At 28.0% G+C, this 144,179-nt stretch overlaps 1 protein-coding gene across 1 annotated transcript; it reads right to left on the bottom strand.

The window, feature by feature from the left end:
- Positions 1–61,597: 61,597 nt before the first annotated feature.
- Positions 61,598–142,353, bottom strand: LOC129988936 (innexin unc-9-like). Its single transcript, XM_056097222.1, has 3 exons — positions 142,108–142,353; positions 112,883–113,801; positions 61,598–62,225 (listed from the first exon to the last, which is right to left on the bottom strand). Exons 2-3 carry the CDS (start codon positions 113,674–113,676, stop codon positions 61,601–61,603), a joined length of 1,419 nt encoding a protein of 472 aa, XP_055953197.1. The 5' UTR covers positions 113,677–113,801; positions 142,108–142,353; the 3' UTR covers positions 61,598–61,600.
- Positions 142,354–144,179: the final 1,826 nt, after the last annotated feature.

Genomic DNA, 144,179 nt, shown 5'->3' with positions numbered 1-144,179 from the left:
AACATGTTTACTGACTTTAATTGAGTAGAAACCAGATTAAGCAATCCCGCGTCAAATATAGAATGAAAGATAAAAACAAATATAAATCTTAACAAGGATTAAAAATAAGTAATAAATAAAATAATACAAAACGAGAAAATTATTTATAACTTATTAATAACTATATTAAATAACCTGTGTGTATTAGGGTAAAAATATGAAGAAACTAAACATAACAAAGTAAAAATGTTTTATTTGCGAAATTCGTTATTAAAAACCAAAAAATTCGTAATGAAATGTTAAAAGTTAAGTTTTAATTAAAAATTATTTCTGGTTAATTACAGCAGGCACTATTTTTTATATGAGAATATAAGACTATACTAGCTTATGATACAGTCATAGTGTTATGTATAAATTTCAATTAATTAAAAATAATAATAGTCATAATATCAGTAAACTTTCATCTCACTGCATTATTTCGCCAATCCACAATGTACCAAATTTGGTAAACAAATAACTTTCTTAAATGACCAAATAATTGATTGCTCAATACCGAATTTATAAAGATTTTTAAGAAAAAGGTATTTAATTGGTAAATTTAAATTAAATATTTCATGACAGTAATTGTTAATTGTAAAGAAAAACGAATTTATTTTTTTCATTATTATTTTCTTTTTATTTTTTAATATTCATTTGTAAAAATTTACATAATTGTTACTATAATGTGTTGAGTTTAGAAATTCTCTGATAGATGTATAACCGATTGCTATATTTTAAAAATAAGAATTTTAAAATTTTCAACTCTTTATTGAAAAGTCTATTCCGTCGTTATAACCTGAAAAACATAGTCAGAACTCTAGAACAAACTATATTCTTCAGAAATGACAAGAAGGACTTGTATTATTTAACTCATTTGTAAAACTTGACACAATTGTTACTGTAAAGAGTTAAATTTAGAAATTCACTAACCGATTTCTACACTCAAACCCACTGACCGATTGATATATTCTAAAAATATGAATTTTCAAACTTTCAACTCTTTACCGAAAAGCCACTACCATCGTTATTATCTGAAGAACATAGTCAGAACTCAAAATTTCCCGAAGCTGAAACTGCCTCTAATCCAAAGAGCGCGAAAACGTTCACCTTATCATCCAAAAATTCCACGGAATCGTATTGAAAAGACTCCTGTGAGGTCCTTAATACCACTTGGTTGACAGGTTTATGCAGAAATTCCTGGAGCAGAAGAACGCCAGGTATTTTCGGAACTTTTGGAGATATAGATTGAATAATGGTAAGTCCCAATTCAGGAATAAAGCTACGAGTTATGGGAAAAGGCCTAAAGGTAGGAGCCATTTCCGAATCTAATAGCGAGAAAATTTGCCCTTATTGTGAGGTAGAACATGAGAGGTAGAGAATGGGAGGGAGAGTGATATATTTTTTTTTAGCTCTTTCCATGATTTTAGCTTGGTGAAACTTTTGTTTATATTGCTTCTTGGAAGTGTAAATTTTGAGATGAGTGTGAAAGTAAGAATAAACAGAAAAAAAGAAAAGAGAATGTTATTTCCTGTTTCTTGTTTTCGGAATGCATTTTTGTAGAAAAGCACATAAGGTTTTTTTTTTACCGTCTTCTGTTTTTCAAGAATCGGTTTGAAAGAAAAAAGAGCTTCTGAATAATACGAGTTCAGTCAACTATTTCGAAAATACTTTTTACTGAGAGAACATAAATTCGCTTGCTTATGTTTTGATACTATACATCTATATAGGTATCTGATGATAAATATTTTTACATCAAGAGAAATAAGAGATTGCTTTCGATAACAATTAGAAGCTTTTCCTTTCTTTCTTTTTTTTTTTTTTTCTTTTCTTTCTGTTGAATTATATTGAAGATTTTACAGTTTAATTTTGAAAATTAAAAATTGTTTTTATATTTTCATTTACGTTAAAAATCAAAGTTAATTTAATATACAGGGTGGTTATAATTAAAGTTCCACTTTGAAATGGTCATAAAAGGAAAATTGATGAACCAAATGTTATCAAACTTGGTAATAGTTTAAAGGAGGCCATGGGAATTTCTTGACTACCAAAAAAGAAAGTTCAAAAACTCATCACCAGGGGGAAATGGCTTATGTATATTGTAGACAATATTGTATACAATATGCATACAATATTGCAATATAGGCAATATTGTTATATAAGATGAAGCATATGTATGCAATATTGTTAAGCAAAATAGTGCATTAAGATATCGGTTTAAAATGTGTTTAATCATTTCTGAATCGTGTTACAAAGCATGTTCAATGTGGCGTCCACCATTTTCTGAAAGCAAGTTAAATCGCATTACTGCATACTCAACAGTAGCTCTTAGCATATCAGGAGGAAAGTTCTGCACATGTCAATGTATCACACCTTTGGTTCCGCCAAATTGTTTAGATTATCACCATAAATAGTGGTTTTGAGATAACACACATTTAACATGCTTTGTAAAACTTTCAGAAACGATTAAACACATTTTAAACCGGTATCTTCATGTAGTAATTTGCTTAACAATATTGCATACAGCGCCATTTTCCCCCTGGTGGCGAGTTTTTCATTTTATTTATTTATTTTTTGATGGAATAGAAATGTCCATGACATCTATTAAACTATTACAAAGTTTAATAACATCTGATTCAGTAGTTTTTCCTTTTATGGCCATTTCAAAGTGGAACTTTAATTATAACCACCCTGTATTTTAACGCAACCAAGCAAACAAATTTCCAAAAATGTTATGAGAATTTTGAATTCAATAAGAGCATATATTTTCCCGCTCCCAACTGAACCACTGGAAATCCGGCTTACAACTGCAATAATATTTACTAATACTGCAATAATTAAAATTCGAAAACTCGAATTTTCCTATATCGTTTTTGAACACCGATATGCTTCAAAATATGTTTTTGGTAATGTACTACCAAGCAGACGATTCACTCTAATTGTAGATCAGTATTTAAAATTTATACCATTAGAAATACGCCGATTCATCTGAGATTTTTTAAGTTTCATAATTTGAAGCTGATCAATAACCGACCTAAGCAATCCCCAGCTTTTAGAGACAGCATTAAAATAGTCTAAAGATAGATAATCAAAACTTTTTTTTTTGTTTTAACATCTAAATTGTCAAAAAAATTTTTTTTCTACATATGATTTATGAAATCCGGAGATTGTAAAAAAAAAAAAAAATTCATAATTTTTAAACAAATATTTTTTAAATAAAAACATTATATTTTACAGCATTTAAAACATTTTAGAGTTTAAAAAAACTTTGTCAATCTATGCCGGTTAAAAAATTTCTTAGTAATAAATAATTATGAAGTTACACTTTATATGTAAACAAAATCTCAAGAAAGAAATAAAAAAAGTATTAGTTTTTATATTTTGTGGTAAATAAAAGCTTTTACTAAAAATGACTATAAACATAAATTGCACATACTGTTTCATTCAAATTTTAATAAAATTTATTTTCATAGCAATGCAAGAAAAATAAATGTAAGAACTTATGCAAAATAAGATTATTCAATCGTTTGTTTTCCAAACAATTCAATTCAAGTATAATTTATTATTTATAAATAATACTTTAATAAATAATGCCTTTGTATTTTAGAATTTTAGTATGCAGTAGCCTCATTATTTTCTATAATGAACTTCTGATTGAATAGGTAATTAAAGATATATGATTATTTGCTAACATATTTATCCATTTATATATTTATAATTACATGAAAATTAGTCTAACTCTCCTTAAAGTAAAATACCTTTTTATTTCAAATAGTAAACATTTGTCAGAATGCTAAGGAGAAATTTACAAGAATATTTAGAAGTATTGTTAAACATAAGCCGAGAATTTGGAAGATTAAAAATGTTTAAAGGGTAAATTTCTTACAAGCTAATATAGTTTAATGGCTACTTGTTGGAAAATGTTTTTACTTTAGGTAAACTTCTTTGTCCCAATTTGTGCCTAAATATTAACTTAACTTATTTAAGGAATTACCAACGCCTCATCGTAACACTGAACGAAAAAAATTATTTAATATCTTAACTCAAAAACCTTTTTTAACGGAAAATTTGTTTACCTTTTTTCTTCCTTTTTAACTTCAGAAAATATGAAATAGCTGAATTTAATTTAAGCTGCTGAAACATTTACTTTTTTATTTAATCAGTTTGAAATTTATGTTCTTAACATCATTAAGCATTTTATTTATTTTTATTTTGGTACTTTTCCTCTATCCATCGTCATTTTTTTTTCTTTAAATTAGGAAAACAGTTCATAAAAATTGCTTGTAAGTATCAAATATATATTTCGATTTTTCTTTTTCTTTGAGTCATCAAGTGTTTGATGAACGTGAAGTTGAAGTTAAATAAGTTCCAAGAATTCTGAAATATGCATATAAAATAATTTCTAAAATGTAAGTTCTTTAACGCAGTTTTATAAGTTTAGATATGTACAAAATGTTGGTGGCAAATTAATGATTTCTGATTCGAAACGAAATCAATACGAAAATACTTTATTTAGATGATTTATAGAATATTACTGAAAAGATTTTTTTACACCGAAATTTTCACAAATTTTTATTTTATAAGGGGATAGCATTAGAAATAGAAAACGGTCAAAAATTTCTACAGGCATTTAATTTACTTATTTTAATCAAAACATTTATATTTTAACAATAAAATATGAAATGTAGTTATCATGTATATGTCTCTTGAATGTCTTTTGAAAAAAGATATTTAATTTTCATATTATAGTTTCATAGATTTTTGCATATTATAGTTTTATAGATAGAGATAGATTTTCTCTTATTTTTGAGAAAGTTTCTGAAATATCTAAAGAATTTTCAATATCTATATTTTCCATCTTATATGCTTTTCATACGTTCTTGCCTGGCTGTAAAATAGATTTCAGAAAAGTAACAGTTTGTCAATAGCTTTGCAGAAACTTAACAGTATGTAGAAAAAATAGCAATTTAGAATCAAATGCATACGTGTTTTAATCAATGTTTCGCTGTTCTATAGAATGGCGAAGTTAATTCCATACAAAGTTTACCTAAAGTTATTTTATAACTTTTAACTCAATATCTTATCAACCATAACTAAGCAATTTTTCAGTCAATATTAATTACTTTAAGGGAGAAAAAATCTATGGATTTGTTTAGAAAAACATTAGCAAAAATGTGCGCAACACTCTTCGAAGATTTAATGCAATTTTTCAATATTTATTTTTCAAAATCAAAAACATAATTTCGAATATTTGATTCTGAAAGAAGTGGACTATTAATATGAAGATTTTTTTATTGAAACTCTACATGTATTATTTTATAATGTGAAACTATTAAAAAACAATTGTGTGTTATAGATAAGGTAGTTAATATTTTCTAGCAATAAATTTTACGAAAAAATTAATTTGATAATATTGCCGTATAAATAAATTTAGAGCGAATAAAATAAAAATGTAAGTGCACAAACTGGGAGAATTTTTTATATGAAGCGAGAAAGATATAAGAAAATGAATTATTTTAAATGAATAATAATAATTAAGTTAAATTAAATTAATTAAAAATGATTAATGAAATTATTTTTTTCTAAAATTTTAGTTTTATAAATAGATTAAAAGTAGAATTTTTTTTATTGAAATAGTTATTAATTTTTATCCTAACTTATAATTGATTACTTTAAATATAACAGAAATTGAAACTAATTTTGTTTCAAATTCCATAAAGAAGACATCACCACTATTATGGAAACGGACTTTAATTAAAATAAATCTAACAATTTATAATAAAATTCTGAAAATATTAATCATTGATATTTCGAAAAATATTAAGTTTCAAAACTCTAACACAGAAATTGAGCGAAAAATCCATTAAGATATTTTCTCTTAATAAACATAAAACAGATCAATTTCAATAAAATTTTACTTTCTAAAAATTACATGAAGGAAAACAAAATTAAAATTATTGATTTACATTTATGTTGTAAATAATCATTATGAATTATAATGTAAACAAGTAATGACAATGATCGCATGCTCAATGTTTGAAAATGTTTTGTTATTATTAGCAAACGATAATATGCAATTCTTGATTTAGAAATAGATTTCTTATCTGGCATTGGTTAGGTAATCAAAAATAAGCTTCGGAGAATAGATAGGAAATACATGTCCTATCTACATGTCCATAAAAACTAATACATGTCCATAAAATATACATACCATATACATGTACATGATACATGTCCATAAAAACTAAGCGATTAGTATATTGATTTTAAACTAAAAAAAGATAAAATTCATTTAAATATCACTTACAGACTATAATTAACAAACCATTTCATGACAAGTCAAACAAATCCAAACACTTGTCACATAAATTTATGGAAATTAATTTTACATTTATGTTGTATATAATCGTTATGAATTATACTGTAAATAATCATTGACAATGATCACATGCTCAATGTTTGAAAATGTTTTGTTTTTATTAGCAAACGATAATGTACATTTCTTTATTTAGAAACAGATTTCAAATCTGGAATTGGTTATCAATCAAAAATAAGCTTCGGAGAATAGATAGGAAAAGATACATGTCCATAAAAACTAAGCGATTAGTATATTGATTTTAAACTAAAAAAGATAAAATTCATTTAAATATCACTTACGGACTATAATTAACAAACCATTTCATGACAAGTCAAACAAATCCAAAAACTTGTCACACAAATTTATGGAAATTAATTTTACATTTATGTTTTATATAATCGTTATGAATTATACTGTAAATAATCATTGACAATGATCACATGCTCAATGTTTGAAAATCTTTTGTTTTTATTAGCAAACGATAATGTACATTTCTTTATTTAGAAACAGATTTCAAATCTGGAATTGGTTATCAATCAAAAATAAGCTTCGGAGAATAGATAGGAAAAGATACATGTCCATAAAAACTAAGCGATTAGTATATTGATTTTAAACTAAAAAAGATAAAATTCATTTAAATATCACTTACGGACTATAATTAACAAACCATTTCATGACAAGTCAAACAAATCCAAAAACTTGTCACGCAAATTTATGGAAATTCAATTTCAGCACAATGCAATACGGATTCTCAAAATCCAGCTAACAAATCAATAGCATTTAAATGATATCCTATTTGTAATTGCTTCGTATCTTTCTTTTTTTTCTCTTGAGTTAAACCGTATAAGAGAATGCTCATTAACGTTTTAGGGAAACTGATAATGATCCAGATATCTTTAACTGACGTAATTACGTTCCAAAAATAGTACAAAACCACTCGTTTTATTTCTCAAATGAAATGACACGCCAGGACGCTCGAACTTGTTTATAATAAAAATTAATTATGAGGTATTTCACAGCGATCAGTGTGTTAATGATGTTTTCCGTTTCGTGCTTTTTAAATCTACCTGAAAAATATACTTCATAATTAATGCTATTCTTCATCTAGAACTTTACGATTGGAATGCAGAAAATTAATTATTTTTTTTCCTGTTGCTCGTTTTCAGGAAGGGTAATAATCAGCTTTACGTTCATTAGCGTCATTATAAATGCTCAATTCTTTACTTCAGGCATTTGATGTGTAAAATTGAATTTATTGCTGAAAGAATTTCATTAAGTAGCGGGGGAAAAAAAGAAGAAGCAAAGATGTGAATTGTTCAGATGAACTACTACTTGTCATGGCCACTATTTAAACCTTAAGACAATCAAATTCTTAGTTACTTTGATACACGAATTACATTTAAAGATGATAATCTTGAGAAAATGTTCAAAGATTGCTTTTTTTTTCAAGGTCACCATTTAAATCCTGATACAATTAGGTTCTCAGGTAATTACACTGTATATTTTTTATAAGTACTTTGTTTTGAAGTCCGGAAAATATAGGCAAATGTGTATTTGGTTCCGGATGAAAATTAACTTTTATGAGTTTTATTTAAATGTATAGGCAATAAAATGATTTAGTTAATTATAATTTCTACTTCGACACAGGAACTGTACTTTGAAGACTGATACCTTTAAGTAAAAATGAGAATTTTTTCTACTAGAATATAGCTTTCTTCTAGCCATTATTTAAATCTTGATACAATCATAATTTCAAGAAAATTACCTTTTATATTTTTATGAGTTTGCTTTATATCTCAAAACAATCATAAAATCAGATGAAAAAAACCTTTATTGGACATTGTGTGGACTGGTCACCTGGACAAAGGATAACGTTCTTTAGTTAGAAAATTACTTTTTTCATAGTCGCTTTTTAAATTCTGATAAAATCAAATACTCAAATAGTTACACTTTATATTTTTTGAAAAGTTTTACTTTGAATATTGAAAAACTTAAGATAAAATATATATTGTTTAGTAAAAAGATTACATTTTAATGAATTTAATATAAATCCGATAACAATTAGATACCAAACTTATTATAAAAATAATTTACACAAGAAATGTACCTTAATAAACCTGAGCAAAGTTTGGTATTTTTCATGGATTGCATTTAAATTCTATACAATACACTATTCAGATAATTACAGATAATGGTATAATTATTCAGATAATATTACAATGCATTTAATATTCCGATATACTACACTTATATATGACTTACATATGATTATATATGACATCATATTTACAATCTGAGACAGGCATTTTACTTCAGAACTGATGAACTTGAGCTAAGATGTGCCTTTTTAGACAAGAGATCATCTTTGGAATGATTGCTTTAAATCTTGAAACATTAAGATACTTGGATGACAATAAATTATATTTTGTTTCAATGGTTTGTTCAAACAATTGTATTTTATATTAAATTGCCACTTGCTAATACACTAATTATTCTTCTGATATAATATACAGAAAAATTAATATTATTTTGAAATTTGATTTGGCCATTTATGATTTTTCTTTTTCATAAAATAGAGTACAAACTGACTAAACTATTTTTTTATAAGCTGTTGAGACAAAAATGTCATTGTAAATATTGTAAAAATTTATTAACAAATGCGCAAAGCAAATATATTATTTTTTTAGTGTTTGAAACAACTCTGTATTAATTAATTATAGAATGAATGTACAGTAGACTCCCGATTATCCGCGGGCGGGTTATCCGCGCCTGCAGCACTTAAGTTTTTTTTTTTTTTTTCTTTTTTTTTTACTTCTAAGCAAAGAGAAAATGCTTCCAAAGCAAGAAGCAAACACAAATGACTGATTTCTTCAGAAAGGTGTAATTTTACAGTTATGCTTTTGTAATTACATAATACATTACAGTATTAAAACAGTACATATGTATTCATTTTTCTGTGCATTCTTGACGCCTCTCGTAAGTACAAAGCACTTTTCTGTTTTCATTAACAAAATGCATTTTAGGTTAGTTTTGAGTGATATACTAAAATATTGAGCGTTAGTTAAACATTTCCTGCTGTTTATTTTACATTTTATTGTACATAAAACGATTTTTCAAAGTTGGAATGACTTTTTTCTCTTTTGCTATACCCGTTTTTAGCTTTTTTCGGATTATCCGCGATTTTTGTTATCCACGGCGGCCGCGCCACCCAATTCCGCGGATAGTCGGGAGAGTACTGTATTTATAGTACTGTATAAAATATATTACAAAATATTTTTATAGAATGAAAAAAAAATAATTAATTAATAAAAAAAATATCTTTACAAATATCCACAAGGTGGAACCTTTTTACCTAAAATCATTAATACCCATTAGTATAATAATATTAAATACTGTTATACTAAACATAGAAAATTGTCTCGTAAGATTCGCAATATAAGACCTATGAATAAAAAAAATATGAAAGAAGACGAAACTATTTGGAAAAATAAAAGATTAAACAAAAATGAGAAGATTAATGTGCTTTATAAATTCAAAAATGTCCCTGTTCAAAAAAAATGAATATATTAAAGTAAAATATATTATAATAATTATTCCTGCGAAGTTAGAGCGGCGTCTAAACCGATCTTAATAGAAATAGACTGCCTATTTTTTTATTCATAAAAAGCTGTTTGATTACAGGAAAAACATTCACAAATAAGGGGGATTTTTTTTTTTTTTTTTGGCTCAAGGAGAAATGCAGTTTTTAATCTGAACTGTATCTAAATATTTAATTCTAATTATTACCTACTATATTTCAGTCATACTTCTGAGAGAAGTAAATGTATATACTTGGTAATATATATGATTTAATTTTTTATTAGCCTAAATTTTCTACTTTTAGATACTTGTCCTATTTCATGAATATAAAAATATAAATTTATTATTTATTTTTCCTTCAATCCCTAATGTTACAGATTTTCTTGAATTTTGCATACTTAATGCTATTCGCAACTTATTTTTTTAAAGAAAAGCTAATTATTATGTAAAGGATTCATTCAATTAAATTTTGATTTCATTAAAAGGGCGTCTCTGGTTTTGAATTTAAGGAAAATATTGATTTCAAGATTCATTAGCATTTTTAATAAGAACTTAAAAAAATTAATTGAAGAAAAAAAGTCAAAAATAGCAAAAATAAAAAAAATTGTATTATAGTGTATTAATAAAAAGTGATTAAGTAATACATAAAGAGTGTTTATGAAAATTATTTTTATATAGATTATTGCTTTAGAAAATTATTTTTATATAGATTATTATTGATTGGAAATCTTTCTTCTAAAGTATTAGAAATTCGTGGAATGTTTAATAAAATGTTAAATTTAATATAACCATATTAAATAAAATTATATATAATAAAGACGAAAAAACTTTGAATATGCATGAAGAAAAAACAAAAATAATAACAAAAGAAGTGATTTTATTTTCGATGTTACATTTTTTTAAAAAGTAACACAACCGTCAACTAGTTCAACCAGTAATTTAAAAATTTCTTGATCAGTTTTTCATTTCCCCCTTTTTCTATAATAACAGAAACATTATCTGTACTGCTTATGTAGGCTCCATATTTGGTTAATACAGTTCTAAGCCTTGATACATTAACGTGATATAAAGTGGATTGCTGATTCTCATAACCTTTCACTTGATCACGATTTCAAACTAAGATATTCGTGCTCAAGTAGTTCCGTGCTACAATATCCGTGCTCTACATGTAGCTTCATAATGGATATGCTTCTCATATAATAATCATATTATATTAACTAGATTTGCTTAGTCATATAAACTGAAAGAAGCAGCTGATCGTATTTATTAACTGCCTTTGAAATTTCTTGAAGGGTTTTTATAAGCTGACTTTGCTATTTTAACTGAAGTCTGAAGAGGATTATATCTTGTTAAGATACATGTTTAATATTAAAAATATTTGGTTAAAACATCAAATAATTCATACTAAATGTTAAGGATATGCGGAATAGATAGGCTTCAACACATTTAATTTAAAAACTTATAATCCATGAGCATATTCCTGGAGAGACTTTGTAATTTTGGGTTACAGATTCATTACAAGAACTTGGTCCATATCTGCATCGCTAATTTCCAAACAACAATTAAAAGATCAGAAAAAATTCTTTATTCCCTCCTCCAATGAATAACTAAGATAGTTAACTAAAAAAATATGCTTCGACTTCAAAGTCATTTTGAAGTCGAAGCATTAATCAGAAATTAAAACTTCTATCAAATAAATCATGATATTTGGTACATATAATGCATCTAATAATTGACAAATTTAATAAGAAAATGATATCTGTACATATTCAACAATAGATAAATAAAGTATAGCATCGATATTAAGACTTTAAATTGAATGATAATTGTGAATTATCAATCATAGAATTGGGTAATTGCAAATAGAAAAAAACCCGGTGGTACTTGCTACAATAAATTATGTCTTCCCATTATGGTTTAGAAGGAAATTTCAGCCACCTGTACACAGTGAAAAAAAAGCAATTAGAATCAATTCTCAACACATATGTTGGTTAATCATTAGTTTGCGCATTAACTAGTTAATCAGTAGATTAGCTGATTTGGTCCATTGAATTTCCTAATAATATTACAAAATTAGAATTTTCGCATTTTATCTTGATAATGTACACATTAACATATTCACTTTTTTTTTAAAGAGAAGAGGTTTACATAACACTTTTCTTTATCCTCTTTCATTTTCTCATTTTTTTTTTCAAATTTTGAAACTGTTTAGTTAATTATATGTATTTTGCGATGCTTATTAATTAATTTTTATCAATTATTCTAAAATGATTTATTCCAATTTGTGTTTTTAAATATGGAAAAATAACTATCCGTACACTTTGATAACAGTTTCTTGATTATAATATGTAATTATTAATTATTTTACAGAATGAAGCATGCTGCGTATCTCAGTTATAGTCCTATCATAAATTTATTATTTTGATAATTACAAATTAGTTTAACATTTTGAGTATCTTAAAACAAAGTTCTCATTTCTTTTTAATAAATGTCTAATAGATAATATGACAATTAAAACAATTTCCAACGCTTTATTAACACTTGATAGGTTGTTTCCATAATATTCAAGATTTCTGTATTTTACATTATCTTGTAATTTAAGGATTAGCATATACAAATATAACGGAAATATAAAAGTAACCGCCTATAGCAGCTGGTTCACCCGGAATATTTACTATTTGCCCTGTTAAAATTTTAAAACGGAATGTATTTTAAAAGATTTAAATAAATACATTCCGTATTAAAAGTATAAATTATCCGTAAGTATGTATCCCGTTATTAAGTATCCGCAAGTATGTATCCCGTTATTAAGTATCCGTAAAAGTATTCCGTATTGATAAGACTGCGAATATGAATTTAATAAAATGAGTTTACTACTAATTATTGCATGAAAATTAATAGGAGTATATGCAATAAAATAAAATCGAAAATGAAAATCCAGCTTTTGAATTAATGTTCAAAGAAATCAGTCGTTTAAACTTAATTTTAATACTGGAAAAAACATGCAATTGAATGAATTTATAGAATCATGAGTTAGCTTGAACTACATCACAGAAATTTAAATATTACAAAAGAATTGTCTCATATTATTTAAAAAAAATATTGGATTTTTTACTTAAGAACAAAATGTAAAAAATTGCATTGATATATTTGAAAAAATTTATTGGAAGGTATTACTTAAAATATAATTTTTTTTATTAAGTGCATTAAATAATAATTGCTATTTTTAAAAAGTTTTATTTTTAACACTTTATAAAAGCCATTTTTCAGACCTTTTAATTTTTCTTAATATATAATCAAAAAAAAAAAAAAAAAAACGCTAAAAATTTCTACGTTTTTAATTGTGGAAATTCATTGATATTTTTAAAAAATGTTATTGAAATACAATGGTATTATTTAAAATATAATTTTTTATTTAGTATGCTAAATAATAAATGTCATTATTAAAAAGTTTTATTTTTAATTTGGAAATGCATTGATATTTTTTAAAATACTGTATTGAAATGCAATGTTATTATATAAAATATAATTTTTTATTAAGTGTATTAAATAATAAATGACATTCTTAATAAACAGTTTTATTTTTTAACACACTGCAAAATTCATTTTTCAGAGCTTATTATTTTCAAAATATACAATTGAAAAAAAATGCTAAAATTTTTAAATTTGGAAATGCATTGATACCTTTGAAGAAACTGTATTGAATACAATGGAGTTATTTAAAATACAATTTTTTGTATTATTGTACAAAAAAATTGTATTTAAAATACAATTTTTTGTATTAAAACACAATTTTTTTCATTTTTTATCACTTAGCAAATGTCATTTTTCAAAGCTTATTATTTTCGAAATTAACGATTAAAAAAACGCTAAAAATTTCTAAATTTGAAAAAGCACTGATACTTCTTAAAAATTGTATTGAAATTCAAATGCATTATTTAAATTAAAATTTTTATTATGTGAATTAAATCATAACTGATATTATTAAACATTTTTATTTTTTAACACTCTGCAAAGATAATTTTTCGGTTCTTAATAATTTCAGAATATATACTTGAAAAAAAAAAACGCTAAACATTTCTGAATTTATAAATTTTGGAATGCATTGATAGTTTAAAAAAATGCATATAAAGGCAATGGTGTTATTTAAAATACAATTTTTATTAAGTTTATTAAATAATAATTTGCAATACAATTTTTCTGTATTTTCAAATTTGGAAGTTCATTGATATTTTTGTAAAACTGTATTGAAATGTAATGGTATTATATTGTATTATGTTAAATAATAGTTGTATATAATGTTGCATTATGTTAAAAATAATAATTAATATTATTTAAAAAAATTATTTTTGACACTCTGCAAAAGGCATTTTTCACAGCTCATTATTTTCAGAATATATATTTGAAAAACGCTAAAAATTTCTTAATTTTTAACTAACTACTGAATTTTGAAAAATTACAATGTTTTCCTATTATCTCGAAGAATACATGAACTAAATTTCATCAAAATCTGGGGGGATAATTTATAGATTTGTATAAAATATATAGAAAAGAGCATTTATTTTTATTTATAGATTTTACATGAATATGAAAAATAAAAATGGTTTCAAATACGATAGTGAGTTTTTATCAACAATCATTTCATACAATATTTTACCATGTAAGAATCGTACATAAATCTGATAGTTTGTTGTGCAATATAATAACAACGGTCACAAAAACCTTCTTTTCCTTCTTATTGTTGAAACAAGATTCCGAGTGGCGAAATGACCCGAAGCATTTGCAAGACTCGGAAGTTTATATAAATAGCCATTAGATGGCGACGTGTTAGAATTACCGGATGCTTCCATCTTGCCGCCAAGTGGTGCTTCTGAAGCCCTTCCTTTCTGTTCTGAAGGGTAAAAATAACAGGAAAGGCCGGTTTCATTATGTTTTCGGTGGGTTTTTGTTATCTCACAACAGGAATGTATTGTTGAGCGAAATAAGATGAAGTTCATTATCCGTACTGGTTAGGATTGTTTATATTCGCATTTCATATCCTTTGTTGTAATGGTTGATGCTGCTTGAATCCAAATGTTTGCAAGCTGACTGGAAGAGTGGCGCTTTGTTTGGCTTGTATTTGAAATAATCTCCAATTTTTGGCGAGACATTTGGCAATATTTTTTGTTCAGTTGTATAGAGAAATACAACGGAAAATGGAAATTCTTTGTTCTTATGAAATATTTCTCTAGATGAAATCTGCATCATCGAAACATTACTATAAATTATGGTTTGTGCTACAAAATACAATTTATGTAGAGAAATTCGTTTTGATTTTAGATTAAATTAGATCATTTTGTGATCGAATGTTTCATAACTACGCATTTCAGAACAACTAGTAAATAAAGATAAAATTGAATTAAAGACGGCATTGATAATAAAGATAAAATTGATAAAATTAATGCATAATAGAATAAATTTGTTATATTTATTAAATGAAAAGGAATTACGTTAAATTGAAGCTGTCGGAATCACAATAATAATTTGATTTATCTGAAAACTGTAATAAGTAGCAAACATGGTAAGCATGTCAAGCGAGTACAGCAACACAAAATGGCTATTATTAAACTAAAAATTGCACTGTCGATTTATATTGAACAATCTTAAAGTTTTAATGATAATGCATATACTATTTAAAATAAAAAGTATTAGTAAAAGTATTTGTTATTATTACTATTACGAGGAGCTTACGACTAATGGAGCACCCGCCTCGTTTCCGAAGCTATCTCCTTTCTGACATGATGAGGCTTGGTGTCTAAGGCTTTTTTTTATTAGTAGTAGAAAAGTAGTAGTATTTATAATACTACATTAGTACATGCATTTTATAATTGTTAATTTTAGTAAAATGTTCTATTTATTAAATAGCACATTTTACGCACTTTTTAGTAAAAAAGTAATATCGGCATAAATAAAACCACTATTTTAATATAAAAAGGAATTAAATAATTAGTTTACAATAATATTTACAATACTTTTAATGGATAATCTTATTATTTTTGTAAATAAAACTAATACGATATTTAGAATACGACTATAATGAATCTTCAAGTAGTTGCTATAATTATTATCGCAGATCAAAATTTTTGTAAAGAAAATGAAAAACTTTTTATTGCTTTTTTTAATGAATATGCATTTATAGTAAATAGCTTTTCTGATGAATCCAATTACTTAAAAATTAAGCATTTAGGATCGTTGAAGATATATGATTAATTCTGCTACAAACCATAAAAAAATTCAAATTATATACGATATTTAATATTACCTTAATAGGATATCCCAAGTGTATGAGAAAAATTCTAATTATTGACGAATTTGATTTAAAATTGCTGAATATAGTTATATTTTTACCATGTTTGGACAGTAAATACAGAAAAACTATCATAACTTTTATTGTTAAAATCTGTACAAAAAGTGATAACTGTGCAATATTCTATTTAAATTCATTTGCGATTTCTCTATATTTAACTACTCTACATTTTCTACTCTAACTTATAAATTAATTCATTCATAAACATTGGCACAATTTTATGCCTTTTTGAGAACCAACTTTTGAAAATTGAATTTGTTATTCTTGGATACTATTTATTTCTGTTTCAAAACTGATAACACTAATATTTCACGCTTTTTCTAAAAAAGAATTGAATACAGAAAATAATGACAGTTAAAATGAAATTCTTTTCAAGCATAATTAAAGTTTTCAACCGCTTTTCAGTTTCTGGACAAACTCTTTCATTCATGCTTGATTGTGTTTTACGATAAAGAGCAACAAAAATTTACATAATAGAAAGCAATTTATCACTGAAGCTTTGACCTCTGTTCAAGGCCATCTCCAATACACAGACAGACAGCCTTTCAAACGTTTTGAACAGCCAGCTTTTTTGAATTCCTATTTATGCCTTATCTCATTTTATTTATTCCGAATCCTTCTTTCATTTGTGTACGGCTGAGAAAACACGCCGCTCGGAAGTCGATTCCGAAAACTTTCCAGTTACAGCTTCTGCAATAACCGATATTCAATATCGGATTCTGCAACTCAACAGTCGGTATTTACTTCTAACTAATGGAAGAAAGTTCGCTCTCTGAGAATGACAAATATATGAACATAAGAAATTGCATATTATATATATAAAAGAAGTTGTATAGGAATGATTTATCTGTAATTTAGTTTACTTTATGTAATAGTTTAAAAAAATTTATATACTCAGAAATGATAATAAGAATCGCCATAATTTTTTAAAACAATTTATTAATTCTTTCTGTAAAACCAAAAATAAATTTTTAATCATTTGAAGCAGTCTCCTTAAACCTTTCTCGCATACATTCTAATAAAGGCATTATCCTCTTCCCCTCTTATTAAATTATGGAACTTGGGTTAGGTAGCGAATGTCTGGGGAATAACAATTATAAGATATCCACTTTTGGTGTGAACCTAACATTTGCATTGAATCCATCAAGCAATCTTTGGCGATTTTTTTGGCTACAAATCCCTGATATGCATCTGATACACAAGTATCCGAAATTGAATTTGCATTTTCACTTCTTTTTTTAATTCCTACTATTAGTTCAGACTCTCCATAGTATATATTTATATACCTTGCTCAAATTTTCAATCGTTAATAAAATACTTTTTATTCATCCACTCAAATTCAATTACAATTTTTTAAACTTGTAGTAGATGACACTTGATGTTAATACAGGCTTTTTTCAAATAGTAATTATTTAATTAAATCTGTCCAGTAATTTCTATTTTGTCGCCAAATCCGTCGCCAAAGGATCGCTAAGTTTGTCCCCAAGCTCTATTTTGCCATTTAATATTGTAATTCTGTCATATGTATATACATATTTATATTAATTGTAATTATTTAATAAAAAGTAACTAAAATAATTAAAAAAATTGTTGACCTAAGTAGAAATTGACTTAATTTTTTTATATATATATTACTTGTTTTTCTCTATTAAGTCTTTCGAAAATAGGAGTTTTTTAGATTTCAGATTCTCGGATTGAAAACGAAAATAGATGAAAAGCCTTTAAAACGTTAAATCTTGTTTATGGATTTGAAAAATGGTAGTTGAAATATATTGAACGGGTTTGGTACATATTTGAATGATGAATTATATAGCAAATTCATTTTTTACAGATTTCTTTGGAGCTGAAGTTTATGAATAATTCAAAAATGACATATGAAATACCAACTGAAATTTTATTTACTTTCCAATTTATCATTTTGTTTATTTGAATCTTACCGAATCCATTCGTCTGAAAGTTTGCTATTTTAATTTACATATTTTTTCTGTTATTAAACAAAAAAGTACTTACATCAATTTTAGTTATTCTAACAGTAGAAAATTAACATCAAAAAATATATAAACTGAATAAAACTTGACTCTCTTGAATGAAAAGGTTTTTTTTTTAAAAAATACTATCAAAATAAACTTTTAAATACTATATAAATCTTATTTGTAGTTATCTTTAAAATTTTCAATTTTTAATTTATAGTTAAAATAACGATTTAATACTTATTTACGAAATGTATAAGTGATGATTGTATTGCACAAATCCTTATTTTTATTTTTAAAAGGAAATACATATGTGTGTTTATGTCTGTGGTATCCAAACAAGTTGATTGCACATCCAAATATGAAATTTCCTGCATCGGTTATAATAATATAGCCTTAAAACACTTAAGTACTAAACTTTTATATTGCCAAATACATATGTATATTGTATTATTTAGAGTGATTTTTCTCACGTATTTGCAGTCAAATCCTTTCTGACTACCAAACAAAATTGAATTAGCTACACTATTGCACAGAACAAGCAGTTGTCTTTCTAATGAATCTATTGTGAACGTCTAAAGTATTTGTAATTTAGCCATTATTTTAAATATACCCAGTTTTCCCTATACGAACTAAAATTAAAATGTCTGGCATTTCAATTTTGTTATCTTTTTTTTTTAAAAAAAAATTCAGATAATTCAGACAGTTCTCTCTAACTTAAAGAAAAACTGTCGAAATACATTTTCCCCAGATTTTAAATAAATTCTTTTCTTGAATAGTTCAATCAATTTTTGGACACATTCAGAATGGAGTATTCACATTTTCTCTAACTTGGTGATGAGTCAAAAGAGAATCAATGTTCCTAAAATCATGGGAATTATTTTAAATATAATTTAAATTCCCAAAACACCTTTGCAAATTTCCTTTCTCTCTTATTTTTAAAACAATTTTTATCTCTTTTAACGTCAAAGCATTATGATTGTTGCCATGAAAAATAAATATTCACAATCCACCATATTCTTTTGTCAGGATATATTTATTTTCATGCATATTAGTAAAACATGCCTATTACACTTAATACCTAACATTCCTAATACACATACGCTATCAGGAATGTTAGGTATTATTTATAATAGGCATGCTATTAGATATACATATATATATTAGTTATGCTATTAGATACTGTATTATTTTTAATGCCCTCTCAGTAAATTGCCCCTCCCTCCCAAAAAAAGGCAAACAGCCTTCGACCATTTTGACATCTTATGTATAAATGAAACTTGGCGATCTTGGCGTAATCTGATAACTGCCAAGTAAACCTCAGATCCAAAAAATAAACAAGCGTCTAGTATTTTAAGTTTTGTGGCGTATGTTTTATTTTTTATTATTATTATTATTATTTGACGTTTATTTCATAAAATGCAGTGCTGTGCGGATACTCAGAAACAGAATAAACATCTTTCAGTTTTGTTCATAGTTAACCTAAAATATCTATAACCTTTTAATAACAAAAGATGAACATTTTTGATATTAAAGGAATATACCTCCTATGAGTATTCATCAAAATATTTAAGTTATAGATAAAATATTTCTATAACCCAACTAATGTTCAGTTCTTAACATGATTAGCCGCAGAAAATGACAAATACTTTTTGCACAAATATTACATCACTAAATTAATCCCCATTAAAATAATCTACTGGAGAACTAACGCTTTCTTCTCGCAACTGAAGCAGATATGAAACGAAATATTTCCTCTATCTGCCTTTATTTGAGCCTTAGTAAAATATTTTAGAATCTTATTTCATATATTAAGAAAATATTATTTCGATGTTAATTATTTAAAACAACAAAATAATAGATTTGATCCAAAAATGCTAATGGAACCAGCCTCTATAAAAATTTGGATACGAAATACCAAAAAGATTAAGAATCGTTTCCTTATTAGATTATGTTTGCCCTTTTACCAAATTCTTCTTCAAACACATCCGATGACTATTAATAGACAAGCATTTTTCAGTTTTTGTCATCAGTTTGTTTCTTAACATGATTAGCCGCAGACAATGACACGCACCAGATGATCTAAAATAACCGCTAATGATTCACACAAACGTTGCTTTCCTAAATCAATCACCATTAAAGCGGCCCATTACAGAGCCGATGCCTTTTTATCACACCCGAGGCGGATGTGAATCCAAATTAGTGTCAGACATCCCTCCTACACTTCTCCCCCACCCAATTTTTCAGGGGGGGGGGGAATTTCACATGTAAAGTTATCCGCAAAACTTGTATTACTAATGAGCTTAAAGGCGTATCAGTTCCTGAAACCGGCCAAAATAATTATTGAAATAAATTCTTCAAACAAACCCAAAGTAGTCAATAATTCACATAATTACCTGGGTAGTCTTCGCGTTCAATTAACATCGATCCGGACTCGGATTATATTGGAAAGAATGAGTTTGCGCAGCATCAACCCCACTTTAACCGTTTTAACCGCTTCCTTGTCTATCGGTGGCGTTTATGAGGAAAGCGCCGTGGTAATGATATGAAATTTAAGAAAAACTAATATGATGCTAAGTTTGAAGATAATAATGCCTTAATGTTTGATTATATTTTTAGCTCCATTTTATCGGAAAGATAATTTAGGTCTGAGTATTTGAAATAAAAATTTTAATTCTCAGTTTTTAACCCATAACTGGAGACGGGAATTAAAATGACTCTGCTTTGTTCATTAGTACTGATTAACACGTGATATTGTGTCATTGAATACAATCATCTCCTCAGTACACTCAAGTTGCTCATTTAGCAGTATGTTGCCAAATGTCTAAGCATGAGCACGTGTGCATAACCCAGTTATTCTTTTTTCAAAGTTTCTGTTGTTATTTATGGTGTCATTGACTCCACGTCTCTGAAACTGATTTTAATTTGAATAATGCAAAAAGAATAAAGAAATATTCTTACAATAATATTTTAAAATATTGCATTTTCATTTTTTTTCTTTTTGTTAAATTCTAACAATTATTAATATTAGTTCAATTCCGTAATATATAAACAAAGTAAAATATTCATTAAAAGATTATTTAATTTTTTCTTATACATCTTTCCAACATTTGATATTGTTACGAACCTGTGATGCGGCTTTCCAGCACAGTTGGTTCCATGGGAGGTCCCAGAGCTTGACGACAAACTTGGCGACCATTTGGCGACTTAGCGACGAATTTGGCGCCAAAATAGATTATACCCGAAACATCGAGAATTTTCGGGATCCGTCCAGTAGGAATAGAGTTACGCCTCGAACGTTCCTGATTGGTTGAGAGGCTTCTAGCCCCGCCTCCTGATGCCTATAAAAGGAAGCAGTCCTGCCGCTGCCGGTTGGTTGTGAACCAGTGGTGAGTCGAGTGATGAACCAGTGGTGAATTGAGTAGTCGGAAGCGACAGAGAAGAGTGGTCGTGGACCAGTTGAGTCGTCGTAGTTGTGAACCGACGGTGAATTGAGTCGTGGACCAGTGGAGTCGAAGAGTAGTCGGAAGCGACGGTGAAGAACTCGTCTTCCGGGGACTAGCGGAGAAGCGACGGAGTAGAGCTGCTGTGTATGCTGTTGTATGCTGCACGTCTCGGCTGAAGATAATCGTCTTCCGTGCTGTATATAGTTGTCGTCTTTATGCTGTCCTGTGTGTCTTCGTGTAAATAAACGTCGTTGTTTCATTTTCTACTGTCGCCTGCTGATTGAGTGTTCTCCACACCATATAACTCCCACTATCCAAACGAACCCCCGGAAATTTCGTAACAATATTATAACATTGCACTTTTTCAATATTTATATTTTTAATGTTTTTGGTAACTACATGATTTCCAAAATATATTTTGTTCCCAAACTAAATTCCAGTGCTGTTTATAAAAGACAATAAAGAAAAATTGCAATGGAGTCCTTTTGACTCCATGTCTCTGACCGAGTGGGAAAATTCATATCCCCGATTATGGATTAAAACTCAAAGTGAATATCTGAAATTAAAAACAGTTTTATGAGTAATTTGAAATTTGTTTAATAATATCACAGTTATTGTTTCCTACTTATAATTTTCTTCTTTTACATTTTGTATTTTCTGACTTGTTTAAATTTTAAATTGTCTCTGTTGTTTTATAACATACAACTTTTGCCAATTTTTATTTGAATTTGTTGGTGCGAAACCCATTTGATTATGATACGCCAAACATATAACTTGGGTTAAAGGCATGTTAAAACTATGTATAAACATTTACAATTTGTACAATATAACAAATATAAAAACGCGACTGCCTTTGTTTCCTTTTTCTTTTCCTTTCTTTCTTTTTTCTTTCTTTCTTTTCTTTTCTTTTTTTTTTTTTCGCATCTACCAACTATACATTCCTTATTACATACGCACATACGCTTTCGCAAATCGCGTAGAAAATTTCAAGTTCAAAAAATAAAGGGAAAAAATAATCGTATTCCAGTTATTTATATTTTATAAATATTCTTTATATACTGTTGTATATAAAGTATTTTATGTAAATCATAAATGGTGCATAGAAGATGCAAAATTAAATCAACTTTTATACCCATAACAAATCATAATTATTAGTAACTATTCTTTTTAGAAAATGAGACTTTTTTTATATCAAATAATTTCCCTATCCTGACATTTCACAGCAGTAATATAAATTTTTTCATACAAATTCTTATCTACCTAAATTTAAAAAAAAGAATGATGAAATCTATTTTCAAACATACATGTCAATATTTATAAATGATTACAAATAATTTTATTAAAAATAAAAAGATATATAAACTGCATGATTCTACAAATTTATAATATCATGAAAAAAGTTATATATTTATTGAGTTAAAAATATTCTACTAGTCAAATATTTGAAAGTCAATAAATTAATGTGAAAAATTTAAACAGAGATATTGAATTCTTTTTTGATGAAATTAAAATTCTAAAATCGTCTTTTTTTAGAGTTTGTGGATAAAAGAAAAACATAGATAATTGAAGATAACTAAGCAATTTAGAAAACTGAATGATTTCATTATTATTTTAAATAAAGCTTTAATGCAAAAATAGACTGCTGAAAAAAAGTTCAAACAGGAAATTCTAGATCAAATAACTTTTTCTAAATTAAAGACGATCTACTACGCAAATATGTAAAAATAATAAAAATATCCAAAAGCAAATGTAAACAAATTAAATGACTGAATTTTTTAGACAAAACATGGAATTATTTAAAACAAATCTTTTAAGTAAGTGTCGATTCGAGCATATCCAAATATAAACATATGTTAATCGGTTAAATACACAGTTTCGCAGATGAAAAAACATTTTTCTCCTTTTGTTTAAATAAGTTAATCTCCAATGCATGCTTGAATTTAAAATTGAATATTTTATTAAAAGTAAGTGACCTGATGCTCTGAAAAAGAAAAGAAAGAAAACACTCGGGATTTAATTTCGTCCATTATCTCTTTCAATACGTGAGTTCAATCTCGGAAAATGTAGAATTTCTTTCGTGTTGTATTTTAACTAGAATTTCTTTGGGGATTTACATTTTTATTCCTTTCTCTAAGTGTTGCCATTTCTTCTAATGTTTTGTTTCTCAAAATTAATTCCGTGCATGTCTTTTTCCCAAAGTCCATTTTAAGAGAGGTTTCTAATAAGAAACGGAAGACTTTTCAGTGGGAAGAGAAAAAAATCCATCTGAAGAAAAGAAAAAAAACGTTATTTTCAAGGAATTGTTTGGACTTTTTTTTATATATTGTTTTACTCGTTATTTTTCAACCATATAAAACAAATAAGGTATATAAATATTGGAGTCTCTGCAGAATTTTCATTAAATGCAGATTAAGTATTTTCAAGCTAAAATGGAAAATACTTGTTTTATATCGTTTCTTATTCCTATTACAAAAAACTTCTATGTTAGAAAATGTTTTAAATAGACGCAGCAGAACAAAGCAGGTTAGCTCTTTTTACTGATATAACGTTGAAAACTTTAATTAAAGGAAGTTACAAAGAAATATCTTTCATTCATATGCTTATGTTTATAATTACTCTATAATGCGTAAGATCTAACAATTCTCTTCATTTTATAAAGAAAAAGTTGTGTGAAATTTTTACCAATATTTCAGAGTAAAAGTCAATCATCCTTTTTTATTAATGTTAGGATTAACCTTTTTGTAAATTATAAAGATCTCATATTTTTAAATCAAATAATTTCATAATATCTATACTAATAATAAAGATGAATGTGTGCATGTGTTGGCGCTCTACAGACCCGACGGTTTGACCTACATCTACCAAATTTGGCCCATATACTTGAATATAAATGTGCGCCTCGGAGTTATTTTCTAAAATTTTAATGAGAATATTAATTAATTATAAAATAAAGCTGAATTTTGCCATTTTCCAGTGATAACTTCTGAAAATATTATCATACAAAAATAATTTTATACCATTTCAAAATTAAGAAACATTTTTCTTAACAGAAAGAAAATGTCTTCTACAACAGAAAGAAATGTTTTTTAATGATACCAGTTAAATAACCGTGAAATTTGAACCGTGTAATAACCGTCTGAATTTTGACAATTTAAAAATAAATGTCTAATTTTCAACAAAAGGTTACATTGTTGTCCTAAAATTCAAACCGTTTTTATTATTTTACCAACTATATGATCTCGGAATTTTCTTCCACTGTTTAAAGCTGAAAATAAAGGATTTTGTTTAATATATGTGTTACTTAAGAGGCAGATATTAAAAAAATTGATAACACAGTATGGTGAATTTTAGAAGATAAAAGAAACGGATATTTACGTTTTCTGCAGTGCTATAATGTCATGGGATTGAATTCTATCAAAACGTTCATGTGCACAATAAACAAAGCGTATGTAAGCCGATTAAAATAACACGGGTTTAATGTTTGATAATTTCGCCAAATCATGATCATGAACTTATGTTTAAACGATTTAAATAAAAATAAATATTACCAATATTCCAGGCGAACCAGCTTCTCACCAAAGGTGACTAGATTAACCGGATATTTATTTTATAAATTTAGACAGATTGAGATTAGGTAAATTTAATTATAAATCTAAATAGATTAACTGGATATTTACGTGTTTAGCACAGCTCTGACGTCATTGGATTGGTCTCCATTAAAAATGTTCATTTATTCAATGAACAGACCACACACACCTTTAATATCTGAGAATGGGAGGAATCATAGACATAAAAGTATATCTAAACGATTTAACTAAAATTATATAAACTAATATACCCGGTGTACCAGCTGTTCGTCAAAGGTGAGTAATTACAAATAAAACAAATGTCAACCAATAATCTAATAGTTTGGTGAACCTTATGTTACAAGATCTTTTTAAAGATCTGAAAAACTACAATAAAAAAGTATTTAATTTACTGAACAATTCAAAGTTGAAAAAGTTGTATAAAACTTCCGGAAGAGAAAATTATTTACAAAAAGAAACCTTATTAATTTGGCCCTTTTTCATAAATGTTTTTTCTCAGTATCTTACTTTAATAAATAAATTAGACTTAATCAGATATTTGTAATTAATTTCCTTTCTTATCAATGATAGAAATAAAAGAAAAAAAAGAAAAGTAAATAATAAAATTCGTACGAAAAAAAACAACTAAATAAATAAAATAAAATGAATCATCTGCACAAAATCAAAACGAACAAAAGATTAAAGATTACATGAATCAATTAATGATGAACTCAAGTCCTCATTTTATCATTGCATATTTTCACACGCACGCCGTGCTATAATCTCAACCTCAAATTCAAACAGGGACGAATGCAGCAGAGAGGTAATCCCTCTCTTCTGAGTCCCCCCCCCACTTTTCCGACTCTGGAGGGATCCACCCCCGCTCATGATCGATGACCTCAGCGAAGTTTTCTTCCTCATCCCTTCGAAATGCCCATTAATTACTCTTTGGATCGATCCTCGGCCCCGTTTTCTGGAGTCGACTTCCCCCTTAATCCCTTCTGGTTTTCATATTCCGGCACTGCTTTGCTGCCTTAATATCGAAATTAGAAACGGGTTGAGAAAAAGGGGAAGGCGATTCTGAATGTTATTTAATGTGTCAGCGACATCGTAAAAACAATGGCGAAGTTTTGGGGAAAATGTTTGATAAGCTCCCCCCCCCCCCTTTTTTTTTTGAAGATGAAGAAATTGTTTATGATCATAGGCTAGGATGGAAAATTACTGTACAAAGATGTGGTGATGTTAATATACATATATTTTTACATTGGAATTTTGGTAATCATAGTAATCTAATTCCTTATTTATATATTTACTTGCAGCCTTTGGCGACCCGTTGGTTTGCCTCAATATTGATTAAAGTAAAATTTCAATTCAATCCTTTCTAGACGGTGAAATCTTAGTGGTTTTCTCAGCGAAGTATTTTTAAAAATTTTGTGTAATGAAACTGGTACTATTTAAAACGCCAACATTTACATACTATCGCAACCATATTGGCGACATTGAATAAAAATCAATGTTGGCAATATTAAAATTCTCGTTTCAGTGCCTTAAACACGTGCGAAATCGAGATTGCCAATTTGGCGAGTTATCCTGAAAGTTGGCATAGTTGCAATAGTACGTAAATACCAAACGCCACGGTCATGGTCATTGTGACATACGCCTCGATATTTCTTATACATTTCACTTAAAATTTAATATCAATTTTGGAAGGAAAACATTAAATTTTAGCTATTCCAATTACATATTTGCTGAATCAAATCACATTCATAAAAAGTATTCAGAAATGAAATTTTGGATGCATGACTGAATAAATTTCATGAATTAAGACATATATTAAAGGATAATTTAATAAAAATCTTTTTAATTCAGTTAAGAAAAATTCAGCGGAATTCAATAGGAAAAACAATGTGTCATGTTAAAAGAGCAAACAATATATAAGTGTTTCAAAGCAATCGATTTTTTTTAAATGTTATAATTACTTGTTTCTGAATCTGAATATTAGCTATAATGGATATAGTATTGAAATTTTATTAGACACATGTTCAAAAGAAATCTATTCAATTTGAAAAAAGAAATGAAATTTTCATAGCCTTATCATCAACAAAAGAAGGAAAACAAGAATAAAATTTTAGAAGCAAGCATGAAACCAGAGTAACAATGATTTAGGTTTCATTAACAACAATAAAAATATTTTTTGTAAAACATACAATACATTTAAAAGGATAGTGAAATCTAGATTAAAGAATTTTACAACTAAATCAGTATCACTTAAAGCATATATTTTTTTGAACTTTGAACTATAATATTTTCGGTAGTTATCACAGTAAAACGTCAACATTTCGCTTAATATTTCATCAATTAAAATGTGATAAAAATAGCACCGATATGTACTTTCCCGATCTCCAGAGAATATATGTTTCAAATTTGGAAGTTCGAAGCAAAATCGTCTGCCCGGTAAAAAGCCAAATCACTCACACACAGACCAAAACATTCTCTTTTATTATTAGTTCAGATTATTTGAATGAAGAAAAAAAGTGAAAATATTTTTTATTTCTTAATTTAATTATTATGGAAATTTAACTTGTCATCCATATATATATATACATAATGTTTGCAGAATGCTTTACAAAATAAAAGGAAAAAAAATCATCCTTAAGACATCAAGAACACAAATTTATTGAAAATTCTAAGTAGGATGCCACTCATCGACGCTATTGAGCTAAAGGAGCTTTTATTTTACTGTAGCGATTTAAATTACTATACTAATAATTTACTATAATGATATTAATTTAATTAACACCAAAAATATAATTATATGAAAAATAAAAAGAGTATGAAGATTTTAACTAATCTACCGTCAAGTTTAAAATATTTCATAAACATATAAATCATTTCATTTATATTCATAACTAGACAATTACTAAAATAATCATAAATAATGCGTGCAGTAAAAGGAACTTATATTATCAAAAATGAAGATAGTTTAGTCTCTTTTTTCTTTTATAATCATCCGACATCAACTTCTTATTTGTTTTACTGAAATTCTGCTATAGAACAACATTTTATGTACTTTAAATATTTTTAATTTTAAGGCTTTCTACTTCTTTTAGTTCTTAAATCATTAAAATATTTAAATAAACATGAATTTTCACTTTGAAATTAACAAGATCTCAAATAATAATTTATATATGACAGTAAATTCAATGCAAAAAATATAAATACTCCTTTCATAGCTTCAATATTTCAATTAGAAATATTAAATAATAAAAAAAAAATTCAAAAAAAAAAATAGAAAACTAAAAAAAAATTTTAAAATTAGAAAATAAATTACAGTATGATCTATAATTATCAATCATGATACATCCTTAGTATTAAAATATAAACTGAAAAATTCGCGAATATTACTAAACAAAACAGATTAACGAACATAATACATTACAACCTTCGAAATCTATTTTTGATTTTATAAATTTACTAGGAAAATGCAAGATAAAGGCTGTCGCATAAACTTTTAAGAGGATACTTTGTGAAAGAGATATCTTCATACACCGTTTCAACAGTAAAAATGCCCTAAAAGCATTTCTCTTTGGTTGAAATCAAAACAACTTCACATTTTCCTTTGAAATGATGATAATAAGACGAAATGATAATGCCTCAATGATTCTCTTATAAGCCAATTTGCAAATGAAACCGAAGCTTGCTTTTCTCAAGAGAAGCAATAATTGAACTTCTTCGAATGGATATTTTTGAATTTTATTTCAATAATTTTTAATGGTATTCAGATATAACTCCCAATTTCACATATCTCGTTTCATATACTAGGAATTGAGGTTTTATTTTTTAAAATATTATTTCTTCTTTTAGATAGATTAAATTTCTGTTCCTAGAATCTTTTATTAATTTATTTCAAACTAGTCGTCTTTGAAAACAAGTTGATTCGCCGGGATTATTGGGTTAAATTTCATTTTTTTTATTCGAATAGATATAACATCATTTTAATTTAAAAATTAATTTTAAAGTCAGATATTTAAATTTTAATTCAAGAAAATAGATATTTAAAGTTTATTTGCTTTTAAATTTGTTACTTAATCTTTGAATACGAGCCAGTTATTATTCCTATATGATAAATACTAAATATTAGTAATTTATATCAACATTTCAATCAGTCGTCTGAAGTTTTAAATCGCATTTTCTTTTAAACATCTGTATTTAGTCATTCTAAAAGAAAAGATTAGTATAAAAGATGAAGTAAAAATCAAATACAAAAAAATGGACAGATCTCTTACATAAATATTGAAAATGAATAAATTCCCTAAAGAAAGCAATTAAAACAAAGGAAAAAATAGTGCGAAAGCCTTAAAATTTTGTAATTTTTTTATATATTTCTAGAATGCTACATGGCATTAAGAAAATTTGAAAGGGATATTTTAATACCATAAAAGTTTCTTAATTTTTCTACAAAATTATTTCAGAGATAATGAACTGAAAATCAATAAATGTGTTTAGAAGAATTTTGTTTGCAAAACAGGTAAAAAATATTTACATTACATTTCTCTCATCCCATAGTAATTAAAATAATTAAAATATGATAATGTCGTATGTATCCAAATAACGTTATGCAAGATGAGCCAAAACAAAATCATAATGAATAATCAATCGAATCATCGTGATTAGTTCTTTAAATTATCATGAAAAATCGTTCAAATAGTAATGAATAATAGTTCAAATTATAATGAATAATCGTTCAAATTATAATGAATAATCATTAAAATACTCTTGAATGATTATTCAAATCACCATGAGAAAATAGTTGAAATTTCAACAGAATAGACTAAATTTCGCATGTTGGTTACTTCTCAGGAAAAAAGAGAAGAAAAGAGAAAGTAGTTCTCTTACTCAAAATAGATTATTGTGAAAAGGGTTTCAATATTTAATTAATTTTTAAATTAAAACTCATTCGAAATATTAAAGTTTCTTATTAATAATTTGCAAATATATAATTACACAAAAATTCAACAAAAAATTTTTCAGAAGATTCAACTTATTTCCATAAATGTTTTCTTTCATTGTAGCAAATTATTAAAACTATTTTTCGGTACATTTTAGAACAGTACTTTTCAATGTTTATTTATTGATTTACGCATCCAATGCTATTAAAAACATATTTATTTCATGATAAATATTATGAAAATAAGAGGAAATTTTAAAAATAAAATAAAAATACTCCAATCAAACTTAAAATAGACTCATGATTTATAATTTCTGATTAAATGTTTTAAACTCCTTTAAATTTTTAATTTGTAATTAAACTTCATGTAGAAAGTATTGAAATGACAAATACAGTAACTAAACATAATGAAAAATTCTAATAAACCATGAAATATTTTTTATATTAGTTGAAATAGAGTCAATTAGATCTAGTCACAGATAGGCAACTCGCATATAACCCAGTGTTTCTCGAAATATATTGCCCCAAGTGTTTTTCCATCATATATGCAGAGCGTATTCAGAAATATAATTTCTTATGTAGTTATCAGAAATTATTTCATAAGCATTTGGCCGATTTCTGTATTTATCAGCGCTATTATTCATCTAATGTTTTAGGGGTACCCATAATTCATTATTCATCTAATGTTTATTATTCTTTCAGAAACATTAGTCATTCACATATCGCAGGTGCTTATACATGCATTCATCTACGAGTTTGTTAAAAAAAGAATCGTTTGCTATTTGTGAAATGCCATTAGAATAGTGACATTTGCCTCTTAGAAAGGAAAATAAAAATATCCCATGAGGAAAAAAATGGAAATAATTTTAATTAAATTAAGCAAACTGGGCAAAAATTTTTCTTAAAACTGCAAAATATCTTTCTTTTTTTTCAAGAAAATACAGAAGCCAATTCATTTTGTGTTTTCCTTCTTTTCCTTTCCTTTCACATCAGCATTCAAAAATCACGAAGGAATTTTTTTTATATATTTTTGAAAGCCAAAGTATTTAATGAAGTAATATCGAAATATTTATTTTTCGATATATAGTATTCCATTAAAATGATCAAACCGTGTCTTTTAGTTACTAAAACGACACAGATTTTCTTCTAAAATTCCTTTGGGAGTAATAGATCTTCATTAATATTTTGCTAGATTTATTTTATTACCTGATATCCGCTGTTTTGGTAATTTTACTATACATTAAAAAATGCTCTCATATTTCCTGTTAAAAGTAATTGTAAAGTGAAATTAACGTCTTTTTTTAAGCCCATTTACAATTATATTGAAATTTATTACCTTATATGTTTATATTAAGATTAATTTAATGTAATCGAAACTGTATTTAAAGGATATTTCACGGTAATTTGAAATGAAGCTTTGATCTTCCAACAATAACTTTTATGAAATTAAACATATATAAACCCAAATTATTTATGGTTTTTAAAACAATAATTTAGAGCAGAAGAATATCCTTTTCAGTTAACCTTGTTTGTATTTATTGTGAAAGTTTTTTTCTAGCTTCTACTATTTAATTTTTTAGCATCTTTAAATTAATCAACGATATGAAATTAAAATGTTTGATTTATAGTTTAAAGTTTCAACTAGGTCCTGAATTATGTCATTTAATTTTTTTTTCATATAAGTTTCACTGATTATCATTTCAAAAACAAATCATCGCCAAACGAGAAAATTTAAAGCAAAAAAAAAAAAAAAAAAAAAGTCAAAATTAAATTGAGAGTTAGGCTTAATTTATGCAGAGTTGTGCACAAATTTAAAACTTTTCATAATAATATAATAAAATTAACTGACTGGCCACAGAAAAACGTTACAATCACTGTATTATTTATATTTCTAGAAATAATTATCAATGAAAAAACTTGAAGTTACATAAGAATTAGTTGTATACATTTAAAACTGAAACAAAAGAATATCGAATACAAGAGAGAATGAGAATTATTAGCAGTCAGCTTCCAAATTTTGAATTGCAAAACCAATGAAGTAAAGAGTTAAGGAACAAATCGAATTAGGAAAAACAATTGAGAATAGAAATTTTGGCACCCAAAGAAAAACTAGTAAAATCGCTCAGCGATAAAATTTCAGTGCTTTTTTGAAAATTCGCTAAAACATAATAAATAGATTATTTACTTTTAAGTTAACATTGACAATGCAAATTTTTGTTGGAATTACTGTAAATTAATAAAGAGTATTTAATATTATTTTACGGATGATAAATTAAATTGCTTTCTATTAATAAATAATATTGATTCGAATTATGTATTCAGGCACTTAAGTAATATTTAATATAAATATTTTAAAACCTTATTATTAGAACTATCATTTTAGCAGTACGTCTCACAAAGCATGAGAAATATGAGAACCAACTGTAAAAAATAATTCTGAAAAATGTCATTCATATCCGAGAAATTCTTGTGTGTATATAAATTTACTTCGTGTATCTCGGAAACGGCTCTAACGATTTGGATTAAATTTTATATTTAGAAAAGAATTTGCTTTTTAAATTTATCTATATAGGTATCTTTTCTGAAAAAATGTGATTTTATACACGAAAAAAACATTCTTTACAACTTATTATTAGAGCCTTTTTCTATCTGTTCTCACGCTGACATTACCATATAGCCATATTTGTGGTACTTGTATTGTTGCCATAGGATTATAACCTACTTTTACCTCAAAATATTGTGAGATAGTTCTATATTACATTATCAGAATACGAATACATTCACCATTCATGCAATTATTGTATTAACCAAGTCGAATAACATTTTAAACTAAGAACATTCATATTTTTTTTATTTAAATGACTTGGTCATATGTAGGTAATATTGAAAAATATTCATATATAATTAGTGTGTGATTCGTATCTAAATAATTTCACCGAAAAAACTTAATTTTCCAAAAAAAAAATAATAATAATAATGCTGAGAGAAGCTCTATCTTCCAGGTACTAAGAAATTAGACACAAAATAGTTGCTCAAAACAAATTCGATTACCGATAACAAGAAATATCTTTTTTATATTATATAATACACAAGAATAATTCATATTGATTCCTACCGAAACTCATTCCGGACCAAAAGATATATCATTTATTCACTTTTGCAGTTCTTAATAAATAAATAATATCCTATATCCTTTCCATACCTTATCTTTTTGCAACCACTGAAAAAGTAAGAGAATTTTCTTCCATATCGCTTGATATCGTTCCATTACCATAGAAACGTCTACAAATGTAAGTAAGATAGATGAATCAATTGTCATGTGCAATTTCTTCTGGCATGGAACATTCTTTTGTAAGCAGATACCCGAAAATTGTTGGAAAGAACCTCTCTTTCAGTGTTTGACGAGTCCCGCCTCTGCCTGGCAACTTCTAAAAGGCACTTAATATGTCGATAGAACGATTTTCTTATCCGGTATCGAGGGATGTGAAGAAAGTGCAAAATTACGCCGTCTAGGGAAGAGGCAACCAGACAGCCATCCCACATAGACTAGAAGAGCTGCTGAATTGTAGTATTTTTATATCCTGCTTTCCCCGTGGAGTAGTTTTTGCTGAATCTTGATCCAAGAGATCTGATTTTGGGGTATGGATAAAATATTGAACAAATTGCCTCTGGCAGAAGAACGAGTGAGATACCCGTTGAGTGACACTTATGATTGATTTTGCTTGGGTTCTGTTTGAACGTCTTTGTCTAGAGTTCTTTGAGATTGATATTTGAAGTGTTCCAATTGATGGGGGTGAACGTATGCTCTAAACGATTAAAATATTTTATCTATTTCTTAAATTTGCATAATGCTTTGGTTTTATAATAAAAATTCAGCATATTCTGGTCAGTCTGGTAGAATCCAGACAAACAGATTAACGAAAATAGACAGATAAGTGTGCGGGTAGTGACACTCGTGCTTGATTTTGATTTTCTGTTTGATTGCTGTTTGCCTGTAAGCCTTTGAGATCGCCACTGGAAATGCTTAAATTGAAAGTGTGTATTCACCCTATAGGCGATTATAAAGTTCTGAATTACATTAGAGTTAAAATGTAGTAAATTCTTGTCGAATATCGGACTAGAGAACAGACAGCGCCGAATTAATTAAGTGACATTTAAACAAAATGAATTTTAACAACACAATTTATGCTTGTCACGCAAAAATGTTGTAATGTAATCAAAATTATGTGGAAAACCATACTACATATAAAACATTAAAAAATCGGAACAAAAGTCTATTGCTAACATTGTACCAATATCAGTGACTTTATTACACTAGCACATATTCATTTTAACGCTCCCCACATATTTTTTGAAAATGCTGGAGCATCAGAATACAATGCCGGATTACCGAGATACCGCTGTATTTTTAATTCAACATATTTTAATATAAGAAAAAATTAATCGAAAATTGCATGGAAAAATTTGATACAGTTATTGTTAATGGTTTTTAGAATTAAATGTAACTGAAGAAAAAGCGATAACTATGACGCAATAAAATACTGGTTAAGGTAAATAATTCGTATTACAAATTTATAAATCCAATTATTGTATAAATTGTATGCACTTGATGTTCTGAAATAAAAAATGAGGACTTCAAACGCCATCATAGTCCTCGAGCTATATCATAATTACTATATTAAAATGATACTAAGCCGAATCATTAAAATTTCATGCAACTTTTTAAAGAAATATCTTGTAAAAATTAATTCTAACTTACTCTCTAATTAATTTTTTAACTCTTACTAGTAGCTGACTCAATCCACCCTGGTAACTTCTTTACTGGTCGACCGGATTTGGGTTGGTTTTCACTAAAATCGAGGGGTGCTGATTGTACAAATCAAATTATCATTAGCGGATTATCAGCTGTTCATATTTGATAGTGATGGATTACTTTTACTTGCGGGAGTCTTTTAAAAGATTACAGAAAGAATTAGGAATTAATATTATGAGGTTTGCAAATGTGATTAAAATTCAACTTTCAAAATAAGAAATACTAGCCGCCTTTGGCGACCAGCCGGTTCGCCAATCTTAATGTTCGTTTAAATTTTAATAATTAAATAGCTTGAACCGGAGTTTAACCCCCTTCTTCGCCAAGCTGCGATAACGCGCCAAAGCTGGCAATCTTTATTATGCACTATGATTGAATATCTGCTCCTTTGCTTTTGAACATTTCGCAAGGCCGTTGTTGGCGATTTTTAAAAATTTCGGCAAGCAGGGAGTTAAACTCCGGTCGTACCATTAAATATTTTACGCAATTCCAACTTCAATAGATTCTTCAGCAAAATATTTTAAAACTTCAAATTTTGATAGTCATATAATTCACTCATAATATCATAACGTGATATGTATCTCTCTAAATTTCTGTTACCCCTCGTAGAATTTATACTTTAAATTAAAGTGTAAATGATTAATCTGCAGTTAATATAATAATATTTTTTTCTGAAACAAAGCATTTTTTTAATAATATGATTACTGATAATAGAGTCACTGAGCGTTTAAACTTTATGGTCACTAAAGAATATCTTTTTTAATTTGTGTAATATCTCAAGAATTAGTCAACAAAATTTTCTTAGACTCATCATGAACAGAACGATTAATTAACAATGTTTAATTTTAAATGCATCAAACACTAAGAAAATAAAATGAATCGTTTAAAATAATCGGTCGAAAACAGGTTTAAAAAAACTTCTTAAAAAACGATGTAGTTAAAACTATAAGCATATACAAAAAGATATATAACTAACATAAATACAATTTAATTACAAAAGCATGCAACTAACCTAAAAATAATTTAAATCACTGAAAACAGGTTAAAAAAAACTACTTAAAAACGATGTACTTAAAACTATAAGCATATACAAAAAATATATAACTAACATAAATACGATTTACTTACAAAAGCATGCAACTAACCTAAAAATAATTTAAATCGCCCGTTGATAACGTTGTCATGGCAACAATCAGAACAGAATGCGCATGCGTGAATTCTCTTCGCCGGTTACGTAACGCAAATACGTGATTTTTTCTACGCCAGTTGGGGTAACGCTATGTGGATTAGAAATTTTTAATTTCCTTTATTCTGTTTTATTTTAATTCAAAAGTACTTCAGAATGAATCTGAAAGATTGATTCATTAACAATGTTTAATTTTAAATGCATCAAACATTAAGAAAATAAACAGAACCGATTGAAATAATCCGCCGAAAATTTTTAACCCTAGCCTCATTACTGTTGGGAGAAAAAAAAAACTGAAGCCTTTCTCCTTTGGCGCTGGGGATAATGGAAGATTTTTTTGGCGGAAAAGTTGGCGGTGGGGAAAATGGAAGATTTTTTTGGCGGGAAAGTTAGTTTTTAATTAATAATTAAAATTCTAATTAAAACTTCGAAAAAAGAAACCCCAGGTGCACATTCCCAACCTCCAAGGTATACATGTACCAAATTTGGTAGCTGTATGTCAAACGGTCTGGCCTGTAGAGCGCCAACACACACACACACACATTGAGCTTTATTATAAGTATAGATTATTGTAAAATAGGCAACTATTATAATAAAAAGTCATATTTTGTATTTATTAAACTTTTTATTTATTGGAATGAAAAAAGTGGTAAAGAATAGAATAACCATATAAATTTTTATTAAGTTTTTTTGTTGAAAATTTTATATCCAAGAATTAATTACATTCCTCCCATCTAATATGCATGTAATTTTTTTCATCGGACAAACGATTTTATAAAATATCAATTTTTTTTTCATTTATTCAAAGTAAAGATCATTGCTAAATTCTTTTCTAACAACCATCTTAAATAGAAAGTTTCTTTTTTTTTTTAACTTCGACGTGATACAAAACATTTATATCAAAAATTTTAAATATGGCGAATAAAGTTTGGAAGTTAATGTGGAGCATTACAATTGTATTAAAATACAAATCGAATGAGATTTATAGATTAAAATCTATTTCAAGAAATTGATCAGCATAATTTTATATGATATTGAAAAGCTGCCTTGGTAGGGTTTCTTATGCTAATTAACCTGTCACTGGAGACATGAATTTCTTTATGAGATCAAAGACATGGAGTCAAGAAGACTTCATTGTAATTTTTCTTTTTTGCCTTTTATGAACAGCATTGGAATTTATTTTGAAAGAGCAGCATATTCTAGAAATCAAGTAATTACCAAAAATATTAAATAAATAAATACTATATGTTATAATATTAAAGTTTGAAAAGATACGATAAGAAAAACCTAAACAATCTTTTGATGAGCACTTACTTAAACATTATGGGATGACACTAACGTTAATAACTGTTAGAATTTAAGAAATAAAAATGGCGAATAAAATACGAATTGCAATACAAAATATGTAGAAATTAACTACTGCATTATATATTTTTGCAATCACAGTTTCAGAAAATAACAACGAACATTTTGAAAAAGTTGTAAGCATTTACTCAAACTTTGACTTCTGCCAACATACTGCTAAAAGTATTACTTGAAGGTACTGAAAAAATTATTGTATTCAAGAACAAACAAACCTGAGACAATCAGAACTAATTAATAATTTGACTCCCGTCTCCAGTTACGGATTAATAATCTTAAAAACAAATAAATAGACTGAAAATTTTAATTTTAAATTAATTTGTTTATTTCCTATGCTATTATATACATTTTTACAATTTTTATTCTTACCCAGCCGCATTTGGCTACCAGCCGGTTCGACAGTATTAATGAGTTTTCAGTTAGTCGTTTTATGTAATTTGTCTCTTAATAGCTTTTTCTACAAAATATTTTTAAGCTTCAGATTTTTATACTTATATAATTCAGTCATATGATTATGTTGGTCTTAAAGAGTTCTGTTTATTGTACTACTTATTTCTCTCTTTAATTTTCTGTCTGCACCCATAAAATTTCAACTTTAAATTAAAGTGCAAATGTTAAACTGGAATTAATATAAAAACATTTTTTACTGAAACCAATCGTATCTTTTTTTTTAAATATGAAAATTGAAAGCAGAGTCGTTCAGCATTGAAGTTGTATGCGCACTGTAGAATAATTTTTGTAATTTATAATATCTTAAAGAATTATTCAACAAAAGTTTCTCCGATTCATTGTAAAATTCAGTTTTTAGTTTTACTTTCAAAATATTTAAATGATGTAAATAAAAATTATTTTATTTTATTTCAATCAATAAATGTACTTATGAAAAAATTATAAAGTTTAAATTTTGCACAGTCTTTTGGTCCTAAGAAATCATATTCTGCGAAATACTCTTTACGCTTCAACTTTTAAATAAATAAATAAACGTTTCTATCTTCTGCGATCAAATCTGACAGATTTATGAGGTTATTATATATCAATTTTAGAACAATCAACATTTTCATAATCATAGACCAATCATTGCCGAGAAGATTGGCGTATTTTCTTTGAGACGGTCGATGAAGGGGTCTAAAATCGCCAGTTTTAAAAAAAGAATGATATTCAGATTTCATTAATTAGTCAGTTTAGAACATTGTTATTAATTGATTTTTGAGAGGAGTTTAACAATTTTTATTTAAAATATTGGTGTCACAGGGATATTTTGTTAAATATGATTCAAAGAGCAGAGTACATGCGTAAAAATTTGAAATTCGTAATTCATCGGAACATTTAATGATTCAAGTTACATAAAATATAATTATTTAGTTTATTTAGACCATTTTTTAGCAAATGCATGCCCCAAATAAGTTGATGGACTCTGATTAAAGTGATTATCCAATACATATTAAACCATGCTTGCCTTAAATTGAAATTTTTTATTGGATTAATAATATAGGCTTTTTCAAAGATCATAAACAATAATTTCCCTTCATACAGACACGTGCTGAAAATTACACTTTTATATACTATTTAATTTCCAATAATAGTTCATTAAATTTGAACTTTTGTTAATGTGATGGCAGCACGTTGATGAAAGTTAATTTCTTTCCCGTGCTCGTGTAAATTAAATTTTATTTTTATTTTGTGCGAAACATATTGTTGAAAAATATGGTCAAAACATTTCTTTAAAATTCGTTAAAAACTTAACGAATTCTTAATTCATGGGTTAAAGCATTGGTATCATTAAAATGAGAATTTTTTGAGCTTTCATTTGATGCAAAAATTTATTTTGCGCTGTAATATTTTCGAAAGTTATAACGAAAAAAAGCTGAAATTTCACTTAATTTTTAATTAATTAAAATTTTATTTAAAAATTCAAAAACAATCGTTCCGAGGTATACACATGCAAATTTGGTAGCTGTAAGTCAAACGGTTTGGCCTGTAGAGTGCCAACACTCACACATATACATACATTGAGCTTTATTTTAAGTATAGATAAAATTGTGAGTAAGATGTTTTAAAATTACATTAAATTTTAAAAAAAATAAGTTATTGAAAAATATAAAAAACTAGCTCTAAAAAATTAATTATGACTTATTCCATTTTTATTCGAAGCTAGTAAAATCACATAATTTGTAGAAAAATAACATACATTTTATTAACAATTAAATAAAAAAAATATCTTTCATTTACATCCGAAGATATTTGCTCATTCCTTTCGACCATATTGCTCATGATTAAAAATTTCACCTGATCTTCCGCAACCTAAATTATTTCCGTTTCAGGCATTCGGCATTTTCTTAATGAGTGAACACGTTAGAAGAATATGTGCTGATGCGAAAAAATGTTTAGAAACTGAAAACAGCTTGTGTTCATAAAGTTGTTGAAAGTTTTCCTCGTCACTTGCTTGATGAAGATATTTCTTTCTTTCACTTTGGCGAATGTTTGATGTTTACCTAACAAATTTTTCTCGTCAGAGGTTCAAGTTAGTTTCGAATGTTTAATGCTTGGAGAGTACCTTAATTAAACATAATTAAGCAATAAATCAAACTTCTCTGAAAAACATCTGAGGATTATTTTTTGGAAAATTTCACAATTACATAGAAATAATGATAAATCCTTGTAATTGTTTAACTTTATTGACGTTCAATTCAATTTATTTGCAATCAACATAAATGGAAAATCATTTGGTAAAGTCCTTTGTCTTCCACATATTTTAATGAATTTTTTTAAGCAAAACTAATAGCTAAATCCGTTTTTTTATTTATTCCTATTATATATTTTTATAAGGTATTAGATAAAAATGAAATTACATTTAAAAAGCTTTGTTTAGTTATTATGGAAGTATTTTCACCTTTAATTGAATGTAAGGAAATGGATGCCTTGGATGACTGATAGATCCAATTTTTCATGATACCGGCTCGACTAGATCACAGATGAATCATTGGATTTATAGTAAATGTTTAGGAGGAGGATTATTTGGGTGTCATGTGATTAGCCATAGAGAATGTATGAAGAATGTTTAAGAGCTTTTCAGTGAAATTTTGTTAAAAAGTTAAAATCAACTTGGCCAAAAGCATCTTCAAACCGAATATCTTGTAAAATCAAATGCTTGTTACATTTCATGTATTCATACTTCATATTTCTGCATAATGCATGCATGCATGCATACTTCATAATTAATGTTAAGGCTTCTGTTATAGTGAAGCTGTCTCATTGTTAATCTTGAAGCATAAATTTATTTATGTGTTATTGGTTGATCTTATATCCCCTTCTTTTTTGGGGATAAGGGTCATCATGCTGACCACACTACGCTAAACTCTAAAAATTGGGCGAACACGAAATCACAACTTTACAAATGAGTAAAAATCGACTTGAAACATTTTTAAATAAAACTGGGCAATTATTTTAAAGAATAAAATACTATTAATTTCACAAATGCAAAAATATAAACATATGGTATTTGTACAAGTAATATATGTAATGGTCATAATATTTATAAAAATATATAGTTATTCATTTCCTTATCAAATCTTCAATGTAGAAGAAATTTGAAACCAAAACAATTTTTAAACAATTTTAGAATGTGAATTTTTGAAACTAGTTTAAAGATAGCAAAAGTCCAACTAAATTATTGTTGTTGTTTATAATGGCACTTGCCTAGCACAAGCTCGCTAACGAAGTCAGCGATTTTAAGCCAAGGTAGCGTCTCTTGTTTTAGTAGCGCCAACTAGTGCCAAGAGTACGTCTTAGCTACTCACACATCTCATTCGCTTGCACAACCCCTTTTTACAGGGGGGCACATTCACACATCTCACAGATAGAACAGAGGAAGAACAACCATGCCCGTACCGGGACTCGAACCCAGGACGCCCAGAACACGGGGAAGACGCGCTACCCCTATGCCAGGACGCCGGCCCAACTAAATTATAAATCATCTAAGCATTCTAAAGCTCTTAAAAAAATTCTTTAGACAATGATATCGATACTTTAAAAAAACATTGTCTCCATGTATTCTTTATTAGTTATTCATTGTAGAAAAAAAATCTAAACCCACAATCTTTTAAAAAATGTGAACATTCAAACTGGTTTAGAGGTAACAGAAGCCCTCTAAAATTCCGGGTATCTAAGCAGTCTAAAACACTTAAGAGAATTTCAGCAGCAGATTAGACAATGAGCTTCAATGAACATAGTGATTAGTTAGAATTCTGGGAATTCTGTGCCGTGTAAAGAACTTAATTACAATTTTGGAGTTAAATTCCACATCATGCTGACGTAAACCTCTTCTCAACCTAATTCCGTTGCTTGACCTTTCAACATCAATTAGTTAGTATTAGCGAATTTTCAGCACCCATTTTGGACGTGCTTTGAGAATAATTATTTTTCAAGTAAAGTGATTTTAATAAATGAAGATGGTTAGAAATCTCCTTTAATCCTGACTTGAGTAATAATATTTTGTTGCTTTTCCTAAAGAAATATTTTTTTTCGATGTTTAGCTTCTTCTTAGAAATTAATTTTTAGAATTAGCATTACGCAAAAATTAGAGAATGAAAGCGGGATTTGAATTTAATTCATTTCTTGGCTGCAAGCGCTTTTTTTATGACGATATTAATATTTTTTTATCTTCATTTTGTTTCTGGATATAAAAAAATGGCAATTAATTTCAAAAAATAATTATAAAAAATTTCACATAATAATTATAAAAGTCAAATTAGACATATTTAATAATACAAGTTTTCTTATGCTGTTAAAATTTAAATATAAATTTTGGAGATCCATGGGAAAGATTAGTTTATTCTCGTCTGGATTTTATCGCGAACGTTTTGAACAATGATTTTCTAATTCTTTTAACACGCTGACTGTCGCGTGAATCACTGGTGATCCACACTTACTATCTAATTATATTGAGCCATGAATAAAATCATATGACCGACTTTTCTATTATATTTAAAATGTGGAAAAGGAGAGGTCATGAGATAGGCGATTCAGATAACAGGTGTGATTGTGACAATAAACGTTTTAAAACACACTGCATCTTGTATTTAATATCTGATTATCTGCAAATATTTTATCACAATCTTATTTCTGAATATATTTTGCATTGCGCAGTTATTTGTCATTCTGTTTATTAAAGAATTCATCTACCACTTAATATATATTTTTACTTACAAAATACAGTTTTTCATTTATCCTAGTACTTATGTCCAAGAAATATACTTAGACTTTGCCTATAATTGTTTAAACCCTTGATTCAAATACTCATTTTTAAAGAATTACATTTATTTTTACCGTTTCTACTAAAATATTTTCATTTTAACAAATCCCCACGACTGTTAATGAGAAACGTCATGAATCTTGATATATTTGCAAGAAATGGGCTTATATTGAAGGTGGAGACATTTGAAAATTATTTAAATGTATGTTTTTTTATAAGATATGCAGAAAATCTGTTTTTTAAGATACATACAAAATCTAAAAAATAAATATGATATTGTAAAGTATAATTAAAGTAAATAAGAATGAAATTAAAGATAGGAAATTCGTCATCATGATATTTAATAAATCTTTGTTTTTATATTCGAAACATTCTTATATTATAAATCTTATTATTATTATAAAGGGTGTCCGAAATTAACGCAAGATTTGAATTTGCCACCGTTCGTGCAGTGAAGTGTTTCCAACCCTATTAAAAAAACCATTTGACAGCTGACAGTTTGGGTTTAGTAAAAATGGAGCAACGTGTTAACGCAAAGTTTGAATTAAATGAAAAAAAACACAGTTTTTTTCCCTTCAAAAAATTGTTTTTTTTTTATTGAATTATAAAGTACACAGGATAGGATTATGTATGGAAAAACACATAGAGCAAATGGCCTCCACGGCTTTTCCGGCACATAGCAATCTTTTGTCGAAATTTTCCATGATCATTTTGCATAAATGTAACTGAATTTCGTTTATGCTGCGTTGAATATCCTCCTTTACGCATGTCTTCTCCGCACGCGTGCTTGTGGGCTTGTTTATATAGACTTTTGACATCAAATAATGCCATAAAAAGAAATCCAATGGTATTAAATCACACTATCTAGGGGGCCGTTTCTCAAATTTTCGAACTGCGGCCGCCAGATTTTCATTATTTTTGAAATATTGTTCAACAATGAAAACACGTTGTTCTATCACGTAAAGCTCTATTTTTATAAAACCCTAAACTATTAGCTGTCAAATGATTTTTTAATAGTTTTGCGAATACTTTACTGCGCGAATGGTGGCAAATTCAAATCTTGTGTTAATTTTGGGACACCCTTTATTTTCTAAAACAATTAGATTGCAGTATGATTTTGAAAACGGAAATTTCAAAATATTTGTATAAAATCTCACAAAAATGTAAAAATATTTTGAGGAAAGTTCTCGGAACCATCCATAAATAGTTTTAAAATGTGTATTTTGAGAGCCGAATAAATGTTCCCGGCAAATGTCTCAATTTTTACTTGATATCTTCGTCGAGTAAAAGAATACAGATTTAAAGTATCCTTTATGGGTTTCATAAGAAAGAACACTTTCCTGAATTTACAATGTTACTGGAACTACTATTCGAACCATTATATGAAGAAACTCAACAACAAACTCACTTCCAAATCTACAAACATAAATTACAATCTCGAAAAGGGCAGTAAAGTAGGAACGTTCTTTTTTTACCCCCCTAACAGCAGCAAATGGCACAGTGTTCGAAATGGAACAGGAATCGCTTCTCTCTCGTGCCCGCTGGGGTACTTATTTTATCGGCGTTTAGACAGGAAAAATCCCGTTGCCAGCGCACGAAAGAAAATTTTGACCCAGAATGAGAAGTAGCCGAGAAAATAAAATGGGATGGAAAAATAAGTAGCACATTCTTTTGCAATGCACAGATGTGGAACATTTGGGCCTTTTATCCAGCCTGTGACATATGATTCAAAAATGTTTCCAGTAAGTTTAGCAGGAACTCACCTTTAGTATTTTCCAAAGGGTATATTTTATTGCCCTTGTGTTTTGTAAGGCATTTTATGACCATGTCTTCGAAATATTCTTTTCAAGAGGGTTGGAGGTTTCAGTTTCACTTTTGTCCATCCATTTGTTTTATTATTTCTCATGTTGTATGTCCCTGAATTTATAAAGAAACTTAAAATCCTGCTCATTATTAAGTTTCATTATCACATGAATCCTGCTCATTATAAGTTTAATTATCACTCATTAGGTTAGTTATCATTTATCACTTGAATCACTTAGTTAGGAGTTTTAAAAATCAAATATCTAGCGAAATAAATTATTTAACAATAATTTAAGATCGAATAGAAATACCAATGCAATACACTCTTCTCTCGACATTAATATAATTAGAAGAAGTTAAAAAATAAATTAATTAACTATAAAAACATAGAAATGCCTGTTCAAAACATTTTACCCTAAATAACGAAAATTTTTAAGCATAAGAAATAATTCTTTAATATTAAAGAATTGAAACATCTATTAGAAATAAAAGGTATTTGTAAACGAATATCCCAAATTTGTAGGCCTAATAAAAGAAAAAAAAAATGAAAATACAACTTGTTACACATCGGTAATCAAAAATAACAGATGAAAGTTTTAATTTCAACATAGTTATAAGTATTCAGTAAGAGACAATCAGCAGTACTAATTACAACGTATACACATTCAACACTTTGTCAATATGTTTGTTGTGTCGTTTCCCCAATAGCACACAAATACTGTACAATATTGTATGACATTGATCAATATTCGCAACACTGTATAAAATTGGGGAAAATTGATTATTTAATGTCGCACAATATTGTACAATATTGTGTTGCAGGCTCTGCTTCCTATTTTTAAGAAGCTGAAGACATTCATATTGTTACGAAATTTCCGGGGTTCGTTTGGATAGTGGGTTTGGATATGGTGTGAAGAACGCTCAATCACCAGGCGGCAGTAGAAAATAAAACAACGACGTTTATTTACACGAAGACACACAGGATAGCACAAAGACGACAACTATATACAGCACGGAAGACGATTATCTCAAGCCGAGACGTGCAGCATACAACAGCATACACAGCAGCATACAAAACTCTACTACAGACAGTAGCACACAGCTTAGTTCAGCACTAGGTTCACTCCGTCGCTGCTCCGCTTATCTCTGGAAGGCCAGTTTTTTTACTGTCGATTCCGACTACTCTTCGACTCCACTGGTCCGCGACTACAATTCACCACTGGTTCACAACTACTCGGCAGCGGCAGGACTGCTTTCTTTTATAGGCATCAGGAGGCGGGGCTAGAAGCCTCTCAACCAACCAGGAACGTTCGAGGCGTATCTCCGTTCCTACTGGACGGATCGTGAAAATTCTCGATGTTTCGGGTATAATCTATTTTGGTGCCAAAGTCGCCAAATTAGTCGCCGAATGGTCGCCAAGTTTGTCGCCAAGCAATGGGACCTCCCATGGAACCAGCTATGCTGGAAAGCCGCATCACAGGTTCGTAACAATATCTTAACTTCATACATTTGTGTTAGTAGAGATGGAAGGAATACCTGTTGTTTGATGCATCCGCGAATAAAAAAAAATTGAATATCTCGAATAGCATATTTGTAACCTTTCAAGACTTTACTTTGAAAAAATTTGGGATGAGTTATCGTACCGCATCAATATTGATCGCATTTCTGAAGAGGTTCACGTTCAGTAATTATAACCGTACAGAATTTAAACTTTCAACTGTTATTTTTAACTTCCAATGAGTAACAAGTTTGTAATTTTGGTTTTTTTTTCTTTTATTAGTTCTGAAAAGGTAGGATATTCATTTTTGATCACTCTGTACTTAACATACAGTGGCTCAAAAAATTGAGAGTACATCTTACTATTATTTGATAAATCTGACTTTCAATATAAATAACACATTACCGAGAAGAGCAAACATGTTTTTATTTTTACACATAACAAATAGTTTCATTTAGTGCAAAAATAAAGAAAATTCAATGTAAAACTTCTAAACAGAAAAATTTCAGAAGCCTTTTAAATTAACATACTCATATTTTTGCCTCAAAAAATTGAGAGTACAACAATGAAATTTTTGCAATTTCTCGCATAGAAACAAAGTGTCACTGTTAAGTTGCATGTCTTTTGTCTACTATAATGGTCTCTAAACGTCATGGTACCGATCCGATCCAATTTCTGGCGGTATCTGAAGATATTTTATCCTATTCTTCTTACACCAGTTGTTTTAAATGGGTTTTGCTTTTAATTTTGCGTTTTTGTGCCACTTTTTCGAGCATGGCCCACGAATATTTGATGGCATTGATGTCGGGGTACTGTGGTAGTGTGTGTAACTGCTGTTTACAATGAAAATGACACCATATTTTGACGTTACGTGCATTCTGTTTGGAGTCGTTGTCGTACTGGAAAATGAAATTTCAATGTAAACCCAAATTTTTAGAACTTTCCCTTAGATTGCTGCGAAATATATATAAGTAAACCATATGGTTTATAATACCATCTATAAGAGTTAAATTTCCGATCCCGGATGAAGAAATGCAATCTGAAATCCTGACTTAGTCACCACCGTGCTTACCAGTAAGACGTAAATTTTTTGGAATTCAAAGCAGTATTAAGCTTTCTCCATACAGTACGATGGCTGTCACTGCCAGAAAGGTTGAGTTTTCTTTCATTACTAAATATAACTTTGTTTTAAAATTAATTGGTCTTCAATTAATGAGTTTTTACAAACTTTAAATGTTTTATCTGAATTTACAAGCTGATGAACGGTTTTTCTCTAACAATGTGACTTTCATATCCAGCTTGTCTAATGGCATTTCGCACAGTTTCAGTACTTACACTTTTGCCTATGATTTGAGAAGTTTCTGCTGCAAGTTGGAAAGACCATATGGTCCCAGCAATCTAAAGGAAAGCATTAAAAATCTGAGTTTAGACGGAAATTGCCTTTTCCAGCAGGACAACAACCCCCAAAAGAATGCATGTAACGTCAACATATGGTGTCTTTTTCATTGTAAACAGCAGTTACATACACCACTATAGTACCCCGACATCAATGTCATTGAATATTCGTGGGCCATACTCGAAAAATTGGCACAAAACGCAAAATTAAAAGCAAAACCCATTTAAAACAACTGGTGCAAGAAGAATAGGATAAAATATCTTCAGATACCGCCAGAAATGGATCGAATCGGTACCATGACGTTTAGAGGCCATTATAGAAGACAAAAGACATGCAACTTAACAGTGACACTTTGTTTCTATGCGAGAAATTCCAAAACTTTCATTGGTGTACTCTCAATTTTTTGAGGCAAAAATATGAGTATGTTCATTTAAAAGGCTTCTGAAATTTTTCTGTTTAGAAGTTTTACATTGAATTTTCTTTATTTTTACTCTAAATTAAACTATTTGTTATGTGTAAAAATAAAATCATGTTCGCTCTTCTCGGTAATGTGTTATTTATATTGAAAGTCAGATTTATCAAATAAAAGTAAGGTGTACTCTCAATTTTTTGAGCCACTGTATATATTAACACTGCAAGAAGTATCTCTTTAACCACTGCTCCAATTCTTCACTGGTGCACTAAAGGAATCCTGTTTTTTAATACAAAAGTGAGACACCAAATGAATAAATCAAATTTTAAAACTGGAGGAAATATAAGATTTCAATTCTGAGGGTTGAAAATGTCATCTTTTGATTACACTAAATTGTGTACAATATAAGCATCAAATTTAGCAAAATGGTTATGTGAAAGTTTTTAATTCTTCCTAACACCAAATTTCATGACTTCGCATGAAATGTTATATGCTCAACTGAATTATAAATAAAATGGAAATAATGGCCATTGTAAATTCATAACAATGTGATTGGTAAAATTTAATATTAAATTCAACTTTAAGATTAAGGATTTGACTGTCTCGACTGCCTTTAACTATAGAGGAGATGAATATTGTTTAAGTCACTAATAATTCGTACCTTGTTTCTGATGTGCAGTATGGAAAGTTTATACGAAAGAAATGCGAGATATGTAAATAAATTTCAATTCTTAAAATTAAATTTTGTAAATAGGTTTGTTGAGAAGTATATAATCAGTTTAATTTTAAAATCAGGGATTCACAGATGATAGATAAAAAGAAGAATGGCTTTTATGAAGAAAGAATGGAGATGTAATGGAATTTTTTGTTATGTTTATATATAATGATGATGATGTCCTGTTCGCGTTCCAGATGAAAAAGAGGTGCAGTAGCTTCTGAGGGTAAAAACCACTGAGCATCCGAGGGCAGAAGTCTGGCTTGTAGTTCATATGATGACTCTCACTCACAACCGCTTTCTACAGGGGGTAGAGGCTCTTTCACACACCTCACAGAGAGAACACAAGATAAAGAACAACCATACCAGAATCAGGACTCCAACCCGAGACACCCAGTTCACGGGGAAGACACGTTAACCCTATACCAGGAAGCCGGTATGTTTATATATATTAGTGGCACATGAATTATATGGCATTAGTAAAGTGACATATATGGCATTAGTAAAGTGACATATATGGCATTAGTAAAGTGACTTTCATATGTCCGATGTGTCAATCTCTGTCACAAAACATTACGTTCTAAGATGAAATCACATTGTTTCTCTGTAGTAACCGATATTTTTGTTACATATGTTCCATCAAACCGTAAATACTAACAAAAATTTAGTTATTAGTATATTATTTCTATAATAGCACATGTCTCTATATTATTTTAATAATAGTACATGTCTCTATATTATATCAATAATAGCACATGTCTCTATATTATTTCAGTAATAGTACATGTCTCTAAATTATTTCAATAATAGTACGTCTCTATATTATTTCAATAATAGTACGTCTCTATATTATATCAATAATAGCACATGCTTCTATATTATTTCAATAATAGTACGTCTCTATATTATTTCAATAATAGCACATGTCTCTATATTATTTCAATAATAGTACGTCTCTATATTATTTCAATAATAGTACGTCTCTATATTATATCAATAATAGCACATGTCTCTATATTATTTCAATAATAGCACATATCTCTATATTATTTCAATAATAGCACATGTCTCTATATTATTTCAATAATAATACTTTCATCCTTCATAAGGCGCTTCTAAGAGACAAGATAAAAATTTTCTTAAGTGATAAAACGAAATCGTAATAAATTCTTCAATGCACATATCGTAAGTTATGTTATACAGTCCCTTTTAAAAAAAGGCATAAAATATATAACTGTTCCCATTCCTCAGAGCACATTCTTTCTGAAAATACACAATAAAATACAACTATGCTTTTGTCAGCCGTAAAGGAAATATGCTTACAACTCTGGTTTTAATCTCATCATTTTCTTGCAAAGATCATGATATATAACATTTCAACTCTTCAATGCACATATCGTAAGTTATGTTCTACAGTTATTTTTAAAAATGCATCAAACATTTAATTGTTTCAATTCCTCCGCACATTATCACGGATAACACAAAATAAATCACAACTTTGCTTTCGTCAGCCATAAAGGAAATATGCTTACAACTCTGATTTTACTTCCATATTTTTCTTGCAAATATCATGACATGTATATTCATAATTTCACAATTATTAATTTTCAGCTTACAAATTTCATTTATAGGAAACAGGATTTAATAAAAATAAATAGAATCTCCTGAATCTCAAAATAACTGAACATAATAAATTTGGGAATGCTAAAAGTCCGCAAGAAATATACCTAATGTCGAATAAACTTCCAATCCACTGCCCCCCTGAAAAATAATCTTATTTTCCCATCTGAAGCCATATACATCTTATTTGAAAAGAAACCGAGATATAATCTTACATGAATAGAGACCTACTCGTATATCTCGATCCCATGGTTTAAGTGCACATAAAAAGTGTCTCAAGTCTGGAAATGGGCCATTCTTCTTGCGGTTACAGGAGACACTAACTCTCTAAAATAGAAATCATTCTGTCGTAAAACGGCGGTGAAAACTACTTCCTCCTGACCGATTGTGTAATTTATTCATCGAAAATCAGCCAGGAAAGAAGGGAAAGAAAGTTGTTTTGGCTCCAAAGGCCCCCTATCTTGTTTACTCTTAAATTGGCTGTTCATTAACTATTAAGGTCTTAGAAAGAGTGGGGTCTTAAGTAAAAATAGTTAGAAAAGTAGTGTAGGAGCTTTGAATTAAGAAAAAAAAATAAACATTTTGAGTGAATCACATTAATAAAATTTCATCATTATTAAAGAACAACCCCACATTATCTTGCTTAGTTAATTCTTTCATTTGGATTCATAGATGATGTTAAACTGGCAACTGGAGACCAGAAACAAAATGACTCCGCGTTGTTCGTTAGCTCTGATTATCACGTGGTATTTTGTCCTTGAATACAATCATCACTTCAGTACCTTCCAGTTGTTCTCTTAGAAGTATGTTGGCAAAAGCGTAAGTATGAACACGTGCGTATAACCGAGTTATTCATTTTCAAAGTTTTTGCCGTTATTATTTATTTTAAAGTTTTTGTTGTTAAGCAGTTTCAGAGACATGGAGTCTCTGAAAAGACTTTTAATTTCAATAATGCAAAAAGAGCAAAGAAATATTCTTAAAATAATATTTAAAAATATTGTATTCTTCATTTTTGTTTGTTAAATTCTAACAATTATTAACATTAGTGTAATTCCGTGAATTCTGAACGAAGGGAATACACATTAAAAGATTGTTTAGGGTTTTTTTAATAACATTCAACTTTTTTAATATTACTATGTTTAATATTTTTGATAACTGCATGATTTCCAGAATGTATCGTGTTTCCAAAATAAATTTCAATGCTGTTTACAGAAGATAAAAAAGAAAAATAACAATGGAGTCATTTTGACTCCATGTCTCTGACAGTGTGAGGAAATTCATGTCTCCAGTTACGAGTGAAACAGATTTTTTTCTTTCAGAATTTAAAAGGGTAGAAGTGTTCCATTAAATCATAAACATTATTAATAAAATGCACTAAGCTGTAATTATATCATTTTCCTCACTTAAAGTTTCCGACTAGGTCAAAAACATCATTTGGATGGAAATCTGCATTTTTTATTTATTTATTTGTAATTTTAAAAATAGGTGCGTCTCTGTTTCCAGTGATATCTTTTATTTTGTCTCGATATTAATTAGAAGCCAAGTTATAACAAGCTATTGAAATGTAAGTAATGCTTATTTGAAAGCATTTAAAAACTTTCATTGTATTTTCTGAAGTACGAGTCTTTTCATAATTCTACTGTACGAGTATGGTCATATCTCAAAAAATAATCAAGATATCTTATTAAAATTTTAATTAATGCTAGTTATGCTACTTAGAATTAATGAACGATGAATTTGATGTTGTAGCTCTAGAAGTGAATTTATGATTGTTTAGTGTAAATATTGTTGAAAACATTCCAAAATTTCATAGATAATTTCATATATTACACACACAAAATTTATTTAAAAAAATAATTTTTAGATAATAGTTGGTCTTACTCTAAGATATGTTATACTTGTAATGTTACAAAGAAAAATGAAAAACTGTAACAATGTTTTTTTCTAGAACAATCCTAGCTTTTATAAATAAACGCTAAAATTTACATTAAAATATACTTTTTTTTTCAAAAGATGCATATATATTTAAATAATTTAACTTTTATTTATCATTTTATCTTTATATTGATAATAAAACATCCTATAAACATTTAAATATTTGGATTTATTTTTGAAAAATCCCCTCCAAACCTAGTCGGATTCCTTAACAAGAGACGCAGCGGATTGGAGAGGAAATTTGGAGTTCATTCATCAGTTGGAAAATGATGCCGCAAATATCCGATGTGTATGTGAATAGGATGCTTGTTAAATCCCATATTAACCACTTGCCTGCCGCGGGCATATATATACGTCTCTCTAAGTCAATGTGTTAAATGCCCCTGGCGTATATATACGTCTCGCAACTATATAAGTATATATATATATATATATATATATATATATATATATATATATATATATATATATATATGTGTGTGTGTGTGTGTGGCACTGGGGACCGAATCTCGCAAGTTATCCTCGGCAGGTAAAGGGTTAATAATCAGTTAATAATATGTCGTAGAATTTGGGAGAGACATTACAGCTTAGGCGTCATCATAGTCATTTGATCTCTGTTTAAAATGGCGAAGTCTATTTCAGACAGTCCCTGCATTGATTCAAAATGGGACACAATATATCAATTTAAACTTTTCCTCTCAAAGATACCATGTAACAGAATATTTCCTAAATTGCTCTATTGTATAACTTCAGTTGTATTAACGTCCCGTTGCAAAGCAGCACTAGGGCTATTTTGGGACGGACCTCGTAATTTTGAACCGCGGTCAGATGACGACACCTGAGCTGGCACCCCTCTCTCCACACCATAAGACAACAGTGGTAGGACGTTTGACCCTGACGTATTTAACGTGCAACAGAGCCCCTTATGCGACGTTTCTTCGGTGGAATCGGGTCTCGAACCTGAAACCCTACGGCTCACGAGTCGAGACTTTACCACCAGGCCACCGTGACCCTCGATTGTTGATGAAGTGAGACAAGAATAGCAATCCAATTTAATTTTTAAACGAATATGTGAGAGCTATTCCAACCCAAAATCTAAAGAATAGCAAGTGAAATCTTCGAAAAGTCATGGATAAAGCATGAGAAAAGTAAGTCATTTTTAAAAAAGTAAGTCCATATTTTATCTTTAAACCCAAAAGAAACAAGATTCATATAGATCACATATGATTAATTTAACGCCAGATAGGATGACTAAATTTTAGTCATAAACAAGAATTAATAGATCAAACAAAGAAACAAGAATTAACAGATCTTCAAGTCAAAGCTTTAATACTTTTTAACAGGTAAAATCTTCTTAAATTTTTTTTCTCCCTTTAAAATTAAAAAAAAAAAAAATTCCTACATAATTTTTGACATAATCGAATATTATGTCTGAATGGTGAATTCATTTATTTATTTTTGTGTGTAACCAAAAAACAAACGATTCAAGAATCTTGTCTGTTTATAAGCATTTATTAGAAATTTAGATAAGCATTTGTTAGATTTAAAAAAATGTTCTAAAATGCATTGAATTTTGATTTTTTTATTCAAATTATTAGATAAAATTTAATTTCCGTAGTGAATCGCTTTATTTCTAAATTCAAAGCGAACAACAATCATACAGATCATATATGATTACATTAATGGCAGGTCTAATGACTGGATTTGAGTTGTTAAATAAGAATTAACAGATTAAACTATGGTCAAAGTATTTAATGTCTTTTAATTGGATAAAATCTTTAAAAAAGTGTTTTCTTTTCGAAGTTTTAGAACAAATTTTTTCCAACATAATCAAATATTATAACTGAAAGTTGAATTTATTTATTTATTTTTGTTTACAACCAAAACGCAAATGATTCATTAATCTTGCATATTTGTAAGCATTTATTAGATAAAAACAGAAAATTTTTTATTAGATAACAGCGAATTTTAACGTTTTGTGAATTTTGATTTTTTTTTTTTACTCAGAAAAATTTGATTTACAAAGTGAAACTTTTCTTTTATCTATAAACTCAAAGCAAACAAGATACATACAGATCACATATGATTGAATTGATTAAATTAACGCTAGGTAGAATGACTGGTTTTCAATCGTTAAACAAGAATCAACAAATCAATAAACAGTCAAAGTGTTTAATGCCTCATAATGGGACAAAATCTTTAAAAAAATGTGTACCCTCTTCGCTGTTTTAAAACATATTTTTTTTTTCACAATTTCTAACTGAATCGAATATTATGCTTAAATGGTGAATTTATTTATTTAGAATTGTTTACAACAAGAAAGCACACGATTCATTAATCTTGTTTAATTATATGTATTAATTGTATAAACAATGAAACATGTAGTGAATTTTGATTTTTTTTTTAACTCAAATACAATTTGATCTCTTATTTTCCATAAAGCAAACTCATTTGAAGACTTGAATTTACACATATCATTCTTGCGAAGAGTAAAAACTATTGGATTTCTATTCTTGAGAAAGTTTTCTTCAAGAATAGAAATCTATTCTTGAGAAAGAATTCTATCTATTATTGAAGAATCTATTCTTGAGAAATAGAAATCTATCTATTAATGAGAAAGTTTTCTTCAAGATCCCAGTTAAAAATGAATCAATATTTCGCTGAATGAATCTTCTCAATGTTTGGCGCCAGAAACTTCTTCTGTGGGCCTTTCTTTAGTGGACAATCGAAATGTACACTTTTTCGAAATGGATCTTCAAGGAGTCTCAAAGTTATATTTACATTTCATTAGATAGTGAAAAAGACTCTTTGTGAAAGTTGAAGAATTCTAAATCAGCAGTTTCATTGTTTGCTAGAGGAGGTACTTCACAATTTTCGAGAATACTTCATCAGCAGTTTCAAAAGTATTTCTACTTGTGTTTAGAACAATAGAATTTTCTGAATTCTTATCACTATTTTTTTTAAATAGAAACATAGAATATAATTTTATTGCAAAACATATATAAATATTTAGATTTTTTCTGCAGAAACCACATCCTCAAAGAGTGAGGGATCTTTCTAAATATTTAAAGGAAAAAAATACTTATTTATATCTGAGAGTGTGACCGTAACATACGTTATACATTCTAAAATATTCTTTTCATTAATTAAGGAAAACATTTTTGGCTTAATAAAACAGCTTATAACCACGTATCCCAAATCATGTCTAAGTAATGCAAATTCAATTTCGGAATACAATGTTTATCTTACGGGAAATGAAAAATGACATGATGTATCTACATTATAAAGGGTATCCCAAAATTAAGGCAAGATTTGAATTTGCAACCATTTAGGCAACAAAGTGCTGGAAACCTAATTAAAAACACTTCACATCAGATAGTTTAGGGTTAGTAAAAACGGAGCGTTATACAACAAAACAACGTGTTTTCATTGTTGAACAATATAATCAAAAATATTGACGGCCACAGCTCAAACATTTGAGAATTGGCTCTTTAGATCGCGTGATTTAACACCATTGGATTTCTTCTTATGGGGTTATTTGAAGTCAAACGTCTATGCAAACAAGCCCCCAAGCACGTGTGAATTGAAGGAGGAAATTACATGTTGCATCAACGAAATTCAGCCACATTTATGCAAAATGGTCATTGAAAATTTCGACAGAAGAGTTTCGTATGTGCTAGCAAAGCCGTGAAGGTCATTTGACCTATGTATTAATCCATACATAATTCTTTCCTGTGTACTTTACGATTCAATAAAAACATAATTTAAAGGAAAAAAACTGTGTGTTTTATTTAATTCAAATCTTACGTTAACACGTTGTTTTACCGTATAACACTCCATTTTTACTATCCCTAAACTATCAGCTGTCAAATTTTCTTTTTAAATAAGGCTGACAACACTTAATTGCGCGAATGGTGGCTAATTCAAATCCTTTGTTAACTTTGGGATACCCTTTATAAGACAAAATCAATAGAGCTTAGATAGTATAAACCATTTTATCTCATTCCCACAGTGATATCGTATGAAATAACTCCATTAAAAGAAGCTTAAACAGCAATTCTCCCTAAAATTTTATTTTTGGACATAATGTTTCTTTTAAATATACATGCATGCATTTATACTGATGTTTTGAATCACAAATTTCATTAAGTATTTCGTAGTAAAGGTTAGTTAAAATGTTTTATCTGTTAGCCATAAATAAGCAGAACTGGTTATAAAAATATTATCGAATGAAATATAAACAGAAAATCATATTTTAATTTGTGCCACGCACCCATCAAGCTTATTAAAGTAAAGGTTAGTTAAAAAGTTTTATTTTTAGCCCAAAATAAACAGAACTGGTTATAAAAATATTATATCAAACATAAATAGAAAATTGTATCTTTATTTGTGGCACCCACCAATCACATTTATTAAAGTACAGACAGATTAGTTGAAAAGTTTTATATGTTAGCCAAAAATAAGCACAATTGGTCATAAAAATATCATTATATGAAACATAAATAGAAAATCATATCTCTATTTGCAGAACGCATCCATCTAGTTTATTAAAGTTATTTTTGAATGATATTTTTAGTAATACTAGTTTATCCACATCACAATCAATGAGTAAAATTATTCTATGAATAAAAGTTAAAGTGTTCGTCACATTAAGCTATAAGAAATCGAAATCTGTTTGTACAATGAAAAGTTGAAAGTTTTGAAGCATATTCAGATTATTTATAGCATAAAATATCAGAGACAAATATTGCATATGATTTTAAAAACATTCCATGATAGCCAAAATATAAAATAATTAATAAAAACACAAGCATTCTAAATTTATCAAAGTAAACACGATTTATGTCTAACTGTACTTGAAAAGTTAACATTAAAAGTATTTGTCACATTAAACTCAAAGAAAATGAAAGTTGTCTACAATGGGAACGTAAAAGCTCAGAAGCACAAAGCACATTCAGATTATTCATAGCATCATAAACTGAAGACGGATATTTTCCATGGTTTAAAAAATATTCCATGATAGTCAAAAAAAAACAACAACAAAGGACTAGAAACACAAGCGTGCTAAATATATCAAAGTAAACACGACTTCTGTCTAATTATTCTTGCAAGGTTAACATTAAAAGTGTTTGTCACATTAAACTCAAAAAATGAAAGTCGTCATCAAGAAGACCGTAAAAGTTTAGAAGCATATTCAGATTATTCATAATATCAAATATCAGAGACGAACATTTTCCATGGTTTAAAAAGCATTCCATGATAGTCAAAATATAAAACAAATGACCAGAAACACAAGCGTGCTAAATTTATCAAAGTAAACACGACTTCTGTCTAATTATTCTTGCAAGGCCAACATTAATAGAAAGTCAAGTCTCTGTTTGACTCTTCTGGTTCGTTAAATTTATTCCAAAATGTTATTTTAAGCAACATACGTTTCCCTCCACCTCAGGCAATGAGTTAAATCGATCCCGGTGTAAAAGTTAAATTCCATGTCGAATTACAGCTCAAAGATAACGAAAGCTCTCCGGACCACGGAAATTCAAAAGTTCAGTAGCAGCGCGTTCGAATTCTTTCAGAAATGGCGGGAAAATAGCGAAGCGGGGATTTCAGATAAATTGTTATTAATGCGTTATCGAGGAACTAGGCTTAGTGAAGAGGTAGCATTTCCTGGTTTGTTTTAAAATTAAATCCCTGGTATGACAGATGATTTATGCCATCAGCCGGGGTGCGCGGAATTTGTTGTTTAAGCTTTGATGTAGTCGCGTGGCAATATATGTATTCGTTCTTTCACATAAAAAGTGGGATTTATATTCTTTGGCTGGTATCTTGTTGGGCTGCCTGTCAAAGAATGATCTAGGACACTTTAAAAGCTGTGCGTTATCTCTCATGATTAATGCATTTTTCGTGTAAATGTCTCCAAATAAATTGGAAAAGCATTGAGTATTAAGCACATTTATATGCTAATGGTCACATCGTGGCGAAAAAAGTATTTTAGCCGATATTGGTATAGTTAAATTCCATAAACTCAGAGCCTAAAAACAGCCTAGAAAATTTTTGATGGAAAAAATTATCATTTTTAAACACAGATGAAAGTTTTATTAAGAGAGAAAATTCAGGAAATTCGTTATCTGTTTTAAATGTTTCATTTTTGACATGAATTTCAATAATTACCGGTTATATTATTTTAATTGCCCTAAACGCTTCACATTTAATATCAATACCTGCTTCACATTTAACGCTTAATATTAAATAAAATATTCTTTTTATTTAAATATGTTTAACTTTTAAAAGCAATGGAAATTTAAGTTAATGTAACTATATGCAAACATATGTGTAAGAGAAACTTCTTAAAAATTATAATAATAATTTCCAAGGTGTGATTCTTTAATAAGCCTGAAAAAGGCTTAAACCAATGTTTCATTGTATTATAAGAAAGATTCTTTTAACATGTTAACTGGGTATGACGAAATATTTCAATGCAAAAGGAATTGAAAATAAGTTTAATACCCGGTTAACAGATTAATAGAGTATTTTTATAATTTAATTTTTAAAATATATTGTTTTTCACATTGAAACTTCATTTCAAGCGAATTTATATGCAACATTTAACTTTTTATTAAATTAATTTTAAAAAATATAACATATTAATAAAGCATTTAAATGATTATTAAAATAGCTGAAAGTCTTTATAACTTCTAGAGAAGCACTTCGCACTGATTTATATTCATTATTTTAATAAACAAAGAAACAAAACCAGTGTGGTAATAAAATATAAGGATATGAAACATTTTACAAAGAAATCCAAATATTATTTAATTAATTAAATTTTTTATTGGCTTTTAAAATTTTTTAACGTCTTTCTTCATGTTTATTATGTTAAAATTGCATTCTGTGGCAATCAAATGTAACCAATTACCAAAAGTCGCTTCAGAATGGGAAAGTAAATATTTCCATCTATTTAACATGAAATATTCGTTTCTATTTTTGATTTAAATCTGATACTATGTTGTCGGACTCAAATTTAAATAATAAATATTTTGTAAAAAGAATAAAAATTTCAAACGTCTTTTTCATGTTTATTGTGTCAAAAATATATTATGTGGAGTTAAATGTAACAAATTACCAAAAATCGCTTCAGAATGGGAAAGTAAATATTTTCATCTATTTAACATATACTATTCGTTTTTTCTATATTTGATTCAAATTTAATACCATGTTTTCGGGCTCAAATTTAAATACTAAATATTTTGACAAAAACATAAAAAATAAACATTCTTTAGAGAAAGTGAAAAACAGGGAGGTAAAAGTAATAACAAAGCAACAATAAACAGTTTGAGAATAGCAACAACAACAAAATGTATTCCATGCTAATGAAAGAAAGCTTCAAGCTTCATTTTCGAACGACTCTAGAGCAAACGCTGTCATCCAAAGTAATAAAAACAAAGTCGAAAGTCGAAACAACCCCTCACGATATAATACTTTGATATGAAAATAATTAAGAGGAAAATAATTGTTAATTACTCTGAAGGGAAAATCATATGTAAATGCCATTCTTTGAAACCATAATTTACAAGACAACGAGAAAAAACAATGATTTCTCAACATTCAGAACCCCGAAGTTCATTAATTACTAGCTGAATAGCAAAGTATAGGTCCTAGAAAACTTCTGGTCTTCCTCAAAAATATAAATTAGTTAATTCATTCGGAACAATTAGAACCATCTGTTTTGATGATCTAAAACTAGCGAGCAAGCTTTTTGTGCAGCTGCGTTGTTTATGCGTTTCAGTTTTCACTCAGATGCTTCAAAAACAGACCTCAAGAATGAACCCTGGAACATTTTGAGGCTCCGTTGCACGTTAATTATCTGCCAGTTAATAAACATTTGAGACGCATTTGCCTTTCTAATTAGAGAGCTGATGTTATTTATCAGTCGAAGCAACCGTTTCTGAGGGGCAGCCTGGAATATAAATAAGCTCATATTTTATTTCGCAGTTAAGTGAAGTAGAATTTCTGCTGGAAGATGTTGCGATATGATCGGTGAAATATGAGGATTTATGTACTTGTATATTAATCTGTTTTATAAGAAGAAATAAGATATGAAATTTTAATTTAGAGAAATAACTTCTAATACACGGTATTTGCAATTACTTTCATTAAATTGTTGTTGTTGGCACTCTCATTTGTTTAGAATTAGATATGGAATGTGAGGTATCTTTGTTAATTATTTAAAATAAAAGAAGATCAAGATTGAAAATTCATGTGATAGTTATTGAATATAATATTCAACCTCTGAAATATTTAGTGTCATAAGAAGTTTCAAGATTATTATTGCTCATATTCAGTATACTTTGAAAAATGTGTACTATCTATCCACCTGTATTTCTGTAAAAAAAAGAAAAAAAGAAAAAAAAAGATTTTTTTAAACTTTTTATGAAATGTAATTGGACAGTATTTTGGTTCTTTTTGAATCATAAAAAATCTCTAATAAATTTAATTTGTTATTTTAATTTAACACTTTGCACTAGGATGATGACTCTCACTCACCATTCAAGTTGGGGCATCATTTTGACAGTTTATTTATGTATTTAAATTTGATTGTAAAAAATAACTGCAGTGTAGTAAGAAGATGCAAATTAATTATACGGGAAAATTCAGCTTAAAGCAATTATACATATTTATTTTTAGGAGCAATGAAACATTCCTTGTATTAGAAGAATAATTATGCATCGAATACCAAGGGTTAAAATAAGCTTTGCCAATTTATGAAAAATATAAAATAAAATTTGCTCTAATTTGTTGCAATTTTGAAGTGAGGATACAACAAAATTTTAAATAACAGCTTTCTAATTAGCACTGTCTCATCGCTGTAAAAAATTATGTGTCTATTATCTTATTCTCAGTACCCTCTTACATATCTGCTTAAAAATATTTAAAAAACATAATATAATCTGTTCAATCATTCTTGTTGATATATTCAAACCTAAAATGAGCTATGGTTTTTAAAACCTAAATTAAGCAATTATATAAAACAAGCATAATACTTACCGGTATATCAGGTCTGGAGGAACTCAAGAAGGTTCTTGCTTGATCAAAAGTTAAAATAATCCTTTTCTGAGTTTCTTAACATTTGTATAGTATACATTTCATTTGAGTACACACTGGAAGATGAACAACTTGGGCTTATTAAGAAAAACAACAGTCAACAGTATTTCAAAATGACCAAGATGACGATGCTCGTGTCACCTTGAACAGAGAATGTTGTTGTTAGAGAAGGCAGAAAAAAAATCCACTTCCAATATCTAAATTTGTTGTGTTTTGTTTAGTGAAATAGCAATTGGAAATTTAATTTTAAGCACCTATTTATCTATTATTTCCCTTCTAAGATCATGAGCACTTGCTCCAGTAGCCATTGTGCGGTGGTGCAGCAGATCTCTTCTGCTGCTGGGTGAAGTGTCCCAAATGGCACGCACCAGCATGGCACGAGTGCCAGGAGGTGGATGGTGCTACTGAAGTCACGCTGCCCATATCTCCTGGTCTGCCCATCTCCAGGTCTACCGCCCCTTCTTCCTGGGCCTTCATCTGATTGGAGTAGAACTCCCAGAGCTTGCCCAGGATGACAGTGGCAAGATTGCTGCCGTGGTTGTGCTCTATGAGCCTAAGAACGAAGACTCCGTCCCAGCCCAGATAGTTCGTCTCCACCTTCTTGGAGGCACGGGATATCTCTGAGAGGCTGAAGAGGCGTGTCCTCCACAGGGTGAGGCGGACGAAGGCCAGGCGATTGCATGGGAAGATCCGCCAGATCCAAATGGCCAGGCTAACAGTGTTGAGGGGAAGAATGAAAGCCAGGAAGAACCATACCACGGAGAAGATCTTCTCGTTGAAGACGTTGATGGGCAGAACACAGCGGCAGATGTAGGTACGGAGGCCTCCCTGGATGGCAGCTCTTACTTGGCATAGAGTCTGCAGGGGAAAGCGCGGCGAGTTCCACCAGTCACCATCCGCAGCCAATCTGTGAATAAAAATTTGTATTTTCAATCAAAAGAATTTACTTTTAAAGCTTCAAATAGAAGTTTATTTTATGTATATCCAAAGATGCACGAAAATTACCAGCGCTAGTCGGACTAAGAAAAAAAGTAAAAACAACTGTGATGTGTTTACAAGAGCTGTGAAGTTCAACAGATTCTTCTCGGCATTTTGTCTGCTTTAATTTCAGGCACCATTTGCTGCATGAAAAGCGATATCGTGGTTGAAGTAAGTCAAGTAGAGAATTTGTGAAACAATAAATTTTTTGCTTTCTGTTGCTTCTCTAAAGTTATTCGTTGTTGTCTTTTTTCTTCTTAGTCTGTCTACCTCTACCAAACTCTCTACTTTCTTCTACTCGTCTACTTAGTCTTGATGATTTTCGTGCTACAGATACCATTACATTTCTATTTATTTATTTATTTGTTTGTTTTTGCTATGGAAAACTCATTTCGATAAGAAAACATTGGTGTTGTTGTTTGAAAATTTTGTCAATATAACCCTAACTGTTAGAGCTTAAATGTTTTTCATATGGTTCTTGAGCGCATACCTCAAAATACCTTGAACCAAAATTTAATTCCATTCTTGTGAATGCTATGATAATTACGATCTCATAAACTGGGATAATTTTTTATAATCACACGGTGTATAAACAAACTTGTGTGAAAATAATAACTCACTTGACTTATAATGAATGCATGTTTTTCTGAAAGAAGATCTTGTGATAGTTTAATTAAGAAAATAAAAATAATTTACTCAAGAAGAGTTATAAATATTACAATTTCCTTCTATATGCAAACTGCTGTATTTAAAAAAAAACTTTCAATATTCTTCAACTGAATTTTGAATTCAATTTTTTAATAATTTCTTATCTTTATGAAGGATTCGAATGACATTTATTAAAGGTGAGCAAAGTAATTAGTTCATTATTAATTTCTCCATGTTCAAATATTTTTTAAACATTCAGTACCCATTAAAATCTAGTTGAATCACGCAATATTTTAAAAAGGGTATTATACTTCTAAAAAATTTGCCTTGAGGGAAGAAAATCCAAGAAAAAATTATATTTAATCAAATAAAATCTTTATTTCATGATTATCAAAATCATAGACTGCGTGTATGGTAATTGGTTCTCACTTTTAAAGTCCATATATTAAAAATGTGGAGCCTAGTTATCTCCACTTCCATGAAGAAGCATACCTCCTATAAGTAGAACTTTATCGTAACCAGGAATAACATTAGGATTGAGTCTCATGTTCTAACTCTCTGCTGTCCCGATAACGGTCATTTACATCTCCCACCAATGGCTAGTTAAGGCAAGAGTAATTTCGACGTTGCACATCGTAGGTTGGTTTTTAAATCTAATTATGAATTCTAAAGCGTGTTAGCAGAATAAAAATTAAAATTTTGTAAATAGTCAAATTTCTTAAGAAACTTAATTAGAAAACTTCTAATACAGAAATATTTCTTCCTATATCACAATTTTCAGCACAAAGATTCATAAAACAACGGAAAGTCGATTTCAATTCGAAGCAATGATATCTATTAAAATATCCATCAACATATATTTCCTAGTTATCCATTTTTTTAAATATTTTATTATGTGTTTTTAATTGTACGAGGATAATTTATGACAAGTAATTAGTAATTAATTCCATATAACATTTCAATAGCAAAGTTACAAGAAAAAAATGAAACTAATTCATTCGTTGAATATAACTACTATCTGCTTAAGAAATTACAAATCATAAAATAAAAGTAATGTTTATTAAACTAAGTTATAAAATAAATATTTCCAAAGACTTTTAAAAGAAAGATATATTGTAATTAGAGCGCACCAATGCTGCTACACCTAACATAAAACTCAAATGTAATTAACCAAATAAGAATTAAATATTAAGTTTATTCTAATAAAATATTTTTATCCTATTTTATTCATATTTTTAACAATTTAGACTTAATATTATTTTCTAATTTGGTTACTTCATCTTCTTTAAATGATTCAAAAATTATAAAAATATTGTGATAGCAATATTGAATAAAAGTTATTCAATAAAAAAGAATATTTTTGTACGAATAAATTGTCTTTTAAAATTGTATATAAAATTGAAGTTATGCAAATTATGCTTTTTTTTTTTTGCATTTTAAAATTTATACGCAATAATCAAAAAACCGAACTTTTTTATGTCACCTGCAGGGCGAAACAGAATAATTAATAAAAAAAATTATTACTTTTTAACTGCAAACGGAATTTTTAAAAAAATGAATAGTGAGTAAAAGAGAAATATTTTCAAAGGCCATTCATATATTAGTTGAAAATCATAAATATGTATAAATAAATGCTCAGAAAAAAATTGTAATTACTAAAGACATCTCTAGATTCCAGTAATGTAATGAGCTTAATTATCAAAATAAATATATTTGCGAAATCTCTATAATTATATATGGATATATTTGGTATTAAGAATCTTCTTTAAATTTAGTTGCAGATCGCTCGGAATTAGGAGATATGAAGACACTAAGCAGGGATTGTACAGCAAAAGTTATTACTATCTTCGTTCATTCCAAACTTAAACTTTTCAATCATTCATACTAATTATCTTACAATCGTAAAGCTAGAACTTTACATTTGAATTAATTACCATATGGAAATGAAATTACTCATTAAATAATGAAGATAGTACTATGAATATTAAAATTTGGAAAGGATTATTTCCCATTTACTGAAAATTGTAATAAATTATTCTTTTTAAGTAAAATAAGATGCGAAATATTAAATTATAAAACTGCAGGGAAATTTCTCTACATGTCTTTCTTTTTTTACACTCTTGAAATAATTTCCAATGCAGTTGTTTAATCCTTCTAATTAAGATCTATGGTTTAATCCTTCTAATTATGATGGTTTGCACTTCTAGAATAAACCATAAAAAATTGAATAAGAGAACTTTTACTGACTGAGTGAAAGTATAAAGTTACAATCTAAAGTTCTCCTTAATTTTTATAGTGTCTTTAAAATATTTGCTTTCTCTTTTTATTTTTACAGTCAGATAACAACCATGTCAAACTAAAGTCATAGAAAAGTGGACCGTATTTCGCATAAAAGAATTCAAATTAATTATGACAACGTATTTATTTCGTAGTGGATATTATTTATGTACAAGCACAAATACGGAATTTAATATTCAAAACAATCACAAAGTCAAATTAAAATTGTTTATTAAACTAGGAAAGAATTTCGAGTAGACTCTTAATTTTAAAAAAAATCAGTATTAAAATACTCTATCAGCGGGACAATTACATTAGATATGGAACCGATTTAAGAAATATGTGCTCGCTGAGTTTTTTAAGGTGATATTTAGCCATTTGTAATTCTACTAATTTTCATTGCAACCTTAAAGTTTTGTTATCATTTCTTGTAGCTTCCAAATCGGTTGACATTTGGTCCGTTATTTGGTAACTGGTACAATTTTATCGCGCTTGGCGAGAAATCCGATTGCTGAAATGAAGTCATACTTTCATTATGATGTATAAGTAAACCGAGTTGGCTTTGACTAACAAAACTTCTTATGCATTGCGAATTATAGATCTCGGATAGAGATATGTATGTCAAGTGGGTTTAAAACTATCGTATAAAATGTAGATTATGGATAATATTTAAGAACAATGTCCGTTCATCAAAGTTGAATTTTAGATTCTTATTTTTTGCCACACATATTCCTGACAAAATTTTATTTAAACCCAAAGCCATTTGTTATCATAACCTGTATTTTCCTAAGACGGTTAATTTAAAATAATACAAGATTCGGTAACAAATTGAAACAACATTTGCGTGATTTTTTGTTCCTTTTTTAATCAGCATAAGTAAAGCATTGAAAATTCATTTGCGAAGTAGTATAAATAATCAGTTTTAGAAAATTCCAAAAGGTTCTGTATAATGCATAAATTTAAGCGCGTGCTTTAAATAGTATATTCTGTTAGGATATTTCCGTTTGAAACTAGGGTGCGAGTGTTTTTATTTTTCTGTCACTCTTGCAATAATCAAATTATCTGCCATCTTTGCGATATTAAATATTAAAATTATCGTGAAATTTTATTAAAAAGTAATTCCATATTTTTATACTGTAAGACTAAAATAAGGTCCTTAAAAGGTCCTTAAAAAAACGTATTTAATTTTGTTTACTATATATTGTTTATGTTTTTAGATATATTGTTTTTATATTGTTATAGAAAAAGAAGAGTGAGTGAAATGTCAAAGCTGAACAAAGTGAGTTATAATGTCACTGACATCAACAACAGAATTGACCTTTTTTTTTAGACTTTTTCGTATATTTGAAACATAGGGTTCATTGTATTGAGCTTTCAAGAAAATCAAGCATGAATTTTGTATCTCTTCTTTTTCATGGATTATGCCCGTAAATTCACATCCATTTGTCATCATCAAAAACCATATCCACATAAAGTTCATCCGTTCATCAAAAAATACATAATGTCGTTCAAATAAGATGAATTACTTATTGGTGATTTCTTATCAAAGATGCTGATAAGAAAAATACATAATGTCGTTCAAATAAGATGAATTACTTATTGGTGATTTCTTATCAAAGATACTGATCCTGATAATTTTTAGTGATTCCTAAACTCCGTTTGTTATCATTCATGTATATATCCAAATTGGCAGAGACTTCGCGAGTTTTTGAACGTTAACACGATTTTGTCACGCTTGGTAAAGTCCTCCAGAAATCGAAGTAGCATGATAAATCATCACGCAGTTTGTTCAGCATGTTTGGTGGGCAGTTTTGAAAAGCTCAGAAAGGCTATGAATGTATGGCGATAATAATTTTTTTTCTGGGTCTACATAAAATAATAGATGTTTGTTTCACTACTTCCAGCTGATGTTAGCGAACCTGAGGCACACATTTTGATAAATCACACAGATATTCTGAACAAGTATGAAATGTTTTATCGTACCGCCTTGATATCATCCGCATTTCTAATGGAGATCATATTGAACATTTATTGATAATTTTGATTTCCGATGAAAAAGTCTGTATTTTGTTTCGATTTCTTTTAATAGTCCTGCAAATTTGACTTATACGATCATGAAAACTCTGTATATCCTTTAAATAATATTTTGTATAAAATTAGATGTATATTTACAAATTGGTGTGGACATTTTATATTAAAATTTATGAGTTTAGATTCTTGCAGTTTTTAGCTATCTTAAAACATACAAATTGGCAAACTGCCAAATTGTGACGGATCCAGTCCAAAACCAGTGAGTATTTGCAATCCAGTAATAAAATCATATGTAAATTGCATTTATCTGTGTCCATACATTTTTGAGTTATCACGTTCAGATGCAGACTGACAGGCAGAGCTCCCATAAACAAATTTCTTGTAAGAATAATCTGCACTTTTGAGGTCAGAAAACAAAATTTCATCTGAATCCTTTTAGCATTATTGAGTTACTGAGTTTACAAATGGATGGACCGAAATTGTTTTTTTTTTATAACTCAGTGATTTTTAAATCATGGATATTCATTAAAATCGCAATATAGAAAATTTTAACTATTACAATATTTTTTATATACGGGAAATTAAACCATCAAATGTAGTCACCCCGAGACATTCTCGCATCTTTCTAATTACACGTGTTAGGTCCTCTTCCCCCGTTTAAATATTATGAATCTTCTATAAGGCTATTAATTCTCTGAGTGCTCAGATTTTTATTTTCCGTTTCCATACATAAAATTTTTGAACCTCATAGTATAGTAAGGAAAATTAGAAATGTATTTTGAATGCCTTTTTTTTTCAAACGGTTGAAACCAGATTCCAACCCAGAGCTACAACTTTAGTAACAAGACAAAGTACCAAATTTCATTCATTTGAGTCTTTGCGTTTAGAAATTATCTGTTCACATGCATACGGATGTATTAATTGGCAGACAGTTACTTCTTGGACGGATTTAATTCAAAATTTGCTAAGTATCTGTCCTTAAAAGATGAAAAGTGTGTAAAAATTTCATTAATTTAATTCATTAATTCTTTTACTTATCGGGTTTACATCCAAATGAAATCATAACTAATAGAAGGTAATTCCTTGACAGATTTGGTTACTTGATATGGATATTTTAGATGCTAATCCTGTATACCAAATATTATTAATCCGGATTTGTACGTTTTATCCTGGTACGTATATCAGGTATCGTATATACTTGCATTTATCCTGTATATTGTACTCGAACAGCTGAACAGACATACTTTTTCTTCATGGATATCATTTGAAATTTGATAGAAATCTAAAAATGTGGCGTTAAGATCACATACTAATTTCATCCATCTAACTCAAAGCGGTTTTAAGTTACCATACTCACGGATAAACAGATACAATTTCAAGAATGTGTTTTTCGAATTCATTAAGGTCTGTAATGCGAAGCTTCCTTAAAATATCAAATTCGTGTATCGTGTATACTTGCATTTGTCCTGTATACTTGTACTCGAGCAGCTGAACAGACATACTTTTTCTTCATGGATATCATTTGAAATTTGATAGAAATCTAAAAATGTGGCGTTAAGATCACATACTAATTTCATCCATCTAACTCAAAGCGGTTTTAAGTTGCCATACTCACGGATAAACAGATACAATTTCAAGAATGTGTTTTTCGAATTCATTAAGGTCTGTAATGCGAAGCTTCCTTAAAATATCAAATTCGTGTATCGTGTATACTTGCATTTGTCCTGTATACTTGTACTCGAGCAGCTGAACAGACATACTTTTTCTTCATGGATATCATTTGAAATTTGATAGAAATCTAAAAATGTGGCGTTAAGATCACATACTAATTTCATCCATCTAACTCAAAGCGGTTTTAAGTTACCATACTCACGGATAAACAGATACAATTTCAAGAATGTGTTTTTCGAATTCATTAAGGTCTGTAATGCGAAGCTTCCTTAAAATATCAAATTCGTGTAGGGTGTATACTTGCATTTGTCCTGTATACTTGTACTCGAGCAGCTGAACAGACATACTTTTTCTTCATGGATATCATTTAAAATATGATAGAAATCTAAAAATGTGGCATTAAGATCACATACTAATTTCATCCATCTAACTCAAAGCGTTTTTAAGTTACCATACTCACGGATAAACAGATACAATTTCAAGAATGTGTTTTTCGAATTCATTAAGGTCTGTAATGCGAAGATTCCTTAAAATATCAAATTCGTGCATCGTGTATACTTGAATTTGTCCTGTATACTTGTACTCGAGCAGCTGAACACACATACTTTTTCCTCATGGATATCATTTGAAATTTGATAGAAATCTAAAAATGTGGCGTTAAGATCACATACTAATTTCATCCATCTAACTCAAAGCGTTTTTAAGTTACCATACTCACGGATAAACGAATACAATTTCAAGAATGTGTTTTTCGAATTCATTAAGGTCTGTAATGCGAAGATTCCTTAAAATATCAAATTCAGCATTCTAACTATTACGACAATTTCTCAAAGTACAAAAGAAAGATGAAAAAAATTCTTGTCTCAAAAATTCTCATAAATTTCTGATAACGTATTTCTGATTGTATTTATTTTCTATCAACAACAGTTAAGATGCTGCATGATTCATCGCAGTTTGTTGATGATTTTATCGAGACATGTCGTCCCTTAAAAAAAACGGCAAATTTCCTCCAGCAGCACAGGCTCAAGATGTCTCTTGAATCCAATCCAATAATTTATCTCTGGAGCTGTTGGCACACACCAAGAAGAAGATTAATCGTCTTTTGTGACTTCCATCCTAAGTGAACTCTTCCATCACTCTTAGATAACGTTAAAAGAGATTCATGGCTCCACATGCTGTCGCTCTCTATCTTAATTTAACCTATGCCCTTGTTAAACGACCTGCGTAGAGGCAATTCTTTATAATGGACATGCAGATTTTGTTGTCATTTTAACTATCTCGTACATGAAATATACAATGTTGTAAACATAAAAAAAATTCTGATATCGAGAATTTTATGAATCTCCGCTTTTCAGAATTTTCTGTAATTGAATTATCATTTTTTTTTCGAAATTATACATCTTTGTGAACAGGAAAACTCATAATTGTAAAATAAACCAAACTTGAACTTGTCACTTTTTTCAGTTGTTGTTGTTTTGTACTAACTGTTCGAGGGGCAGTAATAAAAATGTATCCATTCGTATGCTTGATAATATTGGATTCAAAAAATCAGTCCATTAAGGTGTTGACTGTCTTGCAATTTACTATACTTCTCGAATTAATTGGGACAAATGGAATAAAGGATCTTTTCTAAAACCTTAGCTTTTAATCATTACATACCTGAAGTAGACTGATAAATATCTATATTAGTACGAAGTATGTCCTCCTTTAACAGAAATGACCTCTTCAACATAACTTGGTACTGACTCCACAAACTCAGTGTATATAGTCTTGACTTCATTATCATGGAACCACACTTGCATAGTGTTTTTATCATTTGTTCTTTTGTCGTGCAATTCATCTAAGATAAACGATTCTTGAGAATATGCTATAAGTTCTCCATGAGATTTAGGCCTTTTAAACTACTAGGCAAATCAAGTATTTTTATTTTATTTTTCCGCAAAAAATTCTGAACTAATTCCGAAGTGTGTCCAGGGGTGAAGTCATGCTGAAATGTTCCGTCAAATGTTTCCAAAAATGGAACAATCCTACAGCGCAATATTTTTATGTATTTGACAGAATTCATCAAGCCTTTAAGAGTAACTAAGCTTCCAGTGCCATTTGCTGTTCAAAAATCTCAAAACATCTGTTTAGAGGGGTGTTTTATGGATATGGATGGCGGATATGATCTGGTAGCAGAGTTTCACCTTCAATGTCTAACTCGTGAATGCGATAATAAAGCGTGATTTGTAAGTTGAGTTTAAGTATATACGTGTTACAATCAATGTGATGAATCCATTATTACTAATCATAATCGATTATTCACATCGGCAATAATGCATCCAAAAAGGATGAGACCGAGATGGCCACAGCGAATTAACGAAAAAGTAAAAATAGCCAAGGATAAGTATAGTAAAGGTATAGTAAAATAGCCCATGTATAGTAAAAAAAAACTGTAAAATAGTCCATATGCCTTTCGTGAGAAATCTCTAATAAATGTGTCACCCAAATAAAACTGCAGACCTTGGACAAAGGCATGAGCACCATCAATGTTCAAATCTCTATTTTTGTTGATTTTTATTTTGAGAATCGTGTGGTAAATTAATGAAAGCTGATATTTGTGTATTATTAACTACATATCACTAGTCAATAATAGTTATTAAAGAACCTAATTGCGTGCGGAGATTAATACGCATGTACCAAGAAACCGAATGAGTATTTTAGATGCCACTTTTCTGATCTGTTGAATTGGACATAAAGTTACTGTAGTCAAGGAAACTGTAGTCAAAAGATGACATTCCAAATTTTATTTATTTAAGTCTTTGTGTTTTAGAGATATAGAGCTTATATGCATGTGAAGGTACAGACAACAGATTGTCGGTTTTTTTTTTGTTTGTTTGTTTTTTCATATATGATTTAAAATTTGTCAAGGATCCACCATTTAAATGCTAAAACGGTGTTAATAGCTTTTATTTATCTAAGGTGCTACTTTTTATATTATTGCTTTTAAAAGCATTTAAAAGTACAAACCAACAGACAATCAACTTTTAGACGGATTTGGTTCCGTATTTCTCAGATATGATCTTTAGACACTAAATCTATGAGCGACATTTATTTTATTTAGTTCTTTTTATTTTGTAATTGGCGTATTTACTTAGATTCGAACAACTGGACAAAGACACTTCTTTTGAATTGCTCTTGTTTAAAATTTGATAGAAATTCACACATTTTAATACAGTCCTTATATCAAATTGCATATATGAAAATTGGAAGCATTTTTGAATTATCGTGTTCACAGAGAGACAGACATAACTCCATGAAAGTGATTTTCTGAATTGAACGAAGGGGGGGGGGTGAAATGTGGCGATTCGTCAAAATCTCGAGTTCAAAATTTTTGATGATTATAATACTTTCTCTTAGTATACTTTGTATATGAGAAATTAAAAAGAAGGTCCACTCTGAGGAGACTTCTGGAATTTATCAAAGATCAATAAAGGAAAGGATTCCAACTAAGGATTTTTTTTTTCTGTGAGAAACTAGACTTCCGTTCAAAACTTTAATTCTGGTGACTTGAAAATCCCATGAAATAGATATCAAATTAGTAAAAAATATTAAGTTTAATGCAAAAAGACTCAAAAAGAAAGAAATGTTGAATCCGGCCTGAAGACTTTCTCAAGGGTCACCCTCAGGCAGGGATTCAAACTAGGGATTTTTTTTTGGTGACTTGTCTGACTTTCAACTTGACCCCCTCGTGACCTGAAAATCCCCAGAAATTGAAGCCTTACAGATAAACCAGTATCACAAAAATAAAAGACAATAAATTATACAATAAAGCAAATTATTACTTCCAAATCCAATCAAAACCACAATATAATAAACACAAACTACAAAATACTCAATTATAAAACCAAAAAATATCATTAAGACAAGAAATTAAAGAAGATACCAGTTACAAGCAAAACCACATTCACCTCACCCGCGTCCAAAGCTGTACATGCCTATCACTCCCATTAATAGTGCCTCGTCATCCTAAGTAGTAATTGAAGGGCTTTAGCGCCATCTTTGAGTTAGTTAAAATGAACTAGGAAGCCTATTTTTAGTTGTTAGAAAAAAGATAAATATGCTCCTAATAAATCTTCTATATCGCAAAAGTTTTGAAATAAAATTGCTATGTTTCCAAAAAAACAAAAATTCCAAAGAAATAAAATACAAATATACAAATTCAGTAAGAAAAACATAATAAATTTATATAAAGTACTAGATTCAGAAGAAGAAAAAAAACAGTATTCTCAATTAACCCTTTGCTAACCTATGTCGTCTGACTCGCTATTTTGAAACATGCATAGTTTCGACATTTTTGTTAGGAAATAATTATTATAAAAGCCATGTAACAGCCATTAAATTTTAGGGATTATAAGAAACCTATGACAATATTTTTGATCTTCCTAAGACTTAAAATAATCTTTACAATCCCATTCCCGCAATTATGCATCTCATTACGTTTTGAAAAACAGAGGATTAAGAATTTGATCAATACATCAAATAAACGCTGAAAAAGTCTTTCTTGTAAAGCAATCTAATTATTTTAAAAAATTTCCACGAATAAATTCGGAACGCCCAAATCACTGGAAGAATGTGAATCATCTCCATATAATATTCTGGCGCCATCTATCGGTTGATTATATTCTTTTAATAGTTAGTTTAATAATTATTATTAAAGTTTTTTAGCATCCTTTGTTATGCATATTAAATTGTCTCACAGCTTTCTGACAGAATCTATGAAGAGTAGATTGTCAGTCTGTTTATTTATAAATATTCAAATCATTCACGATAGTTTGAAAATGTAATAAGGTTTATAAATGATATATGTTCGAAAACGCCACATAATCTCAATCTTTCTATTTGCAAACACGATTAGGCTAAAAACAAAATTTTAGAACGATGAAATCGATATATATTAATCGAGAGACGTTAATTGTAGACTTCTGTCAGACTGTGAACAAAATCTGTTAAAGTAAGTTTTGCCTTATCATCTGTTCGTGTGTATACATTTATATTAAGACAAAGATATTTTAATAATTTAATTAATTAAGATATTAAGATAATTTAATTAATTAAGATATTAAGATAATTTAATTTAATTAAGATATTTTATAAACACAATGAGATTAATGGATGAACTATTATATACAATTTTATCAATAGAACTGTAAATTTATATTAAATTGTGCGTCACATTTATCGACTGGTTCATTGAATAACCACTTGATTTATATGTGTTCGCAATATTTAAAAATTAAATTCACAAAAATTCAAAAAAAAAGATGATTTTTTTTATTTGATCTTTAAAATAAAGGTGTATAGCAGCATCAAATTTTGGGCCGAGTCGGTGAAATAATCGGTGGTCTTTTGACATCCGTGTAATGAAGAAGATGAAATTCTATAAAAATATTGTTGCATTCTAGTTGACGAGTTGGTGGCCTAATGGTTACAGCGCTACTTTACCACGCCAAGGACCCGATTTCAAATTCAAGAAATATTGTTTACAATTACTTTCTTTACTTAATTTATAAGCAAATTTAACATATGGAAATATCTTCCCTAGCTGTCTGTTCTAGAATATTCTTCCAAGTATATGAAATGGACGCAGCTAAATAAGTCTTCAGTTATAATGCTGTCCAAGTAAAAAAACTACGGTAAAATAAATCCGTTTAAAAACTGCATTTTATTGCAGATTTATTTCTACGTGATAATACAAAACAGCTATAAGCTAGAAAAATGAAGTTCAATATATAGCTTTAACATTAATATTCAATATTTTTTTTATCAATCTTTGGATTTAATACATTCTATATACAGAATGAATTTTCTTCGCTTATCGACGAAGTTAAACTTAAAACATTGTTATATTCTGTAGTTAAATAAATATACAAAATAATTCGTAAGATAAATACTTCCGTTTATTTGGTTGAGAAGTGGAAGACCTATAGAATTTTGTACGTGGCTTTCAAAGCAATATTATAGATATGCATTAAGATGTGGAGAATATACATTAAAGGGAAGTGTATCTATCTTTCCATCAATTTGCAAATGAACATAATACATTAAAATTTAAATAGACTATATTGATTAGATGTTGCTTGTGTCCTATTTCTACCCAACTTTTAGAGCTATATGAAATTTTGGATGAAATCCAAGGCATAAGGCATCCAAGGCTAGTTATGGATATAATTCAGGATATAAGGCTAGATTGTTTATTTTTCACTCTGTAAATACGGCACCATAGTAATTAGAGAATAAATCTGATAAGCAATTATATGCGAAACTTCAATTCTTGTATACATTTATATGTGAAACTAATCATATGGGAAGGAAATGGAAAAGTAAGATGACGAGATGAATTGATTAAATGGATAACATACTCTTGACTGTAACTTCATATAGTTTCATTTGAACAGTGAATTACGTTCCATTTATAGTCAAATAATTCAAAGATGTTTTAATGAATAAAGTTTGGAAAGTCAAGTACATCAAAGTATCAAAAATTCACATTTTCTTCAAATACAATATTTTATTGCAATATTGTTCTTCTTTGAATTTAATATTTTATTTAGGTTTCTGTAAATTAATAATGTTTATACATTTTTAATTTCTCGTATACATAGTATGGAAAAAGTATTGTAATCGTCGAAAAATTCGAAATGATATTTTGACGGATCTCCGCGTTTTTGTTCTCCGAAAAACACATTTTTGGAAAGTGTCCTTCTTTCTGAGACAAAGAATATTCAAAAACACTTTAAACTAGATGGTTGAAATTTGGTATACTGTCTTTAACCAAATTTGCAGATTTCTATAAAATTTTGAGTAAAATCTGTTCCGAAAAAGTCCGAATACAAATGAACACGATAATTACACATGAGATATATGAAGGGAGCTAGATAGATAAAATTCAGGTACACAGATTTAACATCCATAGTGTAGGCTATAGACGTTAAACATAAAGTGTGCATATAGTATCCAACTACGCATTGATTGTCTGTCGGTCTGTACTTTCAGAAACAGATAAACACGATAATTCAAAAACGTAATGACTTAAATATATCAAATCTGGATTTTGTGACTACAATTGCAGTTTTGTGTCAAATTTTTGTTTCAATGAATTGGGAAGAAAGCGCCTGAATCCCAAATTCATTTTTGGTTATTTTTGACTGCATGGTAGCGATTAATCATCCAAACACTCGCCAAATATCTCATAATCGATTCCGTAAAAGTGCTGAATTCGCGTCAAAGATTAATATTTAGTAACTATTATGCGCCAATGCAATTCACTGGGATAACAGATTAGGAAACTTTATGCGAAAGTTTTGGGCTGACCCTTCCAGTTGGTTATATGAAATAATTTATATCTTCTTTGAGTACAATATTTTATTAGAAATAGTGTCTCCCCCTTCGAATTCAAAATTTTATTTAGATTTGAATTTTCCAAGAATTTATAATTTTTATGCATTTTTTTTTATTCCAATTGATTTATTCCAGTTTGTAAATATCGAATATTGAAAACATTTTGCACTTGTGCATTTTCTTTGGCAATACGCAATTTTTGTAACTTAATTATCAATAAATTGATTGATTTATTCAAACCTTGATTCTATACGAGTGTTGCAGCTTAATGGTGGATTTATGAAGAAATTATTTTTAGATTCCAAAATATTTTTACATGAATTTTAAATCTAAAATGACAAATTAGAAAAAAATTAAAATTTAAAAATTACTTGTTCACGCGCTAGCAATTAGGTGTTTGTAAAAAAAAAAACGCTTTTCTTAATAAAAAACATTTTCAACCAGCTGTTTTTGAAAACCATTTAGTTCCTCAAGAAAATTGATTGTATTTATTCTTAACTATTAGCCTTTGGCATGCGTATTTAATTACGAAATTGGTTTTTATTTTACATTCTGTATAACTAAAATGATCTAAATGTTCTTTTAATAGATTAAAAAATTATTTGAAACTGTATAAAAAATAAATGACAATAAAATAGATAAAAATTAAACAAAATGAAAGAAAGATAAGCAAGAAGGAAGAAACAAAAACATGTCAAAGAGCAACAGTAATTCCATTCCTACTCAACAACACTTTTAAAATCGTTATGCGAATCTGATATTCAAACAGCTACTCGTCATGTAAGGTTTCATTACAGCATCACAGAGAATCGATTAACACGTTGAAAAATGCAAATGAAAGAAAAATCGATGATTGAATATGAAATTTACTTGCGCTACTCGGAAGGTTTGTCGGGTAGATGAACGGCTGAAAGTACGATCGCAGTTTCAGTCTTCGACAAAAGAAATATTATTGGTAGGATTCGGTTGTTTTATATTTTGTCAGGGGAAAATGACGTTTTTTTAAGAGAATGGTGAACTCTATTAGAGGATTTTTTTTTCACATTGTTTACAAAGAGTAAAAGCATTTTGTGTTCATATATATTAGAGTATAAATATGTTAAATATCTTTTTTTTAAACTCTTCCATACATTCTTTCATATTATTACAGATTTTTCATTGTTATCATTTAAATCTGAAATGGCATTACAGGTTGATTTGAAATTAATTTTTAAAATTATTTTATGCGAATGTACTTAATTGTCATTGTAACTTTTTTTTCCAAATTTACTTATATAAAATGTCGCCACTTAAATTACACACACAAATTTATTTTTAAATATTAAGGATGTAATTCCACAATATTTGCTCAAAAGATTAAGAAATATGAAGTATTTCTAAGATTCTTAAGTTTGAAATAAACAATTATAACCAGAAAAAAAGTCATTTAAAATATTCTTACTTCTTTGAGCCCATTAAGTATTCATTTTATTTAACATGTTTTTATGCTACTTATTTTCATATGAAATCACCTATTTTAGAGAGAGATATTTCATATTTAAGTCTTTTTTTGATCATTTCAAAATAACATATCCTCTTAAGTATGCACATTATTAAGTTATTACGATATTTTCTTTTTTTTTACGGACCGTCATTGGTGACGAAATGGCTCGATGAGATGAATGGTTATTAAAAGTTTCAACTAACTAGTTTTAATAACTTGGTCTTAATGGCTTCTACGTCAAAACACTTCTTTGCTTCAAAATACCTCTTTTATAAAAGTATGAAATAGTATATAATTCATCTTTTATAGAAGTCTGGTACCATTCTGTTTATTGAGAAATATATTTTCCTAATGTTCTATTTCCATTTTTACACATCAAATTATACAATAGGAAATAGCAACAATGTACTTACAACAATTCTTGACTTATTTTCCATAAACGATCTCACACTTAAGAATATATAAAAGAAAAAACTTTTTAACTGTGCATGGTATACTATTATTTAGAAAAAATGATTTGGATAACGAATTCGAAAGCTATATCTAAAGAAGGAAGACATAGTTAATATTAAAAAGAAAAGATTTATTAACTTTAAAAGAATATCTGCTAAGTCATATACATGTGTTTATTTGTTTATGTTTTATTATCTTGATTTTGTTTCTAAACAAATAAATACACATTTGAATATTTTAAATTGCCAAGAACTACACACTCTATTATCCTTTTCTGAAATTATTTAATTAAGCTGAAATTTCTTTGAAGATTGTTTTATAAAATGCAAGAAATAAGTAATAATCGGAGGAATAGATTAATAGAAATGATTTTAAAAAAAACTTTTCTTTTGAGTAAAACATGTGATGCGTTAAGCTCAATTGCAACAGAAAAAAAACACCAGAGTTTATCTATAAAAACTGAAAAGGAAAAAAAAAATTATTTATTTTTGCATTTTCAATTAAGTTTCTATAGAGATTTAAAAAAAAATATTTCCCCTCTTTCGAGAAAAAAAAATGGCATAAAAATCTAAATAAAAAAACTGAAATTAAGAATATTTATTGATGAAAATAAGCTGAATATTTATTTTAAAAAAAACAATAGGATTCCATAGAGACAACAAAAAAAAAGCCATGTATTATATACAATTCTGAAAAATCTATAAAACAAAAGTTATTTTTCTCAGTAAACAAAATATTTTTTCCATTTATAATTTCTTAATATTCGGCTGTTGTTATTACTGACATTACTACCTTATCTTTGTGTATAGATAATGAAAATAATGGAACAAATAATGAAAATTATTATTCAGAGTAGTTAATGTAAAACTGATGGTAGTAACAGGAAAGTAACTTGATTTCTGCTGAACGAATTCCAATAAAATTTCAACTGAGTATTATAAATAAATCGCGCAGGTTTGCGAAGAAATGTTTTTTCTTTAAAAATGCCAGCAGATGGCGCTGTAACAAATTTAAAGGCACGATAACATATTTGAAAACAAAGAGCAACAGAAGATTTTATTTATTTCCACACCTGTATGTTTTGTGTGCATACTTTGTATGTCAATAAAATGGTAAAAGCCTGCTACAGTATTATCAACAGCCACACGCTACTATCAGTAAGAATATGGGAAACATGTAGAATTATATTAGTTTTCAACGCATTGAGTCACAAATTCACTAAAAGGCAGAGATGTGATGACCTTACAGTCCTAGCCAGGCTAAAGTATGCACTAGGCGCATTCCTCATGGATTCTGTCTTGGATCATTCCTTACATGTCGTACGAACATCAGTTCTATTTTGGAAGGGCATTATGGTGACCATCTTTTATCTTATTACCAAGACAAAATGCTCCCCCAAGAATTTGCCGTATCGTGCATTCGTGTTTGTACATCTAACAAAATAATTTAGTGCAATATCCTAGAAGAAGTAGATACCCAAATTAAAATTCCGAGTGAATATGTACCTAATATAATGGCTGTTGCACTACGTAAGGATTGGTGGAACGCAGAACTGCCATATATGGCCACATGCGGCGACCATCTAATGACGAAATTACGGACTATTTTTTTCAATGTAAACCTCTTCAGCCTGTTTTACATACCTCATATGTGAAAATTAATCCCCATCTGCTTAGTAAAACCGTAGTTAGCAATTCTAAATGAAGTCAGTTTAATTTTAACCACCCTGCAAAAATCCCAATAAGCAAAGTTTATTTTATTAATACAAAAATATAAATAAATCCTTAAAAAATAATAATAACTTGGAATATAATAAAGGCATTTTAAAGAAGAATAGTAAAAATTCCATTAATAAATATGAAAACGTTTTAAAATACCAAAATATTTTGAACCTCTCTTCTAATGCATTGTTTTCCTTTTGGATGACATAAAAGATTTTATATAATAAAAAATATCTGTCTACATAACAATAAGGACAATGAGTATGTTTTAGGTCAAATATGCAGAGACGTAAATTCATACATTGTTATGAAATCTTAGAAATATAATTACTTTGTTCTCCTTCATAAAGCAATTCTTCTTAAACACATATCCTAAATCGTAAAGTTCTTCCACAGATTTTTCTGTCTTATTTAGAGTAACAAGAAAGTAAACAAAGTCGGTCATTTAAAGGATAAACAAACATAACGAAACAAAATATTGTATTGTTAACTGAGGCGTATATCTTGAACTATATTTAAAAATTGCAACCAGAGTCAAGACAATTATCATAATGAGTCAACATATTTCGAATCTTTTTATTGTCAACTACGCTGATTATAATGATAACCAGGTGGTAACAGCTTGTTTCATGGCATTGTCGTTCGCAAATGTCTTGGTGGGAAAAGACAGCTTTAATTTTCAATGATATTATGCCATCAGAATGGACGACCTATACTAAAAAAGAACGATAGAATATGGAATATTACCAGATAAAACATGCAATTGCCTTATATGGATGCGGCGAACAAATTAATTTTTTACTTTCCCGTATACAAATTATAGAGAAAGTATTGTAATCCTTCAAACATTCGAAGAGATTTTGGCAAACTCCCTGTCTTAGACCTCTCTGATTTCGAAAAACATATTTTTGACATTTTGTCTCTGACAAAAGTAACTCGAAAACAATTTGAGCTAGTCGGATTTATAATTCAAAAGTGATTTTTATATTAAATTACATATTTCTATTAAATTTTGATTAAAATCTATTCAAACTGAAACTGTCGGTTCGGTTGTTCGAATATAAGTAAAATGATACTTACAAAAAGAAGGGAACCAGATGATTGAAATTCTGTGCACAGATTTAATATCTATATTGTAGACATCTATCAGAAGGTTTGTCTATACACAAAACTTCATGTTTTAGACTTCTCTGAGTTCGAAAAATACATTTTTGAAATTATGTCCGTCTGTAACAAAGATAACTCAACACTTTGTGCTAGGTGGATGAAATTTATTGTATGGTCTTTGGAAAAAATTATAGATTTCTTTTTTATGTTTTGAAGAAAATCTATTCAGAGAAAATCTGTCTCTCCGCCTGTTCGAATTTAAGTCAAGACTAAGAGATCTAGACGAATGAAATTTTGTGCATAGATTTGTCATTTATATTACAGACATTTATCAGATTTGTAGCTAAATCCAACAAGATATTGAACATCTGTCGTCTGCCTTCAGAGGTATGTTAAAACGATAATTCAAATAAGCAATGACTTAAATATATCAAATTTGGTATGTGATTTTGTGACTGTAATTCTACACTCATGTCCAAAATTAAGGTCAGAAACATAAAATATGCGAAAAGTGAAAAACTATTCAATGTGTTGCCACGAAATTTGGCACAGAGCTACACTACAATGGAAGAAAGAACATAGACACATAACAACATGGAAAAGATTATAATTAGACATTAAGAAACAGGGTACATCAAAAAGTGTTACATTATGAATCAGAGATAAAGCATTTATCTCGGGAAAAGCATGTCTAATATGGAGTGTGATCACCGTGCACTTTTATACAGGCTTCACAACGAGCTTTCATACTGTTTATAAGGGCGTCAATAAATGCTCGGGGAAACAAAGCCCATTCTTCCAAAAGCACGGATTTTAACTCTTTTAGGGTATTAGGAAGGGCATTATACTGTGTAATGGTTCTTCCGAGACCATCCCAAATAGGATTGCAATCCGGAGACCTAGAAGGCCAGTTCATACGTCGAATATCCTCTTCTTCAAGAAAATCATCAACGATCTGGGCTTTGGGTGGCCGCGAATTATCGTTCTTAAACATGAAGCCTGGACCAAAAGCACCCCGAAACAACCTCACATAGGCTTCAAGGATTCCATCCCTATAGTGATGTGCATTGACAGTACCCGCAACGAAGACGTGCAGTGGTGTACGACTGTCCAACATTATGCCACCCCAGACATGGATACCTCTGCCACCAAATCTGCCGATTTCTTTTAAGTAAGAGGGATGATAGCGAGCTCCTCGCTCTCTCCAGATGAAGATTTGACGAGTGTAACTCTGTATGGTAAATATCAACTCATCACTGGAAAGAACACGCCCCCATTCATGCTGTGCCCAAGACTGATGTGTTAGGCACCAAGAATCGGGCTTTTCTGTTGGATGCAGGCAAATGGAAGCACTCAACTGGTCGCTGGGCATAAAGGGCCCTCTCTGCTAGACGTCTGCATACTGTTTGTCTGGAAATTCTTATTCCAGACACAGCATTAAGGTCACGAGCAAGTTGAGGAGATGTTGTCAGCCTATGCCGTCTTGCGGTTAATGCCAAATAGCGATCCTGTGCAGGCGTTATTGCTCTGTGACGCCCTTGGCCGGCCTTCCTTGTTATAGTACCACTTGTTTGGAATTGATTTCACAACCTGAATACCACTTTCGGTGTCACTTGTAACCATCGGGCCACTACCACTTGAGACTGCCCAGCTTCAAGCCTGCCGACGGCTCTCTATCTCAAGGAATCGTTTAAACGATTATGAGAACTCATTCTTACTGGAAACAGGTTAAAGTTTTTTGTTTTAATGCAATATTGCAGGCAAAATTCCCAGATGCCTAAGCGATCTAATTTTAGTAGTTCCTCAAAAACTAATTCTAAACAACATTTTTTTCCCACAACAAAGGTTAATATCGTGTTACCGGTCCTTCACAATATATAAAATATAATTTGTTTAAATTTTACTGGTAGCCATTTAGAATTACTTTGAAATTTTTTTTTATGACCTTAATTTTGGACATGAGTGTAGTTGTGTGTCAAATTTTCATTTGAATTGTTTGGTAAAAATGCATATAAAGTACAAATTCATTTATATTAGAGTGTATGCGAGAATGTTTTTAGGGGATCACTCACACTTCTTTAAACATTATCGTAACGCACTATGAAACATCTGCATTATTGTCGCCCCAAACTAGAATTTTTTTATTAAGAGATGATACAAATTAATCGGCGGACATGTGTGGTCTCGTGAATACAGTGCAATTAAAGATGAAAATTGCTAAAAAAGCTTATTTCTTAATTGCACGCATAAAATATTAAAAAAACACTTCTGTGAAATACTTTGCGGAAAATCCACGGGAATTAAACTAAATCATAAAAGCCTGAGATTCTTATGGAAATAATGTGAGTAATTTTATCGATATTTTAATAATGTTTATAATACATTTTTAATTTCAAAAAAATTCTTCGAAATTTTCTTACGAAATTAAGTATGAATTAGTTTGCTTGTATAGATGTTTTCAGCACTTCAAGTCTTCCCAGTTTTGCTTTGGCTCTCCAATTTCTGGTTATAAAATTCTTCTCTCAGTTCTTTAACAAACTTGTATATTAGAAATTTTTTTATTTCTTAATACAATCTACATAAATTTCATGAATATTCAGTTTTATTCTTAAACTGGCAACTGAACAAATTGATAAAAAATAAACATGTAAAAAAAAGTGAAATATTAAATTGATAATAAATTTCTGAAAACATTACAGTTTTATACTATCATAAAAAAATAACTAACTAAAATTTTATATTTCAAGTTAATTAGAAATAGAATTTATAAACATTTACAAAATTATATCTTTGTAAACGCGGATGATGTGAATTTAAGTAAAACAACGATGAAGTAAATAAACTATAACTTCTTACTGAATGGAAACAGTAAATTTATTTTTAGCAAATATAGTTCCATGCAATAAAAAATGTAGTAAAATCCTTCATTCTTTTTTGGTGTAGTAGTGCATACATTATCTCTTATGGGTCCAAAACCGTGATTTTGCCGAAGGTGACATTTCAGTAGCGAAACTATACAACAGAAAATGCAAAGGGATTTTAAATTACAATATTATGAAAATGAAGCACAAATCATAGCTCTTTGAGAGCGTTTCATAATGTTCAAAGTTCCAAGGAACATTTCATTTTCGTTTCGATGTTGTGTTATTACCAACGTTTACGACCTCCTGCTTTCCTTGTAATGGCACTTAACTCTAAATTTTGCATAACACAAACAAGAAGATTTTGCCAACATTTTCTCGCATGTACCGATTGTGTTGAACTATTTTATTTAAATTTTTTGTGGATTAAGATCATAATTTAAACCAAAACAACTCTTTGGCCAAATTTTTGAATTCTATTTCAAGCATAAGATTCTTATTACTAATATAAAACCATTTTTACAAATATTACCTAGTTACAATAATATATGAATGAAGTCGTAAAAGTAATTTTATAAAATAGAACACAAAATGCTAATCCTTTGCAGGGCCCTATATTAAAGAAAAAAATTCACATCAACCAGCTGAAGAGTTCCCCAAAAACTTTTTTCGTGTGCTCTCTTAATAAAGGTGATAGCCCGTCTGGCATGGCTTTGGCGTGAATTTGGCATTTTTACTGAATTTATCTTGCATTTCTTGGCTAGTTATTTGGCATTTAATTCTTGGCATGAGATTAGTAGTATCCAAAAATCGAATTCGTGTTCTAGAAGCATTTTTTTTCAACCAAAGGAAAAAAATATTTTCCGTTAGCCGAACGCCAATGTTGCCAGTTGTGAACCAAATGCAAATTTGGCGGAATTCTACATTATTTGGCGATTTTTCGCTTGCATCCGGCTAACGCATTGTGAACCAAACGCGAATTTGGCGTAAGGAATATGGCGAAATTCTACCTTATTTGGCGATTTTTCACTGGCTAACGGAAAAGTACCCAAATATTTGATACAGAACTATAATTTTAGTCACAAAATCCCAAACCAAATTTGGTATAAATCACTGCGTCTTTGAGTTATCACGTTTATATGTTTCTGAAAGTACACTCCGATATACGGCTAATCCTTTGTTGGATTTGGTACAAAATTTAAGAGTGTCTAGACTATAGATGTTAATTCTATGCATCAAATTTCATCTATCTAACTCTCTTTGTTTTGTAGTTATCGTGTTAAATTATATTCAAACAGATTGACAGACAGACTTCCACTGAACGGATTTTGCTCAAAATTTTATTGAAATCTACAAATTTGGTATAAAGACCAAATCCAAATTACCTCCATCTAGATCAAAGTGTTTTTGAGTTACCTTTACCACATACTTTTCCAGAAATGTTTTTTATAAACTCAGGGTGGTCAAAAATATGTAGATTCGTCGAAATCTTGAGTTCGAATTTTTTAATGATTACTATACATTTTCTGCACTACGCTTATGAGAAATTAGAAAAACGAATAGGTGATATTGCGTATCCTGACGATAAAAAAAAACTTTTAAGCTTGAAAAATTTTTCCTGTCTTTTGTTTTCTTACATGATAGTGGGACAATTATATCCCACTGTCCTTCAAGGAAGTTTAATGTTCCCCGAAACCATTTTATAAATCTTGCCACAGTTTGTTATATCTCGCTTGCACTGGAAGCATTAAACTTCTTTCTTGGCCCATTTTATTCAAATTTTAAACTGGTAAATGTAACTTTGACAGCCATAAAAAGAGTTTCTAACAATCTACTTTCAAATAGGAAACTCTGCTATAGAATTTTGATGGATTTTATCTTCTTTCAGAACTTCACGTAAAGCTGGATACCCGCATTCCATCAATGAAATTTCACCATCATCCAGGGTTTTTTGTTGTTGTTGTTGTCAATTCAAGTGTTCGTAATTATAAATTCCGACGAAGAAACGATATTCCGAAGCCCATTAATAAACATTAAATTCGATTGTAAGTATCACTTGAAATACTTGAAACATTCGCATATTTCCAGAGAATGATGTAAATTTTTTTTAAAAAAAGAATGAAAAACTAACATATATTGTATATAGTGGAAAGTTGCAAAAAGTTTTTAATTTCTTTAGCGATTTTGTTTAAATAAATATAAGCTTGATGTATTTTTAATATAAATACATTTACATTTTTGAAGAATTAATTGTTGTGGAATACTTTTATTTTAATGTATTACAAAAAAAATGCATGTATATATTGATTTTATTCTATATGGTATCATTTTAAAATACTAACTAATAGCAGTTTATAGAAAATCCATTAAAATTATATGCATAAATTAATCTAAATTAAAAATAACGTTTAATGAAAATTAAAAGCAACTGATCCACGCCTTACGTGCTGCCTTCTACCAGCCGTCTAATCTTTGTGGATCACAAATCCATCCCTCCTTTTCATATATTTTTTGAATTTTTAATTAGAATTTTAATTAATTAAAAAAGCGAAATTTCTCCGTTTTTCTTCTGTAACCTCCAAAATATTACATCACAAATCTGATTTTTACATAAAGTTAAAGCCCCCAGAAATCATCTTTTTAATGATACCAATGCTTTAACCTATAAATTAAGTTTCTATTTTTGACGAATTTTTAAGTAAATATTTTAACCATATTTTTCAACAATATATTTTGCAGAAAATAAAAATAAAATTTAATCTGCACGAGCACGTCAATGGGAAAAAATTAGCTTTTATCAGCGTGTTGCCATCACATGAACAGAAGATCAAATTGCAAAATAAATAAACCATTATTGCAAATTAAATATATAAAAGTGTAATTTTCAGCATGTGCCTGTATGAAGTGAAAAAAATTAAAATTATGGTATTTTCTAAATAGTAAATGGAGGAAAAGTTTTCTATGATCTTTTATAATATCTATATTATTAATTCAATAAAACAGTTTAATTTGGGGCAAAAATGGTTTAATATATATTGGATAATCACTTTAATCAGCTCCCATCAGCTAATATGAAGCATTCATCTGCTAATAAAATGGTCTAAATGAACTAAATAACTATATTTTATGTAACTTGAGTCAATAAATGCTCCGATGAATTACGAATTTTAAATTTATACATAGGTCCCTTGCCCTTCGAATCATATGTAGCAATATATTTTTGAGACACCAATTTTTTAAATAAAAATTGTTGAACTGAACAAAATCAGTCACTAAAACTGATTAATTTATGAAATTTGAATAGCACTCTTCTATAAAAACTAGACATTTTAGATCACTTCACCTTCTCAAAGAAAATACCCCAATCTTCTGCCAGGGTTACTAAATAGTGTTTTGCCTAAGATAACGAAAATGTTAAATATTCTAAAATTGATATAAAAATTCTTTTGATCGGTCAGATTTGATAGCAGAAGACAGAAAAGTATTTTTTGATTATCATTTTATTTATTTATTTAAACGTTGAAACGTTAAGAGTATTTCACAGAATATGATTCCTTGGGACAAAAGGACTACTTAAAATGTAAATGTAATTTTTTCATAAGTACATTTATTGACTGAAACAAAATTAAAAAGAGAGATAAGTCGTGCAATGAACAGAACTATTTAAGGCCTACATAATAGCATGATTGAATTAAATAACTATCAAAATCTGAAGCTTAAAAATATTTTGCAGAAAACGCTATTAAGAGACCAATTACATAAAATATTTAATTTAAAATTTTAGCGATCATTAACACTGGTGAACCGGCTGGTCACTAAAGGCGGCTATTTTTAAATAAAAGTAAGGAAATTTAATTTTAATGAAAGAATTTATTTTGGTTATATTAGTTAAATCTTAAATATTTCTTTTGCATCAAATATTTTAATGACTCTTTCTTTCACTAAAAATAACGAAATAATAATTACATGATCCCAAGAGACATGAATTTAAAATTATTTTTCAAACATTTCAATTAATTTTAAATGCTACCCCGTTTTGTAAATATAGGAAACATTCTTTTGTAACTATAAGAAACATGTCTTAAAATAATTTTTTGGTTTGAAAAACCAGTATATTTAAAAGAATCTTAAAAAATTGGTTATTAAACACAGCAATATACAATACAACGTACGTTGCTGTAGAAGAAACATATTCCTCACCCAGAAAAATTGCATTCTTTTCTATTATTCTTTTTAAAATTAATTGCTTTCGTTAAATGCAAGACTTTACTGCCCAAACTGTTTAATGAGTTTAGAAGTGAGAATATACAATGCATGTTACTAAGGACATCATCCAGAAAAACCAATATATTTCTTTGAAATTATCAGCTCTGTTTAAAGGCGAAGACTCATTGCACAAACAGTTTGATGAAGTTTTCTAATTAAATCTTTCTTCCCATAATGCACGTTTCCCTTCTCTCTCTGTGCACTTTTATTCGACAAGCATTTTCTTTTCATATTTTTTGTGAAGGAAGGGGAAATATTTTAATCGATTTTTCATGTTTTAACTCATGAGTCTAAGTTATATAATTTTTTACGCTTGAGTGTTTTCTGTAATAAAAATTTATTTTAATATTTACAAAATTTGACATTCAAGAGTAATTTAATTTAAGTAAAAATTTATTTTATATTCATAGCGTTATCTAATAGTGAGTTTGAGAGGAATAAAATCCAAGAATTTATGATTTATATTCAACTTAAAAGTAGAAAATAATTTTAAAAAGAATTCACTCTTTTGATATAAAATTAAATGAGTATTTTTAAAAACAACTTTTATTAAATTCATGAAATGTCATCATTATTTAACTAAGTTGGATATTTGCATATTTATTAATTACAGCGTTATACTCATATTACTATGATTTCGGTCATCTTATGCAAATATAGAATTAATTAATATGATTAATTCACAGAATTGATTATATAAACTAATAAAAAGCGTATATGTTTATTTTTACGTATATATATTTTAATATATTATTACTTTTCGTTTCAGTATTCTGAGACGACTGCTTTCCAGCGGTTCTATCTCATTAAGAGGTGACACGCGGGAGGATGTGTGCCATTTCCTGATTTTTTATTATTATTATTATTAGATGTAAACATCTCCTCTTTCCTCTCACCCCTATTTTGCCGAATTAAACCCATCCTAACGCATGCGCAAATGCGTGGAGGATTTTAGAATCCTTTGGATAACAATATTCTTTTAGCAAAGTAATTTTTAATTAATCTAATCTATTAATCTATCTTTAATTTAATTAAAAAGTTATGTTTGATTAATTAATCTCTATTATTCTTATTTAAAGATTATAGTTTAGGAAAATAAAATATAATGTCATTTAAAAATTTGGCAAAAATCCTCAAAATATGTGAAAAAAGGCAGCCTCTCTGTCATAAATGCTTACTTCGAAGGATTTGTTTTTTATCAAAAATTAATTCCCAAGTTTACTAAATCAAACTCTTAAATGAAGTTCCATTAAAAGATTTGGAAATTAAATAATTATTCATTAATATTCTAATCTTAATATTGAAAATTAATTAATACTTTTAAGTCTGCATATCAATTTGAGGAAATTATCCAAATATTAAATACATATTTTATTCGAAATAAGGCAAATAAATTTGATTTCTCCAATAAAGACGTTCCCAAAGGAGTGCAATTTTTCAATTCGCATCTTGTTTTATGGCATGAAACAGTCTCACATCGAAAGGCAAGCAATTAAATGCGTCTCGAATTCTATGATAACGGATTGCAAGCAAAAGTTAATTACAACTTCAGGGCAAATTTCAACTAATTTCTTATCTAAGTCAGAAAAGTGAGAGTAATTGCTCTACTATCCTTAATTGTCCCATTAAAGAAGAGTGAACCGAAACTGCTTTTCCTTGAACTTTTTTTCAGTTTCATCAAAAGGATTGTAATGTGGAAGGTAGAAATCACTTTCTTTTATTTTGCTGTTGAATCTTCACTACTTAAAAATTTAATTCAAACTTATTTGATAGCTTACAATAGAAAACACAGGTGGAAATTCCCTGTGCATCAATTCAATGTAAATAAAATGAGCCCTTATGCAAATACAGATTCATTGCAGACATTATAGCAGAGATTTTTAAATTCTTTTCAGTTTATAATTTACGTTTTACTATTTATACTATCAATTTTAATCTATAAATAATTGTGGAGTTTCCTGTCAAAATAACTCAGAATCATTTGTTGGTCCTTCAGAACTAAATTATTTAGTGGATTGGTGAAGATAAAAATAATTTTTTGTATAAGATTTTTTCAATTTTGATTGTGATTAGAAAAGTAATATAAGTAAAAATTTGAATAGATTTTTTATTAGATGTATCCAGTTGTGTATTTATGTATGAGGGTGCATTTATGTAAAGAAATTCCAATGTTTACTGTAGTTACAGATGTTGTAATTCTGCCTTTGGATGCCTTTTTAAGAAAAATATCAAGCATTTCGAACCCATATAAATGCTTATTTACTTTTCGGCTTGAAAGTAAGACAAAGCGAAATGTTTCATAAAAATGTAATGATTTCTTGGAAATAAAAATTTGAAAACTTCTTAGTGACACAATTTTCTTAAATAAATATTTAACTGTTACATTATCTTTATAATCAATATTACGTTCAAGCGAGCAAAAAATTCGGGCAGTTGGAATATATATAGACTTCTGTAACGTGTTGTCCAATTATATAACATTCAGTCTTTTTGAAATTTTAATTTAGTTTAAATTCAATTAAAAGATTTATGAAATCAAAATAAAAGCAATTATAATTTTATCCTTGTTGCAAATGAGTAATTCCTAACTGCTCAAATGAAGTATTTTTAAAAATATCCATCCAGTTTATCTACGGTGCAGGGAGTTTAACAGCCTCGAAAAAAGGTAGTGATAATTGATTTCAAACAAATACGAAATACAGGTATCAAAATACCACAGAAAATTTATGAAGGTAGCATTTGAAGAAATTTACAACTCATAGGAAATGGTAAATTATAATCAAATAACCGCAACGGCACAAAGCGTTCAGAGAACAATTAGAGAGCTCGTTTTACAACCAGAAAATTAGCACTCCAAAGATAAAGTGTGTGCAGTCTCGCTTATATAATCTCCATGACAAGACTTGGAAATTTTCGAGAAAGATCTCTAATCAAGGTCATTAATAGAGATTTCGTCAAAAATTGTTTTCTAAAAACTTTCTTTTATCAATAACGTCGCTAAATTATCATTTTGACGCCAAGACCGTAGGTCAATAAATTGGTAATTTAATAATTCCATTAAGTATAGTAAAAGTTTCAGTATAACTAAAGAAAAAATATGTGTAAAGAAAATTACACATTTTTAGTAATCGTTAATTAAATTTCAGGATATGAGTGTGAAAGTGTTTTTATGTTAATTTTTCATTTTCACTGATGTATCAAAAAATAATCTTTATTTCACATACGAAATTCCGACACAGATTGAAAACTTTTTCAAGACGACTCCTATTTTACGATATAGAACATTTTCGTTCTTAGAGTTAAGCAATTACCAGCAGCATGAGTTCTATAATTGCAACAAGCAGGCAAAGTTAATTACTGCTTCAGGATGAATATCCACCAATTTCTTAACCTAAGCCAGAACAGGTAGAGTAATTGCCCATCAATTGGAATTGTTCCACTAAAAGAGAGCAGTCACGGCTTGCTGTTTCTTTCCAGATTTAATCAAAAGGATCCGGATACAAAAAGCAGAAAGTCACTTTCATTTATTTCGTCATCAGACATTAGGATCTTCAAAATCTAATTGTAACTAACTCGAGTACTTAGAAATGGAAACAAAATTAATTTCATTTATTCTAAAAGGCTGGTATTTTATTATGTAAATTTTCTTCTTAGAATTATAATACAACATCACTTAAAAATAATTAGAAAGTGTAAATGCTACTGTTTTGGAATTAGTTATTTGCATTCAAATACAAATATAATTTCTCAGTCAGTATATAAAATAAAAATGAATATTGCATTTTAATTCATTCAAAGGAATTTCGTGAGATTTCTGAATTACTCTTATTTCAGCTGCATTTATGTTACAAGAATAGATAAGTAGAATTTCTAATAAATATCTCAATTTGCAAGTTAAGCTCTACTATTTAAAGCATGTTTGAAATGATGTGTTGTGCGCAGGCACGCACACATACACAAACGAATAAATAATTTAAATGATTTGCAAAGAAAACTTGTAACTTTCTTCATATTAATATCTGTACTTCACTTATTCTTACTAATATTTATATAAAAAGGATATACCTTTCACATTACATCATAATAATCAGTGGCAGGCTCTAAACAATTGTGAAGGAAAACTTGGCAGGAATTAATGTTTCTGTTTAGTACCGAAACTTGTTAAATCCTTATATTTATTATATTATTCACCCTTCCGTTAATTGTTGATAATTATATTTGTAGCATCAAATTTTAAATGAAATTCCATGAAATGACTTCAAAATCAAATAACCATTAATTACTATTCTGAAGATATTGTGGACAAGTAATTGCAATTTCTGAAATTGAAATGTTATTAATTAAGACTGTGGAATAGAATGAATTTTCTTTCTTGTTTTTTATTTTTTATTTTTATTTTAAGGCACGTGCTTTCTTCGACATAGCATGCTTTCTTCGACATAGCATAAATAACATTTACTTTTGCTGATAAGACAAGGCTCCCACAAGCAATTATTCAAGCCTGGCTCCCGTTTTATAGCATTAAACAGTTGTGTTCTTAACCTGAAGCAATTAAATGCGTCACAAGTTCTATAATTGCGAATAGCGGGCAAAAGTTAATTACAGCTTCAGAGAGAATTTCCACTAATTTCTTAACCAAAGGCGGCATAGCGGGAGTAATTGCCCTAATATAAGAAATTTTTCCATTCAAGAAAAGTGGGCTGAAACGGTTTTTCTTTCTTTCATTCTTTATAAATTTAATCAAAAAGATCGATGCATATGCAGAAGTCATTTTCCCTTTGTTTCGTTGTCTGACTTTCGTTCCTTCAAAATCTAATTGCAGCTGATTTGGTTGCCTAAATTAGGAAATAAAAATGAATCATGTACGTTACACAAGAATCGTGCTGAGTGAAATATTTTGTTATGAAAGTATAAGTTAGTAGTATTTTTTATTTATATAATTCTGTATTGCAAACACACACACACACACACACACATATATATATATATATATATATATATATATATATATATATATATATATATATATATATATATATATATATATATATATATATATATATATATATATATATATATATATATATATATATATATATGTGTGTGTGTGTGTGTGTGTGTGTGTGTGTGTGTGTAATATTATTCGAATCCTGTTGACTAAGTAATATGTAAAATTATTTCAATCCTGTCGACTAAATAATATGTAACATTTTTTTTTTTTTTTTTTTTTTTTTTTGTTGAAGCAGAGTGCAGGTTTGAAAACATAGACGAGACGTCGTATTTTTAATTTCGTCTCGGGAAAGCAATTTATTTACAAGTAGACGCAGCGCGGTACAAAAGTAGAAGTAAGAAAGAGTAAATGGGACGAAACAAATGATCACTAGCTTTATATAACATAGGATTTCCGGCAAGGTGCCGATGGAATGACCTTTGACAAGGGCAACGTATCAAATGAAGTATCACTTTCATTTGATACGTAGTACTGATGGCGCATTAGTTTTACAAAAGGATTAATTAAACCAAAAGTGGAATTGGATCACGAAATAAGAGAATATTTTACTATGGGCTAAATTAAGATAAAGTTTTGGAAATTAATTTGGATTAAATTAAGATTTAAAATATCATTACACATATATATATGTAATGATATCTCCAAAACTAAATCCACATTTTTGTTTTAATTTAGTCCATATTAACTTCATTTTAAAATGTACTCTTATTTCTTTTCTTATTTTCTCACGCTCAAGAATGAAGGGATAAAAATCCTTTATGTTTTCAGCTTTTTCTCAAGATACCTAAAAAGCCCTTTCCTAAATCGACACGTATCAAGAAATTCCCTATCAAAATTTCGTTGTTAAATCACCAAAAGGAAAAATTTTCGTTTCTTCTGCTCTTGTGTCGTGATATAGACTGACACATGTGTTACCGTTTCTTATTTGTAAACTTATGCCTCTCGTGATGAAATAAATCGAAGTTAAAATTTCAAAAGTTTTTTCTTTTCGTCACGCAACTGCAAATATATATATTCTGAAATTTATATTTTATATTGCAGGAGTATTTACAGATAAAATTATCCTTCGTTATTTGAAAATCTCATTATATTAGAAGGGTAACTGAGGTTAAATATGTTATAACAAAATTGGATAACAAGCTAATATTTCAGGGGAGGGGATTTATCACTTATCAAATACATTTTTGAAAGAAAATTGGCTTACCTTTACTTGTCAGAATGAAAAATATTTGATATTTTGCATTTAATACAAACAAACAATTCAAAATAAAAATTTTCGCAATAAAGAAAACTGTATAGGGCATCTCGTATGAGAGATTTTGCATTTAATTCAAACTAATAATCCTAAATAAAAATTTTCACCAATCAAATTCTCTTGTATACCAGGAACTTGTTCAGCCGAGAGGGGGGGGACCTCAAAAGTGAGGATGAGAAGCTTCCGGTATGGTGATTGGTTCTCGCCAACCTTGTGGGTACACAAAAAGGTGGGGGTCTGGGACAAGGTTCGATGATGGGACGTACTTACTTCGGGAAGGGTTGTACCGTGGCCGGTGATGGCCCTTAGGACTCAACCACAGTTCCCGCCAGTGTTGTTGTTGCGGCTGTATTATTGGCAGAAATTTTAAAACATATTTCTTTTTAGACATACCAATCAACTGGCAATTGATTGATTTTTATTTACAGATAATCAATCAATTACAAACCGTATTTTGAACATGTATAGGGAAAAAATGATGGAAAGAGCATATGGAAAAATATGTACTAATAAATGAATTTTTCATAGAAATATAATAATTAAACAAGAAGGAAAAAAAACTATTTTATATTTTGTTAAAACTCTTTTAAATTTTAGTTGTCTATGATTCGAATTCTTTTCCCCTTATGCGTGAATTAATATTGGAATAGAATAAATGGTTGATATACAAATGGAGTCATTTTTTTCTGTATTTCGCACTTTCTACATTGTAAGACTATTTATAAAGTATTTCCTTTAACAACCAACTGATAAAAATAAAGCAAATTCGGATGAAAAATAAATAGAAAACAAATACAATTATAAAAATAAATTCGAATTACTGGTTAAACTTCATTTTATTTGAAAAAGAATCACGTGACAATAAAATGGATGAAACTCCTTATCGCAGTTATGAGTATGCATATCGCTTTATTTTTAAGTACAACGAAATCGAAACATTGCAAAAAAATGTAGCAATAAATTTTCTTCATTAAATTGATAGGGTTTCCTGTTTCCTTTCTTTTTTCCCGTCTTTTTTGCAATTCATACAATAACTTCAAGACGAGATAATTTAGCTGCTTTTGTTTTTAATTTTTCTTTTTTGCTTTTGCATTTTTGAGCATTTGTGATTTTTTTTTTCACGGAAATATTTTTTAACGATTAATTTCCTCTTATTCTTTTTATCAAAAATTACAATTCTATTTCAAGTTTTTTTGTAATTTTTTCACCCGATGAAAAAAATTCACTCAAAAGAAGTAATTTTTAATCCATCCATCGTCACTAATTATTTATTCTAAAAAAATGAAAATATTTGGATAAAAAGACATTGCCTTAAGCTAATGCTAAAAAAATACTTTAAAATATTTGCTTAAAAGTGCGATATTATATTGAAATAAAAATTTAAATCGCCGGCGTAGTCGCGTAGGGGTAGCGTGTCTTCCCCGTGATCTGGGCTTCCCGGATCAGGGGAGACACGCTAACCCCCTTTTAACGGTTCGGGCATGGTTGTTCTTCATCTGTGTTCTATCTGTGAGATGTGTGAATGTGCCCCCCCCGGTAAAAGGGGGTTCTGCAAGCGAATGTGACACATGAAGTAGCTAAGTCGTACTCTTGGTCCTAGTTGGAGCTACTGAAAAAACAAGAAACGCTCACTCGACTTAAATCACCGACAGATAACTGTCAGCGGACTTGTAAAGAGCCAAAAGGCGCAACAACACAACAACAAAAATTTAAATATTTATTTTCTATCGTAATAATAAATGTTGTATTACAACTAAATATTTTTCACTAAAGACGATTGTAATTTGTTTAGTTTAGTCATATTAACGTCCCTTTGTAAAGCAACACTAGGGCTATTTTGGGACGGACCTCGTAATTTTGAACTGCGGTTAGATGATGAGGACGACACTGAGATGGCACCGCATCACACCACACGAGGTATTCAATTTGAAATGTAAATGGTATCCTGGAACAATAAAATAAAAATTCCATTTTACTGTTCTTCAGATTGTTTTACTGTTACTGATTAGTGATGTTCATAAAGCATCAGCATATTCACAATTTGATTGAAGTATTATTTCACTTCTTCGTTTCTTTTACTGGGCAGTTAGCAAAAAGGGTATATCAAATAATTTTAGTGATTCAATTGAGTACAGCATTTGGAAATTTAGTTAGTGGCAACAATTAAATAACTACAAATACAGTATTAATATTTGTTTGAAACATGTATGGATTTTTGATGTAATCCCATGCGTCGTATATAACATGCTTCCAGTATCGTTGAATTTCTTATTCATAGATACATTGGTAAAAGTTTAGATGGAGCGATCTAACGCTTTAAAACTCTCTGAAACAATTCGGTGGTTTTCGTCATGAACTGGTACTCTCATTTTTAGAATCAAATTATAATCATAGGTTTTATTAAGAGGAACTCATAGCCCCAGTGAGCAGACGAATCAGCCACAGGTTGCTACCAAACTGTTCCAGAGATTCTAAAAGCGATAAATCTACCAATCTGAGGCATAATCAAAACTGGTGTTAGAGTTTATATTGGAATATGGCGAAAACATATGATTTATAAACAAATGACGAAAAAGTCATTTGTTTTTGTCAAACTTGCCAGATATTCTTAAAGTCGTAGATTGTTCAAACTTACCCATTGCATCAACACCCATGTTGGTACTGATGCACGTATTCTAGTACTTTTGCATTTCTAGAAGCAAGTTGTACATAATGTGGCTACATCCAAGAGCTATAAACACTTCAAGTCAGTATATATTGTCTTAACTGTGATTATATGGCTAATGTTGTTAGATACCTATATCTAGCATAATATGTAAAGTAATGCACACATTTTTAATATATTTATCTAATTGTAGGCTAATTCAGATGTTATTAAAATATGTAAGTATTCTATGACTCACAATCAAATTGTATACTTGTTGGAACCAAATTGTATACTTCGCTGATGGCTACGTCCAAAATACATAAATGCTTAAAGTTAGAGTATATGTTATATTAGCTGTAGTTATACGATTGACTTTATTAAATATCCAAACCTCGAACATTTTGTAGAACAACGAAAAAAAATTGATAGATTTATTTATTTGCAATCTAAATCAGATGTTCGAAAATAATTTTACATGTCTCGTTTTTTCCTTTCTTGAATATAAAAATAAAAAAATGAATTCTGAAAACTACCACCTCTAGAAAAATATTTAATAAAGCAAAAAAAAAGCATTCATAATCAAGTCGGTTTCTACCTTTAATGAAATTTTAGCTTCACAAATAGAATTCATTTAAACGTTGAATCAAGCTGTTAAATCTTCAAAATACACCGACTAAGAAATATAACATTCTATAGAGTGTCTTTAAATATAATATAGAAGAATACTTAAGGCTGCATGTAATATATATATATAATTCATTACTTTCAACAAACTATCAAATCACATCCATTAAAATATGCTATAATTCTTTTTGATAAGTTCAAACATATTCTTGATATTTAGGAGTTTTTTCTAGCCCAGCTAGCTGGTGAAAAAAGTTTGAAAAACCATTTATGGCCTGGACAACTATTTATAACACAACAAATTCTAATCTTTGGCAGAGAAGAATTCGAAATAATTTAAAAAAAGGGATTCAGTCATAATTCCGGACTGAATATAAATGCATGGACCTCTCAAAAATTTGCAAATCTTTTACGCTGATTTTTCTCCTGCGGTTGGTTGCCACGTCAGAGATCAGATAAAAGTACGATTTTCTCGTGCTGCTCGGAAGTGGGCAGCGATTTATTTCGAGACAACCCATTATTCTAAGTGGACTTCCAATGGCCGAGATCTTTTTCACTTTCCGAAGAGATTTTGGGATGTATTTTTCTTCTCCCAAGAGATTCAAAGTGTCGAACTTTGTATCCTTTGAGATTAGGTAAGCCTCAAGGATTTGGTTCGTAAAGTTTCTCGATGCCTTTACAGGTCCAAAGAATCCTGTTTGGAGAATTCCGGATAAAAAAATATTGCAGAAACAAGTTATGTTTGATTTGAAAATTTTTTCCTGGTTTGAAAAAATAGCTTTTTTTTTTTTCCAACTAGATCAGAATTTTAACATTAATTTATTGCATGTGTGTAGCTGTTATCTCAAAAAAATTTGATATAAAAATTGATTTATTCTTGAATTTGGAAATATACATTTCTTTTCAAAATTATCATAGATCAAAGAATAAACATAGAGGATAAAATAATAAATGTAGATAAAATAATAGACATAAGCTTTTCTTATAAAATTCTTCGTTTACACATATTGACGAATTATGTATTTAGCTTTATCCTATAGAAAATTTGAAAACAAATTTGTTATCATGTATGTAAATATACCGAAAAACATTAATATCTCTTACTTCCATTTATTTAATTTTCACAACTTATGGAAGTTACTGACAATAATAATAAAACTAATTTAAATGGAGAAAATCAGTATCCTTTTCCGGATTTGGTTCATAAAAATCCTCGATGCCTTTACAGGACCAAAGAATCCTGTTTGGGGAATTCTGGAGGAAAAAAAATTCCGGAAACAAGTTATGTTTGATTTGAAATTTTTTTGCCGGTTTATAAAATAAAGATTTTTCAATAATATCAGAATTTTAACATTTCATTCATTGCATGTGTTAATCACAAAAATAATTGTTATAAAAATAAGTTCAATTCAGAATTATAAATTTTTTCCCTCAAAATAGTGATAGATAAAATAATAAACACAGATAAATGTAGATGAAAAAAAGATGAATTTAACGAAGGAATAGATACATGAATATAAAAATAAAATAATATAAAAGTAGAATGTAGGTAAAAGTAGATAGATAAAATAATAAACATATATCAATGTAGATAAAATTATAGACATAAGAATTAACCATAAAATTCTTCGTTTACACACATTGGCGAATTTTGTGTTTATTTTCATCCTATAGAAAATTTAAAACCAAATTTGTTATCATATAAATAATTATACAAAATAATATTAATGTTTCTTAATTCTAATTATTTAATTTTTGAAAATTATGGAAGTTTTTGACAATGATATTAAAACCAATTTCATAGCAGAAAATCAGTATCCATTTGGTAAGGTAGGGTGATACCTACAACTAGAAATAATTTGCTTATAAGATCTACTCTATTTCCATGATTCATCAATTTTAGACATTTTTTGTTAATAATCATAAAAGTTTTCCTTGCGAATGCTGTTGGTATATTTCTAAAAACGAATTTAAAATGAAATATATGTACTTCTCCTCTTTTAACTTAAAAGTTTTGTAGAGCACATAGTTAAAAGAAATGCTAAGTAATGGATGGATGGATACTGGATACATAGTTTTGTATCACTAAATAAGTTGTATTTAAATTTCAACATTAATTGCATTTTAAGTATAAAACTTTCGAATACTTTATTTTAAAATTTTAACCATTAAAACATTTTTTTTAATCTTTGAGATTTCGCTCTGAGATAATCTCTAATTTAGGTTCTATGAAACCTGTTAATTCATTGAATTTAAAATCAAAAAAAAAATTATGATTTTTACAGTGTTAAATATGTGATTTTTTTAACATTATTCAAATAATTTTACCATTTAAAAATATGCAAAATATTAGTAATACCGAAATTGTAAGTATATTCAATCATTATGGAATTTCATTTAGAGGTTATCCTAATTATTTTGTCAGACGTAAAAATATCAATAAAAAAGTAAAATTTATGTTCGTTCCAAATTTTTAAACTTTAAAAACTCTAAGCCTTTCCTTATTCTTCTTAAATCTAAAAAGCGGTATTCTCTTTCATAGTTTTACCGATTTTCAAATGCGATAGCTGTTAAACTCCCTTGAAATTTAATTAAGTTTAATATATCAAAGAGTCATGAACAGCAAGATTAATTGTTTTTTTATTTCAAGCATCAAGTAGTTTCATCCCTGAAAATATTGCTTTGAGTTTATTATGATTTATAGTCAGCTATTCAGTTTTTTTTAATTAAAAGTTATAGCGTATTTAATCATATTGGTTTTCCGATTTTATTTTATTTTTTTCTTTGCTTCTTTTTGAAGTAAAGGCATTTTGCGAATTGTTTTACTAAGCTTAAACTTTTAACTAATAACTTACTAAAATTAAAGCCGTCTTGTGTTCATAAAAAAATTCTATTATCTTCAATTATCGTCATTCGCATATTTTATCCTTTTCTAAAGGACTTCTTCCTAATAGAATTAGTAATTTAGTCCTAATATTTTTGATAATTATTAAGATAAAGAGATATTACAGTTAAATTATATCCATTCAAAGTATCACAGAGAAGGAAAGTTTAACGATTATAAGAAAGCAGAAATTATAAAAAATTTGAAATTTAGAAATGAAATTTGGAAAATTCCAAACATAAGCAGTGAGAGAAATTAAACCAAAATTCTTACACGCAATATTCATATGTGTAGGCCATATAAAAAGTTGACGACAATCATTATTTTCAATATTGAATATTAGTCGCCTTTGGTGACCAGCTTATTCGTTGATATTAGTTATACTTATTTTTAGATAAATCGCTTAGATAAAGCAACATGTCCATGATTCCATCAATTACTTGGACATTAAAGCTATATTTTTTCAAAAATCTTACTTATTATTTGTCCTTTTAATATATAGACTTTTTAATGTAGACCTTAATGTAGACCTTTTTAATGTAGATGTTCCATGACATCATAATGTTATTATTCTCTGTTCGTCTCTAAATTTAGTGGTATCGTAACTTCACATTTATATTCATTCTTTAAACTATACAGATTCGGCAATATAAACATGACCTTCTTTAACCTTCAACAATGGAAGAAAATCACGCAATGAAATATTTGATTCAACAATGAAAATGATTTATTCACGACAATAAAACTATTGCTGCAAATATACTTAAAATTGCGTTTAAAAGCCTATTAAATCTAAATTAAAGGATCTTACAGTAACTAAATGTGAATCATTAAAAAGATAATTTTTTAGGCTTGAAAATGCTTAAAAATGCTTTTGGACGAGAATATATGTGAAGTGTAGAGCGAAAAAGATAATTTTTTCATCCATTAAAAATTGCAAAAAAAAAAAAAAAATCACATCGAGAGGCATATTTCCATTCTCTAAAGTATATCTAGGCTGAATTTGTTCTTTAGAATAAAATGACTCGGTTTGTAGAGCGCCTATACATACACAAACATTTATCTTAATTATAAAAAGAGAAATATTAGAATATTGTATTTCCATTATGCACATACAGGATTCTAAACTTTACTTTATGAAACAATTATATATTAGCTTTATACAGGGTATATTTTTAAACATCTTTAACATTTTTCTAAATCCAAAAAGTAAAAAAAAAATAGCTCCGATATGAAAATCAATATCCTAAAGAGTAAAAGATATAAAGATTTATTGAAATTCTATAAATAATAAGAAAAGTGTAAATTAAGAAACAAAATAAAATTTAATAACTCTCCAGTATGATATCTTTTACTTCTGGCATACAGATAATTAAGTTTTACATTTATATTTATTGTTCGTTTTATTTTAGTCATATGGAGTTCAATAGATGTTAACAGCTATCAGAAATGTCAATTTAGAAAAGACAAATCAAATAAAGAATTTTAAAAACAACAAACTATTTCATATTTATTTCCTTTTCTTTTTTATAAATTTGATTATTTCGTACTAAATTATATCCAAAACTTTGGACGTTCTTGCGGACACATGTCAACATTCTGAAAAAAGAGTGTAATAAATAGAAAGGAAGAAAAAGGAAAGCTGAAACAACAGTCACCATCTGAATAAATCATATCTTTTCTATAATTTTCTTTCAATATCATCACTGAAATTAATTCATCTCCGATATATGTATTCACAAAGCAAAACAGAAAAAGGATTTTATTGCAGTTTGATATTGATCTGTTGTATTTAAAGGATCTTATAAGGATTTTATTGTCTGTTTGTGTGCGTGTGCGTGTGTCTGTGCGTGTACGTGCGTGTTTTCAATTGAAAGAAAGCACTCTTACATTTTCCAACAATGAATATAAAAGCTATTAAATGGAAATTGATTTTAATTGTGCATTTAAATTTAAGTAAATGATAGTATACATTATTCTGATTATTCTGCAGTTAATTGTTTCGAAAATAAGAAGCTACTTCCCCCAGACTTCCATAAAGCACTTAAGCTCAGAAACTGTGCATTTCTCTTCTACTCTTTATAGTGTTAAGGAAGGCAGTGGTATTAATTATTGAAGGAATTAATTAAGGAAGGCAGTGAATCAAATTATTGAAAATGGTGAATTAAATTTTATTCAATTTTTATAATAAATTTAAATTACATACCTCATTATCCATAAACAATTATTTGGCTTTCAAATCCTTCTTTGTGGTATTTTGTTCAGTTAAAATCTTTAAATAATCACAATATTCTACATATTTATTATTAAGAAAATTATATAAATCACCAATATAAAGAACCCACAACCTTCTTAACTTTTTAATATTATTAATTATTTTATTTCTTCCATATAGTTATTCATATTAAACAACTTTTGTTAATCAACAAATTTTAGAAGAACATTACTCTTGTGTGGGCAGTGTAGATGAATGCGATTTATAAACTTTTTCAGCTCTGAAAAAATTTCCATGAGAAGTATATATATTTAAAATAAAAAAAGCTTATTGTTGAATTAGTTAAATTGGATTCAAACTGATAACTTATTCAAATAAAAAAATATTTCAAATGAAAAAACGCTTATTGTTGAATTAAGTTATATTGATAACTTCAAATCAAAGAAACAGTGATGTCATTAAATTTATTCAAATCTTAAAAATTAAAAAATCATCTATGAATTGTTTATCCAAAAGTAAATTTGTTCTAGCACTATCGCTCTCATATAGTTTTAATTTAAACTCACTTTTCCTTAAATAAGAATTACTTTGCATTTGCTCGTTTTAATTATTATAATACAATCTCGAGTGAAAAACAATTATCTAAATCTGACACTCAACGTGTTAAAGTAAGTGAAAAGAAGAACTGACTTTAGCGAGATTTTCCATATATTTCCCAGCATTGCATCTAATAAGTAAAGGCGTTTAAGCTTTGAATTTATTCGTACTTTTAATAAGTAGGAACTAGAGAGAGAACTTCATGCAGATTAGAAACAATCTGCATATCAGACATAACTTGGAATCTAGCAGATAATATCAAGTTCTAGCAAAACTCTTAATTCAGTAGGGAAGTTTGGCGCTCAATGAAATGATCAGAAATGTTTGGATTATATTCTAAATTCTTTATAAGCCAAGTTTATCAACAAATTTATGTATTTTACGATATCTTAGTCATCTAAGAATATGCATACATTATCGGTAATATAGAGTTAATTTCATTTTCAAATGATAAACATTGTTAGATTAAAATGAGTGTACAAACGTGTGTAAATAATTTAACATATTGAAAACCAAGATTAAACAAAAAATACAATTACAATTGCATAATCCATAGTCTAGTCGCAGAATACAGATATTATCTAGAAGCTGTCTATTTTCAAATGCAGTTGTTTCATTAAGACGTACATCTGAAAATTATGCTCACATCTTAATTTCTCTATATTCCCTACACATTTATTATCACCTTTCTTCAAAATTAATCTCATATTATATAATTTTTGGAACACAACATTCTAGGTTCGGAATTTTTTTACTTAACAAATTGCCTACACTCAGACACAGTTTATTAGAGTGAACTTAAAAGTTAAAATATGGTGGTGATCCCTGTTATATAATTTGTGCCAATTTCAAAAATTGTAAAGTTGCTTTAATAATAAATTTTTAATCGGCTTTGAATTATTATAACATGGAGGTTTTTTTATATTATTCTGTTATTTGTTTTGAAGTTAATATATTAAACTGAATTATGAATAATAAAAACATTAAAAATAGTTATGGGAAATCATAAACATAAATAATTTGATATTTTTAAATTTCAAGCATTCTAACTATTGAAACGGTTTTCTTATGATAAGAAATAGATAATTAATCACAGAAACATACTGTTGAAATCTGAATATATTTGTTTGAATGATGATTTAATCAATATTCTTATTCATTTGAATAATTAAATGAAATGATAATTTTTGAAAACGATTTTCCGAATATTTTAAAATATTAAATTTTATCTCAAATATCAATAGTGGGAATCATTTTTCTTTTGCTCTTAAAAAAATTATTATTATTTTGAAATGTTGCCATTTTAAGTTTTAAATTCTAAAATATGCATTTGAGAAATACATAAAAAAATTAAGCATTTATAGTTTTGAAAATATTTTAATTTTTGAACTTTTTTTAAACTTTAAAAAAAATACTGAATTTTAGTTAAACTACTGACATACTTTATCATTTGCCGTTATAAACGTTTATAAATTTTGAAATACTGAGATTTTAAGATTTAAGAAGTGAAGTGAATTGTTTAGAGGGGATCTGATTACAGAAAATGTATGAATCAAAATCATAATTAATCAGCAATAAAAATAATAATATAAATAAATTGAAATGCATTAAAAAATTATACAAAATAGCCAGATGAGGTGACCTAATGATATTTCGAGAATTATTATTGATAAAAAGGAAGAAAAAATGGATCTTATATTATTATTAACTGATTTCTTTCTCGAAACATGTGAAATTTTACTTCGTCACGTGATCACGTAAACAAGATTTTTCCCTTTGTTTATCAGATTATATTTTAAACAGCATGATATTAAAAATAATCATTTTTTAATTTTTTTTTTATGAACGTAATTCAAAATTCAAATTAGATTGATTCTAAGAAATAATTTGGACATTGTGGTTTAATAAATGCTATACATAAGGAAAAAAAATTTCATTTATTTTGAAAATGCTTATGAAATCTCTAATCAATTCAATATTTTCTTTAACAATCTGTAATTTAACTTACTTTGTTATATATAAAAATAAAACATTTGCATGATTTGTTACGAAACTAAGCATACTACTGAAACAAAAATATTAATGAATTTTAATTGCTAATGACGAAATAAAATATTCTTTCTGTTGAATTATTTAAAAATAATTAAGAGTTATGATCATAAACATGAGCTTTTAGATAAAAATTCACTTAAGAACGGAGATCTACATTCTATTTTAAGATAATGATGTTTATCCTTAAAATAATTCATTAAAATATCGATTTAATTTATCTTTAAAAATGTCTTATCTTCGATTCATTCTACTCCTAATTAAGACATCTCAATTCTTCAAATTTACTTTAAATTTGCTACTTTAATTAATTAGTGCTTTATTTTATATTTAATACTAAACAGCAAAGGAAACTATTCATCTTATAACCCAAATTCAAACAGAAGTTAATATACCTGATAGTTTTTTTCCCTTAGACAATATTTTTTTTCCTTTTTCGCCCCATCGATTTTCGTGTAAGAATATTTCAAGGTTATATTTTCATTTCAATTATATAAAGATTATTCCTTCTAATGACCTTCAATGCCATCAAAAACAGAAATTCTCAAAAATAGTGTTCAGTTTGAATATCCATTTTATAAAAAGCTCACAACGGACTATTATTATTAAATAAGAAATGTTTTGAATATTTTAAGTTTTATAATGTATTAATTGTTTTATAGAATTCCATTATTACTCTGATAACACACATTATTGTATTTATAAATCATCGCTTATTCTATTTCTTATATAAACAGGATATTTAAGGCGATTGACGATGAAATTCTCTGTCCTAGATTTCAAAGAATAATTATTAATGTTCTTGAAGATTTAATTTTTGTTCAACACTTTATTTTATTATTTTTGCGCTTTTTTTTTAAATTTTTTTTACCACTTCTTATATTTTTCTCAATAAGACAATAAGATATCACTGTAAAGTTTACAAATATTAAATATTAACTTATTTTGTTATTACATATAGATTAGTTTATATTAAACATATTGCTATATCTATTATTTTCATATTTACAACGCATTACTCATTCTATTTCTCATACAACAGGATATTCATGGAGATTGAAGATGGAATTCTCTGACTTAGATCTCAAAGAATAATTTTTGATGTTCTTAAAAAGCTAATTTTCGCTCAACACATTGTTTTATCATTTTTGTGTATTTTAATATTCACCATCAGTTATATTTGTTCTCCTATAAAAAAAAGTAAGATATCCCTGCAAAGTTTACATCTATCAAACATTAATTTATCTTGTTGCATACAAATTAATTTATATTAAATATATTGCTGTAGCTATTATCTTTACTTTTATAACTCATTACTTATTCTATTTCTCATATAACAGGATATTCATGGCTTAAGACATCCCGATGAAATTCCGTGTTCCAGATCTCCCAGATGTGAACATTTATTCCAGTGCCCCAGCTGCGCCGGGACTTAACGAAATTAAACGCTATATCACTATTTGCCTTTGATAGCAACCATACAAAGGGCCACTTAATACTGAGAATAAATATTGGGGTAATGTTGATGTCATTATCGGACATTATGTGATGTCCTGAGCTTTCAATCAAAAGGGTAGATGCTATCTTGTTAGTAGCACGAATGTGCAGTTTTATTGATAATTGTCCTCTTATCTTATAAATTATACCGATAATTTTGCTATTCAGTGTCTCTTACAAGGTCTTGGGATGTTTTATAAGGCAGGGACATTTATGAAATAGCTAAAGCATTTAAGAGAATACTCCTTCGTGTGCAATTGGACAGCGAAGATTATGGAAAATTTATGATGGAATATAGATTTATTATGGTTTGGAGAATTCAATATATCATTCGAAATTGCTTGGTAAGTATTATTGTTCTGCATGATATTTATCATTCGAGCTATAAAATAAACAAATGGCTTATGAGTCAGCTTGTTATAAAATCATTAAAACTGGTTTATTTAAGAAATAGTAAAATTGTGGTTAGAATATGCTTTGCAAAAGTATTAAATTCTTTTATTAATTTTATATAATATCATGTAGGTGTTAAGTCTTATTTTACAGTCTATCAGATCCATTAAATTACAAGTATTATGAAGTAAAAATTATTTAAATTTGTGAAATGTTGCATATTATAATTAATTTGTAAAAACGAATGGTAAACTATAGGAATCAGTTTGGTCTAATTATGATGAAATTTGGTAAATTTTATTTCTGATTTAATTAATATGAATAAAAATTAATCAAACTGCAACAAGAATAAGAAAAGATATTTCAAATAGTTTAGTTTTTTAATAGTTTTATTAATTATAAATATATCCAACTTAAGTAATTTAAAACTTTTCGATAGCCATTATAAAGGAAACTTTTAGTAACAAAATCAGTATGACATCATCAAATTCAAAAGAGCAAGAAAATGAATTAATTTAAAGATTTTTTTAGTCTACTGTGTAACATTATATTATAAACAACAAAATAAATCGAATTGTAAATATCACCATTTAAAACCTTTTATCTAATTAAAAACAAGGTACTTCAGAAAATTAGTTTAAATTTTGATAATATTTTTGATGCGAACGTAATAAGAGTAATTTCAGTAAACTCTTAAAATGTTATATAGTCAATTTTCCTTAAGAATAAACTAAATTAAAATTGTGAGGATTATATGAACAACAGTTTTTCTTCAGGAATACATAATATTTATGATCTAATTATTATGAATAAAATGAATAAATTTATGATCTAACTAATATGAATAAGTTTTTTAATTATAAATATAACCAACTTAAGCAATTTAAAGATACAATTTAAAATTTCTCGATATCCTCTGTAATGGGAATCTTTAGTCAACAAAATCGATATGACATCATCATATTCATAAGAACAAGTAAATGAGTTAATTTAACGATCATCTTTTAGTCCATGTTGTAACAGTATATTATAAACATCAAATTAAATAGAACTGTAAGAGTAATTGTATCTAAGTGAAAATAAATATTGTAAGCTCTGTGAAGTCACAGTCACACCCAAAAAGTGCGATTTCTTCTTCTTTTTTTGCTCTATTATGTGACTTCACAAAACAAAAGTTAAATGAGAAATTTCGATGTTTCAAATAACTTAATATCACTTCTTATTACTTCAATTGAGTAAGAATTGATTTCGTCAAATAAGTAAATGCTAGCAAAGTGTGATACGGGACAAATATTATTATTTCTTACTTTAGTTGTTTAATTTACAAAACAAATATTTTCTTAAAACTTAATTTACTGTATATTTATCTGCATTAAAGTATCACAAAATTATGTATTTCATGATAAAAAAGAAACATTGCTTATATAATCTACACAATTTTAATTTAGTTTATTTATAAGAAAAATTAAATTTGACTCCGAAATATTTTTAAAGTTCGCTGAAGTTACTCTTAAAAAGTTCGCATCAATATTAAAGTGCCAAAATTTAAGCTAATTTTCTTCTAAAGTTACTCTTAAAAAGATCGCATCAATATTAAGGTAATTTTCTTAAGTAAGTGTTTTCAATTAGATTAAACGTTCTTAAGTGTATCATACTAGAGCAAAGTGGGGAGATTTCAGTATGAGGATGCTTACTTCAAGTGCTTCTAAGTTCAGCTAAAATATTGTTATTAAGTCTGAAAACGAGGGTTTTTAAGATAACGTGATGCAACTATATTTAAAAAGAAAACAATCCTTTTGCGTAAGTATAATTAAAAATATAGCATTGGATAAAGTAAACTACAAGAATTTGATTTTTACTGAGGTTGCATTAAGATCTCTAGTTAAGATAAATTCATTAGATTAGATGAAGATAAAATTAGATTTACCTAAAAAAAAGTGAAATATTAGAAATATTTTTTATTTGATCGTGGATAAATTAGATTTGCAGATTTTAAGATGTATTTGAAAATTTAATTTATATTTAGATAAGCTGATTTTGATAATAGGAACAATTTTGCCTTAAATAAGAATTTATAGTAAAATTAATTTCGAAATTTATGTAATTACTGGCGAATTTAATTCTCATAGAACCTGGGAGACTGAACTTTTTTTTGTACAAAATAAAATCCTATCCTATGGCTCCTTTGAAATTATAAGCGAAATCTAATTCAACTGCAAACGCGTGATCAAACATGAAAAAAATGCATGGAAATCCGAAGCCCTAATCACTACTCCATCCCTGATACATTTATGAAGTCATGTAAGGAGTAGTGATGAAGTCACATGTCATTTAGTTATAAGAAAATGATTTTTTTTGTGTGTAATATGACGTTTTTTTAAGAAAGACACCTATATAGATAAACTATATATTAAAACTATTATTTTCTCAGATTGATTTTTTTTCTTAATGAAATATACTTCCATTACGGAAACTCTACTTCAACTGATATGGAATATAATTCAATTTACTGTATCACATTACTTTGATTAAATTCTCTACTTATTGTTGCCCCTTTTTCTCTCCTAACCTAAATCCAGGAACAAATTGCACCCTGTAGAAAACCAAGGTATCCCCGAAAGAAAAAGCTGATATGAACCCGTTCCCTAAAAATCTATTTCGTACGCAAAGAAAAATAGAATTTTTCAAGCAAACGCAAATTCCTCAACGAAGTTTCAAGCAAAAGAGTGTTTTCTGTAAATTCAGCCTTCTTTTATGCGTGCTAGGGGACGGATCCAAAGAAACTATGGTAACTTGCAACGCTACAAAATAACCAAATCCTTACGCATTCAATTCTCATGAGTAACATTTAACTCGGGAGCTCAGAACCGGAGTCATTTCTTAGCGGCTTAGGCAGCATTTCTCTTTTAACTCCTTCGTCGATGAGTTTCTTAGAAATGTATAAGTAGATCCAGTTATTGCTGTCATTTTCTTAAATTAGGTAAGTGAAGACCGAATATAAAAGTTAATATCTTCTCGTATGTAATGGCTATTTATTTGCAAATATTTCGTTCTCGAGTTTTATTTTTAGGAATTACTGATATTCGTTCCTGAGAACTCAAAATCTTCGTTAAAAGATTTGAAATTTCCCTGAAATAAAAATTACGATAATGCTTTCCTTGGTATTTCCGTTAGCTTCGATAGAAGAATTTCGGTGTAAAATAATTATCAGAAACAATGTCATGTAATTAGAGTTTCGCATTGCCATTTATGAAATTTGCATAAATAAACATCTGCTTTAACTATTGGAGATAAACCAAAGTTTATCCAAAATAGTTTTGTTATTTCCTGTCTTTTATTATTTTTTTCAATAACTTTGAAATATCTTGAATTATTTTTGTGAACATAAGACTAAAAAAATGACGTTAGTATATCGTTAAATTGTTTCTCCAATGTTCACCATTTTTTACAAGATCTATTTAGTTCCTTCAAATAGAATACATATGCAAATAGATGCACTGATAATTTTTATTGAGTGAATTGTTTGTATATAGATAAGTAAATGGATCCATAACATAAATTTTACACAATGTATCCACTTAAATTTTTCTAATCCCTATTAACTTGAGAGCGGTTATAATTATTGTCACTAACTCGGTTCCTAAATATAGTAATAAAATATGTTACATTATAATTCGAATACATTATAATCTATGTCTTGTAATAATGCTTTACACATTGAAATCGGTTAAAACGTCACTTGGAGATAAGCAATGGTAATCTTTTTTTAATTCAGATAAGGTACCACATGCTTGAAAAAAGTCAGTTATTAAATTGCAGCGTACCTTTTATTTCGTCCAAAAAGGCATTTAGACCGCAATAATCCAAAGAACAAAACGTGTAAAACGTGCATTTAATTGGTCATGATTTTCCGAATTTGCGACGTAACATCGTACGATAACAGGAGAAAAATAATTTTTGACTATCATTTTTGAACAATAAACGTCGATCAATGCCATAGAGTATTTCGAATACTAAAAATAAAAGTATCTGCTATTAACTATTAATTAATTGCTCTATCTTATTTCTAATGCTTTTCTGACGTATGATTGGTGTAAATCATGACCAACCAAATGCGCGTATATTTTAACCAGTCACAAAGCTTGTGGCAATAGCTGTCGCCATTCTCAAGCTAATGTGGATTAGAAATATTTTAGTAGATAATTGTATAATAAGCCGTCTTCATTCAAAACAAGGAGTTGCCATACAGTCAAAAATAGATTTGTAATTATAGCATTTTCTTGTTTGGATTCATAACATACAGAAATAATAAATTATGCTTATAAGGAAATTGTTTTTCCATATCGATAGAACCAGAGGAAATTTAATAAATGCTTACAGTTTTGATGTAGGATATCATTTTCAATTTTATTTATACGATTTATCACATTTATGTTTTAAAGGATTTTCATGCACACGCAAAGACAAGCATAAATACAAGTTGTGTCCAAATGAAAAGGTACGAAACGACACTGTGGGTATAAATGAAGACTTCATTCTAAGTATACATCATAGGTCACAACGATCCCATTTATTAACGAGCCGAAGGATTCCTTGTTCCCAGAATTCCTGTTGTCGTGACGAGACCCTGTCCTCCACAGCGTCCTTGAGTTCGTCGTCCGAGTTAAAACGCTTCCCTTTCAGATGTTTTTTCAGGAGACTAAACACATGAAAATCGCAGGGGGACATGTTTGGGCTGTTAAGCAGATGGTCGAGCTGCTCAAATTTGAACTAGGCCAGTTCCGCGTGTGTGACCCTGGAAACGTGCGGACGCGCGTTATCATTTCCCCGTGTTTTTAAGGAGTAGTTAGGCAAAAGAAATGCCTTCTGAGCTGATAGCTACTAAGAAAATGCATGCTTGGAGAACCTTTGAATGTTCTTAGAAAACCTTCCTGCCTGCCAGATCCATTTGGATGAGCTCCTCTAACGAAAAAAATATCCGCCACAGGTATTCTATCAATTACGCTTAAGGGAAGGGAGAGGTATTTTGTATTGATTCCCAAGTGACTTAGGCGTTTTCGGGCTTTCCATATGGATAGATTTAAAACAATAAAAAATTAGATAAAGCATTTTTTTTTGAAATTTGCATCACTAAATTCATTTTCTTTCAGGAAAATTATAGTTAATAATTCGTATTTAATTATCTTTACTATTATAAATTGTTACATGAAAGATTTTAAAAGTAACAGTACGTTTCATAACTAATTGAATTTCGGGTATAAACATAAAGATATTTATTTAATATCTTAACAATGAATACGTTGTTGCAAACAAGAAACATACACCTTCTATACATGGAGGCATGTACGTCGATACTTGGAAATATTTTTGAAATTGCAAACAGTTTAAGATTCAACAATTTCCTACTCTGCATCTGATTGGAAATTTCTCAATAAGAAACTGAAATAATGTAGGATGAACTGTAAGTGTTCTGTAAATATCACTTTTAATAGAGAGATCATTAAAAAAATTCTTACCTGCGGAAAAGTTCTACTCCGTGCTTGAAGTAACCTCTTCCCATAAACGCTGTTAGCAGCAGAAACTGCAGAAAAACGTTAAGCACATACAGGCTCTTCACCAACAGGTACAAGAGGCACAGATATCGACTCGGGCCAGTCCCGCATCGGCATGTGATGGGAATTCTGCACGAGGGGTCGGCGCAGCATCCCACATTACCATTGACCATGGTATGGAACTGGTCCACAAACTCGGCCAGAAGAGCCTCCCTCTGTTGGCACCCAGGTGGCAGGCTGGCGATGTCCGATGCTCTCTTTAGAAGCCGACGGATCTTCACCCCGGCATTGTGTGCACATGCCCCCCACAGAACAAAGGGTAAGTGAAAACAACACCCTTGGACCAGTAGGATGAGGGGTGACCACTGGTAGTAGGTGACCCTGACCCTCCTGAGTTTATCAGCAGATATGGACCCGTCTTCTCCGACGGCCGCACTATAGTCTATCTCATCAGATAAGGTCTTGGGATCAAGGGTGTTTTCGGCAGGTTCTCCAATATCGTCCGTCGAACCGTCCGTCACGAGGTAGTAGGTGGAGGTGGTCCAGCAGTAGCTGTTCACATAGCGCGACTGACTCTCCGTGAAGTAGGTGGGCGTGAAACACTCGATGGGGTCACCGATATACTGCTTGGTGAAGATGGGCAGTGCCAGGAAGAGGAAGATGAGCAGCGTGTACTTGCGGTTGAGCTTGTCGATGCCGTCGTCGATTGGGACGTGGATTCCTCCGATCAGATCGTGGAAGCGGAGGAGGAATGACATGCTGCTGGAAGGGTCTGGTGTTGAAGTTCAGCGATGGCAGTGCTGACAGAGGCTGTGGTCTTGGAGGTGATGGTAGTAAAAAATATGATGAGAGGCACGAGCATGGCCGGGACAGAGCCTGAGACCTGGAAGAAAGAAATGTCTCAATGGAATGAATTTTATCTATACCCGTTATATACTCAAAAGATATTTATGTCAGTTTTCTGAACCAGTGAATGAACATGTACCTCAAAAAATTAAAGCATCAAATTATTTTGATCTTAAGATGTGAAAGCAGAAAACTGAGCAAAAAATTAGCTTATAAAAAGGATTTTTTTTTTTTTTTTTTTTTTTTTGCTTTCTGAGTTGTGGCCTGATATCGCCAGATCAATTTTATCTTAGAATGCTTAAAATTTACAGCTTTTTGATCAGATGCGGAATTATTGTGACACCGATTATTTATGAATTTGCAAAAATGGTCTTTAACCCTTTTTGGCATGATTTCTCTCTCTCTCTCTCTCTCTCTCCCTCTCTTTTTTTGAGAAATAAATCATGGTGATATAATTAATGCTTTAGATTAAAGGAAAAATGTTTTCAAAAATCTTAGTATAAATATATAATAATAAAATTAAAAAAAAGTGTGATGGAAATATCCATCATCATGCAAATTTACATGTTAAGCTCAGTACAAAATCTTCAATGTCCCTCTCTTCTAAATTTCTTCATTCAATATCGCTTTTATTAGCAAACAATTCTGATTAGTTATAAAAAATATTCAAGAAATCGCACATTTTCCTCAAACAACAAAAAAAAGCGGAATGAAGATTTCAAACTGCTATAATGATTGTGATATCTGATTTTTATTTTGACAGTTACGTTTCTTATTACGCAATAGTCGTGAAAAAAAGTTGTCAGTAACAACCAATTTACAGTACACCTGTTTTGAGTACAATTTTTTGTTCACTAAATGTTATGATGGAAATTTCCATCATCATGCAAAGAAGGGTTAAAATGTTTTGCCTTTTTTCTCCTCTTAAATATCGTATTTTTATCAATATCTTAAATATCGTGTATCGTTATCGTATTTTTGATATTAAGAAAAAAAATTTGTAGCGCCCCTTTTAGACAACCATTTCCCATTTCCAAAGCAAATTTTTATCACTGCATTCGATTTATTTTGATGCAAACAACTAAAACTATATGCAGTTTAAAGTAAAAACAAGAGAAATAATTAAATGAAATATCGAATGATTTACAATGTGGCAATCTATGCATTCAGTGATTGGTAAAGCAATATCAAAATAGAGTTAATCATCGCTTCTTTATGGTCCAAAAATAAATATAGAAAGACCTGAACTAACTGACATCGCTTTTAACTTTGTCGTCAACGAGTTCGCTTGTAATAAGACACTTAGACAGACGGACTTTCTCTGATTCAATTTCATTCAAAAGTAGTTAAAAAATCTGCAAATTTGGTGTAATGATCACATAACAAATTTCATCCTCCAAGCGTAAAGCGTCTTTGAGTTATCGTGTTCAAAAACGTGTTTTTCGGATTCGGAAAGCTCTGAAATGTGGAGATTTGTCGAAAGCACGAGACTGATTTTTCTTAATGATTAAAATACTTTCTATCTGTATTCTTTGTATGCGAAAAATTAAAAAAAGAGGTGGTTTTTAAAATAATTCTACCAGCATTATTAAATAAATTTTATAGACCTCGCCTTTCTTTTATTGAAATATTGTTATGCTCAAAGAAATATAAGCTTTTGAAATTATTTTTTTATATATATAACGAATCAGTTTTTTTATGAATAAGCCAGCAAAGAAAAATTTATTAATTCAAAAACTTTGACAGAAGGTGTAAGTATAAACAAGTATAAGTAAAATAAGTATAAATGTTATTTTTCAGTGGAAATTTGTTTATAAAATAGGATATATTCAAAAGCGGAAGGCATATTTATAAAAAATATATATACATTTTTCTTAGTATTATGTAAATAGTTGTGCTTGCTGTAATATGACATAAAAAAATTAAAGCATATAATAAACATAATAAAGATTTTTTATATATAATATTCAAACCGATTAATTTTAAATTCCCAGAGAAAATTTGATAATCATTCCAGCGAATCCACCGCTGCTAAATTTTAAATTATTTTCATTTAAAGTGTAGAAATTCAAAATCTACAGTTACAAATCCCATTTTTGGTCCCTTGAGAGCAATTAATTTGACATTTATATGTATATGACCATATTTTATATAAGCAATTTTAAATCTTGAATATGTCAACTCATTTGAACCAAGCTGATAACTAATGACTCGTTTTATTGCATTTTTTTAATTGTTGAGTTTTGTTAAGATAAAACTGTCTAATTTATTAATGTTCAGCTCTTTTCTCTTTTGCGAGCTATATTAATAAACAATATTTAAAGATACATCCAAATGTCATTTAGTAATTTTTATTTTTAAATAATTGATCTGCAGTTATTCTAACCTCTGAAAAAATTTTTTTGTTATTTTATTCATATACTAAAATAATTTATTTGAATTTTGTAATCTGATATTATGTAAGCATTTAGAGCTTACATATCTTCAAATGAGGGTTGAACTGATTGATACTTTGATGATCACACATTATTCCAACCTTGTGATTCTCACGCGATATTGTAACTTTTTATTGAACAATTAAAGTAATAGAAATCAGACCTTAAGAAACGTCATAATGTCAGAACTCCGCCCACTTTAGAAGATAAAATGAATTTTGAAATCATGCAGTTTGAAAATAATTAATTTCAAAAACGCGAAGCGGATAAATTAAATTTCTTGCAAATGTAATATATTATAAAGCTTCTTCATGTTGTTTAGTTTATATAAATATGAGACATAAGCTTTTTGGTACAAGAATTCAATTTTACAATGAAGCTCTTAAAATTATTTTTCTCTAGAAATTTATCATTTTAATCTAAATTCATAACAAGGGATTGACATCGTAAGGCCAAATGCAAGCCATTCTTCTTTAGCCACACGGTCAAGCCTTTAAGATATCTATTCATTTAGAACAATGATAACCTTATCAGTTTCCGAAATAAGAAGAGCTTTCTTTTTAAGTAATAGTTTTAATTATAAACAAAAAATCTTTTGAAAAACATTAAAATCAAAGGAGATAAATCGATGAAAATGAAATATGATATTCATATTAAATATTTAATTATAAAATAGCCACCTTTGATAAACAACCTGTTCGTAAAGATTATTAACTGTTTAGCTTTTTAAACGATTATTATGAAATGCACTTTTTTTTTAATTTTACATTGTTATTTAAAGTGATGTAAAGACATAACTGCAACTTAATCAACTACTATGAATTACAGTAAGTGAAAAAAAAAGGCACATATGAAACGAAATAAAACCGGAAGTAAATATCATACTTCGGATTTAACGTTCAAATAAAACAATTTATTAAATATTAATTTTAACATTGGCAAAAGCACACGAATGAATTCATTATAAGTCTCAGTGACTGTTCCTTTAACGTCGGTTAAGCCTATTTTAATGCTTGATTAAATTTTGTTTAATACCTATTTCTATAATTTTGATATTTTTATATCTTTTTGCATTAACTCAAAGGAGTCTTTGGTGGCATGACGAGTCGATAAGTCAGCCGAGTCCTCTCCAAATAATTTCTAATAATATTTTACAGTTTCATTAATTAGTTAAGCAAAATTCGTATTAAATACAGCTGTAGAAGCATTCATTTAAGAGTCTGAAACATTCGTTTGGCAGTTTGTTTACACCTAACAGTTGCCATTCAGCAATAAGTAATAATAGTGATTTCTGCGTAATAGTGATTTCTGTTATCGTTTTATATATACAAATAGTAGACAGAAACGTAAGCAAGTTTATACATTAGATGTATTTATATGAAATACAATTTTCTTTTAAATGAGCAGGTAAAGAATTAACTTTGAATAACAAATTTATTCTTCATCATTGTAATATAAAAGATTTAAATTTTTCTTATATTTTAAAGGTCTTTATTAAATCAACAAAATGCTTATTAAACAGGAAATGACGCTTTCACAACAAAGAAAACTGCAAAGAAAAGGATAATAACAATGCACTATAATCCTCTTATAACTCTTTAAAATGGAATTGTCCTTATATTTAGCAGAGAAAACGTTATTTAAGGCGCATGTATTTCACGTGATATTGTAGTTTGCAAATGGGGCATTTAAAGTTACAATAGTTAGATTTTGAAAAAGAAGATACTTGTATAACTCGGAAGTTAAAAGCGTATATTTGTTTTAATACAAATGGATAGGAAGTGAATAATTCTGAGATTGTGGATAAATTGAATTTACAATATATATATATATATTAGTGAAATCTCTTAATCTAATAAAATCTTAATTAATTTACAAATTTTTATCTTAATTTGACCCATATTAACTTCATTCTAAAGTGTTCTCTTATTTCCTGATTCAGTTCCACCTTTTTGATTTAATTAATACTACAAGAACTCTGTAAATCTACTTTAATGAGCACTTTCACACGCTCCGAGTAAAGGAATAAAAATCTGTCAAGCTCAGAAATTTTTTTTAAAAGATGCCTATATTTTCTTTTCCTAAATCTACACGCGTCAAAGAATCCCTATCAGAATCTGATAGTATAAAATCACTGGGGAAAATATTACGCGCTCTTTCGCTCTTTTGCATTTGTATCGCGATGTGAACTGAGGTCAGTTTCAACGTCGCTTCTTTCTTGTACATAATTTATGCCTCCCGGGATGGAATAAATCGGAAATTTAAAAATTTCAAAGTGTCTTCTCTATTTGACCCAGCAACTGTTCTAAAATATATGTTAACATTATATATGTATATATATATATATTATATATATTCTGATTTGAACCAAATGTATTTTTTTAAATATTCGGCGACCGATATTATATTAAAAATTTAAGCAAATAAAAATTTCAAAAGATTTGTCTTACGATTAATCTACAAACTGCTTACAACTTTAATTAAAAGAATTTATTTCATCATTTTTTCATCTCGAGTTTTTCTTAAATAGAATTTACTTTGTTCTCAATGATTTTCTTTCTTTTCGAAGAATAGGGACTAAAATAGAATAACATTACTTAAGAAAATATCTTCGTTCAATCTACATCGTAACTTTTTCACCCCCCATTAAATGGAGATTTAAGTATCTGCACACTTAAGGTTGTATTAACTTTCTTCAAGAATGAGAAAAAAAATTCTGATAGAAAGAAAGAAAAAAAAAGAGTTTCTTGATATAACAGCTAATTATGTAAAAAGCATTTTTACCCAAAGGTAGAATTTATTTTTTCAGAAATAGCTCAGTTTTATCAAAAGATGTTTAGATTTCTTATAAGCCAATTAATCTAGAAGACAAGACTTGAACTAAAGTTATTTTAATGCAGTCTTGATAAAAATTGCTGAAGGGTTTTTATTCTTTTTTTAAATTTCGTTCTGAAAAACGAAGCGGAAGGTAAAAGAACTTCGGAAAGTTTTAATTACTGAATTTGAAAGCCAGGTTTATTTAGTTAGATTTAAATTTATTTTCTAAAAAGATATTTATTTTCTTATATTACTCGTTACAAATGGTTCTTATAAAAGTAATAATTTATTGCAATTTTACCATTTAATGCAGCACATCCTTACATAAACATTTCATGGAAATTCACATAATACTTTTCAAAATGACATTTTTATCATATTTAATCTATTTTTTATCTTCGTCCTATCGCTTGTTTCCATATTTAGTAACCAACAACTGAATTTATATTATCTTTTTGATTAAGACTGTTTAAATATTATTAACTCTTAATTATGCAAAAAAAATGTGTGCAAAATTTTTTTTGCTCTTTTTATATTTAAATAGTACGTTTAACACAAATAATTTCATATATTTATTTCATTACTATGAGCTCTAGACAGAGTTTGAAGTTAGAAAGGAGAAACCTTGCAATGATATCCAAATGTCATGGGCGCCCGCCGCAATTTCATTGAATGGGCGTTTGGGGAATATCAGTAATGATATAGTTTAATCAAAAAGTTTAACTTTCTTCTTAATACATTGGCTTAATTAAATCCCTATTATTTCGAATCCCATAAAAAATTTCATTTTCATCGCTTTTTATTTTTTTAAGGTTCTTGAGAATGCAAAGCACGCTAACTTTTATATCATCGTGAGTAAAATTTCCTTTACAGAGATAAAATCTTCTCAATTATTCTTTACTGAAATATATTTTAAATTACATGGGAAGAACTAAACTTTCATTGCTTCTTCGTCTCATTGATGCATTATACAATTTCAGACATTTCAGAATCCAACTACTGCATTTATTTCTCATAAAAAATATGTCATCATTGATTTACTTATAATGCATTCAAAATATAGTCATTTCAGTCATTCTAAAGTATTAAATTTATGACAATTTTTCTAATTGAAATATATTACTTAATAACGCAAAATATAAAAGATTTCGAAACATCTGGGAAATAAGAAAAAAACAACAAAATTACTTCTTGATAACTCTATTATAATATACAAATAAAAAATCCAAATAAAATAGGATATTTCCTATACAAATAAAATTTTCAACTTGCTCTATGTATTACAGTTATTAGAATTGTTTATATTTCATTCAATATAATATTTAAATATTTTAGGTCATTTTAAAATAAATTTAATAAGATAATTCTCAGAGAAATTTAATTATATAAAATAATTAATAAATGTGATTTCAAAAAGTTTTGATTAGTCCAAAAACTATTCATTTTATTTCTTTTTTGATATTATATAATAAAATTCCAGATATTCCTAAATCTAGAATAGTTTCCTTACCCCATAATACATTTTTAATAATTTCTAAATGTTTTACAAAGTATTAAATAAACTGATCTTAGTGCCCTCTAAAATGAATAAGCTATATCTTTCCCCTCAAAAATCATTTTTTCTGAATTAATTAATTAATTGTTATTAATTAATTCATTTTTTTACATATATTTTGATTTTATGTATAACACGATAAATTACAGATTTTGTATATAAAATGTATTATGATGAAATAAAGTGTTTTAAATAATAAAATAAATTATAAAATGTATTGTAGAATTATTAATTATAAAATGTATTTTTCAAATTTATTATTATTTATAAAATGTATTGTTATTTATAAAATGTATTGCAAATTTATTATTATTTATAAAATGTATTGTAAATGTCTTGCTATTTATAAAATGTATTTTAAATATATTGTTATTTATAAAATGTGTTGTGGTTTTATACATAAATGATAATTCAGATTTTATGCATAAAAGGTCGGAAACATTAATTTCTTCTTCACAATCTCAGAAATTCTATAATCTAGTATTAATTTGAATTCTTACTCGATGTTTTTCTTCATTACAAAAATTTTATTAAGGATTTACAATACATTAAGAAGATGAATCCTATTATCACCCAAAAGTAATAAAAGAAAGACAAGCAAAGAAGGAAAGTGGGAAACTAGTATTAAAAGAACTTCAAAATCGTAAATGAAATCAAAATAATCATTTCTTTTTAAAAAATTTGAAGAACCACAATTTTTTTAAAAATTTAGATTTGTTTGTTTTTCTTTCTTTTCTTCAGGTTGCCTGATTTGTTTAATTATATAATAATAAATAGATTATCCATTAAAACATTATAAAGTAAAACAAAATGGTTTATTCAATTGAATAAACAATGCGCCATCGAAATAAAAATCAGATTATCTACGTTTAATAAACGTGATATTCAAGAATTCAGGAAGTATTTCTCTTAATTCTGTAGGTTATAATTCTTTTAATTTTTTACCGTAACATTAAATAGAATTATTCTTTATATCATCTTAAATTAAATTTCTTAGTAATAATTTTGTAATTTACTTTCTAGTTCCTTTGTTCAAAATTTATTCATTTTCAATATCATCTTTTGATAACTACACCCTATTGTATGCTAAATCTTTTTTTTATATTCAATTACAATATAATAAACATATTAACTTGTAGATTATTTTACAATAAAATGGTAAATCTTCTTTAGTAGATATTACTACTAAAATTATTCATATTGAAAGTGAATTCAAGATATGCATAAGCATAGAAATACGCTATTTTTTATGATATCTTAATTTAATAAAGTCCCAGATATTCAGACGCTGTATGAACGACATATTCAGGAATAATTTTCCATTTCCTCATCACTGTACTGTTTTTTTTTTTTTTCGTGATTCTATAAGAAGTACTCTATACTAAAATTTCCAAAAACTTCTTAAGCAAATAATAATTATTAAAATCAATTCATACTAAATATTATTAAAAAATCTTATGTGAAGCCTAAAGTACGTATTTACTTTTTCACGATAACTTTGTTCCATAACACCTCAATAATTTTAACAAAGAATGAATTAACGAAATAATTCATTTTAAAAATTATTCCATAGTATATATGAAGTATAAACTATATTCATTGTTGAGGATATCTTTGTTTAATTCACAGATCCATATGTTTTCATATCTTCGAAATGTCTTCCTATTCCTCATCTTTCGTATTTTATAGTTGAGTACGAGTCATGATCTTTAAACTTCTCTATAATATAATTGCCAAAATCATCTACGGCAAGCAATACCCGTACAAAATAATTCGTACTAAAATTTTATTTCGAAGTAAATGTGCATTCTAAAAATGTATTCAATTTTTAATGAAACAAAATAATTCGTATCAAAAATTATTCCACAGAATATAAAAAGTTTAAACCATATTTATTCTTGATGATATCTTTGTTTAATGCATATATCAAAACGTTTCTATATCTTGAAAATGTTTTCCTATACCTTATCATTAGATTTTTATAATTCAGCAAGTGTTCATTAAATTACTCTATAGTAATGTTTTTAAATTACACTATAATAAGATTTTTGAAAATATTTTATAATCAGGTTTTTGAAATTACTCTATATTAAGGTTTTTTTTAAAATTACTCTATAATATAATAGTTTCCAAAATCATTTAAGGCACACAATAGCTCTACAAATCAATTCATACTAAAACTTATTCCAAATAAATTTGCCTTCTAAAAATATATTCGATTTTTGATGGAATCTTTATTTAACGCAGTTTCAAATATTCCCAAATCCAGGAATTGTTTTCCCCTTTCTCATCTTTGCTATTTTATTAGTGCTTTACAGTACATTAAGTAGATTGACGATGGTTTCCGGCTAAATGTCTTGATTATTTGGTGGAAGCCAATTTTTTCTTCTACGCTTCCCACCTTAAATGATGGAACGTCGGAGCACCCAGCTATTTATAACTTATCGATGTAGCTCCGGTAGCCAGCCATATGTCACGTGACTTATCGAGATGATGCAAGCATTTTTCTTTTCTTTCCCTTTTTTCCCCATCCCCGACTATGCACTTTTGTGAAATAAAAGAAGAGAAAGAGACAGAAAACATTTTCCTTGTGTACTTCCTATGGATTTTATTTATCAGCTCGTATGGAGCGCAATTTGGCACGTAAAAGTTATTTATTTTCGTTCGTTGTTTACTGGATGCGTCAGTGTTTCCTCTCAATAGAAAAAAAGATATTTGGTAACTTTTTCAAGTAACTTGTTCAAGGTCATATCGGAAGAGATATGAAATTTATTAACTGATTGGTAGCAGAAATTTTTAGATGTTTATTTTAGTTTAATTGTGATATATACCAGTTTAAATTCTGCATATTATTAAATTAATTATTTGCATTCAAATAGTATTCAATCAATAATTATTTATGCATACATTTATATTTATTTCATATTATAAAAAAATTAATCAATATAATAATCAAATTTGCAATTAATAATAATTTACACAAACATTTGCACTTATTTCATATTATGAAAAATTAGAAATAAGTATAAAGCACAATTTTAATGCTTTAATCTTACTGTTAGAAATTTTTTAACCTTAATATTAGAGATTTTTTAACCAAGAAATTTGCAATGGTAATATTGGCATACTAATACCTGGCTTAATCATAGGCAAGCTTTGTCATCCAAACTACAACAAGATATTATAAAATATAGCTAAGATTTTCGCTATATGTTACCAAATTCGAAATACCGAACATTATCTTACAAATATTGTACAATATTGATACGAGAAATTTTTAGGTATTAATTTTAACTATCTTGTGATAAACGAAGTTGAAATTTGGATATTATTGAATGCCTCTGATTATTTACAGTAAAATAATATGTATTTCATACAAACATTTACACTTATTTCAAATTATGAAAAATTAGAAATAAGGTTAATGTAATTCTTTTTGTTAGAAATTTTTTAACCTAGAAATCTGCAGTAGTAAGATCGGTCTACTAACACTGGGCTTAATCATACACTAGCGGGAAAAAAAAAATCCCAACACCAAGAAAGACTTGTGTTTGATAAACAAAATTTGGTAGGTATGTTTATACATCTGAAAGATGACATCGATTCAAATTTCGTGCTTTCCGCATAAGTGTGGAGTTAGTAACGCCACTCAGAACTTGAAAATCAGGTTTGCTTTAAATGAGTGCTGTCAAGTTCGTGAGCGTTATTTATCTTTGAAATTTGGTGTGTTGATGTCAGACAAGAATGTCTTTAACAAGACGAAGACGCCATTATGAACAGCTCATTGAGTTTGAACGAGGTCGGGTAATAGAGCTACGAGAAGGTGGATTTTCTTCCCGCGATATTGCAGAAAGACTTGGCCGGAATGAGTCCACTGGGCATGATTGTTGGGAGAAGTGGTCAAGGGATGGTACTGCCTCAAGAAAACAGTGTTCTGGGAGACCACGTGGTACTACTGAGAGGGAAGACCGCTGCATTCGGCTTGCGGCTATGGCGTATCGTACTGCGTCTGTGGCAGAAATTCGAGCTACAGTTGCTACACAATGATGCAACAAGCTGTTAGAAATCTGTTACTTCAAGGACAGCTAGGAGCCAAGCGCCCTGTAGCGTGCATTTCAATGACTCCACGTTATTGCCGTTTGAAACGTCAGTGGTGTCAAGCCAGAGCTCATTGGAGGACGGAGTGGATTCTGACGAAAGTAGGTTTTGATTTGATGCCAGTGATGGCCGTGTGTTGGTCAGAAGGAGGCCAGGAGAATGCCTACAACCAAACCGTCTGCGGCATAGAGTCATCGGATATACCGCTGGTGTCATGGTCTGGGGAGTAATTTCCTATTACAGCAGCAGCACTCTCGTGGTTATCCCAAACAGACTGACTGCAAATTTGTACGTCAGTCTGGTAATTCAACCTGTAGTGCTTCCGTTCATGAACAGCATTCAAAGGGGAGTTTTCCAACAGGATAACGCTCAAACCTCTCATACCTCATACCTCTGTTATAACGCAGCATGCTCTACAGAGTGTCGACATGTTACCTTGACCTGCGAGATCACCAGATCTGTCTCCAATTGAGCACGTATGGGATATCTTTGGACAAAAACTTCTGAATCATCCACATCCAGCACAGACCGTCTCAGTACTGATAGAACAAGCACAACAAGCATTGAACTCCATGCCACAAAATAACATTCGGCACCTGTATGACACAATTCATGCACGTTTGCAGGCTTGCATTCAAAACTCTGGAGGTTACACCGGCTATTAATGTAACATCATTTCACATTTGAAATGTATTTTCTTGAGCTTAATTTAGCCTGTGATCTTGAAAATTTAATTAATTAAACATTTTAACTACAGAAATGCAGTCTCCGAATTTCATTACTCTACAATAATTTTTTCTTGGTGTTGGGATTTTTTCCCGTCAGTGTATTTATGCTCAATCCATCCAAAATAGTACAAAATACTGTAAAGTATAGCTACGATATTTTTGTTATATTGTTACCATATTCAGAATATCGAACAATAGCTTACAAATATTGTACAAAATTTTTAAGCTAATTGGATTGTGACACCAACAAATTTAGTAACACAACTATTTATTCTTTAAAAATTAATCTATAACCAAATTAGGTTTGCATGATCTAAATACAGCATTACTAGAATACACACCAATAATCACACATTTTTTACGTACCATCTAGAACTGTCTGATTAATAATTCTACAATACAACCGCAAAAAATATTTTTTTTTCATCAATGCTATTTACATAAATATTTAAGAATTTAATTGTTTTTATTAAAGTTACATTATTTACTAAAGACATAACAGAAAACTAATTTTATTAAGAAAAGCATTATTTTTAATAATAGTAGTAGTACTGGCTAAAAATATATGTAATTACGTGTAGTGGATAAGTTAATTAAAGGCATATCAATTATAAATAACGAAAACTTCATTGGCAACAACGAGAAGAATTAAGAATTATAAAACAATATAAAAGAATTATTGAAGTTTTGTTCTCGTATATAATAGCTATTGTGCGTGATTGTCCTTCATCACAAGGACAGCATCCATATTGTCCCTTACACTTTGTGCAAATTTTCAAATAAATACTGCAAAAAAAAAAGGAAGGATACTAGAAAAAAATGAAATAATAAGTAATTGAGAAGATTCAAATGACGTAATGCGCATTATTCATTTGGTTATTAAATGCACTTTAATGTCTGAGAACATGAAATAGATTAAAACATGAATGTTACTAGTGCGACCAAGGTAAGTCACATTGAGAAATTTTTCAATATAGGAGCAGAATTTTATGCGTCCTTTTACATCGCGCTGAAATGTTTTCTTCATACATTTATTGGAAAGAAAGTTATGTTTAGTTTAGTATCATTAACGCCCAACTTTAAAGCAACACTATGAATATTTTTGGATGAAACTCGTAATTTTTAACTGAGTTCAGATGACGAGGACGACATCTGAGCAAACCCCTCTCTAAACTTCCGCACAATAATAACTGGAGCAGATTTGACCTCAAAGGATTTAAAGTATACCAGACTCGGTTCTCCGACATGGAGTTATTAAATTCCGGAAACGAGAACTTAAACACCAGATTACCGTGGAATTGACAAGAAAGTTGTAATAATTTATAATCTGTGCAACTGGTTCGATTTGCATAGCTTATTTTTAATTAATGAAAAATATTTCTTAATTTCTCATTTCGTTTGTAATTATGAATATTTAGGTCGTATATTATGAAATGTATATTATTATAGAAGAGCAAATCCACCATGACAATTCAAGACGTACATGATATAGCGCAAGTGAAATAGACTCTAATTGTGAAGTTTGCAATATTTCAATTATGAAGTTTGCAAAAATTTCAAAATGAATATACTCAAGTTTAATGTGTATCAATTGACAATTTTATTATAATGTCTAATTCAATGAATCCTTGAGTTTTACAAAAGACAAGACAATATATAGTAAAATTAATATCTTGATATTATATAAATATTATTGATGTGAGAAGAATATCAAGGATGAAATAATAGTCGATCTGTTATCAAACAATTGCTTAAAAACTGCTTGATAAAGACATTTTTCAAATAATTAGAGTTGTCAAATCATCATAGATTCAAATTTCATTTCATAAAATATTCCATTAAAATAGACATTTTTTTCTTAAAAGGATTATTTCTTAAGTATTGAAATCTTAATTTTTGAAATTTCATAACACAAGGAACAAATATTGCCAAATGTTTTACAAATAAATTTAAAAAATGAAAATTTAAAGGCAGTTTTAAAGCATTTTATCATTCTGAAATTTATTATGATTGTAGGATAGGATTAAAATAAAAATTAAAAGAAATAAATTTAATCATGCATTATTTTATATGAAATATACTTTAAAAATTAATTTTGATAAAATGAGACTGGAAAGTTCGAATTCTGTTGTGAGCAAGATTTAATAATATCAAAATCGTGTTTTTTAAATAATATTTCATTTATTTTGTATAAAAAAAACATTAATCATTTATATTTTGAGATTTTTAAATTCAAGTAGGCAAAAATGTCATGTCAGAAAACTATCTAATTGCTATAAAAATAAAAGATATACGATTCAATCCTATCACAAAAATATATAATTCGAGAAAATAATTGTATAACTAAAAAAGAAATAATTAGTTTAGAGCTGTCGCAGAATATGTTTCACAGCAACATCAATTTGTTCTTTTTATAAGGATTATTGGAAACATATGTTCCTTGCTTTATTTTATCTATACTTATAATAAAGCTCAATGTGTGTGTGTGTGTGTGTGTGTGTGTGTGCGTGTTGGCGCTCTACAGGCCAGACCGTTTGACCTACAGCTACCAAATTTGGTACATGCATACCTTGGAGGTTGGGAATGTGCACCTGGGGTTTCTTTTTTCGAATTTTTAATTAGAATTTTAATTATTAATTAAAAACTAACTTTCCCGCCAACAAAATCTTCCATTTTCCCCACCGCCAACTTTTCCGCCAAAAAAAAATCTTCCATTTTCCCCACCGCCAAATGAGAAAGGCTTTAATTTTTTTTTCTCCCAACAGTAATGAGGCTAGGGTTAAAATTTTTCGGCGGATTATTTCAATCGATTTTGTTTATTTTCTTAATGTTTGATGCATTTAAAATGAAACATTGTTAATTAATCGATCTTTCAGATTCATTCTGAAGTACTTTTGAATTAAAATAAAACAGAATAAAGGAAATTAAAAATTTCTAATCCGCATAGCGTTACCCCAAATGGCGTAGAAAAAATCACGTATTTGCATTATGTAACTGGGGAAGAAAATTCACACATGCGCATTCTGTTCTGATTGTTGCCATGACAACGGTTATCAATGGATGATTTAAATTATTTTTGAGTTAGTCGCATGTTTTTGTAAGCAAATTGTATTTATGTTAGTTATATATTTTTTATATACGCTTATAGTTTTAAGTACATCGTTTTTTAAGTAGTTTTTTTAAAACCTGTTTCCAACCGTTTATTTTAAACGATTCGTTTTATTTTCTTAGTGTTTGATGCATTTAAATTTAAACATTGTTAATAAATCGATCTGTTCATAATGAATCTAAGAAAATTTTGTTGACAAACTCTTGAGATATTACATAAATTAAAAAAGATATTCTTTAGTGCCCATAAAGTTTAAACGCTGAGTGACTCTATTTTCAGTAATCAGATTATAAAAAAAAATGCTTTGTTTCAGTAAAAAATATTATTATATTAATTGAAGATTAATTCTTTCCACTTTAATTTAAAGCATAAATTCTACGGGTGCTAACAGAAAATGAGAGATACATATTACGTTATGGCTGAAGGCCTTTATAATATTATGAATGAATTATATGACAATCAAAATTTGAAGTTTTAAAATATTTTGATGAAGAAGCTATTAAAGTAGAAATTGTATAAAATATTTAATTATTAAAATTTTAACGAACATTAAGATTGGGGAACAGGCTGGTCGCCAAAGGCGGCTAGTAATTAAATATTTCCAGCTTTATTTTAATTTCATCTCAAAATTTAATACTCATCTCAAAATTTAGAATTTTAAAAACCAATCGATTTACCTCATTTTAAATTATATTTTTAATATTTTCTTGATAATGATTTTACGATTCTACATGCATGGCATGTACTTCTCTGATACTATACATCATATTGTTATCACATGCAACAAAGTATGATAGTGAAAATATTTAACTTTCGCTCCAACTATTTTTAATGTTAAATTTTGCTAAGCGCAGACACTTACTTTAATATATAGAACCTTAGAAGATTTTACCAACAAAACATGCTAAGAAATAACCGACTTCTTTTCGTTTAAATTTCTATTTTCATTAAATTAATCAAATCCACTATATCAAGCATTCAATTCAAGCGAATCATCAATGGCAGCTAGAAAATTAATAAAATTTCATTGCAAAATTTCTAATTACAATACATGTATTTTCCCCTTTTCACTGTAATTCTTTTTTGCATGTTTTCTTTAAGCAAATGTTATCAGAACAATAATTTCAATAAAATAACCTAAAATTATTTTCTGGTTTCAGAAGATCTGGAGCGAAATAATCCATTGTGTGTGTGTGTGTGTGTGTGTGTGTGTGTGTGTGTGTGTGTGTGTGTGTGTGTGTGTGTGTGTGTGTGTGCGCGCGTGTGCGTGTTTGGATAGAATTTTAAGCATCCAATTTTGGATGAAATTCTAAGCAAAATTTGGACAATGATTAAATTTTGACGAAACAATAACTGAAACAATAATAAAGACAAAAAAATGATGTTTTGTCTTTAATTTTTTAACATACTTTCATGATTTCTAAAAAAAATCAAGATATTGAAAAAAAATTCAGGAACGATCTCCATCCCATAAATCATAAAAACACTTCTCAAAATAAAGCACATCAGAGAATATTTCCGTGAATATATTATCAACTGACGAAGAAGCTTCTGAAATCACGCCAAGACGCTTATCGATAAAATCAAGAGGGGTAGTTTATTGCAGTAGAAATTGCATCAATCATTCTAGTTTGGAGTTTTTTATAGAAAATTTGAACAATGCACAAAATTCTATCCAAAATAAGGGCACCCAAGTCATAAAATACTTGATCTTTTAAAAATGGCTTTGCAGTAAAATTAGATGCGTTTGCTTGGAAACTTGATAAGACGCTAATTTTATTTGTTTCTCAATAACTTTTCAATTTCAATGATTGAACTTCGAAAAAATAATTGACCTCTTAAAACAATTCTAAAAATTTAGAAGAAAACGTAATAATTGTAAATATTTATCTGCAGTATTCATAGATTTTTTTCCTTTAAATTACTTTATCATTAATTGTTTTATTTTTTAAGCAATTCTTAGATCCAGCATATAAAAATTCTATCATTTTGAGACAAACATTCTCAAAATATGTTGCTGTAGAAATTAGGAGAAAGGGTGAGCCTGCCCTGGTGTTATTTTTATCAGCAAATGACCGCTAGAAAATATTTAATTTGACCAAACTATGTATAATATAACTTTGAAATTGAACATTAAATCAACTAAAATATTATTGTTGATAAAGAATTTGCATATTTACAAAGAGTTACAGTTCCTTACATATATCATTGTACAAAAATTAATTTTGCAAAACAAATGGACTGAATTTTGTGTTCAAGTGAACAATCGCTATATGAACTGCAATATTAAAGACAGATTTTGTACATATATTATTAGCAAATGTAAATTTTGCAAAATAGATGGGGTGAATTCTGTGTTCAAATGTTTGTGTTCGCTGTATAAATGGCAATAATGAAGAAAGTGTTTGTACATATATTATTAGCAAAAATTAAATTTTGCAAAACAGATGAACTAAAAGTAGTTTCAAAAGTTTATTTTTGTTATATGAGCTGCAATAATGAAGACAGGTTTTGTACATATATTATTAGCAAAAATTAAATTTTGAAAAACAGATGGGCAGAATTCTGTGTTCAAGTGAACAATCGCAATATGAACTGCAATAATTAAGACAGATTTTGTACATATATTAATTGCAAAAATCAAATTTTGCAAAACAGTTGGACTGAATTTTGTGTTCAAGTGAACAACCGCTATATGAACTGCAATATTAAAGACAGATTTTGTACATATATCATTAGCAAATAATAATTTTTGCAAAATAGATGGGGTGAATTCTGTGTTCAAATGTTTGTGTTCGCTGTATAAATGGCAATAATGAAGAAAGGTTTTGTACATATATTAATTGAAAAATTAAAATTTGCAAAACAGATGAACTAAAAGTAGTTTCAAAAGTTTATTTTTGTTATATGAGCTGCAATAATGAAGACAGGTTTTGTACATATATTATTAGCAAAAATTAAATTTTGAAAAACAGATGGGCAGAATTATGTGTTCAAGTGAACAATCGCAATATGAACTGCAATAATTAAGACAGATTTTTTACATATATTATTAGCAAATAATAATTTTTGCAAAATATATGGGGTGAATTCTGTGTTCAAATGTTTGTGTTCGCTGTATAAATGGCAATAATGAAGAGAGGTTTTGTACATATATTAATTGAAAAATTAAATTTTGCAAAACAGATGAACTAAAAGTAGTTTCAAAAGTTTATTTTTGTTATATGAGCTGCAATAATGAAGACAGGTTTTGTACATATATTATTAGCAAAAATTAAATTTTGAAAAACAGATGGGCAGAATTCTGTGTTCAAGTGAACAATCGCAATATGAACTGCAATAATTAAGACAGATTTTGTACATATATTAATTGCAAAAATCAAATTTTGCAAAACAGTTGGACTGAATTTTGTGTTCAAGTGAACAACCGCTATATGAACTGCAATATTAAAGACAGATTTTGTACATATATCATTAGCAAATAATAATTTTTGCAAAATAGATGGGGTGAATTCTGTGTTCAAATGTTTGTGTTCGCTGTATAAATGGCAATAATGAAGAAAGGTTTTGTACATATATTAATTGAAAAATTAAATTTTGCAAAACAGATGAACTAAAAGTTGTTTCAAAAGTTTATTTTTGTTATATGAGCTGCAATAATGAAGACAGGTTTTGTACATATATTATTAGCAAAAATTAAATTTTGAAAAACAGATGGGCAGAATTCTGTGTTCAAGTGAACAATCGCAATATGAACTGCAATAATTAAGACAGATTTTGTACATATATTATTAGCAAATAATAATTTTTGCAAAATATATGGGGTGAATTCTGTGTTCAAATGTTTGTGTTCGCTGTATAAATGGCAATAATGAAGAGAGGTTTTGTACATATATTAATTGAAAAATTAAATTTTGCAAAACAGATGAACTAAAAGTTGTTTCAAAAGTTTATTTTTGTTATATGAGCTGCAATAATGAAGACAGGTTTTGTACATATATTATTAGCAAAAATTAAATTTTGAAAAACAGATGGGCAGAATTCTGTGTTCAAGTGAACAATCGCAATATGAATTGCAATAATTAAGACAGATTTTGTACATATATTAATAGCAAAAATCAAATTTTGCAAAACAGGTGGACTGAATTTTGTGTTCAAGTGAACAACCGCTATATGAACTGATATTAAAAAGCAGTTATTTACGTATCTCATAACAAAATGTACTATCTGCATGTAGTAAAATTTCTAATTTTTTTTATAGTAAAGATAATTTTAAATAATTAATTTTGTTTGATATGCATTAGCAAGATTTAGAGGCTGTAAAGAAAATGTTTTATTTCACTTGTGAGTTATGAATTATTTAAAATTTTATTTACATTTGTAATTTTCTAATTATATTTTATTGCAATTGTATTAGACCATTTCTTGAAAAAATACATTAAAAATGTATCTAAATTTGTAATTAATTATAATTCGTTCTTTTAAAAAATTTCATATGCTCGCTCTGTAATTTTCTTTGTCAATTGCTCAAATTTTATCATAATAATGTTATAAAATTTTAATATCCGATTTTACGTTTTGATTGTCTATAAAATGTTTAAATTTAATAATAATTAAGTTTACTTTCTAAAAATAGTTTAGGCATTTCTTTTTCTAAATATAGACTTGTGAAAAGATACATAAAAAAATTTCAATTAAATGTTTAATGTTATCTGTAAAATCAAAATAATTTCCATTCTAATATTCATAAAGTAATTGAAGTGCTCAAAATTTTCTTGAAGGGCTCTCTTATAAAATTATGATCAATAATTTTAATGAAAACTTGAGTTTAAATTATTTTATTTAATTAAATTATCATTGAAACAGAATTTTTTAAAACGTGCAATGAAAATATATCAAATATTCTTTCAAATATTATTATTACGAAATAACTCATTGGTTAGCTTTATCCAGAAATCAAACCATGCATTTATTCTAGATTCCATTAGTCAATTACTTACTTGCTTAATTATATATTTAAACAACAAGCTATCATTTAAAAATAATTTTATTTACTAGGTAATTTAACAAATATATAACTATTTTAAAAATTTTGGTTTGTATTTTTTATGTATCACGACTAGGCCTGAAATACAAAACAACTAAATATTTATTACAATTTATTAATTCTGAACAGAAATTCATTATTTCAACTAAATTAGCAGAATTTTTAAATATCAAAACATAAATAAATATAGAAATATAATATTCACAAAAATGTTGTTGCAATGAAAATTTCCTAACGTATTTTGCTATTCAGAAGGAAAAAATTGTTTATCTCTATCCTAAATTCTACAAGTACCATGATAGTATTATTAATTCCATTCATATTGAAACAAATCTATATTCAAAATTGTATGGTGAAAAATATGCTAATTATCATTTGGGAACATCACGTTAGGATTGTTTATATGCTTTCCTTGGCGGACAGATTTTAACAACGCTGTATTTTACTTGAAGTTGTAAAGTATGAAAAAAAGAGTGTACATCAAACAGTTTCAATTTTCTATCGAAATCTTCGATAATCAGAAGTTCGACGAAATGAAAGTTTTGAAGGAATATTCGTAAAAAGATACAGTCAGAATGAACGAAATAGAAGTATATATGTTTTAGTTTACAGAACAAAGTTTCCTATAGGAGAAGTGTCCATTTCATCATACTGAAGCATAGCTAATCATGAAGAAAGTTTCATTATTATTACTTAAGAATAATTTAAAATATTATGTTATATTTGTGTGATAATTTGTATTAATCTGTTGACATGATTAAACTAATCTATTAATACTCGCCTTCGGCAAATATTTCAATCTTATTAACATTATGTCAACTAATTATAATGACGTACAAAGTTTGAAGTGCTTTCCAAAAAAAAAAGTAAATTCATCTTTTATTTTTATACAATTTAGAATATAAACAGAAAATTTTAATTAAAAAAATAATGATTTAATGTTTAGTAACAGATAAATTATTGTTAGCAACTCATGCATTTTGAAATTATTTACATTTAATATTAGTGATTAATGTATTGATAATTTCTTATTCATTATTAAAAATGAATTATTATATTCCTCAATGAGCGCAGTTAGCTGATATAACTTAATAGTGTCAAAAGAATTATAATGTGATTCTTGGGGATTTGATGCGCGATATAAACGAGAGTGTAACCCCTTGTTACTTAAAATTTGATTTGATATATCTGAATGAAATAACAATGCAGTAAAACATTTCTTACTTTTTTTATAAATATTCAGGGCTTTATAAAACAATGTAAAAAGTTGGAATTTACATTTCCGTATTACAAGTGAAAATATAAGTGAAAAACTGTTTTTATAGAAAAGATTTATTAATATGCAATAATTGCATGAGCAGACATTATATCTTTCTAACTTATAATTGAACAATTTTTAAGTTTTATTTCAAGCATAATACCAATGATTTGTATTATTAATTCAAAAATATAATTGACTATTGAATTAACCTTCAGTATGACAATTACTAACAGTTAGTGTACCGTTAAATGTTAAAAAGTGTATACAATTAGCTGCAATCTAAATATATAAGTTTCCAAATTCTGTATAACAAAACAAAAAACAAAACAAAAAGTGTTTAAACAAAAAAGTTATCTGAAAATTAATTTTTATTTTTGCTTTCTGTTTCTCACAAAAAGATCATGCTTTTTAAAATAAGATTTATATTAAACTAATTTCATAATAAAATATCAAAAACTTCTAAATCTATTGTGGTGAATATTTATAAGACATAAAAGTAAAATGTATGTATTCCTCTTAAAATTTGTATTTAATAAGTATTCATATGTTAATATTGTATTATAATTTAATCTCTTTTAATTTTTAAGTCAGTTTAATACTTTCATTTTTTAGAACAATGTTTCAAATTTCTGCTTTCTACTTTATAAAAAATTATCGTCAAAATATTTAGGTTTCTTAATTATTAAAAAATATCTCCATGTAAATTTATAATTCGTTTTTACATCGTATTTAAAATCTAAAAATTTTCTTATAAAACAATAAAACAAAATATTCAAATTTATAAACATTGGAGAAAGTGCTTCCCATTAACATAATTCCCATCATTAAATATATAAAACTTTTGAAAGGAATTTTTACATTTCAAAATATCTGTAACTTTATGTAATTTCACGAAAAAAAATCATCAAAAACATTTGTATTCATTAAATATGATATTTTGATCAAAAACTGTGCCCAATAAAAAAAATTTCCAATTAATAACGAAAAGAAATTTTAGGTAAAAATTCCTTTTTAACTTCTGTTATTTCAATTCAAATTTATAATTTGCTATTGAATTTAAGAGTAATCAGAATATTCAAACATTCTTAAAAAATACAAAATTCCGTAATAGAAACACCATTTGCAAATTTTATACGAAATTAGACACTTTAGAAATTAAATACTTGAGTCAAATTTATTTTATGAAATTATTTTCAAAATCAGATACTGCTCGTCAGAACAATATATTTTACCACAATATTTTGAATAAGTTAATGAAGTGCAAAAAATTATAGTGAAATATTATCAAAGTATCACAGAAAACAAAGTTTCTACTAATAAATCCATAGTTATTAAATACTGAAAGTTTTCGGAAAATTGTAGTTAAATCAGATATTCATGCAAGACAAGATTTTGCTTTAATTTTCTGACCTAAAAGCTTAAGATATCGAGTGAAATTTTTAACAGTAAAATTCTTCATATGTTTATAACTGTTTACTGTTTTATGAAAAGGTTTTCAATAAGAAATTATTGAAATAGAAATATATTAGAAATAGAAGTATATCTTTCTATGCGGTTTCGATACAAATTGCTAATTATAATATCACTCATTATACTATCAACAAATTCATTTCAAAACAAAATTAACTTTCAATATAAATATTAATCCACAACTATTTAAGAGTTTTATATTGCAATTAATTTTACTACGTATATTTAATTTTTTAAAGAAAATTGTACATATTTTCATAAATAATAATAATCGAATTGTTAGATAATTAATTTTTCTGACAGAGTAGAAAGTATTTATATATTATTTGATATTAAATAATTTTATAGCTAAGTTAAAGTCAAATCGAAAAATATTTAATAATTTAAAGAATACTAGAAATTATTTAAAATGTTTATTTTAAATGTTATTTGGAATTAAGTTTTAATTATATTATTAAATGTTATATTATTTATTTTATTATTTAAATGTTAATTGGAATAATGAATTTTTAAAAGGTTTATTAAATAGCATAAATGTTTTAAACATGCATAATACAGGAAATCAGTAATAAAATAGTAAAACAAGTTTATTTTTTAAAGCCAGATTTTCGAAACATAATAATGAGATTTATATACAAAAAAATTTCAGTCATAATATTTCCTTATATATAATGAATATTTCTTACTTTCTTAAATAATTTGATCATCTGAAGAAAAGATCATAATTTAAAACCAAAGTAACTAAAAATGAGTTTCACTGCAAAATAGTGAAAAAAGAAGATATTTACAATAAATTAAAAAACTTTTTTAACAATACTCATTTCTCAAACGATAGTTCAAGTTGTATTCTTTCATAAAAATTTATATGATATGTAAATATGAAGTCATTAAAATTTTATGTAAATTAAATTTAATTCCCTTTATTTATAGAAGACTTCATCTGATTTCTTAATTAAAATGTTTTTCTTTTAAAAAATGAATTATTTATTTCCTATAAGAAAAAAAAAAATATTTGTAATCTATTCATTAAATAGAATGCAAATGTGTAAAATGAAATCGTGATCTTCAAACATGAAAGATATTTATGTAACAAAAGATTTCTACAAATTTCCTCGCTTAAAAATGTTGCACAAAGTAACATTAGTTTCATCAATTAAAAATAAATTATATACATTTTAATCAATTATTGAAGAACAAATTTGTTTTTAGTATCAATAAAATATGCATTTTTATTTCCATATCCTTATAAAAGGGCTCAGTAAATTTAGCGCTTATATTAATTCTTAATTATTTCAATATCAATAAAAAATTTAATTATGTTAAATACATATTGTATCTTTCAGTAATATGTCTTCATTTAAGATAGGTCTCAATTCAATTTTAATTCTAATATAACATTATGTAGCTTACCCTTAGTTAGAATTTAATTTAATCTTAATATTAAATCAATGACCTTCTAAAACAGCTTATAAAAATAAATTAGAAAATTAACAAAATAAATGCTTGATGGAGATAGAAATTAATAAAATTCTATTGAATTTAAGGTTGGATTAAAGAAAACATATTTTTTACATCTGAATTATTTTGATAAACAGAAGATTGCATGTCGTTTTTGAAAAATGATACCCAGAATGCTTTGATTTGATTCCTTAAATTTCGTAATTCAGTTATTTTAAAATTATAGAAAATTATTAATTTTGCACACATATAAAAAACATTTTTACAGTGAAATAAAGCGCAGATATCACTGTTATATAAATCAGCTGCACCTAATTACGTTTATTCTAAATGCAATGTCTTGTGGTGATTTGAAATAAAAAAAAATATTTTTTAAAAATTATTTTAAACTTCTAAGCAGCATTATTTTGTCAGTTCATATGTTTGGCATTAACATATTGTAAGTACCGGTTCTAATAAATAAGCAAACAATTATACGTACATCAATGTTTAAATTTCCATAAATAAAATTTCAATTCAAGGAAAACATCTCGAATGAATAACATTAAATTGTTCGAAAATTAAAGTTTAAACATAGTAAATTTTATTCTTGTTGCTTAGTCGAAAAAACCCTTCTTTTATCTTTTCTTAGAGGAATGTTAGAAGAAAATCCTTCAAAAAAATTCCATCAACGTTCTTTTTTTCGTTTAAATGCACTATCCAACCAACTTATTCCTTAAGCTTTCGTTCACAAACAAAGAGCTTTTAAATCTCTGTCTTTAGCTTTCCGACTTTTTAACTATCCTTTCCCTGAAGCAAGATTTACAGTAAAACTGTCACTAGATTCAGCTCGATTCACTGAACTTGACGAACTCGTCTCTAACAGTAGTTAGTTTCAAATAAAAAGTATAAGCAATAAAAAGTTTTAAAAATACTTCCTTTTTTTATGAAATGATACTTTGTCATGATTTTAACAGTCATTATTGATAAAAAATTGGCAGGAAAATAAGTTTTGTTAGCAATGGATTTAGTGTTTCTAATATAAATTCTTCTTTAAAAAGTATGAAGATTTGGAGGTAAATGCTAAAATCATGTCTAAAACAAGATAAATTTTTATATTTCAACTTATCTTCCCTGTACAGCCCTTCTTGAATTCATGAGTGAGTGAGATTTTTCGTTTATAGTAAGTTGTTATTTTCAAATTAGGATGCGTGTCTGCAAAACCTTACATTATCACATGTAATAAGCAGATAAATTGTGAAATTTTTAAATAAAAATACATTTAAAAATGTATAATTTACTATCTAATTTAAATGTGAACAATTTAATGTGTAAGTTCAAACAGCGCAGTACAAAAAAATGGAGCATGGAAATATACAATAATTTTACGTGATTAAATTTTAAAGTAATTAATCTCAACGAACTACTGTTTCATTCTACAAAAATGTGAGACATTTCAAATTAACTATATAATATTCTCCAATGCAAAAATATGATTAATATTTACAACATTTTAATTCTAAGTTATCATATTGTTGTGACTGATATTGTGATTTAAGCATAAAGTGATCAATTCAAATTTCTAATAATTTTAACAAAAAAAAATATGAAGTATTGAATCTCACGATTTTATCAATGTTTTCTTTAGATCACTTACTTTAAATTTAGCTGGATGAAATTTTGTCTGTTACTTTTAATATTATGATTAAAATGAGATAATGAGTTTAACTTTTTTTTTAAATCCTACTATAAAATTTTATTATAATATTATAAACTTGTATATAAATAATCATTCATTTTTTTCAAAGTTAATTTAACTTGTTTTTGAGGCATTTGATATACTAGTAACTCATCTGAAAAGTTTTTCCAACTATATGAGCGTATTGCATTAAATAGTGAGCAAAATTATCCCAATTCCGAAGAGTTGGTTTAAATATTCATTTTCGTTAATGGAATTTTTTATAACCGAAAACATTATTTACCATGAATTACCTTTTCAAGAACATTGAACATCCCCAAAGTTATTACTAAATATTAAAATTAGCAAAAAAATTCGATTAAATTTAGTTTATTACTATAAATATAATATTTAGAAAAAATAAGATTATTTTCTCGTAAGCTCGTGTTTATCCAGTATTGGCCAATTGCTTTGTATAGATATTTTACTCGGATTGCAAGTATTGAATCAATGCAGTGATTAAAAATAAACCAACATTGGTGAGGGTTTAAGAGGTTATTTAATTTCCAAAGCTATTTCAAAATATTTGCAAGTTTTAAATCTAAACAGTGAATAAAAATAGCCCAAAATAATATACAAAATATATTTCTTATAATAGATTTCTTTTTAATAATTCCTTATATTACCACTCAAATTTTATTAGGTATTTCTATATTCCTTAGACAAAAGAGAAATAAAAAAATGATATAATAATGTAATTATTAAACATCTTATCAGAATAGAAGATTCTATATATCTTAAGTTTTAAAAAACTAATAAAAATCAAAATATTATAAACGACAGACACTTTTTTTCCAAAGAATTCGTTGCAATCCAATATAACAATCATAATTTCTGGTGGCGAGTTGTAAGTTTGAATTTCCCGAGAAAATATTTGATAATTAGCAACATGTAACTGAAGAGAAACTATTGATCGCTTTTTCCTTGAATGCATCCCTTCATCTGTGTGTTGATTCGTGGTTTGATATTAGTAGAAATTGACGTAAACCGTTCCATTGTTTTTGATTTTCCATCAGTGAATTGATTTTGAAGTTCAAAATCAGAACCCACATAATTTGATGTTTTAACTGTAGAAGGATTCTTTTGAATTTTTATTTGCAGAAGAAATAAAATAAAGCAAAATTTTTGATAATTTCTATTTAATAATTTACAATACATACGGAGTTTGAAATTCTTAAATTTTCAAGTTATATTCCTAAAATAAACTCGTTCAATTTCTATTTACTGAAATAATTTTTAATTGCAAAGTAATACTACATTATTTAGAATTTCCTGCCAGAAACATTTCAACATTTTTAATTTTACTCTTTTCAGTTTTGAAGTTGAAAATATTTAAATAAAATAAATCAACTTATACTTCATGAAAGTGATAAGAAAATACAGTTTCACCAAAAATAACTTTTTTTAAATTACAAAATAATTATTTTAAACAATAAACTTAAATTTTTAATAGTAATCAAACTTTTATAAATATCTTAGGAAAGATTTCTGTTAAACATTTGGAAAGTCTTCCAAAAGAAAAAACTAAATACAATGGTATCTAATTTTAAAATATGGCAACATAAATTAAATTTAATAGTTCTTTATTTCAACAAAAGAATGAGTAAAGATAAAATAGACCAGGAAACTAATGAATATATGCAGCTAAATAAAATAAAATTGAATATTTATAGTTATTTCTAATAAAAGCTTGTATAAAAATACTTTTCAATGTTAAATTATGATAGGTTGTCCTTCACAGCTTATAAATAACGAAATTCTTCAGTTAACATTCAAGAATATAATATAACAAATTTAACAAATACTCGTCAAATAATGTTGGAAAAATCTATAAAATATGCAGTACAGTAAAATTTGTTATCTAATATCTTATTTTTCAATTTTCAAATATCACAGTTAAAAATAAATTTACCAATGAAGTAATACTTAAAAATATTCAAGATTGGCCTGATTCGCAAGGAAGTTCTTTCAAGGAGATACATTGATTTTTTTATGTGTTTTTATACTTAAATGAATTTTAAGATTAATATATTTTAATGTTTTTTTGAAAATTTAAAACTTAGTGATTAAAAGGGACTTTTCAAAAGTTCTCAGTATATATATTTCCAGGGTTAGGGAGAATATGTATAATAATTTAAATTTCTAATTATAATTATTAATTTTTTTTTCAAAAACGATTTTTAAAAGAAATAAGCAATGAATCTTCGAAATCAGCATATTTAATTTGCCTGGAGTAAATATAATGATTATTTCATATAGAAAGCTCCTATTTTCTCTTTTTGCAGCGTAATTTGGAGTAAAGAAAACGTTTTACAAACATGTTTGTTAAACGCAAGTTTTACGTTCTATAAATCTTAAAAAGCAAACTAAATTGTAAAAGAAATTATAGCATCCGGCATTATTAAATCTTTCATTTTAAACACAGCATTAAAAATTATAAATTACAAAGAAGTTTCAAATCTAATAATTCATAAAATTTTAAATGAGGAAATTCTTGGGGAATCCATGAATTATTCTGCATGTCTGTAAAATTTGAATCAAAAATAGTTTGTGCCGAAAAGTTTTTTTTCGGACGTTAAATCACCCAAAACTCTTTTAAAAATACACATTATGAAAATTTCATAGAAGTTTAATAAAATTTATCTTACTTAATATAGACGATACGCCGTCTTTCTTGAAAACTTTGATGAAGATGCGCAACTTTTTCAGTCACACGCTACCGAGCAATAATAAACACAGATCACGCAAGTTCCGAAACAACTCTTCTCAACGCGAAGCTGAGTTCTTTAAGTTGAAGAAAAAATAGAACACGACGGATGGAAAACAAGGAAAAAGTTTTTTCCAGCGCACGGCAAAAAAAGGAAAAATATAATCCTTCTTCTGAGCTTCTTAAAACCTTTTCTTTTCTTTCCCCTTACATGGCGAAACCGGCTTTTAAACCTTCTCTTCCAAGCTTCTCAGGCGTTCTGTGTTCTCTCACTTTGGCAAGTCTGGACGCGACTTAGAGCGCATGAGCGGTGACGTCAGAGATGGATCCGGGTACCCGGATATTCGTTTTCCGTTTACTACTACTACGAAGTTTACGTTAGCACTTGAACAGCTGTTCAGAATGGTTAAGAAGAGTGGCGTTACGCTAAAAAAAATTTAAAAGCTAATTAGCAAAACTTTTTATTTAAATATTATTTTTAAAAAATGCAAATTAGTCGAAATCAATTTTTTAAGATCTTTAATGCTTTTCTGAAAAGATTATTTTATTTATGAGTTTAAATTATTTTCTTTACTGAATTTATACTTTTATAAATCAGGTTACAGAATATTTGAAATAGAAAACTTATAGCTGTTATATCTAAAATCAAATTGTAGAGTCATAATTATCACAAACAAATTTAATTAAGGGATGGGATTTTATGTGCTAAATATTAATATTATTATTTTTCATTTAACGTTATTTTTTTCTGAATGAAGTATAGCAAAACTATGTTTTAAAGAAATGAAGAAGTTTCCTTTATTTTAACTATTCTAAAAAAGGACTAATAAGAATTTCATAACATTATCATTCCTTAGGTTAGGTTAGGTTTATGAAGTTTAATGGCACAAGAGCCTATCTTGGCTAAACTGCGTCAAACATATGGTTAAAAACTAATCTTATTCAGCAACAAGATTTAAAAATCAAAACACAAGCTCAATGGAACTATAAATATAAGAAAATACCCAAATACAGGAAAAAAGAAGCTGATAAAAAATTACAAAAAGGAGTGCAATTAAAAAAGGATGAAGTTTATCAAAGATGACGATTTATCAGATACATGTAAAAATGCGAATAGCTTTTAAAAAGTTAAAAATATTTGGGTGGTTTGGGTTATCATTCCTTAAAGCCCCGTTTCATTAAAAAGTAACCCACAATATATTGAAAAAAGAAATTTGGATTGCCTTTATATATATATTTAAATTATTAATTTCAACACATTATAGATTCATAGATTTATATATTTTTAGATTTTGAATTTAATTGTTTTTGTTCTTTTTTCATTGTTCAACTAGAATGTGTTTTTCTTAAAATTTATCAGGCCTCTCTACTTTACGTACTTATTGAAAGTTATGAAGCAATCTGTCCAAATGTTTTACTTTACATTAACTAGAAGAAAAATATTTACTTGGGGGTTTGCACTTGATTTTGATGCACATTATTTCAATCTCGATTTCCAAATTAGAGCTCTAGAAGTATCCCACTAAAAATAATTTTCCAATATCAATAAGCAAATACCAAATTATGCTTTCTTAAACAATTTCATGTCAATTTCTTTAACGTAGAAAACTTTAAACAAAATGTGGTCCAACTATTATATTATTAAATAAATAATTATATTGAAGGAATTTGATATAATTATAATCGATTTAAATGTCTATTGATTATCAAAATTAACTTGATATTTTAAATGATCAATTAATGTTATTAATATAAATTTATACAACAGAGGATATATAGGAATTAAATTAAATTAAAATTACTAATAACACAATTGGAATTAAGGTGTTGACCAATCAAATTGGTGTTAATAATTCTTATCCATGGTTCAATAAAATACAAACAAATACAAAAATAAAATGTCTGATTAGATAACAAATATTAAATGTCTTTTAAAATAAATGACATAAAAAGGGCTGACTGAAAATCGCAAGTGTTATCTTTTCGTCTATCATATTGGCATTGAAAAAGGGA

The sequence above is a fragment of the Argiope bruennichi genome, chromosome 10 (assembly GCF_947563725.1).
Source record: "Argiope bruennichi chromosome 10, qqArgBrue1.1, whole genome shotgun sequence".
NCBI classification, from domain to species: Eukaryota; Metazoa; Arthropoda; class Arachnida; order Araneae; family Araneidae; genus Argiope; species Argiope bruennichi.
Note: the sequence above shows the minus strand (reverse complement) of the source record. Positions and strands in the feature narration are given on the sequence as shown.

Coding starts and splice junctions, on each gene's coding strand:
- LOC129988936 (XM_056097222.1), bottom strand. CDS start 113,676: ATGTCATTCCTCCTCCGCTTCCACGATCTGATCGGAGGAATCCACGTC. Junction 62,226..112,882: donor GGAGTAGAACTTTTCCGCAG/GTAAGAATTTTT, acceptor TTTTATTCACAG/ATTGGCTGCGGATGGTGACT.